Here is a 138,691-nt window from a genome sequence, read left to right as displayed (position 1 = left end):
AGGGGGAGGGCCAAAAAAGGGGAGGGCCCACGTACCCAAAAAAAAAAAAAAAAAAAAAAGAAAGAAAGGAAGGACTAATTCGAAAAGATACATGCACCCCATTGTTCATAGCAGCATTATTTATGACAGGCAAGATATGGTAGCAACCTAAGTGTCCATCAACAGATGAATGGCTATATACATATATATACGAATGGATATATAATATATACATATTTATGGCTGGTATAAAAAGAATGAAATTCTGCCATTTGCAATAATGTGGATGGACCTAGAGAGTATTATGCTTAGTGAAATAAGTCAGAGAAAGAAAAATACTGTATGTTATCAATTATATGTGGAATCTAAAAAAGTAAACCAAACTAATGTATATAACATAACAGAAACAGACTTACAGATACAGAAAACAAACTAGTTGTTACCAGTAGGGAGAGGGAAGGGGCAAGGGGCAAGATAGAGGTATGGGATTAAGAGATACAAACTACTATGTATTAAATAGATAAGCAGCAAGGATATATTGTACAGCACAGGGAATTACAGCCATTATTTTGTAATAACTTTAAATGGAGTAAAATCTGTAAAAATATTGAATCACTATGCTGTACATCTGAAACTAATATAATATTGTAAATCACCTATAATTGATAGATGATTGATAGATAGATAGATAGATAGAACTAGTGAATGAATACTAGGATGAAAACCCAATGTCTTCAAGAATGTGCTTGGCAGCAAAAACAGCCAAAGCAGAGGGAAAGGATCCCTGCCTCATTTGCATCTTCCAAATATAACTGCAGAGGTGTCTGGCAAATATAATTTGTTTTTGTGTTTCTTTTGTTTTAGGTTTTCCATTTGTGCCATACAGGAAAGCACATTAAAAATGATGAACTGGGAGGCTTCCCTGGTGGCGCAGTGTTTGAGAATCTGCCTGCTAATGCAGGGGACACGGGTTCGAGCCCTGGTCTGGGAAGATCCCACATGCTCGCGGAGCGACTGGGCCCGTGAGCCACAACTACTGAGCCTGCGCGTCTGGAGCCTGTGCTCCGCAACAAGAGAGGCTGCGACAGTGAGAGGCCCGCGCACCGCGACGAAGAGTGGCCCCCGCTCGCCGTAACTAGAGAAAGCCCTCGCACAGAAACGAAGACCCAACACAGCCAAAAATAAATAAATAAATTTATAAAAATAAGTAAATAAATAAAAATGATGAATTGGGAGATTGGGATTGACATATATACACTAATATGTATTTAAAAAATGGATAACTAATAAGAACCTGCTGTATAAAAAAATAAATAAAATAAGATTCAAAAATTAAAAAAAAAAACCACCCACATTAAAAGAGGGACTGAAATACATTATGAGTACCAATCTATCAAATCCTCCACAAAGACCATGACTTTATGGTACTTCATCACCAATACATACATTTATTGGCTTTCCTATAACAGAGAGTTGGTGTAGAGATGGTAGGGAATGCAGCTAAATCAGGGTTGGGATTTTGCTGAATAGATACAGCAGAAGGATAAGAGTGCTACAGAGGCCGGAGTGCTCATTTTAATATAGTTTGCCTATGCACTCATGAAGTATAATCTGTAAAAGGTAGGAACTAAGACCATGAGAGGATTTTTATGATTGGATGAACATTAAAGACTCAAAAGATTGACATTGTCTAGGGTACTATAGGATTATGTTTACAAGTGCTACATATTTGCATGGATTATGTTCAATTCTCAGTGTGCTAGCTGTATTTCCATTCCTTTCCTCTCAAAAAACCATTTCTGAATGTAAATGAATGAGAATTATAGTATTGTGGACTAATCTGGAATCGGATTTATTTTATTTTAAAATGACCAACATTTGTAACCAACTAAAATAGTAACAAATTACTGGTATGCCTCCCAACTAATCAAGCCCCACAGTTGCAGCCCCTGAAGTTGAGATTTGCTGCTCTGGTGGGGAAAGGGAGAGCAGGTGTAGAGGAAGTTTGGGCATTAGAGATTTGGAAGGGTAGGAGCAGAGCTTTTCGTGTTCTGTTGGGAAGGACTCCACTTCTCAGGTGGGAAATTGTCTTATCTCTCACCCCAGGCACCCCAGAGCCAGACCTTGGCTGAGCTGCTCTTGCTTCCCATTGCCAGTTTCAAATAATTTCTCTTCCTCTCTCCTTCACAAACCTGAGCTCTTTATTAACTTTAATTTTTTAGATATTGAAAATCTGCAATCATACAGAGTTAGAGAAAAAAGTATGCTGAGTCCCTCGTATGCTCCTCCAAATTTAAGAATTATTAAAATTTTGCCACACTTGCTTCATCCCCCTGCCTTTTTTTCCCCCTGAAATATTGTAAGATAAAAATCCTTGACATATGCCATTTTATCCCTACACACATCACTATACATTTTTCACAATAAGGTCATTATTTCTGTAACCACAATGTCATGATTGCAACTAGTCAAATTATTATGAATTTCTTGGTATCATCTAACCCCAGTCAATATTCAATTGTGTCAAAAATTTCCAGCTACAGATGGCTTGATTGAATAAGGACCCAAAGAATTCTAATACATTCCTTATATCTCTCAAACCTCTTTAATCTAAGACAGCATTCCTCCACCCCTTTTCACCAATGCCATTTGATTTTCTGAAGAAGCCAGGTCAGTTGTCCTGTTCAATGTCCCATTATTCTATATTTGTCTGTTTGCTTTCTTGTACTGTTTTACTTTCCCCTCATCCCCATATTTCCTGTAAGCAGGAAGTTAGTTCTCAGGGCTTAGTTAGCTTAAGGTTCAACCTTTTTTGCCGGAATACTTCCAAGGAGGCGCTGCTCTTCATGGCGAGTCACCTCAGGAGGCATATAACATCTAGCTTTCCTGTTTTTAGTAATGCTAAGATTGATCAATGTTTTCAAATGGTGACAGTAAAATTCTCCATTAACCTTTCTCCTAATGGTTTCATCTAATGATGACCAGTGCCTGAATAAATTATTTCACTACTTTTATTACCTGGGATTCTTTTATTATCTGGGATTTTTCAGTGAAAAGCAACTTTATCTCACCACGTATGGGCCATTTCCCCTGTGAAATACAGGGGATAGGAAAAGTAGGATAAGTGCTCACTCACTGAAAGCTTTAGCTCTCTGATTTCCTCTTCACCCAGTAAGATCTTATTTAAGGATACCCAGTAAGTGACATGATTTGAAACAAGGCAGTCTGATGCCAATGCTCCCCTTCACTCACTGCACTAATACCTTGACTAGTTTGTTGATCACAGATTTGGGTTTCTAAAGGGCGTAGTGAAAGGATTTGAGTGGGGATAGGGCATGGGGAGGATTGAGCTAAGATTTCTGACAGGGATGGAGATAAATATGGATGTGAGCATAATTGGATTAATCTAGCCAGAGTCTCTTGTTAGAGTCTACCGTGAGTGCTTATTCCGCAGCCCTAGATGGTGTGGCTATTGTGAAAGCAGTTTTCTTACCAAGAACAGGAAGTGCTATGAAGCCTTCTGAGCTTCTTTTTAATGTTTTCCTCCTCTCTGCTCTTGGACAATTCTTATACATTATATAGGCTTTAACTTAAATGCCACTTCTAGGAAAAGCTTTCCCTAACCTCTTCTACCTTATGTTAAGAAACCCTGCTATGCACTCCCATGTCATCCTATCCTTTAGCATTTTCTTCTTACCCACTAGGATGCAGATTCAGCGAGGATAAGGGCTCTGCGTTGCTCACGTTGTGCCCGGCATTTAACATAGTGCCTAGACAATAATAGGCTCTCAATAAATATTTGTTACATTAATGAGATATAGTAAATAGATTAGTTATTAATTAAAATTGAATATCAGAATGGCTTGGCCTGCCCTACCTCTACATCTTTTTTTGTCTGTTAGGGCAAAACCAAAAACCAACACCCAAAGCCTAAAACCTTGAATAGATGAGAAAATAGGCTTTCCAAAATCTAAAATTTAGGTCTCACACAGACATGTGAAAATCCATGAGAAAAGTTAATACATTTAAATCTTTATACTTAGGAGAGAAATAGGAATCATAGGAGGCACTCCTTAGGGTAGAAAAAGATACTGTCATTAGCCGTATGTGGTTGAACATTAATGAAATCAGCAGCTTCCTGCTGAATGGCCTGACCCAGATCTGTCAGGCCATATTTGGCTCTATAGAAAATATGTCTTGTCTACTCAGTTCTTGGGGAAAGAAAAATCTGTAGGCTTTTTGAGTCATCTGCACAGAAATACAGCTTATTGGGAAGCAATTATGCAGAAGATATTTTTTGTTTTTAATTTTAATATACATGTGCATATATATATATATATATATATATATATATTTGGGGGGCGGGCGGCTGTGCCGTGCACCTTGTGGGATCTTAGTTCCCCGACCAGGGATTGAACCCAGGCCCTCGGCAATGAAAGCACAGGGTTGTAACCACTGGACTGCCAGGGAATTCCCAATTTTACTATATTTTTAAAGGGGTGATATATTCACATGGTTCAAGAGTCAAATGATACAAAATGGGATAAGTTGAGAAGTTTCCTTCACACTCCCATCCTTTACCAGCCCTGTCCCCACACTCATCCACACCACTAATAAACACTTTCCTTTTAGCATTTCTTTTTTCCAATATTTATTTATACAGATGGGAGTACACATGTTTACATTCTTATCCCCACCATTCTCTCCCCCTTACACAAAGTAATATATGATAGATATTCTGCACCCTGTTTGTTTTTTTTAATAAATTTATTTATTTTTGACTGCGTTGGGTCTTTGAGCTGTGAGCAGGCTTTCTCTAGTTGTGGCAAGCAGGGGCTACTCATTGCGGTGGCTTCTCTTGTTGTGGAGCACGGGCTCTAGGCTCTTGGGCTCTAGAGCGCAGGCTCAGTAGTTGTGGCACACAGGCTTAGTTGCTCTGCAGCATGTGGGATCTTCCCGGACCAGGGCTCGAACCTGTGTCCCCTGCATTGGCAGGCGGATTCTTAACCACTGCACCACCAGGGAAGTCCCTGCACCCTGTTTTTTTCCCCTACATATATCCTGGAGATATTTCTATTATCAGTGTACAGAGAGCTTCCTTTTTCTTGCTTTTCTTTTTTTTTTTTTTTTTTTTTTTTTTTTTTTTTTGCATTTGCAATGTATTCCAAGGTATGGAGGGCCCACAGTTTATTTAATTGTTTCCATATTGATGGTATGTAGGGTATTTCCAATCTTTTGCTATTCCAAACAATTCCATAATGAATCATCTTAAACATGAAAGGGAAGATTATTTTACACTAGTGCAAATAAGAGTGGATTAGAAGCATTAAATAGGGAGAGTCTGACAAATAGCTAGGATAAGTCCCTTTGTTGAACTGAGGAGTGAGGGGGTTGGAGAAGGGGCATTGTAGTTAGTTGAATGTGTAATGAATGACCAGGGAGTTCTGTCCAAGGGGAGATTTTTTTCTTGGATTAGTTTTTGCCAAATGGGATAAACAGGAGGTTTGAAAAGAACAACTTCAAGTAGCCCTAGGCCCTTACATTCAATAAGATGTTCTTAATGTTTGGAAAATAATATCCAGTTTGTCCTTAAGGAGATGGACAAATGATTAGAAAAGTCCATTCTTGGCCACCTCCCAAAATTCCAACAACTTTTTTAAGAGGCTGAGATTGAAAGATAAAAAGACTCCCTGCCTGATAAAGCCCTGTCAATCTAAGTAGATGTGGTACAGCAGACACTGTTGGTGGCCCACCCAACATCCATCTCCCTTCATCCTCGCTGGCAAAGCCCTGCTTTTGTCAGGTAGTCCCATGTACTATATGCCACAGAGATTGGCTTCATTCCTATCCTATCCAGGATCCAGGCAGATCCTGATTGGTGCAAGTCAGTCATGGTGGCAACATTGCCCATGAAGATGTTTGGTTGGGGTATTTGCATATGGCCCAATTTTGGCCAATGATAATGAAGACAAGTCATCTGGTCAGCTTTGGGGAGAGTAGTTAGGGTCGTGGCCCTTTTTCCTTTATTCATGTGCCAAGAGGTAGTATCTCAAATGTCTGCCCAGTTCTCTTCATCTTGTCATAGTGGGGAACAGAGAATCATTCCTGCCCCGACCCAGCCACCGCTACTCCACAGGTATCTGAGTCAATGAGGGCTGGATAGAACAGCAAGCACCCATGCAGGTATTCCTTCAAACAATGTTCTTTAAAGGTTTAACTTCAATGTAGTGGAGTTGGGGAGAAATAGATTTTCTATCAATACTTTGTTCATTAGAAACAAATTAACTTCAGTTAATTTTCACTAAGTGAAACGGAGACAGTGTTGTGAAAACATCAGCCAGTCAGTTCACTTTTCCTGTAGTTCTCCTTCCTTTTCTAGCTCTCTTTGATTTTTTTTTGAACCAGACAAGTTCCTTAGAGGCACACTGAAGGGCTTACAGTGTAGGTAACACAAAAGATCACACTTAGCTACACAGCACTAGTCACATGTTATTTGGTTTTAGAATATCTGTTCTATGGATTTTCATTTTAGGGTTACTGCTTGTGGATGCCACAGACAAATTCACTGGGGATCTAGGTCTGCTTTAGAAAGTTTTGTTGTTTTGTTTTTAAATTTCTCCTCAAGGGCAGTAATTTGGATGTGGCTGATTTACATTTTGGCAGTTTGTTCCAATGATAAGCATGGCTTTACAGATGAGCATACCACAATAACTAATCTAGTTGCCCATGCCCTAATCTGGTCTGGGTCACAGATTAAATACAAGATAAGCACTGAGAGTGGAATTACAAAGTGCTGTGGAGCACAGAGGGGGAAAAAAACCCAACCAAACAAACAAACAAACAAAAAACGTTGCCCTTTTGTGGCTGGTTAGAAGGTGGTTTGTATACTGGGAAAAAGCATGGGTTTTAGAGCCAGAAAGCAGGTCCAGCTACATAATTTGCTGTGCCCAGCATAAAATGAAAATGTGGAGCCCCTTGCCACACAATTATTAAGAACCTCAAGGCAGCAGCAGTAGAACCAAGTGCAGGGTCCCCGTGCAGGTGGCACGTCCATGAAGCTGGTCCTCCCAGAGGGGCTTGGGTTCAAATCTCACCCCTGCCACCCCAAAACTTGCTGGCTTTGGGCGAGTCACCCTCTCTCTCTCTGAGTCTCATTTTTTATCTATAAAATAGTGATAACTGAACCTCCCTTGAAGAGTTGGTATGAGGGTGACATGAAAAGCACTTGACACATGATAGGTTCACATTACTCTTACTTTCTTCCTTTGTGTTGTGGGCTCCTTTCCTCAGCTGTTCTCTAGGCATCCATCTTTAACCTTCTATTTTCATTACCCACTTTCTTTTCAATATCTTTCAAAAGGGTATTAGAGTGAGCATTATGAAATGGCCCACATCTAATCATTTGTAACCTACAAAGTGGCAATTTTATATGGTTCAACCTAACACAAACTCCTTAGCATGACTGAACAGTATTGTCCTTAGACCCGGGCAACTGAGACCCTTTCTTTGTGCCCACGTTTTAGGGAGCATGCACCTTACCCATCCCCCATGCTCTTCCAGACGCACCCTTCCCTCCTAATGAAGAGCCCAGGTGGCAAGTCCTCTACTAGCCCACACTCCTGTACAAGGATCCTAGAATTCCCCGCTCAAATGGCCCTCAGGACCCGCTTGGTCTTTGCCCAGGAGCCCCTTCCTCCTCCTCGCAGGCTGGGCACAAAAGTTGAATGGGAGAGATCACCACCGCACCCGACAGCTGTTTGGGCGGAGCTTGCACGGGCCAGCGTGGGTGGAGGAGGGGGCGGGAAGAGATGCTGGCACGCATGAGCACCAGTCTCTTCGCTAATCCGCCAGAACCTGCATGGGAGGAGGAAGAGGGCTCGTTTGTGGCTCCTGTTTGTACACGTGCCAGTCTCCTCCCGCCTCTCTTCGCTTCTTTCTATCTGCAGAGATGCTTCTCTGCACCTCCTCCCAACTACTTATGATTTCCAAGTATTCTGGACATTCTTTAAAACCTCTGTGACTTTCTACACGATGCTGTCTGAAATCTTTCTCCCTTTTGAACACCTGATAAAATTCTACTAGTTATTTAAGAACCAGCTTATATATCAACTTCTGTGTTAGTCATCCCGGGCAATCCTCTCTACTGCTCTTTTGCCCCTGGGCTAGACTGTGTGGGAGCTCTTCCAGGGCAGAAAACATGCTTCTTCATGCTTATTCTCAGTGCCCACCCCCAGAGCTTGGTACTCAGTAGACAGTCAATAAATCTTTCAGTGTGATGTTGTCATCAAAATCCCAGTTCCCCAGGGACCAACTGGCCTTGAGCAAATTACTGAATCTCAGTGTCCTCTTCTTTGAAACAGAAATGAACACTATTAGCTTCTTCAGTGGTGCTAAGGATTAAATAAGACAATACATTGAAAGTGCTTCAGCACAATGATAAATAGTATGGACTCAGTAAAGGGTAACCTTAATCAGCTCCTATATATTCTGATTCTTGGTAATGTGTAAGAGGAAGTAAATAGTCCTTTCATGCCAGCAAGGTGGATCCTTGGAATTTGTATTTAATACCACAATCTTAATAGAACTGTGAGAAAATAGGTTTTAAAAATTGCTTTAGGTAAGGCAAGTGATGCTTAAAATTGTTTATTAAAAAGGTACCAAGTAATATTTTTTAATAAATTCAAATCATTAGGTAACTCTTGGCACTCTTGGCACTAAATGGGTGAGAAAAATACTACACTGCAATCTGTTTTGAGAAGTATTCATAATAATGCTTCTATGTCAACTAAATACAGGGAAATAAGGAAGCATAAAGTGTAGTTTTACATCTACCTCTTTAAGAACTTTGCATAAATATAATAACTATTATCTGTTTTTATCATTACACATTTAAGTATTCCTACAAAAATGATGTAAGTATACATATATACATTCCATTTAGATGGGTTTTTTTTTATAAAAGAGTTGCAAGAAAGTATGTTAATAGAAACACAACAATCACTATGTGTTGCTATAGGTATCATATCCAGTGTGCTATGATCTATTACCCCAAACTGGGGACTTTTGTCTATTAGCATATTGTGTAATATTAAATGAAACTATTGATATTTGCTTTTTTGTACCTCTAAATCCTGTTTTTATTAAGGAGAAAAACCAAGAAAATGGAATGTGATCTAAGCTTGCAGGAAAAATTAAAATGGGTTGATTTTACTTACTTGAATCTTATTGCTCATATAGACTGACTATAATAAAGTTTGCCTACTTTGGAAAAGAATTTAACTGACTATAATAAAGTTTGCCTACTTTGGAAAAGAATTTAATGAGCTCAATTTTTGTTCTCCGAGCTAGTGCGACTAAAATAAAATAGAAAGGATACTGCCATAAAGCAGGTGAAGCAAGCAACTGTTTGGTCCGTTGCAAAATCAGATACTTTTTTGCAAGTTATCCATGCTATTAATATGCTATTAACTGTTATAGCTTACAGTCTCAACTACGGGAGATTACAAGCCTACCTATCTACAAGGGCTAATTATGCTAGTTTTTTCTTTTCACAGTAACACACCCCATGGCACTTTTAAGATTCACTCAAAGGGACTTCTCTGGCGGCGCAGTGATTAAGAATCCGCCTGCCAATGCAGGAGACATGGGTTCGATCCCTGGTCCGGGAAGATCCCACATGCCGCGGAGCAACTAAGCCCGTGTGCCACAACTACCGAGCCTGCGTGCCTAGAGCCCGTGCTCTTCAACAAGAGAAGCCATCGCAATGAGAAGCCCACACACCGCAACAAAGAGTAGCCCCCGCTCACCACAGCTAGAGAAAGCCCGTATGCAGCAATGAAGACCCAACACAGCCAAAAATAAATAAATTAAAAAAAAAAAAGATTCACTCAAGTCCATAATGGCTGCTAATTTTAAAACTTAGGACACATGAAGATACCTGAGGTTGAGAATGAATGAGTTATGGGGGAGGTGGAGATACTGATAGCAAACTTAGGGAGATTTCAAAGGCACAGAAAGAAATTTGGTTAATCTCGTGTATTCTAGGTGGTAGGACTGAAAATTAGTGTTATCCTGACAATGGCAACAACGTCATAGTAAAGTAGTTTTTCTTTGAGTGGTCTCTTGTACTTAAAGGTAGAATAAATGGAATCCCATCTTTACTCTCGCCACAAGGCACAAATACTTGATTTCTAAATTGGAGGCCGGAGGAACCAGAAGCTTCCTTATGGAAAGAGATGGCGGAGTTTGGCGTTGAGTTCTCTCTCCTTGCTTAAAAGATCCAGGCTGTGCTTTTTGAAGGCTTCTGACTGCAGCCTGAGTTCATCGTAGGCCTTCTGGATCCCATCTACCCTGCGCTGGAGTTCCCGGACTCTCAAGTTACTGTCCACGGCCACTGCCTCTTGTTCGAACCGCTCTAGCGCACGCCTCCTGGCCACATCGGCCATCTCCAACTTCTCCTCAAGCTGGCGGATCTGTGCTTGCTTGTTCTGAAGCACCTTGCCCCTCTCCATGGACAGCTGCAACAGCTCGTCTTTCTCACAAGTGACGGTCTGCAGCCTCGCCTGCAGCTCCCGGTTCAGCTGGCTGTGTGCCTGCTCGGCCTTGGCCATCTGCTCCATGGCCTGTTGGTGCTGCTGCTTGAGGCTCTGCAGCTGGCTGCACAGCTGCTCTGTGTCCTTGGTGTGGGCGCAGGCCTGCTGGCTCTGGAACAGCTCCAGCAGTTCCTTCTCTCGGGCCTGGGCCTGGCAGGCCTCCTGAGCGCTCCTCTGTTTCAGAGACTCCAGCTCCTTGGTGAGGGCCTCACTCCGGGCAGTGAGCTGCAATACTTTGGCTTCCTGGTCCTTCAGCGCCTGGCTGAAGAGGTGGTCATTCTCCATCCTCAGCTTCTCATTCTCCTCTCTCAGCTTGATGTTCTGACTTTTGTGTTCGTCCTTGAAGCGGATCATCAACTCATGGTTGGCTGCCAGGGTCATAAAGCGTTCCTCCAGCCTCTGGGCCTGCTCGCTCTTGGCCTTCAGCTTCTCAGCATCCTGCATCCTCTTCTCCTCCAGCTCTGTGTTGAGCAGCTCCAGGATCTGGCAGCGCTCCAGGGCCTCGTCTGACCTCCGCTTCAGGATGCAGATGAGCTGGGACTGCTCCTGGATGCGGGAGTACAGCTTCGCCTTCTCACTCTTCTCCTCTTCGGACAGTCCCCGGAGGTTTGCCAAGGCTTCCCTCAGACCATCCAGTTCCTTACACTCCGTCTCCTCTTCCTGGTTTTCCAGATTTTTGTTTTGCTTATCTAAGGGTTCTTCAGAGGGTGGGGTGTCCATCCTGAGAGCCGTCTCTTCCTGAGGCGCCAGCACTCTCCTCTACTATCAGCTGACTGCACGGCCTCCCCCTCCAGATTTCAAAAGCCGCGGTGTTGCTAGGGACTCCTGGCAATGTCTAGCAGTCGTTTTTTCACCCAGTAAGGAGCCCTGTGATTGGTGGACAGGTCTTCAGAATGCTGTGAAGTAACCACAGGGGGACTCTGGTGAGTCCAGAACCAATCTGGTCAGGTTATACTTGCCTATCTCACCAGTCACAGCTCTCAGCCCTGTGTCTGGCCTGTACTGTACAGAGATGCCAAGCCCACCTGACTTCCAGCCAGCATCAGGGGAAGAAGCCTGACTCCACATAATTTCTTGGGGGAGTAAACAAATCAAGCAGTGGTGACATATTCCTCTTCCCTCTCCCGGCTTCAGTGGTCATGAGAATAAAGTCCTCTCTGTGGAAAGTGTTGGCTCCTTAAAAAATTTGCAATCTATAAATACAAAGTAGCAGTAGTACTCTGAGAGCGGTGATCCTAAATGGCTGTGAGTTTGTACCTGCAGTGTTTAACACACCTCAGAGAAAGAGCAAACCCCAGAGAAATTTCTTTTGTTTCCCGAAGCATTGTCCCCAACCGGGAATACATTTTATTAGCTATTCAGCACTCCCTGTTTTACCCACTGGCACAACAGGGTTACACAGAAAAGCTTAATGGACGATATAGATGTGATAAACATTAAAACAGAAAAAAGATTCAAATGAGGCTTACCTTATACACACCAAAGTCAATTCCAGATGGATTAAACAGTTAAATGTAAAGACTAAAATGAAAACAAAGTATTAAAAATAGAAACTAGAGGAAAACAAAGGTAAGCATTAAAGTTCTGGGTCAGGAAGGACTTTCTTAGCTTAAATATTATGTAAGAGATGAATAAGGTAACACTCAATTTGACTTAAACATCTAAAGTTATATATAATTTAAAAAACTATGTGACTCTGAGGTCTGGAGCCCCTTCTTCCTCAGGACCTGCCTGATGTTTTAGTTTTATTCCCTAGCCTAACACCAGCTATTGACGCTTCCCTAGCCCTGTCTGTAGGTGTTCCCTCTGCCTGGAATGCTTTTTCCCACTTTGTCCCTTGTCACTCTAGTAATTTACTCAGCATTTTATACTTAGATAAGAATCACCTCCTCTGTGAAGCCTCTCCTAGCCCGTAAGTGTAGACGTGACCACTCACCTCTTTTAGTGCGGCCACTCTAGTCTATTTGTACTTCCAACAGAGCATTTGAAAGCCTTACTGCACTCATCATTTACTCCCCTGCCTTCCCCTGTTAAACTCTGAGATCCTTAGGGGCAGGAACTGTGTCTGTTTCATCCTTGATGACTAGACCAATGCCTTGGGGAGACTCAGATAAATATGTGTTGAATGGATGTTGAAGGCAAAAATCGAATAGAGAAAACTATCCACCATAAATATGACAGACAACAGATTTATATTTTTACAAAGAGCCTGTACAAATCAATAAAGCATTAACATCTTAAAAGAGAAATAAACAATTGAATTCACAGATGAGGGGACAGAAATGGCCAAGAATTGAACCCTATCAGGGATCCAATAAATATAAGTTAACATTAGATATCATTTCATCTATCAAATTAGTCAAAAATTTTCCCCTTCTTTTAAGATGACCCAGATACCTGGTATTTAAGATACCTGGTATTATTATTTAAGATACCTGGTAAGGGTATATATAGTGAAATAGGTGCTCTCTTATACCATGGTAAAAGTCAATTGATGTATTGAGAACTTAAAACACCTTTATGCCTTTTGAACTAATGATTGTCCATCTGGGAGAGATCTTTGCTGAAAGAAAGGCCTTTCTCTGAAAGAAAAAGTTTTGCTCCAAGTGTGGTTTATAACGGCTAAAAGTTGGAAACCAAAATGTCAAAAAAGAGAAAATTTAAAGAAAATTATGATATTTTCATATAATAGAATATTATGTAGACATTAAACATTATCATGTTTATAGGTAATTTAATGGCATGGAAATACTTGTGTTTGAAAGATAATTGAAAAAAGCGAGATAAAAAAGTTAAAATTTAGAATGATCTTAATGATGTGAAAACTTAAACACAGAGCAAAGAGTTAGCTATTCCTGCAATCACTGTTAAGTCTGTGGTCAGACTTAATTTCTCAAGTCATGATGATAAGGAAAAAGCCTGGGGTGTTATTATACATGGATGGATTTTTAAATGCTTCAGGTTTCACTTGGAGCAAAACAGATCTGAAAGAAGAGTTTGAGATTTTTGCTTTGGTCTCAAAGATCAGGATCTCCTCTCCCAAATCCTGAATCTGTCTATCAGGGAAAGCTTTCACCAGCAAAAGGCTGGGAAAATTTCCTGAACTAAAATTTTAATAACTTAAATTATAGGTTATTTAGGGTTTATGAAAGTGAATTAAAAAATGTGAGTGAAACTTACTTTTAATTTCCCCCTCACATCTCTTCTTCACTTTTCCTTAAATTTCAAGCTTCATATACTGAAATGGAACTTGAAAAATTGAGGCAAGTGACTAGAAAATTAGAATAGTCCTCATTTAAATAAAAGGGTCAGACATACATTGAAAATTTTTTTGCTGATTATCATATATGGTTGTCTGATGTAGTAAAGTGAATTCACAGAATATGTTCCCTAAGAAAAGAAAAGAGGAAAAATACTCAAGATGTTAATAGCAGTTGTTTCTTGAGGATGAGCTTATGGATGCTTTCCCCTCTCTTTGTACCTAAGTCCCTTGCACATAATGGATGCTCAATGAAATCTGTTGATTAAATACATTTTCTACATTAGGAATATTTTATATATCTCTTCTACATTAAAATTATTTTAAATATTAAATTCATAGATCACTTGTCAAGGTTAAGAATCTCAAAAGATCCTAATCAGTATTCATTCACTGATTTATTCAACAAACATTTGTAACGTATGGTGTGGTGCTAGATGCTAAGTATACATTAATAAATTAGGTATATCACTCTTCTCAGAGAACTTTCAGTTTAGTAATAATGACTTTTGGCTCCTTTCTGGCATGGTTTTCTTTGTTATGCCATTTTCCCACCTACCTTTGAGCCTGAAGGTATCCAGTATATTCCAGAGGTCCAAGTCATGAGCCTTGGCCAATGTTCTCCCTAGTGGTGACCAACGAGTTCCCTCCACTTGTCTTTGTTAAGTCTTTTAACATCTCCTTTTTAAAGCTGCTATTTACAGAGTTCTTCTATATGCCCTACATAGTACTAGGCATTTGTACATCTTCTCTCATTTAATTCTGACAATATTCTTGAAACATAGGCATTATTATCCACATTTTATAGTTGGCAGGGAACAAAGAAACTAATGCACAGAGAGGTTAAGTTGTCCCAAGTCACTCAGAGAGTAAGTGATAGAGACAGAATTCAAACCCAGATTTTTTGATACCGAACCCCATGGTCTTTAGTTCATCATTCATTCATTTGCTTAATCATTCATTCGTTCAATTCACATATTGAGAAACTGTTATGTCCAAGGTTTGCAGTCCCAGTTCTTAAGATAATTACCACCTAATGATGGAGACAAATAATAGAAAAACAGCAATTCAGTATGATAACTGCTAACATAATCATGGATCAATTGGACACATCACTCTTCTCAAAGAATAAAAATAGGGGCACAACGATGTGAAATCTGATCCCACATCCTGACTGAGGTGTTGAGTGTGAAGAGTGAGAGTCTTCTTTTTGTAAGGCTGAAGAAGAACCAGTTCTTTAGGAACAAGTCAGCCAAAGAAGTGGAAGGAATGTTTTGTGATTGGATCAAATGTGTGGGAGCATTTGTTTTGTAAAACAAACTAGTGAAATTAGTGAATGAGCCTGCGGGGGAGTGGAGACAGGAGAGGAAATAGGAGAGCAATCCCAAAGGAGAATGGGGATTCTTCTTGGGACAAGAATTCTTCTTGGGACAACTTAACCTCTCTGTGCTTTAGTTTCTTTGTTCCCTGTCAACTATAAAATGTGGATAATAATGCTTATGTTTCAAGAATATTGTCAGAATTAAATGAGAGAAGACGTACAAATGCCTAAGAGTACAAGAGAAGGCAGATGTTCGGGGACTTAAATGGTGAGTATGGATGAGAGATGTACAAAGAAGTCCAAGCAAGTTCCCTGGACGTAAGCCTAGGCTAACAGTAATCATGCTTTGGTGGGCTCCTAGGCCATGTGAACAGGTTATGCAGTTCCCAGGATCCTCACCATCTACTTAAAAGCTGCAGCAGTCATGATGGTTGGGGAAATTTCAGCCTCCCTGGAAACAGTCAGCAGTGACTCTTTGGAATATTATTTCATTTTTTAAATAATGGGATTTTGAAGCATTTTCACCAAAGGGGGAAACAAATTACATGGCTACCGAGCTCTTCATTTCTCCAGTGCCCATGTGTATGATACCCTATTCTTCTGAAAATGGATCACCTCTCCCTGGCCACAGGACGGACACATAATCCACGCAGGGCCAAGCATAAGATCTTACCCTATCCATTCCTGGCTACCGTGAGTGGTCCAATAGGTGGGGACATGACCCAAGCCTGGCCAGTTTCTCCCAGAGCTCTCTCAAGCTGAATCCAGGAAAGAGAAGTGCTTTAGCTGAGAGCTTGTGATGCTGGAGCTGCCTGTCCCTGAGGAAGAGGAGAGACAGTATCTGAGTTCCTGGTTCCAGCCCACGAGTCCCCAAAGTAATCTAGTTCCTGTAGTACTTCCTTAATTCTCTGGGCTAACAGTTTATTTCCAATAAATCCCCCTTTTGGGCTTATTTCTGGTTTGGTTTCTGGAAAAAGAAAAAGAGCCCTAAAACATGCAGTTCAAGGAAATGCCTCCAGTTTAAGAAAATAAAAAATTTCAGCAGGGACTTCGCCTAAAAATCCCACTGGATGAAAAGTCTGTCAACTTGAGTTCACCAAAGAATTCAGGTTGCCTACACTTTATAATGCATGAAAATCCCATTTAGCCTTCCTCTTGTAGCCAGGTGAGATTAAAGCTTTTATAGATTTTTTCGGAAAAACAATGTGACACGACATCCCCTTGGATGACCCGAGGCAGTTGGAAGTTCTGTGGGCAGATGCAAGGATGGTTCTATTGTCCCCTCTGGTGTTTTGGGGATCTGGGGATGGAGGAGGCGGGCATTCCTAGTCCTAGATGGGGAGATACCAGAACTCATCTCATTCATGCTTCATAGCTGGCTGGATGCTGGCAGATGGCTGAGCAGGTAACTGAAAAAAGGGCTGAGAAAGTAGCTTGTACTATGAAGTGGCAGGAGCTGGAACAGGATTTGCACTTCTGCTATGGCTCCAGCCGATCTTGGAGATGTGCCTCCTTTCACCTCATCTTGTCCCTCCCTGCAGCCAGAACAGGAAGAGGAAATACAGCTAGATTAACCACCCTCCTAAAAGACCTTGAGAGACAATGAGGGAAGGGCGTTGTTTTAGGTTAGTTGCTCTTACTGGCCAGTGGGTCGAAGGTTCTAGCATCTGTTTCGGGGAAAGGAGGCAAGCACTCCAGATGTCTTCGATGACATTCGTTAGATACCTGTTGTAAGATCTCACCCTCCCCTCACCACCCAGGCTTCCCCCAACCTATATTAAATCAGGGCTTGTTTTGAGATGGTGAGCTAGTGGGGTTCTAAGGGGGAGTAATGCTTTATGTATCAAATGACCCAAAAATGTCTTTGTGGAAAACTTTAAGAATAAATGTTAATGTATCTTCAAAGCTTTTCAACTACTTTTTTTTTTTTTTAAATTTTTGGCTGCGTTGGGTCTTCATTGCTGTGTGCAGGCTTTTCTCTAGTTGCGGTGAGCAGGGGCTACTCTTCATTGCGGTGCGTGAGCTTCTCATTGCGGTGGCTTCTCTTGTTGTGGAGCACAGGCTCTAGGCAAGCGGGCTTCAGTAGTTGTGGCACATGGGCTCAGTAGTTGTAGCTCGCGGGCTCAGTAGTTGTGGCTCACGGGCTGTAGAGCACAGGCTCAGCAGTTGTGGTGCATGGGCTTAGTTGCTCCACGGCATGTGGGATCTTCCCGGACCAGGGCTCGAACCCGAGTCTCCTGCATTGGCAGGTGGATTCTTAACCACTGCGCCACCAGGGAAGTCCCTCAACTACTTTTTAAAAATAAAAGTTCTACTCTTAATAACACAGCTGAAGCTTCCCATTTAGAGGAAAATGATGCCCAGAGTTGCAGTAAAGACTCTGGAGAAATATTAGCCCAAAAGTTCTTTAGCCTTGCTAGGGAATTTAGATTTTAGGGTTCTCAACATAAAGTATTTCATTTAAAACAAGAAGTAAGATTAATTTGACAATTAAATCATATAATAATTTATTCTAAGGGTTTTTACAAAATACTTTATGAAAATTATACAGACACAGGAAGTACAGTATAATTTAACAATTTACATTCTAATTAAAACTTTGTTGCAAGGCATGTCTGAGACCACTCTCATGCTCTTTTCATATAGTAGAGTTATAAGAAAAACAGAATCTCATATATGCAAGGTTTTTGTTTTATATACGGCACTCTATTACAAAATACAGGCTTGAGACTTACCTTAGGAGAAAATTAAGCCCAAAACTAAATTCCACCTATGGCCAGTGGGTGGCACCAAAGCACATTTGGGACTTTAACACTGGGAAAAGGGAAAGTCTCTCAAGGCAAAAAATATACGCAGTAAATATAGTCTCATTGCCCTAACATGGAATTCCATTTTCAATAGAGATTACAGAGTAAATAGTTTTCTTATGAACAAATTCTTCATCATCACTGATATTCTGCCTTTTTTTCCCCCTCGCAGGAGTATCTTTCAGTCACTCTTCTACAAACCAACATTTCTTCAGTTCATGCAAGGGTTTTCAATGACCAAGTAGCAGGCCCTTCTAACTGTAGCACAAAACTGTGGTTTGAAACACGTGGTGGTGGGACTTCCCTGGTGGTCCAGCGGGTAAGACTCCACGCTTCCAGTACAGGGGGCGTGGGTTCGATCCCTGGTCGGGGAATTAAGATCCGACAAGCCTTGTGGCACAGCCAAAAAATGAAAAAAAAAAAAAAAGAAAGAAACACATGATGGCAAATTGGAAAACTCTTTTCATTAACAACACCCCACATTTAATTATTTTTGGCAGCTTTTTCTTTGAAGCAGCAGCAATGGTTTGATTTTCTTAACTTTCTCAAACATCTTCTTTAATGTTGGAGTCACAAACACATTACATGTTTTGTTATCATTTAAGTCTCTTGGGCCTTGTAACCAAAGAAGTACATGCAGGTTGACTTTAACATGCTGTGTAGCATTTGTTATGGCAATAGATAGAAGGTGAGGATCTCTGTCTACATAGTAACATTTTTAAGATCAGATTCCACGTATTTAGTCGTTTTCAGTGGAGGAGCCAGTGGACTTTGGGTTCACTTGGAAATCTTGGCAATCAACAGCATTCTAAGAGGCAGGGTTGCTTCAATCCAAGTGTTGGGGGAATTTACCATCTTTTCCCAGAGAGCAACTTCCTCTGAAGTAGAGTCCATCCAATCCACTTCAGTACCATAGCTTTTCCCTGGAAAAAAAGGGAAGCTTTGCATTTAGAAAGGAATAGCTCATTGGGAAAAAACTGAGTCATTCCCTAATTATAATCACCAATGGAAACAGCTAGGAAGAGTTTTAACATCACCAGGAGGGCAGAGAAAGAACTGTTTAACCATCTGAGATATCCAATAATGGGACCCACCACAACTGGGATTATTCTCATTACTCTCAGAGTAATGATTTCTCTTCACATCCATATAAAAGTTAGATGAGAATCTGTCAGGTGCATAAGGGGATAGTAGGGAGGATTCCAGCACTGGGTTGGAAGTGACAGTAGGTGATCTCTAGGGAAGTGTGGTTACAGCTTTAGTGTCTAACAGACTCGATTTTGAATCCTGGCTCTGCCACTTATTAGCTCTGTTTCTTAATTTCTTGGAACATCAGTTTCTCTGGGGCTAACATTAGAAACAACTCATAGAACTGCTGTGAGGATTAAATGAAATAATGCAAATAAAGCACTTAGTACAGTGATCAGTGCTCCATAAATATTAGTTACTATTATTATGCAAAGCACACTTTTAGCCATGAAGGGCCATAAATGTTTTTTCAGGAAAGAGTAGTGATGAAGGCTTTTCTGGTTTCCCCCACAATAACTTAAGCTCTGTGTGGACAGACATTGCATCCCGTTAATCTTTGTATCCAGAGTACTTGGCACACAGCCTGACATTCCTTCACTCATTCATTTCATTATACTTAACAGAAACAATATCTGTTTTCATTAGGAAGAAGCAAAACAACAAACCAACCAATCTCTAGTGTCTCCAGAAGCATTTGACTCATGGAGAATTAAAAATGTAACAAATGTTACCTGTTCCAAAGCCAATCCGAAGACCTCCCAAAAACTGGTTGCTTAATTTGTAATGGTCCCAGACAGTAAGCTCGACACAGGCTTCCGTCAGGTCCTCAGGCCTGAACCCATCATACACCATGGTGTGGTTGAAGACAGGGTTGGTGGTTTTCCCCACAGCTCTTGTCTTCTGGCGACTTTTCCTACTTGTATCTGGAAGGATGGTACTACGAAAGGAAATATTGTGAGAGCATTTTAATAAGACAGTAAACTCATGCTTTCAGTGTGCTTCAGCTACTGGGGATTGGCGAGAGGAAATGGAAGAAAAAAAGAGTGTAGAGAGATGGTGATGGTGATGGCGATGGTGGGACATCCTGCAGAAAGACTCTCTGCACCAGAGTGGACCACACTTGCTTGGAATCCTGACTCTGCCACTTAGTGGCTGTGTAGTATAGGAAACTGACTTAACCTCTTAGACACTTGCTTCCTCATCTATAAAATGGGAATGGTGATGCCTACCTCAAAAGGTTAATATTAGAATTACATATTAAGCAAACAACTTAGTTCAGTACCTGCACTTAGTGCTTACTATGTAGCAATTGTTTGAGGATTCCTCTAAAATCTATTCCTGATTATCTGTGATAGCCTAAGAAATCAGTCTTGTACAGAACTGCAAAAGAAGAGAAACCTCTCCAATTTGCTAGATTTGACTTTGGGAATGAATTATATTACATATTTGCAATTATTTATATTTACTTTATGGTAATAAGTGAAATTAATTTAAGCTACCATGTCTCTTGTGCAGACAAGAAGGGCCGGGACTAGTCTTGGAATGGGAGACTGACCTGAGCTGAAAAACTTATCAGTTGACATCTATGAAGAACATGTATAGGGAAAATCATAAATAAGGTCATATAAACTTAAATAGCTACAATTGGTCTTCTGGTAGAATCTATATAGATAAAATTAGTCAGAGAGAGTAAGGACAGCACAATAATATCTGTTTAGTTAAGACGCCAAGCATTTATATTACAAAAGAGAAAAAGGTTGCAACTTAAAAACCCAAATTGTCTTAAACTCTTATGAGCTAATTATTAGTATGGGTCTATTTAGCAAATAACTTCCCAGATATCTACAGACTGATGCAAAAGGCCTTTTGCAAATGGGCCACAAAACAGATGCTCCATAAAGGATCCAAGAGTTGTGGCATCACCATTAGCCATTTCATAAACTCTTTAGTATTGAATATTGTCCTCATCAGATGTATCTCCTAGAAGACATTACGTATCTGAGTATGTGATCTCTGGTTTCGATTGTATATATTCCCTCTTATCTTTATGATTTTAAAACTAAATGAAGTACTTCCCTGGTGGTGCAGTGGTTAAGAATCGCCTGCCAATGCAGGGGACACAGGACACAGGTTCAATGCCTGGTCCGGAAAGATCCCACATGCTGCGGAACAACTAAGCCCGTGCACCACAACTACTGAGCCTGTGCTCTAGAGCCCGCAAGCCACAACTACTGAGCCTGTGTGCCGCAACTACTGAGGCCCACGCGCCTGGAGTCCGTGCTCCGCAACAAGAGAAGCCACGGCAATGAGAAGCCCGCGCACCACAAAGAAGAGTAGTCCCCACTCACGGCAACTAGAGAAAGCCCGCACGTAGCAGCGAAGACCCAATGCAGCCAAAAATAAATAAATTTATTTTAAAAACCCAAAAAGCAAAAAACTAAATGAAGCCTTGGAGAGGGTTCATGTCAAAGATCCCTCTAGCTCAAGTCGCCACTGTCTCAAGTTATTTTATTTATACTACGAATGATGACTTTCAGCATCACAGATACAGAAAAGTAAAACCAAGCAGCGAAGGCCAGGCTATTGTAGAACTGAGGGTGGAGTTATCAATGCTGTTACCATTTAACAAAAGAATTTAGATGGCTGCCCCTTAGCAGTGGTAGATCAAGGCATTCCTTCACCCAGATGTGCACTTCTCCAGTTGTAGGAAGCTTTTTACCTGTAACAGAAAAAAGAGAGAGAAAATGAAATTCCACTGCCATTCCTCTCTTGGCAGTACTGCATCCAAAGATGCCAACCTAAAAATGGTCTGACATAGCGATGCTAGTGTTTGATCATATGATCCTAATTGATTATATCTGTTCTTAACTATATCTTTCATAGTCTGGCTGTACTGAGCTCAGATAGCTCTATGAAAATAATTGATTCTAAGTACAGAGTATTACATCATTCTTTTTGGGTTTTGCTTAGCTCAATGAGATCAATTATAGATATTAGGTATGTGAATCATCCACAGTTATATTCAAAACTACTCAGTGAAATGCGTATACCTTTCAAATATTAATACCAATATCAATCGGTGCTGATAGGAGGCATTTTAAACATATTTGAGTATAGAGTAAACGAAACAGGTACTGGTTAAGGTATAGTCACTCTTCTTGTTAAAAGTAGTTACAAATTTTATAGGACTATTGTATAGACACACATAACAGCCAGTATCATGGACAGGGAATTACTGAGAAGTTGGCTTAGTCTGAAGTTGTTGTCTAGGTTGGGTGCACATGGGTGGAGGAATACTACCGTATATTTCTGGATGGGTGGGCCCAATCAGTCAACCAACCAGTATTTAATGAGCATCTATTATGTGCTCAGCCCTATGCTAGGAATGTCACTGGACATACAAGGAATACAGGAAATCTATGTCCTTGGGAGATGTTTACAGTTAAGCTAGAGAGAGAAAATCAATAAAAACTATAAAAATGTAATATAAGAATGAAATGCAAAGTTATTACTGTAATGTTCTAGAAGATGATGTGATCAGTGAGAGTAAAAACATTCAGGAAAAGCTTTAGGGAGGAGATGGGACTTCATCTAAGACTTGGATAGGCTACTGAAAGCACCTGAGTTTGCAACCCCTGATTTCAGTCCTAACATTCATATAGATGCTTAAGGAGGACAACTTGGGGAAATGTGTGGGAAATGAGAGGGGGGTTAGCACACATTTCCTGACAGTCTCTTGCTCCTTAACTGTGCTGGAGAACTGAGGCCTTAACATCAAGGATGCAATTAAAAATTTTGAAGAAAAAGCTTTCTCCCCTAATGAGACCTTGAGAGTAGAGGACAAATGAGCTCTAATTTCTTAGGGGCTTCATATGAATTCTCCCAATTCCCACCTATGGGGGAAAAAAACACACCAGTTCCATTTGTATCACAGCACTATACGGGAAAGGCCATTCACGCTGTGGAGATACAAACTTTTGGGAGAGTGAGGTAAAAGTTGAAACAAGGGCTGTAAGCTGGACTGAAAAAAGAAATGAGAATTTTTCTCATAGAAACAGAAAATACAATGGTGGTTACCAGGAAGGGGAACCTGGAGGGAAGGGGAAGAAGGGAATTGTGGTTTAATGGGTATAGAGTTTCAGATATACAAGATGAAAAAGTCCAGAGATCTGCTTCTCAACATTGTAAATATACTCAACACTACTAATGGTACACTTAAAAACGGTTAAGAAAAATTTTATATTATGTGTTTTTACCACAATAAAAAAAAAGAAAATTTTGTAGTTTACAACTGTGGATTGACTCATTCGGTCTATACGATTACTAAATTAGTAAGTTTATTTAGGGCTTCACCTTTGAAAAAATCATAGAACTCAAAGAAATCCTTGAAGAGGGGAGACATAAGGTTAAGGACATAAATCTGGACAGAAAATCACTACATACCAGGCATTGGCTCTGGGACATACTGGAGAGCTAACTTCATTTCACCTCTGTTTTCTGCTTCAAAGGCAACTGGTGCTGTCTGGAAAATGAAGGAATGTCAGCAGGTATGAAACACAAACCATTTACCCTGTTTGTTGGTGCTCTGTTATGGGACCATATCTGCCTCATTTCTCGGATTAGGTATCACTCATGAGTGCCCTGGATTAAAATTTCCCTCCTCATCAGAGCTAGACTGTTGCTTTTATATTGTGTATCTTTGTGGGGTACCCAGAAAACATTTCAAGGCCTTTAGTTCAGAGAAATCAGAATGGCTTTCTTGGAGGCAGGAGAGGTGTTCTGGGATTCTTTGGTTTTTATAGAAACACATACATTTTTTCAGTCATTCAGCCAGCACATAAAACAACTTATTTGTATTCTCTTTCTTTGAAGGAGTAAGAAGAGTCGTGGGGGGGGGTGGGGAACAAATATTACATTTTCAAAGCTGCATTAACCTAATTATTTTAGACCAAATGAGGAGATGCCTGTAATAATAACAAAGACTGAACAATAATTTTAAAACATATCTATTATAAGAGAGAGAGAGTTCTACTTTCAAATTATGGTCTTTCAGAGCCTTATTTCCAAAACATGGCTACATGTCAGAAACATAAGGGAAGTTAGTTAAAAATGAGATGCTTTTGACAACTTCTGAGGAATTCTCATCCAGCAAGTCATGGGTAGACCTAGAAATAAGTGCTTCAGGTGATTCTGATGTGATATTTTGGAACCGTTTCTTAAGTGGAACTGTTTTATTGTGTAGATACTCAATAATAGTTTGTATTAATTGTATGCATCACTTGCAGCTATGATGGACTAGCTGGGATCACACCAATCCTCCCGATGAGGATAAAAAAAAAAAGAAAAACTGGATTAAAAGAATCTATCTGAAGGTGATGAAGAATTATTTCGTTAGACAGGACTCAAATGGACAAGATGTTGGAGCCTGACATTCTCTGCTTTCCACTTTGAGGCATTAGCTGATTTTCGAGTAGTGCCAGTTGAGAGCACAACGAGCCTAGCAGAAAGAGACTCAGAAGCTGAGCAGGGCTTCTCACAGTGCTGGGGAGGCAAAAACTGGCCAGCTAAGGAGAGATGGTCTCAGAAAATACTCTAGACCAGTAGTTCTCAAAGTATGGTCTCCAGGCCGGCAGCATCAGCAATGCCTGGGAATTTGTTAGAAATGCCTATTCTTGGGCCAGATCTTACCAAAACAGAAATCCTCGGAACAGGGCCAGAAATCTATGTTTTAATAAGTCCTTCAGGTGAATTGGATACATGCTAAAATTTGAGTACTACCTAGGCTTTCAGTTGCAACCCATGAAAGGCCACAGTCTAGGAATATGGGCAAAGAAAAACTAGATCAGACCATGTGGAAGCTGAACCCCAGCTTCTAGTCAGTTCATTACCAGACTAGATTAAGGCGGTGTGTCCCTATTCTGTGTGTCAGATGCAAAAGTAAACCCTCTCAAATTATCCCTAGAATTTTTTATATGCAATGTCCAGCACACAATAAAAAATGAACAGGCATATCAGAACAAAGGACCAAATGACCAAACTAAGATAAAAAATTAGGTAAGAGGGACTCACAAACGTTTAAGATATTGGAGTTTTCAGATACACACTTTAAATAACTTTGATTAATAAATTCATAAAGATAATGTGAAGATGGAGAATTTTAGCAGAGAAATGGAATCTATAAAAAAGAATGAAGTGAAAATGTAAATCTGAAAAGTATAATTGAGGACCTGTAGCTGGGTGTAACAGCAGATTAGACACAGCAGATAAGAAAATTATTGAACTAAAAGATAGGTTAGCCAAAAATAGCCAGCCCAAAGAATAGAGAGGAGAAAAAAAAAGAATAGAAAATATAGAAAAGAGCATAAGAAACATATGGGACAGAGTGAAAAGACATAATGATCCCAAACTATGGGTAAGCATTCTGAATGAAAACGCAATTATACAGCAGCTCTCTCCTGTATCCTAGGCCCCAAACCAACCAACCAACAAACCAAACAAAAAACTCTGCACTTACCTTCCGCTTTAGAGGGTACCACTTCAATTGTTTATTCTGTTTGTTATCCCAGTCCCAAGTTTCCAAATCAAGTTCCACTTCCCCTAGAAAACTATTGCGCTTAAATGTATCTCGATGCCAAACAGACAGGTTCAGTTTCTGTGTCTTTAAGATTTGCCTGTCGATTTTATACTGCAGTTCAAAGAAGGAAATTAAAGCGGTAAATAATGTTATTTTATGCCAAAGTTATGACATAGAGATGAAGAAAAAATTCATCTGTGTAGATCAGATTTTCTCATCTGTTAGGTTTCAAGTCTCAAGAATATTGCAAAGTCATCTTATTCTAAGTGTCTTGTTTCAAAGAGCTCAAATTCATCTTTCACAAAAGCTCATTTTTCTTTCCCCCTCTGGAAAAGCAAATGATGGCTCAAATATCATAGCCGGTAATAGCTCTCTAAAAACAAAAGCCAATTATTCAATTTTTACTGGATGTTTTTAGTTCTAACTAGATATAACGTAAATCAAATTCAGTCTAAAAATACAAATGAAGTTTAATCCAATGGTCTGTTTTCTACCTAAGGACAAAGTATTTTTTTTAATAGACTTTATTTTTTAGAGCAGTTCTAGATTCACACAAAATTGAAAGTACAGAAGATTTCCCATATATCACCTGTCCCATATACATACAACCTCTCCCACCATTATCCTGCAAGGACAAGATATTTTTCAACCTGTTTTTTTTGGCATGCTAATAGTTTTAATCTAAAATGTAGTCAATCCTTGATTATATATAATCATGGAAGGGATAATAGTCTTTCTAATCTAAAAATAATCTCTATTTGGCTTTATGATATACTACTTGACTGTCCATTTTGGTTGTAGCAGACTTGCCTTTCTCTGAGTTTACCATTTAAACTAGCTGGCTTTTCCTGAGTATAGGGTTGAAGTAGCTGACCTAGAAATAGCTAGGGTTCTGAAGTATACCATAGTCAAGTCATAATTAAAAACTTGCTACAGACAATTCACCCATGGATGACTGAGGGTTAATTTAATGTTGCTCCTTTTCTCAGAGGATAACCAAATACTTGGACAGAATTTTCAGAAAGAGGGAATGAATAATCCTTCTCATATTTGTAGTTTTAAATAATCTGTTACTCATGACTAAGGCAGCATAATAAAGTTTGAAGGAAAAAGGAATATGGGCATTTGAGCCAGGCATATTCTTCATTAGTCTATCCATCCATCTATCCTTCCATCTACAAACATTTTTTAAGTACCTATACCAGACACTGTGCTAAGAGCCAGCATTCACTAAGTGTTTAATGCATACTAATTACTTCATACATATTGGTAGGTAGGTACTATTCTTATCTCGCTTTTGCAGATCTGAAGTGTAGATGGGTTAAATCATTTGTGTAAGGGTATGCAGTTTACAAGCAACACAGAGTTGGTCCCTGCCCTCATGGAACTTACAATTAAACCAGTAGTTAAAGTGCTGAATGTTAACACAGCCTATTGTAAAACAAGGAGACTGAGGCAGCAGACAGCAGGGAAACTTAGGGGTTAAGGACAGCTTCTCATAGGAAGAGGCATTTCAGGCTGTGGGAAGTAGTTATGGACAGAATGTGGGGAAGAATATCCCAGTCTGAAGGAACAGAAAGTCCCAGCAGTGTGAGAAAATGTAGTTCCTCCAAAGAACAGAAAGGAATCAGGCTGACCTGAAGAAAGACTATGAAAGTGGAATGATGAAGCTGGAGCTCAGGTTATCAAGGGAGTGGTATGCGTGTTAAGATGGGTGTACTTGACCCTAAGAATAATGGGAATCCTCAAATATTTTAAGCAAAGAAATAACATGATCAGAATTAGGCTTTTATAAGATTGTTTTGGCAGCAATGCTCAACTTTATCAGCTGTGTATCCTTGAGCAAGTTCCTTTATTTCTCTAAGCTTCATTTGCCTCATCTGTGAGACGCAGATAATACTATCCCCCTGGCAGGGTATGGAGGACATGCATGAGATAATGCATACAACAGTCATGGTGTATCATCTCATACAAAGCAGATTCTCAGAAAATGGTTATTCATTTCCTTCTCTCTTGGTGACTGACTTCCTCTGTAGAGACACTACCCAAGATGACATGGCCTTTTAAATGCATAGGTCACCATTTAGGATTTTCCTAGATAGAGAGGTCATAGATACCCGCAGTATCTCATTATACACAGGATTCAACGTTTTCTTCACTACAAGCGTTTTCTTCTTGCCCATTTTGCCCTTGTCTGGTAACAGATAAGTCTTTACATATCTAAAAAGAGAATTGAACAGACAAGAAGGTCAGCGAAAATAAAAGTGATGTGTCTAAACTCCATTTTAAAAAATGCACTGGAAATTGATAGAAATAATTATTTCATGACACTAGGAAAAGCAGTATGTAGTAAATGCTCTCACCAACACCTTTACGCTTAAGCTTTTAAAGTGATTTCAGTGGAATTGATAATTTTATATTGTTTTGAAGATTTTTAAGGGATATTTCCTGAATTCCTTTCTTCCTTTGACCTTAACTAATGTGGGGCAGGGGGAAGACGACAGACCTCTAACGAGATGCTTAATTCTACTGGCTAGTTTCCTATTAAGAAAAGGCTTTGATGCTTGCAGAATTAAAAAAGTTTTTGTGACTGTCTTTTGAAAAAAATAATCTGGTACATACCTAATCAAGCCATATGAATGTTAAAAAAAAAAAAAGAAGAAAAAGAAAAAACAACAAAAAGGCTATTAAGCCCAGTGCCTTTTAGGATTGGGCTTATGCTAGCAAAATAATTAAGAATCAGACTTCTGCATAGGGATAAGTAGGGAATACCATTCAACTTTGTAACTAAACTGAAATGCAATTAAACCTGTGATTTCAAAGATGAGTTGGTAATTCCCCCTAAAGTTCTATAGAATATAATTTAAATACGGAAACTACCTTATTCTAGAATCTTAACTATTTCTGCACTGCAGAGCATTATAAAGTATGTCCCACGTGTCCCTAATCCTAGAGAAAGTCTGAAAGTGTGTGGAGAGAGACTGGGGCTCAATCCATCATTCCTCATTTTGCTGCTGAATTTATGTAAACAGTCTCTTATCTTCTCTGTCCCTTGTTTCCTTATCTGTAAAAAGAAGGAATCAGGACAAAAAGACCTCAAAGGTCCCTTCCAACTTGAAACGTTTTGTGCTTCTCTGATATTTTTATAATTTAGTAGGTTTGGCATATGAATCTATAAAGTAAACAGCATTTCCCCCCAACTTTTTTTCCCAAACGTTCCTTTTAATACAGTCACACACATACCCTCCCTTCAATTACTTTCTTTCCTTCCCAATTTCTATAAGATTAAGGGCAACTAAGAGAAAATAGTGACTCCAAAATGTACTTACGGGTCCGAACGCTGTTTTTTAATATCTGCTGCTGCTAAGTCTTTACACTGGGCCACAAACACATGCAACTCCTCCAGTGAGTCCACATAGTCGATTGCAAACTGAATATTTCCCTTCACTTCCAGATTGCCAAAGTCTCCACTATAAACACTCATCACACTGCCGCTCACCTGAAAGCGTCGGAAACACGCAGTGTTTGTCTCTATCTCATTCTTGAACCCAACACAAGGATCATGGATGTAATCTTTGCTTGCCATTATTTCTCTAGTTTGCACATAAAAGCAGTTAATTTAATATGGCATCAAAAAAGCATACCAACACAGGCAACCTGACATGATATACATGACATGATGACTAGTGTTTAACAAAAATTGCCTCTAAGAGACATAGATGAAAAGTGAAATGCAAAGTTTTTTAGATGCTGACTCATTTCAAAGCAGGGTGATTTTATGGTAGGGGGCATTCAGAGTTCCATTTTTAGGCATGCTTAGAGTTTAAAGTGTTAAAGAAAGAGGATGTGAGAAACCTCAGGCACACAAATCACAGTGACACATTGCTCTATCAAATTTCCAAGGCACTAAAAAGGAATTTTACTATGTTACCCATCCGCTGAACCTAAGAAAATGCTTACTGAGCCATACACTTTTAGAGGTCAGGAAGGGCAGAAAATGGATGATTGATGAAGGAAGTTTAAAGCCTTCCCAAGGCCATATATTTGATTGTCATCAGCAGAAATTCAATTTAAATAGATTTTTTTACAAAGAGTTTGAAAAATGCAAGGCTAGTAAGAATTTAAGCACAGATCTATCATTTGTTTAGCATACCTGGTGAGATATGTGCACGTGTATATATATATCAGAGATATTTGGATAAGTGTCTGCGGACATATTTACGTATATATTTCTACACACATCTTACATGCACACACAAAACTTCCTCACTTTATGAAAGTTCTAGGTAAAGTCAAATTCTCTAAATCAAATCTGAGCAACTACACTTAGGGAGCTTTCCTTTGAAAACTCCATTCTGAATCCCTCTATGGGGCAAAGAATCGCCTCTCCTATTCTTTTATGTGAATCAGTACTTTCATTCATCAGAATAAAAGTCTTGCTAAAAGACAGGTACAATTCTATACCTGCACACAGTATATAAAAGCATATCAGATATAAGCATACTTTGTGGTAGTTACCCCATTTGTTGCACAGAAAAATTTAGTGGTTCATTTTGTTGGTAATTTAGGTTTATTTTTTAAGTACTTACATCCAAAAAACCATATTTATTTATTTTGGATATGAATTCTCTTGTGATTAAAACAGAGAAAAAGGAAGATTTGGCTAGCCAGAAGCCAACTGTGGGTTAGAGAAAAAGCTCTCATGCCCCTGGAACCTGAGAAATACAACAAAAGGTCCTTTTACAGTAGCAGGAGCATGGTGGAGCAAGGTTCGCAGAAGCAGAGGGATATTAACATGAAGCCTTTGTTTACATACAGAAGACAAGGACGTCATGCCAGAGGAGCTGCTAAGATTGGTTAAAGAGCTCGGGCTCTTCTTGTGTCTGCTGAGCTGGTAACTGCCTTCTGATGTTGTATCTGTTTCTCTGTCATCACTCTACAAAACATCATACAATATATACAAAATTTAAATTCAGAATGAGTCAAGATCAAAATCTGTTTAGATAAAGATAATATCTTGGTATCCCACTGATCTATGACATTTTCCAAGGTCAAAGTGCTAACTGCCAAGGAATGGTATTCAAGACGGGGTGGGTGGTCTGCCTTGGACCTCATCGTAGGAGGCGAGCAGTGGTTAGGTACTGAAATAACAAAGCGATTTGTTTCACCTACAAGGTGGCCCCAAGGTGCATTCTCTTAATATTATACATTCGTATTGCTTGGAAAACTTTGTTGATACATATGAGAAATTAACTTTACCTAGACAATAAATGGTCTAACATTTACTATCAAATCATAAAAGGTCATGCCTCATTCCTCTCGTTAACATAGGCTTAACTTCCCTAAAAATCAATAGTGTCTCGTTTTACTTGAGACACTATTAAACTAGGGGAAACAAATGCTAATCTGATCTGTGTTTCAAGTTTTTTATACATATGTATATATGTGTGTATATATAATTTTAAACCACCTCTTAGGTATTTCTATAGTGCTATTGTGCTTATCTTTTGTGTTGCTATAGGGAAGTATACTGATTTGTACATTCTGCCCACATTAGATTTTAACAAATTAAAAAAAAAATAGCAACAACATACTTATTTTAAATATGTCCCAGGAAATATTTACCTGGGTCAAGAAAGAAAAGTGACAATAATAAATTTTATTATATTTAGATCTATAGTTTATTAGATGGTAGCTTTAGGAATTTATGCTTCAGAATGAGTTCCTTTTGGGGTTAGAGAGTTTATGGAGCAGTTCAGTGGCTCCTGGGGTTAGGGAAACACCTTTATGGAGGAGTGATTAGTTCATGCCAACATATTCCAGGGCCCATGCAATTACATGTCAATGTAACAGATGCCAATCCTAACGCAGATTAAGAAAAGGGTTAAAAAATTATGATTTATATGGATGAGAAAAGAATCCTTCCTCAAGGGTGAAAAAAAATCCATACATTTTTCATGTCTCTATTATCATACTCCCTTCCCACATGCTTACAGACCATTTCTCCCTATCATAGCCGTAATACATTCTACCTGGTACATCAGAGCATTAGTGATTACTGGAAGGATAGGACCTTGTCTTGATGACCTGGAACACTGATTTTCATAAAGCTGGTACTCAACAAATGTGACTGACACTAAGCCTCAAAGGGACAGTAGACAAAGAAGCAATGTCTGATTTCATCCCACTTCCTTTAACATTCAGTCCAACCCCAGGTACTTTGAAAGGTAAAATGATGCAGCTTAATTTGGTATCTCTGATGTACAAACTCAAACAATTTGGACTGTCTTTTGTGTGGAGCAAGTGAGGCAGCAGGTTAAAACTGAAGGGAGGAGAAAAATAAAAAATCAGGCCAATCAGGTATCATTGGCCTCTCAAATTATTAGATGGTTCATTCATATGACCAACAAATACCAAAGCATATCTACAAAGGTATAAAACCATAGGAACTCCATGAGGTGCCTATGCCGGCTTCCAGCTAATGAGTTAGTTTCAAAGAATGAGTGATTCTTTCCAAAGGAACTGTAATGTGGGCTCTTAAGCAAATGCAAGGGCTGAATACTTGCAGATATAGTTCATCTAAGGCTCAAGAGTAGATAGAACGGTGCCCAGGCGGTGGGGGAGGAGGGATGTAATTTATATATTGTCCAGAGCTTTCCTTACACTCCATCTACTAAGAGAACACTTAAGGATGAAGCTTTTATTTCGCCATTAAAAATCAGACCAAAACTGCAAACGGGAACAGCTAACATTAAGGTACTCTGTGACAGCACTGTGCTATGTGTTTTCCCTGCACTATCTCACTGACCCCTCACAATCTAATGAGGTAGGTACTAGGAAAGCACTCAGGGAAGCTAAGGAAATTGTCCATAATCACGTAACAAATAAGTAGCATGGCCAGAACTGGGAGTGCCTAACCTCAAAGCTCAGGCTCCTAACTAGCTGGTGGCAAGAACATGGAATCTTAGTTAAGTCACAGGACCTGAGTTCAAATCCTAGATCTACTTTTTAGTAGCTGTTGGATTTGGGGAAAGTTATTTAACCTCTGTGAGGCTCTTTCTTCTTTTATAAAACGGAGAAATTTGTACCTACCACACTCTGTTTGTGAGAGTTAGACATCAGAGCGAATATCAAGTGCCTGGTACTTACTAGGTACCAAATGAATAATAGGTAATAGTCATGTTCTTACTTGAGACAGTAGGTATAGTAGTTAATAGCACGGGGGTCGGATCTGGGCTCCAGTGCTGGTTTAACCCCTTTCTAGCTGAGTGAGGTTACCTTACCTCTCTTACTCTCAGTTTTCTCATCTGTAATATCTGGGGATAATGATGGTGCCCACCTCCCAGGGTTAATGGAGGATTAAATGAGATAATGTACGTAAAGTGCTTACCCCCAGTTGATATCCTTAAAGTTTGCTATGTCACTGTTACTTTACTATTTTAACATATGCTTTCAAGCTAGTCATGCTACCTAGACTTAGCTTTCACAAATCAACTGTACTCTAAACTACAGAGGAGCTCATGCCAACATTTTTCTGCTGGATTTCTTATTTTGTACCCACTTTGAAACAAAAGTCACATTCCCAAATCTATGCACTTTGACTTCACCACCAATAAGAGTTACTGTATGAGTCAAATGAGATGTGCCTTGCCTTGTTCCAGGACTAACAACACTACCTCTATTGACATGAGAGGCAAAGGTCAGTCCTGCTGACCTCTTCGGTCTCTGCTATGGCTGAATACAGACACACCAACCTTGGCATAGCAAATCCACCTATTTGGTTCCATTTTTCGGAAGGTACAAAAGCCAAACTTGCCTCATCTTGGAGAAATGCTGGAACAGACTTGCTCATCCTTTTGAGTTTGTCAGGGTGGGAAAACTGATTATCAGGTTGTGAAGGCACTGTGGAAACTAAACAGTAGCATTTCCATTCAAAATTATCCTCACAGTTGTCAGACAAACATAAGGCATAAGTTGAAAACACACTTTTCTTTCGTCTATGAACAGAGATGTTTTTGTAAATTGGTTAAATGAATAGTAGTTCACATGCACAGGACCATAAGGTAAGCAACATGCAGTTATAGAGAGAGAACTAGCAAGGAGTTGAACCAAATAGAAAACAAAAATTTAAAAACCACTAGGTTTACTGGACTGCAGGACCGGATTTGAATTACACTGAAACCTACAACCAATGTGAATTGGTTTTAACTGATATTTTTTCACATTAGAGCTTTGAACCACAAGATCTGTACTTTATTGGTTCATCTCCTTGAGATATATTTCATTTTTAACATGCTGCAGGCTGAAAAACTATTTCATCAGATAGCAAGGATCTTTGTACACAACTCAATCATAGAAGTTTTCTGGCTATTGAGTGTCTAAAAGGAGGTTGGTTTCTTTAGTGATTGCTGGGATTACCTGTAAGAGTGTTTCGCCTTCAGAAAGTCGTGAAAGACTACAATTTCAAAACGAATTATTTTTTGAAAATGGAAATTATTTAGATACCTTTCAATTCAGAGAGTTTTCAATAGACATATCCCAAGGCAAGTCTGAATGGTTCAATTTAAGATACTCTAAGAATTTACTATGAAAATGTAGCATATGGTTTCTTTCTGATACAGTAAGTATGTGTGTGGAAGTCACAATAAGATGATGAATTCGCTTCCTCGTTTGTGTAACTCTAGTTAGAAAACTTTCTTCTTCTTTGCCTAAGAATGACAATGTCTAAGCTTTTCTTATGGTGAATCAGAGCTTCTATACTGAATGGCTTAATATTTTTCAAGGCACTTAGAACAGTGTCTGGCACATATTAGGCCTTATATAAATATCTGCTAAACAAATAAACATTATCTGATAGGAAATCTTTAAATTATCTTTTCAGTGTGATATAAATATACTGACTTGACTTTCTCATTGAAAGAGATACCAGGAAAACAGATAAATAAAAATCAAATTGTATTTCTACATATAACTCAAAAGGCCCAAATTTAGTCCTGAGCATTAGCTAAATTCATCTTTAGTTAAAAGAAATCTAATGAAGGAAGACAGAAACTTGAACTACACATATTAAATATTTGCTCATTCACATAATAGTTCTCACCTAGCTTTAGGCTCACAAATGCATCAAAATACATTTATGGTGTCTCACAAGATGAGACCTACTTTAATTACTTCCCATTAAACAATAACACATGTGTGTGTGTATTCAGGTGACTTATACTGAAGCAGTATAAAAGTAGATCCCGCAAGGGCACAATGTAGCCCAATGAGTATGTAAAACTTTTTTTATCATAACACTACTCCCTATTATTTTCAAAAGTATGTATCTGTTACTCAAATGTAGTCAGTTTTACACTTATTGGGCTTTAGTTATTTGTGTTTTGATCATGCTTTTCATTTTGTCTTGTGGTAAGAATACACTCTTTACTAGAGAAAAGGAATAACCCCAGCCCAGACATTAAGAGTCATCTTGGAAAAGATCACAAAAAAGAGAAATTAATTTACCCAGAATTTAGCACACGATTAGCCTATTTCCCTTGACCAATAACTAAGCTAATTAGGAGGTCACATATGAAGACACAGACATATAGGCATACACTGTCTATGCCTATGTTTTGTTTTCACTCCTCAAGTTAAATGTTGAACAAAACACAGAAAGATAAACTAGCATGCCCAAACTTAAGTATTCAGTTGCCAGTTCAAAAGCAACTGGAAAAGCCTCTTTACCCAACACCCCTGAGGGACAGAAGTCTTGTTTCCTCTGCAGCAGCCGGACAGAGAACACACACCAAGGGCTGAAGCCTGGATTGCCTTCTTTCCTAGGTGGTTCTTAAGAATTTGTCAGGTCATGTGCCAAAGCTCAGCTCCTTCATCTCTGGCAGGAGAACCTCATGAGCAAAGTTTCAGATTTCAGATGAGATGTCACAGCTTTCAAGCACCAGCACTTCTCTACCTAATGGCTCCTTCCTTTGGCTGCTCTTCTCTTTAAGAACCATCAGCACATCCAAAGACTGTTGGGAAACTGTTATTAAAAATTATGTGGACTCCTGAGGGCAGGTGTGTGTATCATTATCTTCAACCCTCCAGCGCCTAGGATTGTGAAACCACCTCAAACAGGGACGTCAAGAAGACACACATGCATATCTGCATGCTTTGCTAGCCTCCACAAACACCTTTTTAATGCACCATTTGTACTCAAGACAATAGTCACAGTTAAGAACAGCAGTCTTAAGATTGAACAGAAAATGGTAAATAATCATTATCTTTTCTTCATGGTGGATATTAATTACTTGATGCAGAATAGCTACCACAAGTGTACATACATTTCTTTCTTTTTTTAAAATTGAAATATAGTTGACATACAATATTATGTTGTGTACTAATAACTTTACATTTGCGTATAAAATGATCACCATAAGTCTAGCAACCATCTGTCCCTATACAAAGTTATCACAATATTATCGGCCATATTCCTTATGCTGTATATTACATCCCCACAGCTTTTTTATTTTATAACTTAACCTTTTAAGGTTAAGTTATAAAATAAACTTAACCTTTTCCCACCCACCATGCCCCCCAGCAACCATCCGTTTGTTCTCTATATCTTTGAGTTTGCGTTTTGTTTTGTATTTTTAGATTCCACATATAAGTGAGATCGTATGGTATTTGTCTTTCTCTGACTTATTTCACTTAGCATAATACCCCCTAGATCCAACTATGTTGTCACATACATTTACGACTTGAGATTCAGATGTTCACTTGCTTTATATTGAACTATACTAGAGTTTAGTTATGAACCTCAGAGCTTAAACCCTGTGCATTATAAAATTTGCTCCTATAGATAACGTAGAGAGGCATATATGACCATACTACATACTAGTCGTCAAAGTACAGTTCTTTCTTAGGTCCAGGTACATTATAAATTGCTTCATGTCTATAGCCTTGCGTAAAGGCCATAAGAGATCCAGTACTCCAGACCATACTGCAACATAAAAGCCAAGTGATATTAGAAGGTGCCAACTTCATTTTAAGTAAAGATTCAAAAAGCAGAGAGACTGGCAAAAGTATAACAGTACTGAGCAATAACGTGTGTATGTATAATACATACACATATGAATATGTAAAAATTCTAAATATATATAACTATCCCTCAGTGGAATCATGAATTAATCTTTCAACACAGATAGTAGTAAAATATTTTTAATAAAACCCTTGTCAGAATGAAATAGTTTTGTAAGCTGCAAGAGTTTAGTATAATAATAAATGCTACATTAATGGGGTTAGTTATTTCAGCACATTTAACACCATGTAGAGCGGCAACATTCAGTCATTTGTGAGAAAGATCCTGCTACTCACTTCCTGGAATGCATTCATTTGTATCTGGTTCCTGATCTGCTTTTTGATCTACTCAGAAGAGCAACATTGAGAATAAATACCATTTTAACAGAAAGATGAAAGAGACACGAAAATAAAGCTCAAATGTCAGTTTCACTACTAAGACTGCAGAATACATCTGACAGTTTTTCAGCTTGCTTTCCTCCATTCCCCAGTGCAATTCTTCATTAGCCTCTTTGAGGTCTCCTGTTCAAGTAAATAGCCAACATCCACCACAGGAGACGTGCAGTGTCTTTCCTCTCACTCAATAAGCCACAGCATGGAAAATGGAACGAGCACTGTGCTAGGAGTGGTGAAGCTGAGATGCCCGTCCCCACCCTCCCACTGACTGACGAGCTACAAGAGCTCAGACAGATCACCTAATTTCTCAGAGCTTTTCTCATCTGTAAGATGAAGATAAAAATCACTGCCCCACCTCCTTCAGTGAGGAGGTTGTAAACATATAATGAGAAAGACAAAACGATTACATAAAAGTAAGGAATGACCTTTGAAGAGCTCTGTTGCTGCATTTTACATGAGAAAGCTCAGTTAATATACATTTTTATCATTATAGTGCAGGCAACTTAGAAAACAAAATTCTAGCATACAAGTATAAATTATATTTATGTTTGCATAAATGCTGAACCATAAAAATCAGACTCATTTCCATCCCTCCCACCACTATTACCCTATTCATTTTATAACCGAACCAAGTAACACCTGATCCATTGACAAGCTGCAAGACCTTCTGGCTCCTAAAAATTCAGAATCAGTTAATTTCACCCTTGGTCTATACTTAGTTAAGCAGAGGCAGGATCTCCACTCTTGTTCTGGGACCCTTTCCTTTGACCTTAAATCTTTACCAGTTATACCTAGAGAGATCTAAATGCTGAGACTTGAGAATCAAATATAGGAATAACTTAACCCAGGAACCCACTCCACTCTCCCTGCCTTCACAAGGAGTTTTGCAAGTCAGAGTAGCAAAAATCTGTTCATACCCATAGAAATACAATTTCCTATTTTTAAAAACCCTCGCTTCCCAAGGGTCTCTGATGAGATCCTCACAACAGTATCACCAGCAGAAACCTTAAGAATACAAGCAGTATTAAATGCACCAAGTCAGAACCATTTTATAATAACTTAGGCACAATTCATCACATAGCAGCAAATGACGTTCTTCTATTTCTCTAACAGCTGCATCCCGGTGACTGCCCAAACCATCCCAGAACCTAATACACAGACAGACATGCAAATACATAAAGATATTTACCATCTTCAGCACTACGCACTAATTCTTCTGGCAGATTATCTACTTTTGCTTGATCTGTGCAGGAGAAATTAACAAATGGTTAACACGACTGACCCTTGCCGAGAAAGAACAGTGAGATTGTCCCTGGAAGCCCCCGGAGTTGGAAGCAATTAGTCAAGATGCGGTGAGGGGTGCAACCAAGATGTCTTCCCCAAAATACTTTCCCTTTAGATTAGCTAGTTGAGCCAGTGCCATAGCGGGAGCTCCCATTTCAGCCCCGATGCAGCTTACATCAGCACACTGCTGCACACGGACTCCCAAGGGTTAGAGGGTTAGCTCAGAGCAAGCAATCGGCTGGCAGCAGGAGAAAGCACAGGGCTGCAACAGCCTCTTTATTCTTCTGGAAAGGGTAAGATGCTAGCCATGACTAACACCTTCTCAAACCCACGGTCATTAACAAATATTTCTGTGCGTGCATCATCATTTGTGTATGCCTCTGGGAGCCTTGCTTGGGAAGTCAACTGAAGAGATGTAACTGGGGACCAGCTGCTAAGTGGAATCTTGGCAGGCTCGTGTGAGAGTGGGTATCGGTATTTGGAAAGGAGCATGCAGGAATACCCGTCAGCTGATGGTGTTTTTTATTTTAACTCTACGCATTCCTGAGTACTTTAAAGCTGCACCATGGAAATAGCCACGTGCTTCTCAGGCAAGAGGTCTGCCAAATTGGACAATTGTTGCTGAGTTTTGGGGTTTGTTTTTTTTTTTTCCCTCAGGGTCCATCACTAACATCAGGAAGAACAATCAGGGCTGTCCAACAAAGGACCGGACTCGCCTTCTCTGGAAGCATTCAGGCGGATGTGGGGGGTTGGCCACCTGTTAAGGGGGCTTTAGAGGGAATTCCTGCACTGGGGGGGAGTTTGGAATGGGTGACCTTCAAGGTCCCTTCCAACCCTGAGATTCCAAGATCTTTGGTAGGGTGAGGACTGCATTCCAAACTGGGACTCTACTGCCCCCAGAGCCCTGAAAATCTCTGAATTTTAAGAATTGTTTAGTGGCGTAGTTTTTTCTTTTTTAAAATCTGAGTTTTCAGTCTCAATCGCAGATGCGTAAAAATATTCTAAACATGACAATGGTCAATTTTAATCATATGAGTTTGGCAGTGGTTAACTTGCACTCAGTAAGTTTTCGCATGACCATCTGTAATCCCAGGGGTGCATTTTAGCTTAAAAATATTAAGAACAAAACCCCAAGAAGTCACAATCTCTAAGGCCCTATATACATTATGCTGTATGTTAGTACTCTAGAAATCCTTCACCAGTTAAAGCAGCAGCCAGTGGGGAATAGTGTGCCTGAAGTGTTGCATGTCAGACAGCCTTTGGGCTTATAATTCCACTATCCAAAAGAAATGCATGAAAAGGGATAAAAGAGAAAGCGAAGTCCTTGAAGCCAGGGACTAATTCATCTCTATATCATGCAAAAATTCATCAGACATCCAACACTGTCATATGTAACACGGTCTCTTCATAAATGCTCTTGTTAACAGCCTGTTGATTTTGAGTCCCAGCTCTGCTGTATGATAGGAAGCAAACTACTTTACCTCTGTGAACTTCACTTTCCTCATCTGTAAAATGGGAGTAACAATTTGTCCCTCACAGGGTTGCCTATGCCAGTTAAACGGGAAAGTGCATGTAAAACACTTAGCCAAGTCCTGGCACACAGTGTTCAATCAATGTTAGCTATTACCACTAGAACCACTAGCTACCACAGTCTTTTAAAACTCACTGTACTTGAATAAACACTCAAACTGGGATTCTTCAAGGAAACCTAGTACTCTAGTAACCAAACCTCACGCGTTATTTTAAAAGCAAAGTTCCAGCCACTTTAGGCTGAGCCTGTTCAGCTCACTTGGGAAAAGTTATTCTCATCTGTTAACCCCCCTTTAGGGTTTTCAGTGCACAACAGCATGCAGTGAGGCCACAGAAGAGCACATACGCATTTTTAAGCTGAGACGGGGGCATGAACAGTGGGGCAAACTTTATTCTCACTTGATGAATCTGATGCAACATCTTCTAGACTTTTGGAAGGCATTTTCCTAGCAGCACTCCTTTCCAAAGTTTTCAAAACAGGACTGGGTTCTTCTCCTGAACCTGTTGCAAGACAAAACCGATGAATACTGCACAAAAGAAAAAAGAAAACAACCAAACTCTTAATAATCAACGGACACTGAAATGGTAGGTTGAAAGGAGGCATTATGCCGTAAGCCTCGATACTTTTATTCACGCTATGAAGCACTCCAACAGAAGAAAATAAAATTTCTCCACTAAAGAATATTAGTATATTCTTTAACTAACTTTCCTGGTCAAGAAATATTTGTAAGCATAAATGATACAGAAACAAGATTAACAAGATTCCCACATTAACAGAAATGTGCTCTCTTAGTCTTTTACACCTCTATTTTAGGCACATCATTTGTTCTGTGCCAGACTTTGAATCTTTCCCCTTCACTTCTAGCTTTTGAAGACAGCCACAAAATGGTTTTACGAGCATTAAAATAATTAGCTGAAAACCATAGAAGGCAGGATTCAGATGTTTTAACATCTGTGTATAATTGGGTACACAGATGGGTGAATTCTCCAGATCAACAAATGTAGGCTTTTTGGGTTTCATGAACTGGTGAAATTTCCAACAAAATGTTGGGTAATGACATGAGGTAGTCAACTTTTTATTTTACTAAGGCATTTGTGTGTGTGTGGGGGGGGAGGTCTCTATTATCTACTAATGCCTTTATTTTATAAAAGGAAAGGCATTTTAGGACCACAAGGGGAAAAAAAAAGGAAGAAAAAGCGCATAACCGCAGAATAAGAACAGTTCTTTAAATACATCTAATCTTATAAAAGTTTTTCTCTAGATAGTCCTTAATTGTTCCATTTTGACAGTGGAAACTCCATCATGGATAAGCCCTGGTCTGAGTACTCTCATTCATCACTGTTGTAGTCTCAGTGACTAGAACAGTGGCTGGCAACAGGCACTTCGAAAATGTTTGCTAAATCAACGAATGATTCCATTAATGAGTCGATGAATTTGGGAACTACTTCTCTAGACAATACTTTCCTGAAATGCATCCCAGTTCTGCCCAATGTTAATAGGCATTCTCCAGTAAATGGATCCTAAGATGAATTAGATTTGGGACACTCTGTGTTCAAACTTAAATGGTTTCTTACTGCAGACCTTCTTAGTGACTTTAATATGCTTTAGTGTACTAATCACGTGCGCGATCTCCCAGCATTCCCTCCCCCTTTTTAAGGGAACATACTGAGGTATTGGTTGGTTAAGAGCTCAGCCACAAGTCAAACATGTTAGGCTGCTCATCAAAATTATGGTGCCTTGTTGTCAGGTTCTTCCCTACTCTCACTCCACCCCCACCCATTTATTTAAAAAATAGTAATTTAGGTTAGAAGATACAAAACTATGTACTATTTTATACCTCCTACTTGGCTTATAAGTTTAAAATATCTTCTCTGGGCTCTGTCTGTCTGGGTGGTTATTTATATTGATTATTTCTTTTTTAGATAGGCTTTTTTGCTGTTCAATCAGTTATGCTGGTATACTTTAACACAGCCATATACATTAAGCAATAGTCTGTAAAGTAAGTGCAAATTTACAAGCCCTTCACCTCCTATAGGTCAATTTGGCCTAGTAACTCATGGGGTAGCTTAGTAAAAGTCTACTTCAACAAGTTTAAGATGTTGCCTTAACGCTCTTGCATATGTCTGGTTTGAGAGACTGGTATTTCATTTTCCTTTTCTCACTAGTTATAAATGTTAAAGGGGCTTCAGCTTGATTACTTAGGATTAAAGGTGGATTCTTTGGTCAGTTTTCAATAATAGGCCCCACAGCTACTTGCAAAGGAGCCCAAACCTCACAAATCAGCCACTCAGTAAAGCTCATTTGTTCTCATTGAGACTGAAGGGAGCCAGAAAATGACAAATTCTATTAATTTTCTACTAAGGAAGGTGATCAACATTAGTCGTTGTGCAATTTTGGTTAAAATGTTCCAGCCAGAGAGCATCCTTTATCATTTCATCATTCTAATCAGCTAACTTCTAATCCCTATTTGTTCCTGGGTTTCTCTCCCAAAATAGCCAGGTTGCTCAGAATAGCAAACTGAGACAAGCCCTATCTTTTATAGCCTGGCTGAAACCAGAAGCCCAAGTCCACTTAGGTGAATATGGTAATTGATTAAGATCTCCATCCACTTAGCTAAGGCTGGAGCCAAAGAAATGCAGCAGGCCAGGCAATGCCCTTATAGGTGGAATCAGGTGAGGTCATCAGACTGAGGCATACCCTAGAAGGGGAGGATCCTGCAGATAATTGCAAACAAGAGGGAGAGAGTGGCAACAGAAACACCACAGCCCAAGGTATCTCAAGGGAAACTTCCAGCCTTGCACTTTGTTCCTGGTACTTAGCCACTAATGTGGTAAACTACTGTTCTTAAAAGGGAAATGTGTGACCAGTATGGAAGTTTCTTGCCACAAATCTTACTAGAGACTCCTGTATGGACTGCCAATTAGGAAATTCTAATTAGCTCCAAGAGAAAAGCACACTTGGATGTTTTAGAGGTACTCTCTAAACCCCAAAAGTTCTTTAAAAAATATTTTTGAAACCTAAAAATTCTATCACTGATCAGTGAGAATAAAGTCAGATTCTGAAACACTGCCTGATGGGTAAAGCTATCTCTATGTAACTCATCTGATTAAAGAAGATAAAAGGAAATGTAGTTTTTTATTAAGAAAATCTAGGGAGAACTGAAGTACAAGGAAGAATTTAGTACTATTTGGGATTGTCAAATTAATCCCAATTCTAAAAACTACACCATCCTTTATGTCAGCATTACATAAATCAACTCATTAACCAATCAGTTAAAAACCTCAAAATGCTCACTGGAGGTATTTCTGCCGCTTTCTGCCCTAGAACTGATGTTTCCATCTGAAATATCAGAGTCAGAGAAACCTTCTTTTTCTTCCTTTTTCTCTTGTCTCTTATATGGTGATGCCAGAATCAATTCAACTTTACTTATTTTTGTAGAGTTTTCTTTGTCTGTCAGGAGAGGAATGGGTTGCCTATTTCTGGGCACGTTCATTGCTTCAGGAGCCTCTTTGAAACCAAGCTCCTGAAAAGCCCCTTCTCAAACTACTGCAACCTCACTTTCATAATTCCTGTCCTCTGGGGGTTTTATAGTTTCAGTGGTCCCTATTTCATGGTCCACAGAAAGTTGCGAGGTTCCAGGGATCTCAACCCCACTTTCAAAACCACAGAGATCTATTGGTAAATCAGTCAGCTTTGTCTCTTCCCAACACTTTATCAAGTTACCTGACTTGAGATTTGAAAACATTACTCTTAAGTTTCGTTTCCAAGGCCTTTGAGGCTGTCCAGTAAAAAGAGGGCTCTTTCCCCAAGAACCTGGCCTGCTTTGACTGTGAAGGCTCCTTCTCAGGAGTTTCTTCCTTCACTGACACCAGGAGCTGACAAGAAGGACCGTTAGATGATTCTTTAAGGAGTTTCTCAAAGCCAATCTCAAAAGCACTCCCAGTAATTGATGGAGCCTCAGACTTTTCTGCTGTTTCTTTCATTTCCTTAGGATGGAGTTCAGAAGCAGCCTGCCTGGGCACCTCAGTACTACCTATTAACTTTGATGAATAAAGAGTCCCTGTATCACTGTCATATTTTGAGCAGGGGCTTTCAATTGTTTCCTTCAGTAGTTTTTCTAAGACAGCACTGAATTCAAGGAGCTCTGATTTAGGTTGAATAATTGTTTCCCTCACAGTTTCTGTCACTTCCTGAGATAACTCTTTGCCATCCTGAGCAACAGTAGAAGCAGATGAGTTAAGGGTTTGTTCTGATGGAGGCATCTGGGCAGCTAAATAAGATCCAACTTTATGAGTTTTATCAGGAACTACACTGAAGGAATACAAATCCTTTCTGTCTGGAACTATGCTGTCCATTGTAGTCTGTGATGGGATAACTCCCAGAGAATTTGAGGGGCTACCTTCTACCTGCACGCCTTCAGGAAATTCTGCTTTTACTTCTCCAGAAACTACTTCCCTCCCTACTGGATAAGTCAACAAAGCTTCTCTAAGTAGCTTTTGTAATACAGCCTTTACATCATTCAGTGCAGGTTTGGATAGAAGAAGAACTTTTTCTACAGTCTCAGAAATTCCCTTTGAGAAGGTAGTGCCTTATTCTGAGGAACAAGATGAGCATCCTTAGAAGAAGGCATACCTTGGGGAGTGTTGGCCACATCCCCAAAAGAACCCTTTCTGTGGTGATAGGAAGGTTGATCCAATGGGTTAGAACCTTCCGCAGCCATCTGAAACAAGTTCTCCGTGTTTAGCTGGCACTCACCGCTTTGAGCTTTCTGGGAGAGAGCTGAATTTCCCAAAGTTTCTGCCTCTGGAAAAGAAGCTAGTATCTCTCTCTGATAGGCTGATGTGTTCTGACTCCATTCTATCCCTTTTTCATAAACTCTACTCTCTTCAGACTCAGAGTCGATCCTACTGGTTGCCGGTTCACATTTGGTTTGCGAGGGAGAGGGTGGAGGTCCAGTTGCTTCCTTCAGGAGTTTGTCTAGACTAGCAGTCATAGTGTTCGAATTGACCTTTGGAGGAGCTACTGGTTTGTCTATATGCTCATTAATGATCTCCTCAGGTCTTTTGGCTTCTTCCTCGGTATCAGCAAAATCTGTCTTTCGAGGCCATGTCCTATTTTCAGAAATACCTGGTTCAAGCGCTTGTTTTTTATGAACTTTTCCACCAGAGGGCTGGATGACTGGTGATGAGGCTTCCGAAAGCAGCTTCTGTAAGCTGTCATTAAACGCGTCTCTGTAGTCTTTAGAGAAAACACTTGTTTTCACAAGGGATTCTTGAATCTCTCGGTCAGAGTAATCCTTTTCTTCCTTGAACACTGGAGTAACAAACCCTTCTGTATTTTTTCCCATGTTTTCCTTTGATGACTCATATCCTGGCAACTGATGAGTGGACTTTCTGGGTGGTCTCAATGGAAATGTGGTTTCATTTGGTAACACCTGGAGTGTGCTCTTTGAATTTAATTTCTCTATTTCCTCTCTTCCCGGAACTTTTTTCTGGCTTAGAAGCGTCTCTCTTTCATGGGTATTTTTTCCTGATGATTTAATGTCACTGAATTCTTCGCGTTTCTGGCTATTAAAAGGCACAGAATTTTTTTGGCTTGTGGTAGTATTCTTCTCAATATTATCTTGACTGTTTGGATTGGCTCCTAAGTCCCAAAACTTTCTCAAATTCTCAAATTGAGAGTGATTATAGACCTGTTCTGTATTGGGTTCATCCATTCTTTCTTTTAGGGACATAACTTTAAAGTTGGGATTCCATTCACCAATTAGAGATCTGTCTTTCTCCAAAGAGGTATGTATTTCACTCCCAACATTTGAAGGAAGTTGCAGTGGTGGAAAAGTAATGTCCTTTTCATAATGCAAACTGTCTGTCACTGGTAATCTTCTCATAGGCTCAGTTGTCTTACTCTGAAACAGAGACACTTTACCTGGTTGGCCAGCTGAAGGATCATTTTGGGATGGACCTGATATTTGGGGCCTGGTCTCTTTAGTTTTATTGGAGGAATAAAATTGGCAGAGATGGGCTGCTTGACCATCCTTATCTAGGACCACTTGTTTGGCAGTGACTTGATTATTATATTTACTACAGCCTGTAGATAAACTGTCCATGGACCTCACAGGCTGATATGCTTTAGCAGAAAGTCGTTCCTGACAAAATGAAGATGTCGGTTCTTTATGAGTTAAGTTAGCAGTAGCTTTCTCACCTTCCCAAAAGGATATTCTGTCACTCACTCTTTTGTATTTCTCTCTTTGCACTTGGTTTTGGGGAACCTCACCTGCTTCTTGTAGTTGGACCTTAGGCTCCTTCCAAGGAGATTTATTGTTGGTAGCCTCAGGGGGTGACTCAATAGTCTCTGATTCTGAAGAAGCTTTTAGGATGTAACTATCTCTTCCTTTGCTCTCTCTCTCTGCCTTCACGTTGTCTTTCAAACTCCATTGTTCGATAACTGTTGAAGAGTCAAAATTCACTTCTGACTTTCTTCTGTTTTTTTCATAAACACAAAGCTTGGGCTCTTCTTCACCTAAACTGTCAACATCCTTAGTGTTGCGTGGAACTTGATCTTCTGCATGAGATCCTTTGCAAACACTGTAGGAGTAGTTATTGGTTGGAGGAAGTACCCCAATTCCTTCTCCTACGTTTTTTGAACCTTGGCTATAGTCCACAGTTTTACTCTCTTGATTTGGACTAGAGATTTCAAATGGTTGCAGTATGCCTGGACTTTCCTTGCCTTGTGGGGACAAATTAATAGATCTGGGTTTGATATTCACATTTTTGCCATTTCCAAAAGGCATATTTTCCTCTACCTGGAATGTTGAATCAGATCCCACAGGTGTCAATTCAACTTTGGTGGATAACAGAGCCTTTGAGCCATTTTCTTTTTGACCGGTATCACCTGTCACCAAGGCAACAGCAATCCGTGACTCTGAGTCTGTTTTTTCTTTGGGCTTTATTTCTTGGGAATATTCGAGAGATGATTTCTTGTCATCTGAATGAGAACTTCGGTTAAACCAGTCTAGGACTTTAGATATGGAATCATCGGTTGTCTTCCTTATCTCAGGGGCATGTGGACCAGAGCATGAGGACGTCTTAGCTTTTAGGGACTTGAGAAGACGGGGCTTACCTTGCTGATGGTCTCTAGAACTGAGATGTGGCACCTGAGATGACTCAGGCTCAACGCGAGACAGTTCATCTGCAACACAGAAATGCTTTTCTAAATAAGAAAAGAGAATGCTTAAAGAATTATTATTCAATCACTCACATTATCTTTTAAAAAGGCACTTTGTATTTACATTTTCTACACCATTAGCTGTTTATATCAGCATTTATCTGGAGTTATAATGTAAACCATCCTAATTAAGATATTCTACCAAAGATGCCCTATAACAGTAAAGGAAGGTAAACATAGGCCCCTGGAAGTATGGGATGTAAGCCGAATTGGGGAATTTCTTTCAAGTGTCTGTTTTATTCTAAAAAGTCAAGTAGATTTTGTATTCTGACCCATGTTACATTTTAAACATTAATTTTTCTCAAAGCTTTGCATAAAATAGACACTCCAGGAAGATACATCATGTTGATTTTATGACGCCACCTATCTACTGGCCCACTCATAAACCCTAGAGAGGGCTTACACTCAAGTTCGAGAAACACAGACTTAGGAGATTTCAGAAGTTAGAAAAACAACGTTCAAGGAAGATTAAACAAGGAGCTCCCTCCAAAACATCAGAATGGCACAAGAAGGATATTTGCATCCAAGGGCCTTACTCCTGGTATACTGAACCAGAATCTCTGAAGGTGGGGCCCAGGAATCTTTCCTACCAGCTATCCCAGTGGTTGTTTTGCATACTTCAGTTTGAGGACCATGGTCTCAAGAGACTCCTCCACGATCCCCTATTTCCCTTCTACAATCTGTAAGCTGGAGGTAGTCTCTGTGGGACAAAGTAAAATGAGGACTGATGGAGAATGGGATTTCTACCTGTTCCCTGATGTTTGCCAACCAATGGCTAGGAGGCTAGGGAAGGACACTTAAATTCTTTCTAGTCTACCAAGAAAGTAGAGAGAAATTATACTCCAATAAAGATGTTAAAAAAGAAAAAAGAAAAAAGAAAAAGTAGGGAGAGACCTTTCTGAGCTTTATTCACAGGGCACATGGCACATGTAGATGAGGGAACTCAGGCATTCTTTCCCTTTAGTTAAGACTAAAGGTGTTTCAGCATTTCTTGCTCTTCCTTATAAATGCTAAGCTACACAATACATGTTCTTGAAAATTACGTGAGTTGAATTTTTATGACATTAGCTACATCTGAAATGTACCAGAGATGTCAGTTAATAAAATTACCTCTTTGATTTTAATCATCAACTCTGGCTAAATGCTAAAACAACAAAGGCTTATACAATAATTGGCACATAGTGGATATTGGTTTCCTTTCATAACTACACATTATACTATTAAATATATGTCAGTAATGATAAAGTTCCTTTGAGAAATCTTTAAGAATTCTTTGTTAGTCTGTTTAACAGAAGACTAATAATGAAAAAAATGCTTGTACTACAGTTAGTGAAAAAAAAAAGCAGTCTGGACAGTATGAACATAATTTAAATTATATCCATGCCTGAAAATTATTGGAAGGCCCTACGATTAAACATTAGTGATAGTTAGTGCTGGGTGATATCACAGATGATAATTGTTTTATTCTGTATGCATCTCTTCTTTTCAAATGTTTTTACACTTTTCAAATGAAAGTATATTTTGATTTGGACTAGAGATTTCAAATGGTTGCAGTATGCCTGGACTTTCCTTGCCTTGTGGGGACAAATTAATAGATCTGGGTTTGATATTCACATTTTTGCCATTTCCAAAAGGCATATTTTCCTCTACCTGGAATGTTGAATCAGATCCCACAGGTGTCAATTCAACTTTGGTGGATAACAGAGCCTTTGAGCCATTTTCTTTTTGACCGGTATCACCTGTCACCAAGGCAACAGCAATCCGTGACTCTGAGTCTGTTTTTTCTTTGGGCTTTATTTCTTGGGAATATTCGAGAGATGATTTCTTGTCATCTGAATGAGAACTTCGGTTAAACCAGTCTAGGACTTTAGATATGGAATCATCGGTTGTCTTCCTTATCTCAGGGGCATGTGGACCAGAGCATGAGGACGTCTTAGCTTTTAGGGACTTGAGAAGACGGGGCTTACCTTGCTGATGGTCTCTAGAACTGAGATGTGGCACCTGAGATGACTCAGGCTCAACGCGAGACAGTTCATCTGCAACACAGAAATGCTTTTCTAAATAAGAAAAGAGAATGCTTAAAGAATTATTATTCAATCACTCACATTATCTTTTAAAAAGGCACTTTGTATTTACATTTTCTACACCATTAGCTGTTTATATCAGCATTTATCTGGAGTTATAATGTAAACCATCCTAATTAAGATATTCTACCAAAGATGCCCTATAACAGTAAAGGAAGGTAAACATAGGCCCCTGGAAGTATGGGATGTAAGCCGAATTGGGGAATTTCTTTCAAGTGTCTGTTTTATTCTAAAAAGTCAAGTAGATTTTGTATTCTGACCCATGTTACATTTTAAACATTAATTTTTCTCAAAGCTTTGCATAAAATAGACACTCCAGGAAGATACATCATGTTGATTTTATGACGCCACCTATCTACTGGCCCACTCATAAACCCTAGAGAGGGCTTACACTCAAGTTCGAGAAACACAGACTTAGGAGATTTCAGAAGTTAGAAAAACAACGTTCAAGGAAGATTAAACAAGGAGCTCCCTCCAAAACATCAGAATGGCACAAGAAGGATATTTGCATCCAAGGGCCTTACTCCTGGTATACTGAACCAGAATCTCTGAAGGTGGGGCCCAGGAATCTTTCCTACCAGCTATCCCAGTGGTTGTTTTGCATACTTCAGTTTGAGGACCATGGTCTCAAGAGACTCCTCCACGATCCCCTATTTCCCTTCTACAATCTGTAAGCTGGAGGTAGTCTCTGTGGGACAAAGTAAAATGAGGACTGATGGAGAATGGGATTTCTACCTGTTCCCTGATGTTTGCCAACCAATGGCTAGGAGGCTAGGGAAGGACACTTAAATTCTTTCTAGTCTACCAAGAAAGTAGAGAGAAATTATACTCCAATAAAGATGTTAAAAAAGAAAAAAGAAAAAAGAAAAAGTAGGGAGAGACCTTTCTGAGCTTTATTCACAGGGCACATGGCACATGTAGATGAGGGAACTCAGGCATTCTTTCCCTTTAGTTAAGACTAAAGGTGTTTCAGCATTTCTTGCTCTTCCTTATAAATGCTAAGCTACACAATACATGTTCTTGAAAATTACGTGAGTTGAATTTTTATGACATTAGCTACATCTGAAATGTACCAGAGATGTCAGTTAATAAAATTACCTCTTTGATTTTAATCATCAACTCTGGCTAAATGCTAAAACAACAAAGGCTTATACAATAATTGGCACATAGTGGATATTGGTTTCCTTTCATAACTACACATTATACTATTAAATATATGTCAGTAATGATAAAGTTCCTTTGAGAAATCTTTAAGAATTCTTTGTTAGTCTGTTTAACAGAAGACTAATAATGAAAAAAATGCTTGTACTACAGTTAGTGAAAAAAAAAAGCAGTCTGGACAGTATGAACATAATTTAAATTATATCCATGCCTGAAAATTATTGGAAGGCCCTACGATTAAACATTAGTGATAGTTAGTGCTGGGTGATATCACAGATGATAATTGTTTTATTCTGTATGCATCTCTTCTTTTCAAATGTTTTTACACTTTTCAAATGAAAGTATATTCCTTAAAAATAAGAGTTTAAAAATTTGATGCCAGATAATGTTTTGTTTCCTTTGAGGAATTCTTTTGTTTTCTTCCAGTATAATATAATGAGTGTGATAATGGCTCTCCTAAAGCTCAGAGTTAAAGTCAAACCCTTATAATTCACACAATTAGAGTGTACCATTCTTTTTTGGTCCTGATTTTCTTCTTATGCTCCATTATTTACTTGTATATATTTCTGTGGTAAGCAGGGGGGAAAGCAGGGCATTAATGAGTAAGCAGGACTTTGTATATAAGCTCTGAGACCAGAAGGCCTGTCTGTCAACCAAAATGGGTTTAGCTGATGACGGCTTCTCCCCAGACTTCACGGTGAGCTGAGATTGAGATTTAAAAATCAGAAAGCAAAAATAAAGAGTTAATACAAAATTAGAAAGGTAGTCTGTGGGAAAGCAGGTGCACTTTGAAAATCAGGAAAGGTTTACCATTTTTTTCTATGGATTATAACAAAGGAAAATATTACCAAAGAAATTTTTTTCCTCTTTTGGATAAACATTTAAGTAAGCATCACCCAATTATTTGCTAGTGTTTATTCAAACTTTAGTAGTTTCCTTAAAATGAGTTCCTTTATATCTTGAAGAAGCTAATTTTTAATTTTTTAAAAAAAAATATTCTCTTCTGTTCAAATGATTTAAAATACCCAGGGAGAGGGGTGATGGAAATGCTTTGTCCTTTAAGAAGTGGATTGATTTGAATAAGTATGAAAGTGTACGGCTGAGCAAAAGTGACTCAGGGTCAACTTAATATCGACTAATAAGGGAGGAGGAGAGTAAATGAGTTAGAAACTTGACTGTTGCTACTGTAAATTTTCCTGACTATAAAAATTATCATAGAGTTAGATTAGGACTTAGTGAAGATGGGAGAGAGTACACAAAATGATTTTTCCCATTGCTTCTGTTTTAAAACATAAGAATTGTGAAGTAATCATATAGGCATAGGAAAGCAGTTTGAGGCATCCCCTGAGAGTTCTAAGATCTTCAAGAGAGGACTAGTCAGCTAGTTAGCAGGAAAAAGCAGTACTCTCATTGCCTCTCAGCTCACACCAGCTGAAGGAGAAAGTTCCTCCAGAGCATTTAAAGTCTAAGAACAAATGGATGGAGGCCCTGGGCAGGCCAAAGTATGAGGCTTTTTCATAGTCAGAATTTAAAGTCTAGTTTCCCATCCTTTGAGGCTAAGAAAGTGACGGTTCTCCTGAAATTAAAAGAGAAACCGAAGTTTGGTTAAATGGTAATTGATAAATTTGCATTAGGTGAGTAATAATATATTTACTCTGTACAAAAGAATTAGCATATGTTTATTTCTCACTCTGTATATACACCTTGATTTAACTCAAAGTGCTATAATTTGTTTAGTTAAATTATTGATATGATTTTTTTTTTTTTTTGGATTAAGCATAATGTGCTGGAAAGTGTGCTATCCTGGTTCTTTTAGTTATTGGCGATTGAGGAAAACACGCAAACCCATTAAGAGGCATAAACATTCCCCGGTGGCACCTGCTTGAATTTTAGCGGGAATACCTAGAAAGCAAAATGGGTTTCTACCAGGCTGGCTGGCTGGCCTGGTCATTCCAAGCCCACTGGCTCAGTTTTTAGAGCCTGGTAGTGACGAATCTCTTACCAGCTGGGCTTCTGGACAATTTTGATTCAAGCCTTGACAATTCTGATGAGTTAGCTTTGTGTTCATTGATGGTGTGTGAATTCTCAGTGGACTGTGCTCTTGTAGTTAAAACTTCTTTGGGAGGATGGTGCTCATTAATTGGAAAGGAACCAGAAGTCGTTGGCTGATGTGTTTCATTTTTTGATGTACTTGGGCTTGAGGCTGATGGCTGAAAAAGCGAAGGCTTTCTGTATCGGGAAGGCTTAGGATCATTGCAAAACTCATCTATGTCCCCTGCATCTTCTGTTCCATTCTTCAACCTGTCAGATTCTAAAACACTAAATTCTCCTACTTCCCGGCCATGGACTAGCCCCAGACTCTGTGGGAGTTCATCCTTCACTGCAGAGAATCTCACGTGCTTTAATGGCTCCAGTGAGTTTGAGGAGGAGTCATCTTCTAAAGAATGCTCCTTCTCAGAAATCCTCTCATGGATGGTTAGGCCAGGTGACACAATTTTGCTTTTGGGTTCAACGTTCTGAGGAAAACGAACAGTTTCTGAGTCTGTGCTACTGGAACTGGAATTGCGTTTCAGGATCCCTCTTGGAGCCCCTCTTGTGTTCAGGGAGTCTGTCCTTTGTCTAGGAAAAGACTGGTTATCATCTTGCTTTAAGTCATGCGATTTATAGATCATTTTCCTGGCATTGGGGATTGGAGCCTTGATTTGGGACCCATTCTCAGGGCCTGGAAAAGTCTGCTTTGTTTTCTCTAACTTTTGGCTTGAAATATCCAGGATAGATGACTCTTCTTTGGACTCTGACAATTCATCTGAAAAGTAAAACATATTAGATGATATACCAAATGCAGAATAACTCTGTAATTTAAAACACCTATCATAAACTTAATCTACATTTAGCAAAAACACTAAGTATTAAAGACAATGAAGCATGAAGCATAAATACAGACCTAATTAAAAAGCCTTAAAAAATTCATGCATGAACTTCATTAAATTTAAGATTGCTGTGCTTTACATGATACATAGTTTGTGGTATTTTATACTCAATAAAAATTTTTTTTTAAAAAGAAACTTTAAAAATTCCTCAAGGAGGGTAAAGAAAAAATACAGAAGTCACTTTAAAAAATTCACATATGGAAACCAGAAAAGGGAGCTCAATTTTTTAAAATCTCAATACCTAAAACAAAAATTAATTTTGTTAAAAAGTTAAAAAAAACAGGTAATGTTCCAGTGACTTCTTTTCTGTAAAGTATTTTATGCTATCTAAAGTGTATCCAATGGAGAGGAAAACTACACTAATATTAAAACAGGCTAATTGAAACTCCTAACTCTACTGTTCGTTAATTTTCTACCCCTTGTCCAATCTTTGATGCTTGTGGAATCTTCTTACAGTTGCTTTTGAAGAGATTAAATTGTCTAATGTTTCTTCTTAATGGTGAGAATGGTAAAATTCCATAAGAGGCAGACTTCAATCAGTTAAGCAACAAATCTGATCAAATGCTCCTGGAAGACTGGGCTGATAACTACAGATTCGAGGATTGTAACATTGTCAAGTGGTCTTTTATCTTGAGGCAAACTCTCCATTTTAAACAGAGAACTGTGTCTGTACCTGGTAGACATCCAATAAAGACTGTTAAATGAATGACTGAATGCCTCTGGTCAAAAAATTTCCCAGGTCACTGTGGGGGGACCCAAGACATGGAGGTCACACAAGTGTCAGCTCCGAGACTGGAATGCATGAACTTCCGGTTTCTAAAATTTCTGCTTCCTTCCCTCAGGCAGGAAACCAGTGGGCAAAGTAGAAGAAAACCATCAGGACTTTTCACTTTCTCTTGAAAGCTATTTTGGTTAAAGGAACTCTGAGAATTTCCCTTAGTCCATAGATAACAAAGATAAAAATATCTAGCCCATAAAAATAATATTTACCCTCTTTTGAAGTCTGAAAGAAACCAGCCCTTCCATTTTTTGACTGCTCATTTTTGATTTGTTGAGATAAGTGATCTTCTGGCAGCATGGAGCTATTAAATGGATTCTTCCTTTGCTGGGGAAAAATATTGTTTATTAAACTCATTTTAAATGTCACAGCAGCAACTCAGTGTCAGCAAATGCTTATTATCTCCAATAGTTGGTAGTTTTATCCAGTAAATTCTATCTGGCATGTTTGAAAAATGATGGTCTTAATTAATCTGGTTAGCAAAGAATTACCATATATATGCCATACCAAAAAAATAAAAAAAACCAACCAAAAAAAAAACACAGGACAAAATTGTATAAAGTATACTCAATTCCAGAGTCCTCCAAAGTTAAACCAGAACGAGGCATTCAAATCTAAATCTCACAGAAGTGAAATTTTTACAGATGTGAGACAACATGGGCCTGAACATATCAAAGAGGTGGTCAAGGTCGGGGTAAACCTGAGACTCTAATTAGGGCAGATTCCCACCCGTGCTCTTCCTACTGTATGAGACTCACTGTGATAGATTAAAGCTGTACTAAATATAAGTGTAACTGACCTTTCCTATAAGGATTTAAAAGACAAGGTATCTTGAAGTGGTTCATAGTCACTATCATGATCATCAATTCTAATGACAGAAAAGCGTATCAGTAAATAGAATTTTTTTCAATTGAAGTACAGTTGATTTACAATGTTGTGTTAGTTTCAGGTGCAGAGCAGAGTGATTCAGTTATACATACATACATATACATATATATTTTTTTACTCAGATTCTTTTCTCCTTTAGGTTATTACAAAATATTGAGTATAGTTCCTTGTGCTATACAGTAGGTCCTTGTTGGTTATCTATTTTATATATACTAGTGTGAATATGTTAACCCCTAACTCCTAATTTATCCCTCCCCCCCAGCATTTTTTTATTAATGTAAGACTGAATATCAATATTTGCTATCTGTTGTTTCATAAACTGACAATTCCCTCCCCTAAGCAGACCTCTAACAGAGATTCAGGAAGCCATGAATAGGAATAAGGACTGATATGGAACCAACAAGCCACATTCTTATGCTTCAAAGCAGCAGCCCCCAACAGCATTAGACTTTTCATTCTTTAGGACAAAAAATCTAGGTCTTCAGCAATGCAGTAACATGATATTCATAAAATTTTCCACCACAAGAGTGATTTCTTATATTAAACAGTAAAAATTATCTATGTTTGGTAGGAAAAAAGTACTACGAAATTCTCTTTATTTCACGGTGCTTTGATAAAATGAGAAAAATGGCACTCCTTCCCCAAATGAGATTTTCAAAGTCTGAGCTCAGTCTACCTTGGCTGGAGATACAGCTGACTTCCTTGTGCTTTCCTGGGATGTATCAATCATGGTGGAAGCTGGATTTACCACGCTGGAACTGCAAAAGAAACAATTCAGCGAATAAAAACTTACCCTTTGAGGAAGCTTAAATCACGTCTCTGAAGCCAGAAGCTATTAAGGCAGGATAGGAGAGGAAGTTTGTAAAATCAAACTGCCAGGAAGGTAGAGGGAGTTGGAGCCTAGAGATGATTAAGCAGCGAAGCAAAGGCAATGGTAGAACAGAAATGAAAACAGGCATGAGACAAGACAAAAACCATCCATCAGAAGCCTTGAAGTTTTTATCACGGTACCAGGCACACAGGAGGTTCACAGTTTAAATCTGTACAAATAAACTCACCTCAAAGTCAGGACCTAACATCAGATGCAGACTAGAACAGTGAGCAGTTGTTCTCAAGAAGGGAACATCCCTGCTGAAATAAGGCCCCAGAGCATTTTAGAGATTCCGTAGGCCAGGACCAGAATGGCACTGCTTACTCTAACTCGGGTAGAAAATAGCTAAAGAAAAGACACAGGTGAGACAAGTGATTGGGCAGTAGAACAGAAGAAACAGCAGATCTAAGAGATGCTGTGCTGGGAGGATGGTGGATTGGGGCAACTTACTGGGAACTTTCAACCCAAGTCTTCAGGCTGGCCAGGTGAGTTCTCGTTCGAATACAAGAGGAGTAAAGACAAGCAGAGCATCCAGAAGATGGTGGGAGGTCAGAAGCCTGGAGCTGGCTTAGAAGGGAGAGGAGAATTCTCTAGACCATGATTCCCTACCGGAGGGACAGGGCAGCCCTAGGGTGAGAGTGCAGGGAGGGTGAATGGAGAAAAGTGAGTTGAGCCAGCTCCCTCCTGAACAACTACTCCCTTGGCTGTTGAGTAAGAAGGGCAAAGAGGGTCATAGTGGCCCCCGAGAGGGAGGAAAACGACCCACTCAGACTTCCTGCTCCAGTGGCCCTGCCTCAGGCATAAGAGGGGAAGTCACTATTGGCTGAAAGCACCGTGCCTGGTTAAACTCCACCAGTTCTCCTAGTAGCATCACAGAGTCAAGGACTTGGAAGAAGCACCTCGGAAGGTGCTGGCTTTTTACCACGAAGCTAAAGAACTGGAGCGGGGGAGGGGAGCATTTTGCCCCAAGGCCACAGAGCCTTGCCCAAGATAGTTGTCACTAAAATTATGGACTAGATGTTCTTGCAAATTCATTTCCTTTCCTTCTCTCTGCATGTTGATTGCTACTTTTGTAGTCCCAGGAACAGGCTGAACACTTGAGGAAGCCATGCTCCCTTTTGTTGCCTTCCTCACTGTTCCAGAAAGGAATTACAGCAGATGAGGCAGCTGTATATCGAATACAGCCTGACCGCAGGGTTGTGAGAAAGGGGGGAGGAAAGGGATGGGGAGGGGAAGGGCAGGGAACAAGAGGAGGAACTTATAATGGAGCCAGAATTAAGGCTAATAGAAAAACACATGGCAGGAGGCCTCTGTTCTTGAAACAGGTGAGCACAAACTTGAATCAAGTTATCTAGCGGCCAATGGGAGAAAAGAATCCTGGTCACTGATAGAACTCACAGTAAAAACAGCCAATAGCTCAGGACTAGAAAGCAATGTCTCTTGAGTGTCACTTTAAGAAGCCAGTGAGTGATACGAGGAAGCTTATAGCGAATGCCGTGTTCAGTTTTCTCACAGTGTTTTGTATCATCTCCTTTAGTAAATAAATCAGTCACACAATGAGAGGACCTGGGCCAAATGCTGATGGTTGGGGTCTCCATGGAGACCCTGTCATCCTTCTCCTGTCATCCTCCTCCTTTCTCCTTCCCACTCACCAAGAACAAAGGACAAGCAGAGTCTCTACATTCTCCTCCCTCTGCTCCCTGGAAATCCAGTTCCTGCGCCTCTAGCCACCAGGCCCACAACTGTCCACACTGCATATCATGTTGTCCCCTCCTGCCCAGAGATGAAACCAGTCTCTCTCTACTAAACTCTACTAAACTAAATCCATGCAGCTATGGATTTCATGTCTGCTATGCAACCTCATTCTGTGCATACATATCTTATCTCTCATAGTAAACTGGGAGATCCTTAAAGAGTATCTTGACCTTTTTTCTATTCCCCATGATGCCTTGTACAGTGCCTGGTACACAACTGGTGAACGACTGAATAACTGAAGGCCAGCTGAGCCAGTGCCAGGGAAGGCAGCAGCACACAGGTGCCATGGTTTTTAAAAATATCTATGTTGTTTGCCAAATTACAATGAGGCACATTATTTAGGTTTTAAACAAAATGTCTTTGTTCCTGCTATTCAGAAATCAAGAGAAGAAGAAATGAGGTATTCAGAGCACGCGATCAAACACCAGAAACATACAGTATTCACTGGGTTACCTTGTGGTTGGGATTGGCGGGAAATGGGATGAGGGTGAGATACTTGGTTAAGTACAGTTCACAAGTCTGCTTACTAGAAAAAAATAAAATAAGAGTCTTATGTCTCACACTGTCTCTGAAAATACAGTTACTTCCTCAATTAAGCTCCGGCTTTGCTTCTCTTGAGGAATGCATCAATGTTTTGTTTGCCTGTCTTTTATCTCACCACCATCAATACAGCAACCATCTTATTCTCAGTTGATCTTTGCAACATCCCTGTGAGGTATGTATCCTTCTCCCCATTTTACTAGCGAGAAAACTGAGGCTTGGAGAGCTTAAGTTAGTGAAAGAGCTGGGGATTTGCACCAGGTGTGTCTGACCCTGACTCCAAAGACAATCATTGTAATGGCTGGGCTCTACTGCCTCTGATTTCTCACACGAGTAAAGCAGTGGTTTATGGCAAGAGGACTGGAGTGAAGTCTGGGCGATTTCTTCCTTCCCAGTTATTCTCACATTTGTCACTTCCTTTCCACCCCTACTGATTCCTCCTTTATTTCTGTCATCTGTACTAGCCTCATATCTGACCTCCTGACACCAAATTTCCACTTCTCTAATCCATTCAGCATTCCACCTCTAAAATGGGATGGTCTAAAACAGAACTTTGATCATGTCCCTCTTCTGCTCGTTACCTTTCCTGGATCCTCAAGGCCTGTGGAATGAAGCTGAAGTCTGAACTCCTCAGGAAGGAATTGGAGACGCTCCACCATCTGCCCCACTGTACCCTCCCACTCCACCTTCCTGTTGACCCTCATGCCAAAAATGACTCACTGTCCCTCTTTGCTGTCTCCCCCAACCTATCCCCAGCCCTTCCCTCAAGTGTTTGCTCTACTCTCTTGACCCAAATCCTCACTATCACCTCCAAGCCCAGTCCAAATCTCACCTCCCTTGTGATGCTGGTCACCTATCAGCTCAGCTGGAAGTGGGTCTCCTTGTCTCAAGTCTTACTGCACATTTTATTGGTATCTTGGGATTGGGATTTGCTCCCTGCCTGGTACTATTTGTTATCACGTGATCAGATATTCATATATGGAAGCATTATTTTTCCTAAGAGAATATAGTCTCTTTATAGCCAGATACTGTGTCTTTTGTTTCTTAGAATCCCTCTCAGAGGGATCAGATTTCTATTCGCAGGGTGTGTCCTGCATATATAAGATATTCAATACATTCCATGTGATGAGTTCTTAAAACTGTACAGCAAGCCAAGGTTCACACCTTGAGCTCTGTGATCTCTTCCCTCAGGTACCCTTCAAAAACTACCTGCAATACTAGATGTGGCACTTAGCCAAAATGGGTTTACTTCCGTAAGAAGATTATTAAAATATTAGACTACGAAACTACTGTTAGGGTTCCCCTCCTAAAAGTGTTTGCATTTTAATACAAGTCTTTGAAGACTTAACTAAAAAGAAGAATAACGTTAGGTACCGTGGTAGGGACATCTGGGGAAGAGGGAGGGCTTTATAGCAGTCTTAGAACTACGCCACGTGGGCAGTGGGACAGTCCATCTGCTTCTATGCCTAGCCATAAAATGTTTCCAAGCACATGCAGCAACTTTTAAAGCTTTTGAACCTTAACTAGCCTTTCCCTCTAAAGCAGTTAAAAATGAATTCCCTGGAGGTCCAGTGGTTAGGACTCCGAGCTTCCACTGCAGGGGTCACAGGTGTGACCCCTGGTCGGGGAACTAAGATCTCACAAGCCTTGTGGCACGACCAAAAAATTAAAAATAAAGCAGTTAAAAATAACACCAGACGTACCCTCTTCTGAGGTAATTTTCAGCTTAAATATTAACTGTGTCTGGAATCAGAAGCAAATTTTGCAAGTGCTTTTTTTTTTTCCCCCGTGTTTTTTGTGGTTGGTTTCTCCCTTTGGATTGTTGATTTCTCCCTTTCTCCTTGGCAGCTAATGCTGTGCCCATGCCCAGTACCCAGCGCTGTGCTAACACGTATTACACTCAGTGAGGCTTCAACACATCAACAAACACATGAAGAAATGGCTCAGGGATTGAGTGAAGCAAATTCAAAAATATGCTATGCCTTTTGTTAAGACCCCAAACACTGGTCCTTTACCACTGTGTGTGCCAATACCACCATGCTGAAAATCAGTGACCAGAACTAGAGCTGGGATCACTTGTACTTTTCTTTGCCACTCGAAAGGGAACCTCATTCTCTGCTGCTCTGTTCATCAAACCTCTCTCTGCTTCCCCGTGCTACAGATGCAAACAAAGATGAGTTCCAAAATAACGCAGGAAGCTTCCCATGCTTGAATACACACTGAATACCCACAGTGTTTTAACTATTCACAGGCAGAAGCCCACAGAATTGTACCCACAACGGAAGAAGGACTCTTGCCCCAGACTTTATTAGAAAAAAACTCCTTCAGAAGCTCCAATATCCAGTTACTGCTGGCTTACACTCCCCAACTCCTGACTCCTGGCTAACAAAATATTGACAGGTATTGAGTCATTCTATTGAAGTTCACTTAGTCTCAAAGTACAGACCCCAAAATATACTTAACACACCCAGTTCCCAAATGTTGAAGTATAGGTGAAAAACATGCTGGAACCTGATACTGAGTAAAGCAGTAGTTTCTGACACGGAAAGGAGGAATTAAACAACAGCTCCTTCTACAGTTCTGGGTGATTACCACCCGTGCCACGTAATGAGCAAGGCGTGCTGGATACATCTAACATTTTTATTCCTGCCTTCTCAACCTACCTCATCTATGTTATAATAACATAATTATAAGGCCACCTGCAAATTGCCAATTTTCTTTCTCCCTGAGAAATGCCAAGTGGTTCCCATACCTCATTTCATTCAGTCTCATAACATCCTGGTGAGGCAGCTTAGTTCTGATGTACATACAGATGAAACCCGAAAGACTCTTCTGAGGTCACGCGAGAAATGTAGCAAACAATGGAGATGCAAATGTGGACACTATATGCTCTAAGGGCAGTGACACCTCGGTCCCTTAGGTCCTTTGAGATGAAATGAGGTCCTGGGAGAAGGACAGGAAGTCTGACCCAGATAAAAGAGTACAATAAGCTAAGTTTGTGTCTGACACCCTCAAATCTTCTCTTGTCCACCTCTTCCCTCAGTCAGTCAGTGCTCTGGTGTCCCCATCAAACCCAGCTCTTAGGAGCTGCTCTCAGTTCCTTGAAGGGGAATCTAAATGCCTGTGTTCTCACTCCCAGAGTTTCTAATATTTAAGGTGTCCTCTTGCTGTAGGGAAGGAAGGCAGGCCTTCATCCCATTAGGGAAGTTGCAGGCAGCTGGAACATGGGGAGGCACAAGGAGAAAGAGGTAACGTGTTCTCACATCCTTTCCTGAGCTCCCTGAAATACCTGTATGTATGTGAGAGCCCACACTTCCATTCACTGAGCAACTACTATGCGCTATGAACTATGTGTTAGGAATTCTACATGTACTAGCTAATTAGAGTCTCAACAATCCTGCTAGCAAACTATTTCATTCCCATTTTACAGCCAAGGAAACAACAGCCCAGGAAGTTAAGTCACTTCTAGTGCAAGGTCACAGAGTCAATTCACAGCTACTGTTAAGGTGTTTCAACCTCTAGCCGACATGGCCTCTACAGACATAACAGAACATTACAAATCATCCTAGAGGGGAAATAGTGCCACCTACCACCCAGGAAAACAAAGCAAGTCCTCTCCAAAAGGGAAATGGATAAATAATGGGGCAAAACAGAATCAGTACTCCATCATCCATGTGACATAACTTTACTTATATTTGACTCTGAAATGCCTGTTGGTGCCTACAGTATAGACCCTCTCCCTCACCTGTAAATTATGTTGGAAACATCCCTATTCCCCAGGTACCTCAGCCTTGGATCCTGGATCACTGACTGTCCCACCAGCAAATTCATTGACTTCATTCCAGTTGGAGACTCTGAATTGAGCTGTCTTCACTGAGGAAGTAGAGATAAAATGCAACTGCTCTCCCACCAAAGGGTAACAACTATACCGCCAAGGGACAGACACCAATGGGAAGATCCTTAAATACCTAAAAGCAAATCATCATGGTTCCAAAAGGTCTGTGGCAACGAAACCCCATAATCAGCTATATCACAGGAACCATGTACTGTACAAATGTACGTTTTGATTGGCCAGATGATAAAAATGTATGGAAAGCACAAAAAATCAAGACTGAAATATTGAGGACAATCTGCATCCTTAAGAGACATCTACTGAGTGCCTACCATGTGCCAGGTATTCTACATACGTTACCACTAATTCTCACCATAACCTTTCCTATATAGTATGATTCCTATCTATAGTTAGGAAAAGAGATTCAGAGAGACTAAATGACTTGCCCATGGTCAAATGGCTAATAAGTGGCATAGTCAGGATGTGAATTCATGTCTGCCTGGTTCCTGTGCTTGAGCTTCTTCTACTGCACCAAGCTGTTACAATTTGATCATCATTCATCTCTTTCCTGAAATGACTTATTCCTCTACATTCATTTTGGAGTATCTCTTCACTGACTGTATGGAGATATCCTTAGCACAAATAAAAAACAGCTCTTGTTGGTGCTGGAAGAAATCACCACTTAACATTTTAGTTTTATTTACTATGCAGAGCTGTTAGAAATTCTGGAAGCTGAGAAAGAGTACTGCGCAGGCTTTGTCCACATCAGGGCCCAGAATTCTCTCGTACATGCCCCCTTCCCATGCCCGTGAGACCTGTCTGGCATTTGCACTCACACAGCAGGACCAAGCCACGAATCCCACGTGCAGCAGCGCTCCCCATGAGCTCAGTCTTACCTTGGGTTTGCAGGTGCTACATCTTCTTCTGGCTCTTCTACAACACCGGTTAGCTCTGGGGGGAGGAGAGCATCTTTGTTGACATTATTCACCCAGCTTTCCTTTGCCCTGTTTGCTCTGTCCTTACTCTGCTCAGCTGAAACAGGAAACGATAAAGACAAGAAGGTTATCTATCTCTTACCTCCACGACCTACAACTCTCATATCAGCTCTTATCACTGAAGGCTGGAACCTGAACGTCAGGCCTCCTCTGAGTGCCCAGGCAGTCACTAATGAATCTGAGCACTTGGGATCAGAATTACATCTGCAAGAGGAGTCAAAACACAAAGACCTGGGCTTCCCTGGTGGCGCAGTGGTTGAGAGTCTGCCTGCCGATGCAGGGGACACAGGTTTGTGCCCCGGTCCGGGAATATCCCACATGCCGCGGTGTGGCTGGGCCCCGTGAGCCATGGCTGCTGAGCCTGTGCGTCTGGAGCCTGTGCTCCACAACGGGAGAGGCCACAACAGTGAGATGTCCTCGTACCGCAAAAAAACAAACAAACAAACAAAAAAACATAAAGACCTGTATACAAGACCTAGTTATATTACTAAGTGGCTCTGAGGCAGAGGGAATGTTTTCTGAGTTCTATGAGCCTAATATTCCTCTTCTTAAAAAGAAGACACTTGTGAAAATTAAAAGAAATCACGCAGGACTTCCCTGGTGGCGCAGTGGTTAAGAATCCACCTGCCAATGCAGGGGACACGGGTTCAAGCCCTGGTCCAGGAAGATCCCACGTGCCGCGGAGCAACTAAGCCTGTGCACCACAACTACTGAGCCCGCGTGCCACACTACTGAGCCCATGTGCCACAACTACTGAAGCCCACGCGCCTAGAGCCCATGCTCCACAATGAAGAGGAGCCCCCGCTCGCCGCAACTAGAGAAAGCCCGCGCTCAGCAACGAAGACCCAACGCAGCCATAAATAAATAAAATTAAAATTAAAGAAATCACGTAATTAAAAAAAAATTACATCTGTGAGAGAAGTCAGTAGATTCCCATGTTGTTACCTCCCTACAAGTACCGTCTCCAGAGAGCATGGGTGCACCTTTAAATGTGCAGAGATGACTAAAGCAAAATTCCGACTGCCCTGGGTGATTCTGATCTGAACTGGGGTCGGGACCAAATGTGTACGGCCAGGGGACGCTCAGGGCAGGGAGTCCTCACTGGGACAGACACACCATCATTACCAAGTATTTACTGAACAGCTACAATGGGCCCAACTTGAGGCTGGGTTCTGGGACACAAAGGGGAACAAATGCTTCTATTCTGGAATGTCCCTCTCCACTGCCTCCTCCTCCCCCAACCTCTACACATCCCAATTCTATATCTTCCTTAATAGCCAGCTCAGATGCCAGGGCCCCCTTAAAACCTCTGTGATCCCTCTTCAGAAAATAACCTCTTTTGCCTCTGAACACCCAGAACTCTTTACCTGAGCCTCTTAGATAATTAGCATCAACTGAGTGATGACTGAGTGCCAGGCATAGTGCTGAGTCCTTTGCATGCATTATCCTATGAGGAGGTAACTATTTTCCAAGTTTACAGATTTGGAAATTGAGGATCAAAGGGTTCAAGAAACTTGCCTAAGGCCACATAGCCAGTAAGTGCCAGGAATACTTTCATCAGTGTTAAGAAGATGAAGCGACGTAAGGGCTCCCAATTTCCAAATACTCACATCCACAGGTCTCTTTACACATAAGTCTATTTTCTTCAGCTGCAAAACGGAGTCCACAGTACTAACTTGCACCTTTCAAGATTTCTGAAGGTCTGGGTGGTTTTGGAAATCAAGAGGGCTGTGAGCAATACATAGCACATCATAAGAGGTCAGCCCTCATCTGTAAGGAGCATCGCTCTGAGTCCGAAAGACTGAAATCCCGGAGCTGTCATTTGCCAACTATATGACCTTGGGCAAGTTACTTCCCTTCTCTGAACTTCACATACCCCACATATAGAATGGGGATAACGAGACCTACCTTACAAGATTGCTACTACAATTAGAAATAATAGGGACTAAACGCCTATCATATACTAGCTACTGAAGAGGTGACAGCTATTTTCCTTACTGAGTACAGGCTAGAACTAGACAATGGCTGTTCTTAGGGATAAAGGTTTATACTGGCTAGTGCAGAGTTAATTAGAGAGAAGACACTCGGTTAATATTTGATGAACTCAACAGAATTCTAAAGAAGCCCTCAAAATGCTGTCTTTACAGTCCCTTAAATGATGTACTTGGTTTTTAAAGAAGTACCAGGTGTCAAGGTCATTGAACAGGGAGGCTAATCTCTTCCTGTCACCCTGCTCAGGAGAAAAGGTTCTGAATTTTCAGAATTAAAAGCCAAAGAAAGAGGAGGTGGTAGATCCCTTATAACCCCCAATTGTCTAGGCTACTCCAATTCAACATGGCATCTAAGGGGCTTCCCTCATCCTTCTTCACCACAATAAGTCACTTAGCCCTGCCCTCATCCATCCAAACCCAGGGCAAGGAGATTACGACCTAGAGGACTATGCATGGTGCAAAGCACATCCCTAAAGGACTGACACCCTTCCTCTCTCCCAAGGACACCTTCTCCCAAGGACAAATGCTGGCTCTAAAAGTACTAGCCCAATCAACTCACCCGCTCCCTGGTGCCTCTTCTTTCTCATGGATGCTCTGATGATATCTGCTCCGTGGATTTTCTCTCTGTGCCTTTTTGCCTTGGCTTCATAAAACCATTGGCCACTCATATTCTTCAGCTGCTGGTCATCCTTAATTTTTTCAGGCAAATGTCTACAAAAGAAAAAAAAGCTTTACTTTGCTAAGAACCCACAGTAAATCAATGAGCTTATTATGACACTGCATAAAGAAATCTGTAAACATACAGCCAGAATGAAGTTCTCAATATCTTACAAGATCCCACAAACCTCCCAGATGACTAACAAATGTATGCTTTGACTGAAAGGTCAGAGAAGCCAAGGCCAACACTTTTTAAAAATTCAAAGATTTAAGCCATGATCCCCAGATGATGCCTGAAATTTCTCAAGAGCAAATTCACTCTCTGGCTGCAGGCTTGTTGTTCACTGTTCAAATGTAAATACCCCAGAGAAAGATGACATATAAGCTTCCCTAAGCTTTGGTTTCTTCATCTTTAAAAAGGGGTTAATAATAGTAACCCACCAGACGGGGTCGCTATGAGGATTAAATTAGCTAATGCATGCAGACCACCTCTGCACATGCCTGGCACCTAATAAACACTCAGTGAATAACTGGCTCATCAGTTCTTGCCATTTCACTGAAATGAGCTTATCAGAGACTTTCCTGGAAGCTTGTAGGGGACAGTGCATGAGGTCCCTGGTTCTTAATGTTATGAATGAGACTGGCTGGGATCAGGAAAGATAATATTTATATGGGGTGGGGAGTGGAGGCAGACATAAATTCCATTTGTGCAGATACTGCATCTAAGTGTTCCATGTCATTCATGCTCATTGAAAAGTTAAAACCTAAAGGACAAACCAAGTACCACCCTCCTAAAATCTCCCTCATTCACAGTGAGGGGAAAACACTGTTCTACATGACAAGTCTTATAATCTCTGCATCTCTCTATCCACGTCAATAAAATGAGAATCAAAAAACCTATCTTTTCTTTTTGATAGAGCTGTACTTACAATAAAGTGGAATAAAAGCCTTAAGGGGACTTTGAACTCTTGGAGGGTAATGTGTCACAAAAATCCAAGAGGGTTTTATGATTGCCATTAGAGCCAATATGCACGCTTCCTAAAGTAGCCAATCTAAGTGTTTTAGCCAGAGAACGTGTATGGCAGCCACACCCAAGGTGGTGGCGGGGCTGTGTGTGAGGGTTGCACGCAGGCCTACCTGGGAACGGGGAAGGCAGGAGGGGCAGTTACCTGGGTTCTGGCAAGTACGTTTTCTCTCTCCCAAGTGTGCCTGGAGAGATCTTTCCAGCCAGAGTCCCACTCTCTGCTGGAAACTCCTCTCCTCCCCCAGTTACCTAGAAAGAAGTGACCCTACGCCAAACATGTCCAATCACAACCCTTGGACACACCTTGTTGTGACAGCCCATCATCAAATCCAGACAGGGACAGTGTCTTCACGTCATGGTTCTGAATCACCAGAGAGGTCATGGTTCTTATAAAATGTTTCTAATGGTTTCCCATTGCCTAAATTTTTTTTTTATTTTTACTGTAGTATAGTTGATTTAAAATGTTGTGTTAGTTTCTACTGTACAGCAAAGTGATTCAGTTATAGATACACATATATCCCACATAGGTTATACAGAGTATTGAGTAGAGTTCCCTGTGCCATACAGTAGGTCCTTGTTAGTTATCTCTTTTATATACAGTAGTGTGTATTTTTACAATAGCCAGGACATGGAAGCAACCTAAATATCCATCAGCAGAGGAATGGATAAAGAAGATGTGGTACATACATGCAATGGAATATTACTCAGCCATAAAAAGAACGAAATAGTGTCATTTGCAGCAACATGGATGGACCTAGAGATTGTCATACTGAGTGAAGTAAGTCAGACAGAGATAAACAAATATCATATGATATCGCTTCTATGTGGAACCACTGCCTAGCTTTTCAGCACAGCAAAAAATCCACCCTGAGCTGCTGGTGGAGCTTTTTGCCTTCTCTTCCCAAAAGGACCACATTCAAGTTCAATTCCAGAAAAGAGAAGTCCTTCCAGCTCTCCTTGACTAGACAGTGAGCCCCTAGGGGCAGGGCCTGTACTCAATATAGCTTTTCTTGGTGTCTGGAAAACAGTGGGTGTTTATTCAGCGCTTTTGGAGTGAAGGGATATCATATGAGGTCCCTGACCACCTGGCTCCAGGATACCTGTTCAGATTCATTTCCCAGCACTTGCTCCCATGCTCCCCCAAGTGCCAGCACACTAGACCTCTTACTGATCTCCACACTGCTCTTACATGACCTCTGTAGACATTAAGGGCAGGAAGGTGTGGCAGAAAGACTATGGGCTTTGATGTCTCCCCAGATTAGGTCCAACTCCCCGTTGTGACCCTTCCTAAATGTGATCTTTGGCAGGTTACTGAACCCCTCTAAGCTTCAGTCTCCCTGTTTATAAAGATAGGCGAAAATAAGACCTACTCTGCAGGACTTCTGGGATGATTAAATGCGGTATTTACCTGAAAGTACCTAACAGTGCCCAGATCCTGGTAAGAGACCAATAAATGTGAATTCTTTCCAGATGTCCTTCCCTCACTTCTCTGTCCAGCATGTGGCCCCTCATCCCTCAGATCTAGGTAGCACCTCCCCAGGGAAGCCTTCCCTGATCCTTGAGGGCACCATGTGGCTTGCCCTTCTCCGTGCTCCCACAGCTCCTCCACGACAGCACTCACCACACTGCGTTCCAATGATCTATTTGCATATCTGTCTTACACACTAATCTGTGAACTCTGCAAACTCCTACCTCATAAACACCTTTGTAACACCAGCATCCAGCACGGAGCCTGGCACAGAGCTGATACCCAGAAACTGTTGAGTGAATAAATCAGTTAACAATGCTCAGCAGCCAACCTAGTCTGAGTAAAGACAAGAGATAAGAGAGAACCTGTCGCTGCTGGGGTTAAGTGAACCACGCTCCATCACAATGGCAGTGCCTCCGCCTAATGAGGCAGGCCACCTCATCTCTTGGTGGATTAGGGAAAAGCATGATGAAATACGGCATCAGCCACCATCGTGTTGAAGAAGACCACAAACCCTCATAGCATAACAACTCCCAACTTCTCTCCACGAGATTATTTATTCACTGATCTTTGTTGTTCAACGGAAAGGCACTTTGGAAGGGTCCTTATGCAACTCTTGATCTGCTTCTGCCTAACTGACTGTCTGCAAGCCTCTGATCCCATTAAGCCCTCAGTGCACAGTAAGCCCGCACCATGTGAGTCGGGCTCATTGAAGCACATGGCCCTTCATAGTAAAGCCGTTACAGTAAAGAATTGAGGTTGGGTTTCTGGCTCATTTCTTTTAAAGGGGCAAAAGAATAGGAAATTCTTTCAAATTCAGTAAGCGCTATTTATATCTCTCCTATCATGATAATCACTACTAGGGTAAATCAATCTCTTTTTCTAGCTTAGTCATTTGGAATACTTTACAGATGAACCCATATGTATGACATCAAAGCCCAAGTTTTAAAAAGGTGTAGATTAAAAAAAGAAATCCGACCATGTAGGTGGTGCTGTCAAAATCTTCTCTGGGGCTTCCCTGGTGGCACCCTGGTTGAGGGTCTGCCTGCCGATGCAGGGGACGCGGGTTCGTGCCCCAGTCCAGAAAGAGCCCACGTGCCGTGGAGTGGCTGGGCCCATGAGCCATGGCCGCTGAGCCTGCGTGTCCAGAGCCTGTGCCCCCCAACGGGAGAGGCCACAACGGTGAGAGGCCCATGTACCGCAAAAAAAAAAAAAAAAAATCTTCTCTGTACCTAGAGAATATTATGCTTAGTGAAATAAGTCAGACAGAGAAAGATAAATTCTGTATGATATCACTTACATGTGGAATCTAAAAAAATAATACAAATGAATGTACATGCAAAACACAAATAGACTCACAGGCATAGAAAACCAACCGGTGGTTACTAAAGGAGAGAGGGAATGGGGGAGGGGCAAATTAGGGGTACGGGACTAAGAAATATAAAGTACTATGTATAAAATAGATAAGCAACAAGGATATATTGTACAGCAAGGGAATTATAGCCATTATCTTGTAATAACTTTGAATGGAGTATAATCTATAAAAATACTGAATCACAATCCAGTACTAATATAATATGAAACATAATATTGTAAATCAACTATACTTTGATAAAAAAATTAAAATAAAATAAAATCTTCTCTACCAGCCCATATTGATCTCTCAATTTTCTTGAACTCTAATTGTACCAACCAAATTAGCACTTGATTCTCTCGTTGTTGTACCATTTAGTTGAAGTGGGAAAAAGGTAAGTTTCTTGACACTCACACTTTTTATACCTTACCATCCTCTCCACGCGTGCATGTTGTACTTAGTAGAGAGCTAAGGATAGAGAAGATGCTCAATAAACACCCATGGGCTGCCACTGGGCAGAAGTGAAGGCAGAAGAACACTCAACCCAGAGAAGACACTGTCCAGTTGGTCCTCCAGGCAGAACATGCTGGTCACACCCCATTCTTTCAGCTAATACATACAAAGCATGTGTTCGGTACTGGGCCTCACGCGTGGCACTTAACATGCATCATCTCATTTAATCCTTACAATTTCACCATGATGTACAAAGAATTCAGTCAACTGCAAAAGATGGCCATCTTGCTTTCTCTGTATGGTAAAGGCCATATCTGTTCATTTTTTCGTTCAACAGTTCATTAATTCCCTATCATACACCAGGCATATGCTTGGAATTGTACATAAAAAAGTTAGTCCACAGCCCTAACTGCTAACATCAACTCCTGCGGTGCAGAGAGAGTGTGAACACTTTCAGAGGAAAGCCAGAAGAGCAGTGGTGCCCTTCATCCTGCGTTCAACATTTTTCCTGCTTGTACTCACGTAGCACACCCCAGCTTCTAGCTATTCATCATGATGAGGCAAAGGCCTAACATCATAGACAGGACCTGGTCGATATTATCTGCTCAGCTATGCATAATAAGAATCAGCAGACTGGCCAGAGAGGTTGATTGATCCATTCCCAGATTTTTTTTTTTAACCTCTCAGTATATGCTGGGCAAGATGGTTAGACTACGAGATTTGAAAGTACTCTTAGATGTCTGTTTTGAATGAGAGAATGTTTGTTTTGAATGGACCTTAGATAGTTACAAATGGCCTCACTTTATAGATGAAATGAGGCCCAGAGAGTTTAAGAGGTTTGCCCAAGGTCACACAGAGCGGGGACCGGAAGCCAGCCTGACTCCTAGCCGACGTTCTTTCCACTGCCCCATCATCCTGCCTGAGAGAGCCAAACATGATTTTGATTTCTAAGATGGCCATCACACTTCACTCTTTCTACAAAGGCATTCAACCTTTGATAGAGAATCTGAAAACAAACACGTGAAAATGAAATAAATTGCAAAAGTTCTTTACAGCGGAAAACAAGAAGAAACACGCATCACTTGTGCTGTGGACACACCACAGATCCCCACAGTCTGCTGCGAGGCAGCACAGTGCGTGGGAAGCACAGGCTTTGCAGTCGCATAAGCAAGGTTTCAATCTTACAGGGCACTTAACCTCCTCCACTCTATTTCCTCCCCCTTGTTGAGTGGGTTCAGCTACACTGCTGTGCGGATGAAAGGGGAAAACGTGAAGCTCTGTGTACAGTGTCAATCCTAGACAAATGTTGGTTCCTTTCCCCTTTGCTTTCACGAAAATGCCATCAGAGGTCCTAGAAAGCAGTTCTTCAATGACAACTGCCTTTGTTTAAAAGAAAGTAGGTCTTAAGGCAGCAGCTGAGGATCATAAGATGTGGTCATGGGCTTCCCTGGTGGCGCAGTGGTTGGGAGTCCGCCTGCCGATGCAGGAGACGCGGGTTCGTGGCCCAGTCCGGGAAGATCCCACATGCCACGGAGCGGCTGGGCCCGTGAGCCATGGCCGCTGAACCTGCGCGTCCGGAGCCTGTGCTCCGCGACGGGAGAGGCCACAACAGTGAGAGGCCCGCGTACAGCAAAAAAAAAAAAAAAAAAAAAAAAAATGCAGTCGTGGTTGAGATGGTGTCTACTGCAAGAACGCCCATCACCCTAGATGTGGTTGTGTGTTTATGGGATGGGGGACGTGGTGCTGGCGGTGTACAGACACACAGCGGCAATGATTTCCTGCTGGCAGTGTGATACAAAGCACAGGAAATACCACCTCTAGAGTGTGTCACTTTCAAACCCTAAGAGACTAAAGTTACATCTATGTATGTATGGTGGTGTTTCTTTAAAAAAGGGGGACAGAGAGGGAGGAGGCAGCGGGGAGCAAGAAAAAGAATCCATCCTGATGTCTGCTTCACTGCTGGTTTGTAAAATGTCTCCAGCTGGTAGTTAGGAAAGCAAGCTGGGTAGTGAGGCATGGTAATAACTGGGCCTAGCACTGTGGTACAGGTAGGGAGGCAGCATGAAAGACAGTGACCTGGAATTGCTTTCTTCTAACAGAACCCCCGAGATACCACAGTAGATATTCCTTTGGGTTCAAATCCACATTCTACTATTAACAGGTTGAGTGATTTGGGAACTGGACGCTTCCCCTGTTTGACACTCATTTTCTCATCCATGAAATCAGGATGGGAGGTAGCATAAAGGATAAATCATCTCCAAAGTGCCCTGAGAGAGCTTGGATGTGAACAAGTCAAAGCACTGGATAAATCAGGAATGGCAAACAGATTTCAGTTTAAATCCAACTCTCACCAACAGCCATATTGTAAAGGACTCTGAGGCAGTGTCTGGTCTTAGTGGGCAGCAGTGCTATAATCCATTAGTAATGTCCTCACGGCTACAGGAGGGTTATACTCCAAAGCCCGTAATGAATTAGCATTTGAAATAGCAGTCTGAATTTTAGTGGCAGATTTGCCTTTCTAATGATGTTTTCCTTAGGCTAATATTAGAATTATCTAATTTATGTTTCTAAAGCCATATACTAACTTGGAGGAGGACTGGGGCATTGTAAAATCACGTTAGGGAAACAAGGTTGAGATTTTAAATTTGCGATTGATAATCCATTAAATGGTTAAATGGTAAATTCCTTGAGCACTGGGACCATGTTTCAATTACCCTAAAATTCCTTCCATTTGTTCAGAGAAGTTCCCTAGACTTAATGAGTACTCAATTAAATTTCACTGTATTAAATAGTTGAGAGTTTTAGGAGTAATTTCCTTCTAAGGAATCAGACCACTGACCAGAGAACTCTGTCCTTTTTTAGAGGCATAGGTGGAGTGGTGAGTAAGGGAATTAAAATGTATCAATCACCTACTATGTGCTAAGAAGATTAAGAATTATCTTACTTAATCCTGACTGTAATTCTTTGAGTTTGGTACTAGGGTCATTCCCAGTCTCTGAGTTGAGGCTCAGAGAGGTCAAGTAACTTGCTGAATGAACCATAGTTGATCAATGGTGAGGACAGGATTCAAACTCACTAAGTTTTGACTCAAGGTCTACACTAGGGCCCTTACTGTTCTTCTGAAAAAGCAATACCAGTGTGCAACATGGGGAAGAAGGAAAAGCAGTAGACCAAGAGCTTTTCTTATCATGGATTTGGCACTGACTAGCTGTGTGACCCTGGGAAAGTCACTTCCCCTCTCTGGGCTTTTCCTTCATTATCTGTAAAGTGACTGATATGGACCCCAAAAATCTTTCCAGAGCTGTCAGGCTATCACTCTGATGGAAGAGCTAGAGACAAACAGCTGCGGGATGGTGACGGGGCTGAAAAGCAAAAGCCCATAGAATAGCATTTTCAGAGACCAGAAACCTAGTCATGGTTCTACCAGCCCAGGAGCAGACAGCCTCAGAACCAACCCAGGTTCTATCAGTCCTAAAACCAAGGGTGCCAGAGCCCCATTCCTTTTGTGTGGAGCAGGTTACAGATTGGGCCTCTGTCAGTGTCCATAGGCTATGGGCCTCATGCCCATCTGTGCCCCCCCGCACACAGTCACTCAGTCCTGGACCTGCCTGTGGCCAAGTCCACATGAGCTGCTTGGTGCCTAATTAGGAAGGCCCCCAGAATGGTAGCAGTAAACAGGACTTGACTCACACCAGATTTTCACCACCCCAAGCCTTCTTCCTATCAGTTTACAAAAGCAAGAAACAAGGGCAGCACCAGCAGCAGCTTCCGAGGCATCCTCAGAAACAGTGCATGGAAGGAGAATCTGCAAAGTCCCTGCTACAAACGGACTCACAGCATTCCTGCTGTGGCTGTAGACTGGCTGGTGCTAGTGGCTACATACACACCCCTTACAAGGCCCAGTTCCAGGCAGAACTTTGATTTTTTTTTTTGCGGTACGCGGGCCTCTCACTGCCGTGGCCTCTCGCATTGCGGAGCACAGGCTCCGGACGCGCAGGCTCAGCGGCCATGGCTCACGGGCCCAGCCGCTCCGCAGCATGTGGGATCTTCCCGGACTGGGGCACGAACCCGTGTCCTCTGCATCGGCAGGCAGACTCTCAACCACTGCGCCACCAGGGAAGCCCAGAACTTTGAATTTTTAAGTATATTTTCAGCAATTACTGTAGATGCCTGAGAAACACCTCCACTCATCTCATACAAAATCAGAGAACTACAGGGAAGACCCAGCAGCCTGGAATCTCTGGGGTCAAGTAAATACAGAAGGGAGGGAGAATGAATCTCTCTTCATAACCTGGCTAGATAGAGGAAACAGAATTACAGACCACACGTAAGGTCTTGTAAGTGGGAGGAATCAAAGATCGCAGCTCGCCGGGATTCAGAGTCCCCACATCCTGAGGCAGGAAGAGGGACAGGACCCGGTGCGATCCCAGCTCCACTGCTTTCTTTCCCATCCTCTCCATCTTATCTTCCGAGAGCCTAAAGGAATTCCCATTTCCCAGTACGCTTGAAAAATCAACTAATATTTTCTCTGTGTTGCCCCCTCCCCTTCTTTCTAAAATGGGTCTAACGGTCTTCCCAGGATGTCCTGTCTGCTATAGTTTTCTTAGGGAGGGGAGGTGGAGTTAGTGAATGAGTACCTGAGGGCCAGGATTTAGTTCTCACTTCTGACACCTACGGACTACATGAGCTTGGGTGAGTCACCTGACCTGTCTCAAGGTCAATTTCCTCACACATCAAGTGGGTGTAATTACATCCCACCCTGCACCCCCAACTGCACGAGTGTTGTGAGCTCAGAAGAAATAAAAGTCATGTAAGCTCCTTGCAATCTGTTAAGCACTGTCGATATATGAATTGTTAGTAGCCATAGTTAGACACTCTGGAGTGCTTGAAGTGAATTTCAGCATGTTCCTTCATAAAGCACCCATGTTCAAATTAGGGTCAAAATATGGATAACGAAATATGGGCACAAATAACTCCATTATTCATGATCCTGCTATCCTAAGAAGTAAGAACAGGGCTTATGTTCCTTTTGGATAACTCCTAGGTTGGGGATCATGCAGTTAATATGACTCACATTCAGGAAACCTTTCGCTGCCTTCAAGGCCCCAGATTACAAAGGCAATAGATGGCAGGGCTTGGACTCAAGCCCACTTCTTCAGCATTCTGACCTCACGCTCCTCCAGCCCCGCAAGTGAGTGAAAGTGGTGGAAATGCTGATGTGGAACATTTGGGTTCCTCCCAAAGTGAATAGTGTGTCAAAGTTGCCACTCCTTCTTATGGAACACAAATGAAAAATTGGCTCAGTCAGAACTAATTTCAATTGCTGTTGAAACCAATTCAAACATTTCTGAAGATGTGCAAAAATGTGAGCTACTTCTCAATTTATTTTCTTCTGAAAACTTTAGAAATTAAAAATATTTTCTAATTTCATACATGATCCATTTTTTAAGTAGATTCAGTTTAAAAAGTTGATCGGCAGGCGTGTGTTTATATATATATATATATATATATATATAGAGAGAGAGAGAGAGATAGAGAGAGAGAGAGAGAGAGAGAGAGAGAGAGGTAGATGTATGTATGTGTTTGTATACATTATTTCATTTTTAATCCAGTGTTTAACAATTTAAAGGAGTTTAGTTAGGTTTTTAATCAAAACTATTTCTGGCAGGAGTCCTATGGGATAAATTAAGAGATACGGGGCTTCCCTGGTGGCGCAGTGGTTGAGAGTCCGCCTGCCGATGCAGGGGACGCGGGTTCGAGCCTCGGTCTGGTAAGATCCCACATGCCGCGGAGCAGCTGGGCCCGTGAGCCATGGCCGCTGAGCCTGCGCGTCCAGAGCCTGTGCTCCACAACAGGAGAGGCCACAACAGTGAGAGGCCCGTGTACCGAGAAAAAAAAAAAAAAAAAAGAGATACGGAGGAGAAAGTTCTGTCCAGGAAATAAACTTAAAATTGGAATCCGTTAAGTCAGGCTCCAAGTCAGAACTACCACTTAAGGTTGAGGAAAGAAAAGTGTCCCATCTTCTTACAGACTGCCCATCCTCCCATGCCCGAGGACCTGTCCGGCCTCTTACCTGACTCTCTCCTCTTCAGCCCTCTTCAGGGCAGCATCCCGCTGCAGAACCTTCATGATGGCCTCTTGCTCTTCCTCTGTCAGGAAGCTTAAGTCGATCATTTTGAAACGTGTACACAAAAATGACAGAAACAAATATGGCTTAAAATTCTCAAAGCTAAACAACAGTTACTGTAGCCCAGATGATCAGAAGATGCAAAAATGAAATGAAACGATATCTTGTTCAGTTCTTCAGCAAAAGTCTTCTATTGGCTGGGCAAAAGTTTTAGGTGGCTGATAGCAAAATCCTCAGCGCCCTTTCCCTCAAGGAAGCAGTGGTCTGTGGGATGATGTCAAGAAGAGGCTCTCGGGATGCTGCATTCCTTGCCAGACAGGTCACTTGTACCTACAGCGGCATTCCTGCTCACGCGCCCTCTCCTGGACCAGTCTGAGCACAGTTTATTCTCCTTCCGTCCAACGTCAACTTGATGAGAGGCAACAGCATCTGAGCATCACCTACCTGCAGAATCGTGAGACAGTAAACACCACACAGTGAGAGGCAGTTCCTATAAGCATTGCTCATTATTTTAAGATTTAAAACATGTCTGGGGATAGAAAACTGACCATGTGAGATGGTGTCTGAGATCAGGGAAACCAGTTCTGCCAGCTTCTTGAGCAAATAGAAAATGGGTCATGAAACATGCTTCAACTCAATTCTGGACCGCCAAGATGGAGAGTGCACAAAAACGCCTGTCAGTGTTTAACCATCCACAGAGGGAAGAGATGGTTGCAAAACTGCTCACTTCTTGCATAGGGACATTCCACTAGAGTGTATCTGTGCTCCATAATGACAAGAGAATTAGTATTGGGGAGCGGTAATCTGCACAACACCTCTAACTTTTGCTCAACTCACCTAGCTTGTCTCCCTTCATTTCCAAGGAGAAAGAACGCTTACTGGTGTTGTGTATATAATCTGGGGGAATGGAAGAGGCAGAATTTCAAAACTCCTCAACATTCAAAGTGAGCATTTTTGCGTAGAACCATGGGCAAGAATCCTATTTTCTTTGAGGCATTTTAAATCCATGAGCAGTGAGAAGATGAGACCTACAGAATGCCACAGCCAGGTGGAACTTCAGAGATACTCCAGGATCAGGGCCCTTTAACAAGCACAGTACTGCATATACAGTAGACACTAAAAAACATGGGTTTAGTAAATTTTAAAGCAGCCCTACTTAAGAAAATACAGTGTGTACACTAGTAATTTTTATGAATAAATTCTTTGCTCTTTGGCAAAACAGAATTACTAAGAAGTACTCGCACCACTACTTGCTAACTACAAACCGTTAGGCAAGTTACCTAACCACTCTGAGGCTCAGTTTCTCATTAGGACATCCTTCACAGGTTGTCAGGATTAAATGAAATAATGAATATAAAAGAGCGCATAGCTTGCATCGTGTACCAAAAATAGCTAAAAATATATTCTAGCTTCCTTTCTGAGTTCACACTTTTGTCCCATCCAGCTGAATCAGAGTGTACTGGTTACATAATCTCCTTTTCTCTTTTGCATCTTTCTGATCTCCCCCAGGAAGCTTGGACTTCATAGGCAGGTACTCAGGTGACCTTTATTTTATCTTCCTGTAGCTCTTTGCATATTGCCCACAGTGACGGCTCAAATAAATATTAAGACAACACTTCACACTTATTTTTTTTAATTTGCACGCACTTGCATATGTTACTGCCTGTTTGTCTTGAAAAATAACTCATCCTTCAAGATGAAAGTCACCACCTCCAGGAAGCCTTCCCTCACTCCCATAGCCAGAGTTAAATGCTGTAGTAGATTCAATTATTCCTAACTCTTCACTTCCTCCCTGAAACAGAACTATACAATCATGCTGCCACTACAGTAAGCAGAGTATTCATCCCTATCTTTCTGGAGGTGGGATTGGCCTGTGACTTACTTTGGTCAATGGAACGTTATAAATGTGATGCAAGCATAGTCTGTGGATATGCCTGTGTGGTTTGGCTTGGCTTCTTGTACTCTGGCCATAGATCACAAGAAGAGCTTGCCCCAGGTAGCCACTGCCTCCTCAGTCAGGGTCTCAGAAAAAGAGATACAAGAACAGACCAGAACCTCATCCACCTGAAGCAGGGCCACCTTAGCTGGTCTGTAGGTATTGAGGCAAGAAGTAAATATTTTTTGTTGGAAGCCACTGAGGTTTGGGGTTGTTATACAACAAACACTTTTGTAGCAGGAACTTGACTAACACAAAAATTTTCTCCTCCACCTACGTATCTCCACTGTTATAATTATCTGTCAGCTCTCCATCTCTCCCATCTGACTGTGAGTCTCTCAATGTGAAGAAATAAGTGGATGAGTTGGGACTTCCCTGGTGGCGCAGTGGTTAAGAATCCGCCTGCCAATGCAGGGTACATGGGTTCGAGCCCTGGTCTGGAAAGATCCCACATGCCGCGGAGCAACTAAGCCCGTGCACCACAACTACTGAGCCTGCACTCTAGAGCTCACAAGCCACAACTACTGAGCCCGGATGCCGTAACTACTGAAGGCTGCGCGCCTAGAGACCATGCTCCGCAACAAGAGAAGCCACTATAATGAGAAACCTGTGACCGCAACGGAGTAGTCCCTGCTCACCGCAACTAGAGAGAGCCCATGCTCAGCAATGAAGACCCAACGCAGCCAAAAATAAATATATAAATTAATTAATTAAAAAAAAGAAAAGAAATAAGTGAATGAGTAAATGAATTAGTGAAGCTAATCCAAATAGACAACCTCACCACGGGATGGCTATCTCAATTCTTTCATGCACAGTAGCTTTCTTTCATGTGCAGTAACTTCCTTAGATCTCAAAGGCTGGCAAGGAAATAGATTCAGGCCACATTCTTGGAACCATGTCCTTCATGAGGCATCACACTGCCTCCCAGGTTCAATGGGAGATTGTTTTTAAGTTCAGTGAGTCGAGGACAGGAAGAGAACAAAGGAGAAAAACAACTTAAATTTTCCAGCAGTGGTAATTGGTGGGGGGGGGGGGGAAAAGGGAGAAATGCTGGTTTCCATACCTTCAAATAGAACTATAAGCTAACCAGTGCTTCTGTGTAAAAGCTTCTAGGGTTAAGTTTTTCCTAAAAATAGCCTATTTGGTGAGGCAAAGGGCAATGTCCTTATTTTACAAAGAAGTGAAGGGCTCGAACCCTTGACTCCTAATTGGGTAGTGGGGAGTTACTACCCAGCCAGATTGTGGGAAAGCCCTCAGATGGCAATCAAGCCTCTTCAGTACCAGGTGACCCCCAACTCCCAATATTCTGGATGATATCTATCATGAGAGCTAGTCAATTTCATTCATTCATTCAACAAACATTTATAGAGAGTCTATTATGTGCCTGACACTGTTCTAAGCACTGGAGATACATTAATGAATAAGACATTAAAAACGTCCTGTCCTTGTAGAGTGTATATGTCAGTTGGAGGGGATAATGATCAAACTAAATAATAAAAACATAAATAAAAAATAAAAACAATTATGTAACTTTTGGGAAGGTGATAAGAGCTCTGGAGGAAAACAAAGCTGGGAAGGGAATAATAAGGTGAGGGGCACTGGAGTTTTACAGAGAGTGGCTAGGGTAGGTCTCATTGAGAAGATGATATTTGAGCAAAAACTTGCCAGAGATGAGGGAACGAGCCACGCAGGTATCAGAGGGTCCTGAGGTGGGAGTGTATTTGACATGTTCAACAAACTTCAAGGGAGCCAGTGCTGGAAGGCCAGTGTGCCAAGAGGAGAAAAGGATGGAGTGGGCCAGAAAGGAAATAGGTCAGACTGTATCGGGCTTTGCAAGGACTGTAAGATTTCTGCAGCAGCAATAAGGGAGGGCAGAAAAAAAAGAAGGTAATAGGGCTTCCCTGGTGGCGCAGTGGTTGAGAGTCTGCCTGCCGATGCAGGGGACGCAGGTTCGTGCCCCGGTCCGGGAGGATCCCACATGCCGCGGAGCGGCTGGGCCCGTGAGCCATGGCCACTGAGCCTGCGTGTCTGGAGCCTGTGCTTCGCAACGGGAGAGGCCACAGCAGTGAGAGGCCCGCGTACCGCAAAAAAAAAAAAAAAGGAGGTAATAAATATTTACTGGGCACCTCCTAACGCCTGGCACTTTACATATATCATCTCATTGGATTCTCACAAAGATCTGAGGGAGGTATTTTGTTACCTTTGTTTTTTAAATGAGGACCATGAGGCCCAGGGAGGTGTTTGCCACCAAGCTTGTGTGTGGCGGGGCTGGCATTTGCCAGTGGCTTTGTTAGAATAGGTCACTCCAATATTGACATCTCATTTAATTCTCCCCTGCACACAGATCCTCAAACTGGGGAAGCAGAAAAACGCTCTTCTGTCTGGCTGTGGACCCTCATTCTCTGCTTCAGCATAAAAGAATCACTGGCCCAGAGCTGACTGTCAGCATGGAGGCAACCTCAGTGCAAAAATTCGGGAGGGATGAATCTTGGTAACAGGGATGCCTGACGTGTTTACAGAAGGAGTAACTCCCAGGATGAGCAAACAGTTCTCCTTAGGTTCAGCCCTCCCTCCCATCCTCCTCATGCTACTGAATATGAATATGACAAAGCCATATTCCCAGGCTTAAAACCCTTCACTAACTTCCCACTGTCCACTGGCTAAGGCTCAAAGTCCTTACTGTGGCCTGTAGGGCCCTCCGTGAACTCACACCTGCTTTCTTCTCCAAGCTCTTTTCCTGCCCCACTGAACTTTTTCAGCTCCTTTTGCCTTCAGGCCTTTTCATATGCTTGTCCTGGCTCCTAGAATACCCTTTCCTGAGAAAATACCTCTCGGGTCTCAGGTGAGATGTCACTTACTGCACAGAAGCCTTCCCCATCCTCCCAAGGCCAGGTTAGGTGCCCCTCTGGGGTGCTCCATGGGCACCTAACTTCCTCACTCAGGATACTCGCCACACGATCTCGAATCCCATCTACTCACATCTGTCCTCCACTAGTTTATGCGCAAGGCCAGGGGCTCTAAGTGCTTTGTATGCCCACCCATCACCTGCCACTGTGGCACCCATCTACGTACGAGGCAGTCAGGTATTTCATACGTGAACACGGGTGGAAGGGGACTGAGCTTCCACTTCCGCCTTAACGTGAACCTGGCTCTAGGGTCCATCACTGAAAAAGCAGGTCCATGCTATTCACTGGGTTCCAGCTCCAGGTCCTTCACCATGACTGTCTGGTTTAAATAAATTACCTGACTTCTCCAAACCTCAGTTTCCTCACCTGTATGATGGGTCTCTTCACTCCTACCTTCCCTTCCTTATGGAAATACTGTGAGGCTCTGGCGAGAAGGAAGAAAGTGTCGAGGACAAGTAAGGAATGGGCAGCAATAGGAACAGCGGCTAAAAGGGAAATGTGAGGGCTCCAAATGCAAAGTGTGCTTAATTCAAATTTCCCTTGCCTCATTTTGAAATGCATAGAAATTCCGAATGACTATGTTGTGTAACAGGAACTATCATAGTATTGTAGGCCAATTATACTTCAAAAACAAACAAACTCACAGAAAAAGAGATGTATGGTTACCAGAGGTGGGGATTGGGAGAGGGGCAATTGGAGGAAGGCAGCCAAAAGGTACAAACTTCCAGTTACAAGATAAATAAATACTAAGGAGGTCATGTACAACCTGACAATTACAATTAACACTGCTGGGTGTTAAATATGCAAGTTGTTAAGAGAGTGAATCCTAAGAGTTCTCATCACAGGAAGAACACTTTTTTCTATTTCTTTAATTTTGTATCTGCACGAGGTGATGGATGTTCACTAAACTTACTGTGATCATCGCTTCATGGTGTATTTAAGTCAAGTCGTTATGCTGTACACCTTCAACTTATACAGTACTGTATGTCAATTGTATTTCACTGAAACTGGAAGAAAACAAACAAAATATTTTGCATGTGTCAGCCCTGCTATGCCACATCTGTAAAAGCCTATACTCTTCGCTTTGTCAGCTGTCCAAAAGGCCTCAAACAGTTGGTGTTTGCTTTTGACGGCAGCAAAGAGAAGAGCTAGGCTTGCAGGCCTAATCTCCAACGTTCTGCCAACCAAACCCAGGTTAAAGTCTGGTTAACAGCAGCATTCGTTCCCCCAACTCTCTCCGCACCTTCTCCTTTCCCAGATGGCTGCTGCTCTACCAAAGCCTGCGGGCCTCAAGGAAGGGAAGGAAAACTTTAGTGACTCTCACATGATGAGGTTTTCAGAAGAGAAGCAAATTGTTCTGACAGCCCCATGACATCCCAACAGTCTGAAAGCAAGACAGCGTTCATGTTCTCCCTGAGTCTGCTTTGTTGAGAGAAAGATGAACTGCCTCCTTCCCTCAGGGGTTCCTCACATGATGTTTTCTAAGCCTCTCACTCTCTTGGTCATTTTTCTCTGGGCTGAAAAGTGAGCAAGTGGTGTTAAGACCCTTCATACACAGGAGGTCAGTTAATCACTCTGCCCACCCAGTACGGCAGGTCTTCTCCACATCGTGCAGATAACACGGGGCTTCAGGAGTTAAGTAACTTGTCCACAGTCGTTCAATCAGAATGTGATTTGGACCCAGGGCTGTAGGATTCTAAAGCTGCCGCTTTTAATCTTTCATGACACCCCTCCCCCCCTTATTCTCTGAGAAGTCACACAGCTAGTTAGGCACGAAGATGAAACTAGACCCCCAGGTGTCCTGATGCCCAGCCCAGTCCTGTTTTCACCCAGCTGTCCCTCCTTCTGGACGCCCTACTTTCTCCTTTGTCATTTCCTATGAGTGAATTGCACTGGCCCTCAAAGCACAGCCTGCTCTGCAGAACTTGTCAGCAACAGGAAAATGATTGGGCCCTTTGGGTTTGTTTTACGGATAGACATGGAAAAGAAGACAAGCATGGATAGAGGAAAAAAGGCACCTGTGTCAATATGCGGGTGTTTATATGTGCTCACTAGACTCTGAGAATGGTAGCAATCCCAGGAACCAGAAACTATCACTAAAAGAAGTTTCTTCAGGGCTTCCCTGGTGGCGCAGTGGTTGAGAGTCCGCCTGCCAATGCAGGGGACACGGGTTCGTGCCCCAGTCCGGGAAGATCCCACATGCCGCGCAGTGGCTGGTCCTGTGAGCTGTGGCCGCTGAGCCTGCACGTCCGGAGCCTGTGCTCCGCAACGGGAGAGGCCACAGCAGCGAGAGGCCCACGTACCACAAAAAAAAAAAAAAAAAAGGTTTCTTCAGATGTGTTTAAACTCAATCAGAATGTTGTTGTTGTTGTTTTTAATAGAAATGTGTTTATGTGAACAGCAAACTTTGTCCACAGCACTGTCAGGAAACAAGGCTATGTGAATATTTTGTTTCTGCATGGTCTCTGCTTTCATCAGTCTACTAAAAAACATGTAAATTATTTACTCTAAGTTGCCTAAATTGGGCTTCTTGAGAGGAAAGAACAATTGTCTTGTGACTGGTTCAAAGCAGCTTCTCAAAAACAACCTGAGTTGAATGAATAAATGAAATGAATCTAGGAAGAAGTGAACAAATGAAAAAATATAGATGGAATAAGAAAAAATAATTTATCCAATAAGTTTCTGTTTTATTTTTTCACAGGGGAACAACTGAAAGTCAAAACTGACAGGCACCGCAAGATACAAAGCTTTCACTTTTGTGAGGATTTTTCCAAAAGTGGAAGAAATTTTTCTACTTCAGTCACCGCCTTCAGCCCCGGGGCTGATGCAACTGACAGGTAACATTTCCCATAGACTGACTTGGTGATCTCAAACTAAGGATGAAGAAAGTGCAGAGAAGGAAAGACTACTCATATGTGACAATGCTCCCTACACCTTAATCTCCTCTTCAAACCTAATGATAATGTCTCTGGATTTCTAGAAAAGCTCACCTTCTGCCATTCCTAGGCAAGTTTAGACTTATGGTACCCATAGGAATCAAAGAGTTTAATCAAGTCCCAGTCAAGGGTAAGATAATGGGCCACGTGAAGAAGACAGTATCACACACAACCTACCTTCGTACACGTACTATGTCAAGTACTAATAAAGGAGGCACAGACCAAGTGTCAGGGGCCACAGGGATTTAGGAAGGAGATCAAATGATGAGAGCCTTGGAGGCTGAGAAGAAGGGAGCGGGCATTCTGGGCAAGTGCACTGGCCATGAAACCATGAAGGTAGGGTGTTCAAAAAGAAGGCTGGTAACTGGAGTGTAGAGTACAAGTGGGGAAACAGTGTCTGGGGTCAGACCCTGAGGGGCCTGAAATGCCAAGAGAGGGAAATGGAACTGGAATTTTTTACATTTTTCAGTCTCGATAAATGTGCCTGGACTACCCTTTTAATCTGTATTGTCTTGGAATATCAGGATTTCAAAAGATAAAAACAGTAAAGAGAAAGGAGCTGGGGAAATGGGTGGCTGAAAATTCATATTAATCTTCACACCTGGGCTGACATCTCAAATCTAAAAAAAGGGACGACAACCTACGAAAGGGATGACTTACAACACATCCAGAAGCTTTAAGACAGTATGACAAGGTTCATCGGACATCGCACGGAGCTGCTGTAAAAGCCAACACAGTTATGGGCTCTTATTGGTTACACAGCTTGGGAAGCACCTGGAGCCCTGCCTCAGTTCAAAATGCCAGACGGAAACTTCCTCTCCCTTTGCCATGGCAGCACACACCACAGATCTCAACTCTGGAAGAGATTAGGTCGTATGTCCCAAACGTTGGAATAGTGTACACCGTCTCTGCCCTTAGAGAACTTATATTCCAGAAAGGAAGACAGATACTGAACAAGCCTGAGAAGTCCTACAAAACAGAAGAGCAGGGTGCCTTAAAACTTTTAACCAGGAGGCTTATAATGTAGTTTCGGGGGGCCAGGGAAGGCTTCTTGAAGAACTATGATCTCTGTCAACGGTCAACTCTATAGTGATATCTAAATTGGGAGTTCTACCACTTTAATCAAACTTATCATTGCTTGTATCAAAATATGGCTGATGAGCAGCAGATTCCCAGACATTGCTTAAGACCCACTGAATCAAGATCTTCAGGGACAAGGCCCGGGAATCTGCATTTTCTAAAATGTTCCCACAGGATGCAGATGTTTGGCCAGGTTTGGCAATCACAGCTATAAAGGATTCCCAGTAGGTCAGAAAAATGGCTGACAACTGGTTAAAGAGTACAGCAAAATTAAGCATGTTCATTTGTACATCAATTGTTTTCCAGCTGTAACAAGAGCAAACGCAAAAATGAAGTAATGGCTGAATCATGGAGTCATAACCAGTTCTTTGTGCAGATGAGGAAGCTGAGACACAGAGGGGTTAGACCAACTGCTTAACGTCACACAGCTACCTAATGTGAGAGCTGGGACACTCAGAGGAGACCTCCTTTATCTTCCGGGACAGATACAGATTCAACCCACATAAGGATTTGCAAACGGGCTAACAAAATGGGTTGAGATACATTTCCCAGCACCCCTGAAACCAGCACATTGATGATAACAACAGGCATTGCAGATGAATTCTAGATTTAATTATTTTCTAGGTTTCAAATTCAGAGGAAGGGAGTGGAAGAACCAGCTGATTTATTAACCAGGCTGGAATTAAACCCAGGATCATAAAGTTAACTGAACTGTAGCAATCCTCAGCTCTGACTTTAAAAGGACTACATAAACCCTCACTTTTGGTACAATCATGTACATTCCTACTCAGCCTGGCAGTGAGGGACTCTCTCCAAATGTACAAACTCAGGGGTTCCCAAACCTGGCTGTATATTAGCATCACCTGAAAAACCTTAAAAAAATATATCCGTGCCTAGGCCTCTTTGCCTTCCTTCCACCCCGTGCCGGTGATTCTGATTTAACTGGTCTGGGGTCAGACCTTACCCGAGATTTTTTTTTTTAAGCTACTCAGGGGGTTTGAATGTGCAGCCAGCACTGAGGTCACTGAACTCACTGGTCCTCTCCTCTTTCTGGCCCCTGCTCAAATTTAAGACCTAGGGTGAGGCAAGCAAGATGCCCAGGGCCCAAAATTCAAGGAGGCAAGGTTGTGTGAGCACAGCCGCACCCTGAGAGTGAGGCCTCCTTACCAGTCAGGCACCCAGGCACACGATGTAAGCAGACGCTCACTCGCAGGGTATGGCAAGTGCAGTGCCAGTGCTTGTGTGACCTTTTCTCCATAGATTTGTGCCCTGGGTGCCTTATGTGCCTCACCCTTGGCCCAGACCTGCTCAAATCTCTCTGGTCAGGCCATTAATTATCCCATCAAAGATACATCAGGTTCTTTTTTTTTTTTTTCATGGAATGTATTACTAATACTATTATTATTATCATTAAGTAACATATATTTTCTTTGTTAAAAAAATGTTTGAAAATCACAAAATCATACAAGATATAAAGTAAATGACCTCTTTTTCTCTCACACTTACCAACTTCATTTCAGAGAAGTAATCATTGTTTTACACTGTATTATATGCCAATTCAGGCATTTTCTATTCAGATACTCATATCACATATCTCAACAAAAAAGTGGATATTGTTTCTGTGACTTGGGTTTTAAAAATTTAATGATACTCTTTCAATATTTTTGCTTCTATGTTAGAATAGATAGATGTGTGCCATTTTTCTTTAATTTTTCCTTTTTTTATTTTGAAATGAAAAAATTAATTTTAAGCTCATAAAAAACTGCAAGAATGGCACAAAGAATGTCTATATACTCTGCATACATTATATTAGTTTGAAAGTGCTGCTATAACAAAATGCCCAAAAAAAGGGCGACTTCAACAGTAGAAATTTATTTTCTCATAGTTCTGGAGGCTACAAGTCCAAGATCAAGGTGTCAGAGGGTTTCATTTCTTCTGAGTCTTTTTCCTTGTCTTGAAGATGGCCACCTTCCCACGATGTCCTCACATAGTCTTTCCTCTATGAAATACCAACCTAGTGTAAGATATATCATGTTCTTAACTGTGTGCAAGGTCTTTCTTGCTCCTCTCCGAGAGACACTTGTTTTTTTTTTTTCTTTTTTTGCGGTACGCGGGCCTTTCACTGTTGTGGCCTCTCCCGTTGCGGAGCACAGTCTCCGGACGTGCAGGCTCAGTGGCCATGGCTCACAGGCCCAGCCACTCCGCGGCATGTGGGATCTTCCCAGACCGGGGCACGAACCCGTGTCCCCTGCATCGGCAGGCAGACTCTCAACCACTGTGCCACCAGGGAAGCCCGAGACACTTGTTTTGAAATGGATACAGGTGAATAATGCCGACCACATGCATTAACTGTACCCCTTGACATAAGAGGCTGCTGCGATGGCGTAGGACACTCTGGTTTTAGGGTCAAAAGATGCTTGGAAAGAGACTGATCTTTCATTAGTTCTTTGGCAGTTCCCCTACGGGCTCTGGGTTTGTTTCTTGGTCTGTGCTACATAGCCAGTTAGGCCTACCTTACAGGGTTACCGTGAGGATGACACTGGGCTGTAGGTTAAATGGTCTGGGACGTAGTAAAGGCTTCATAAACACCAGCTGACAATAAATCTTCAACATGTCACCAACTCAATCACCTTTCTATGCTACCTTGAGGTTGGAATGTTACTGCTGCTGCTTTTTCTATTTTCTTCATTAGACTTGTCTCCCTCTTCTAACCTCCCACCCTATTGTAAGGAGTCAAATTCCTGGTTTCTGCAAACACTCCCATCCCCAGAGGCCTTTGAGTAGATAAAAAAAATCTAAATTGGGGTTTGGGGTTTGGCAGTAGAGAGGTTGGGTGGGAGGATCCCATTTAGAAATTTTACCAAAATTCTTCTAAACCTTCTCATTTTAGGCCTGGACCTCCACTTTAGAAAATCAAGAGCCAAGAGCCTGACATTTTGGTCTCTGGTTCTACATTAACAGCCCTTCTCTAATTCTTCTTCCTCTAGAGGTGGGCAGCGAGGTGCCTCGGCATCCCCCTGTCCTCAGCACCTAGTATGGTGCCTGACTTACAACAGGTGCCTCATTGATTGAATAAAGGGAAGAAAAAAGAGATTACAGGGACAAAAAGCTTTGTCAAGTTATCTTCCATAGATGTGTTTGTTAACTCCCTGGTAGACAGAATAAGGGTCCTCCAAAGATGTCCATATCCTAATTCCTGGAACTTGTGAATATGGTAAACGGTAAGAGGGACGTTACATATGTGATTAAGGCTATCGTGATGGGGAAATTATCCCGGATTATTTCAGCAGACCCAATGGAATCACAAGGTCCTCATAAGGATGCAAGATGGTCTAAAAGAGAGAGAGGAGATGTGAGGATGAAGACAGGTTGGAGTGACGAGCTTTGAAGATGGAGTAAGGGACCATGAACCAAGGAATGCAGACAGCCTCTAACAGCTGGAAGGGGAAAGGAAACATTCTCCCACCAGAGCCTCCAGCAGGAACTCAGCTATGCCAACTTCTTGACTTTATCCTGTAAGACTCATTTCGGATTTCTGACCTCCAGAACTGTAAGATAATAAATTTGTGTTGTTTCAAGCCACTAAGTTTGCGGTAACTTGCCCTGCAGTAATAGGAAACTAATACAGCCTGAGGATAGATAATGTGCCTTATTCATCTCTGAACCCCCAGTTTGTTGCCTGGAACTCTGTTGACTAAATACATCTTTAAAAGCAACACTGAGAGTGGATGCTTTCCTCTCCTTGCCATATAGCCAATCAGTTTCCAGGTTCAGTTGACTGAACCTCTGAACTCTCCCTCCAATTCAACCCCTTCTCTCCTTTTCTACCACTCATTTAGAAGGGAACATGAACTGAACATGGCTTCTTTACTTCCTGGTTCACCCTCACTTCTGGCTACCGTATACAGTCCAGCTAGACTCATACTCCAAAGCCCCACTTCGAGCATGCCATACTCAATTTAAAAACCTTCCCTAGCTCTTCCCTGATGGCAGAGTAAATCCAAATTCCTAGTACTGACATACTTCTCATCCCAAGCTCCCTATCTAATCTTATTTTCCATGGACCCTTTCTCACCCCGTGAATTCCAGCCAAATCACTCCTCAATATCAGCTCTACACTATCATCACCAGACCTCTGTTCTTGCTGTTCTCATCGCCTAGAATGTCTTTCCCTTATTTCTGCACACATCCAAACCTTACCAATCACTCAAGCCCCAGCTCCTCCATGAAGCTGCTCCTGCAGCCCCCTGCCCCTCAAAAATATCCCTTCCACAAGCTAGCAATAATTACTTCTTTCACTGAGCCCTCCTAGGCTCTTATCTGTACATCTGTCATCTGAAGTAGGAAAGAGCACAGGCTCCAGAGTCAGACCTGGGTACAGTTTGACCCTCTTGTGCAAGTTACTTAGCTTCTCTGAGCCTCAGGCTTCTCATCTGTAAAATGGGCATCATACCTGTCTTCCTGGGTTGTTGAGAAGATTTAAGCTCATATCTAAGCGCCCAACACAATAAGCTTTCAACAATTACATAAACATTACAGAAACATATCAAATTCCCACTTCTAGGCTCTTTAAGGGAAAGATTTATGTCCACTTCATTTTTGTAGCCACACAGTACCTTGCACATAGTAATAGTAAAAAAACAAAACAAAACAAAAAACTCTTAAATATTAAGTAACTCACTGAAGTTAACTCACTGAAGTTAAGTTGGGAGTATCTCCTCAGGCTTCCTGTTCTGTGAATAGTAAGGATGGCCTCATTTTTCTCCATTTAAGAGAGAAGGGGAGAAGTATTCTGGTTCTCTTTCGGATCATCTGTGTTAGGCAGAATTCTTAAGATAGAAATTTTGTAAGACCTACTCTCTTTGGTTAATGCCTCTCAACTACTCTTCAACCCTACCAACGATTTTAAATGAGTACTGTTTTCATTAGCATAAGTTATACATTGTTATTTTAATGTCACTGAGTTCTAGATCAGAAAATAGCTGTTATTCCGGAGCCAGCGGGACAAAGTTCACTTTTACTCCATCATGTCTAGAAATCCCATGCTGGACATGATCCTTCATTCCTCAGTTGGGTATTCCTCAGTTGACTCTACATATATGGCATCCCTGAATCTTCAAAACCCCACAATCCTTTGAGGTATTTGCTGTAATCCAGAAGGACCTTCACTGTGATTGAGAAGGTATGAGAAATAACCAACCACATCTAAGACAGCGCTTAACATTAATTAGCACTTAATATTAGTTAGTGCTTAACATTTTTAAAAAAGGGCAGCAGCCATCCCAACTCCAGTCTAGTTTTCCCCATACTCTCGTCCCTTATTTCCCAGGACAGGCTGACTCAGACTCAGTACAATGCCTCACTGAAGGGTAAAAGCCCTAATGAGCAAATCTCATGAAAAATTCAGTTGGTCTTTTGGAGAAAAACAGCTGGAGCTGACCTTAAGAATTCCACTAATTCCCCCTACCACACAGCCTAAAAATAGTCAAAGAGCATTTCTAGCTCGTGACGGCCTTTCCTTTAAAGGACATGATATGCAAAAAAGGCATGCTGGGGTCATTAGCCCAAATCATGCAGTCCCCATGATAAATCTTGGGATAAATGTTCCTATGAGAATCTGCCTTCACAAGGTCAACACTGGAATTTCATCGTGAAGGCTCCCCTCTACCCTACTCCCCAGGCACCACTGGGTCTATACAAAGATGTACGTTATCAGCCACTGACTAGCTGTGTGGCCACGAGTACGTCAATTTCCATTCGTCGGCCTCAGTTTCCAAATCTGTCAAATGAAATGCTAGACTCTGACCTCTAAGGTCTCCTTCTGGTGTAAGACTCCCTGGGAGGTCCATTCAAAGGCTCCTCATTGCTTTCAGGATAAAAGTCAAACCCCTCAGTGTTACATGGGCCCCTCCAGATCTGGCCCCTGCCTTCCCCTCCATTTTCCCCAACATCATACCCTGATGGTCCTTAAATTTACCTCTGACACTTCCGTGCTTTTAGAACACACAACTCCCTCTGCCTGCAATGCCCTTTCCCAGCTTCTTAGACTCCTCTTCATCTTTCAAGTCACAGTCCAATTGTCACCTCCTCCGAGAAGGTGAGTCTAGCCCTTTCCTCACAAGTTGGCTACAGTCTTCTCCTCTGTGGTCTCACAGGACTGTACGATATAGCAACGGCCTGCTGACTTGTCAGTCTCCCTTACAAGGACCCTGGGTGCTCCCTGAAGGTAGAGACATCGTGTCCATCTCCTCTGTATTCCCACTACTTGACCCTGTGCCTGCCATATAGTGTTTGCTGACACTGGACCAAATTCCACTGAAGTACCACATGCATTTTAAAGCGTTGTTACAAAGGACCAGAAATTGATTTTTTTAAAGGAATGTTTTCTCTATTCAAAAAGCAAGAAAGTAAACTACCTGCAAGCCTTTGCCTTATTAGGAAAAAATATATATAGCGGTTTGGAATTGTGACATAATCTTCGTGGAGATGAAAAATATACACTACATGTGTTTCTGAGAAACCTCTCTTTAAACTAACTGAACCCGTTTTTTTTAAAAGGAGATTCAAATTTAGAAATGATGTCCAACTTGGTGGGTTTTGGTTTGGGGTGGGGTTTAAAAAAATTTTTTTTTTAGCAAGAGGAAGGAAAATCTCCAAAAGAGATAAATTATACACTAAGCCTTCTGAAAATTCTCAGCCAGACCCTGGAAAAATCAGATGAAAGGATGTTTTGTATAGAAAAGCAAAATGCCTTATTAATAATATTGAAAGGTATGTATGTGTGTTATAAAAGATAAAAACTAAGTTAATGAAATTAATAGGTAGAACTTGGATTTGACAGAAAAGTTGGAGAAGAAACAGACATTTTATCTTCCTTCAATACCTTCTTCCATCTTTACACACATTACCTCTACACCATAAGGCGAACCAGCAAAGCAGGCAGTATTGTCTATGTTTCACAGATGAGGAAATTGAAGTTCATGGCGGTTAAGGGACTTGCCTAAACATATCTTGCCTCTAAGCTACAGAGTTGGAATATGAACCCAGGTCTGCCTGGCTCTAAAGTGCTGTCCGACACACCAGGAAGAAAGTGGTAAAAGTGGAAGGAAGGGCCAGGCACACAGGTACCTATGAAGGAACTCAAAGATGCAAAGAGGAGCTGCGTTTCCCTCAATGCCCACACACCCAAGACACTGAGCTTTGCAGTACAGAATGTTGTTAAGCCTGATACGTAATGCAACTAGTTACAAAGGGATTTTTATGCTTTATGTGATCCAGTTTATCAGCATATATAAATAAACTCCTAAAGTGTGGACAGCAGGCAGGGAGTATGATGATCCAGCATTAGCAAATCTTTTTTTTCCCTAAGCCCTCCTGAACAACAAAAATTCTTGCACTGAGCTTCCCTGGTGGCGCAGTGGTTGACAGTCTGCCTGCCCATGCAGGGGACACGGGTTCGTGCCCCGGTCCGGGAAGATCCCACATACCGCGGAGCGGCTGGGCCCGTGAGCCATGGCCGCTGGGCCTGTGCTCTGCAACGGGAGAGGCCACAACAGTGAGAGGCCCGCGTACCGCAAAAAAAAAAAAAAAAAAATCCTTGCACTGATCCCAGAAAGAGCTTTATAGTGTCAGTCAACACTTAAGATACCCTCCAAAGGCAGGCAAAAATGATCACTGATACTTCATTATTCAGAGTCAGCCTGAAGGAACAGCTAAAAACCAGTTCTTTCTCTGCTAATGACTGAAACTTTTGGTGGTTTCACTTACCTCCCTGGGTGATCTCACCTATAAAATGAGGCATTTGATCTCTGATCTCTCAGATGTCTTCCAATTGTATAAGTTTTCTTCTCATGAGCGTAAAATCAAATGATCAGAGTAAATTCCAACACCACTACCCAGCTAGCTGAGGGAGCAAGAGATGTAGAGGAAGAATATTGGAAGGAAAAAAAAAAAGTCATCCTTCTGCCCAGTGCAAAATGTCTTTTTAGGAAAAAAAAAATCTTTCATAAGATATAGCTATATTGAAGGAGAGAACGATAACTAGTAAAATAGGGTATAAAAACTGACAAAAGTCATCCTTCCCTTCTTTCTGCCCCTCCGTCCTCCTTTCCTCTCTCATTCAGAGTGTCCCCTGTTTGGGACTGAGTGAGGCACTACAGATACAACTATTAAGTAGTAAGACCTGGTTCCTGTTGTCAAGAAGATTTGGCTCCCAGCAATAATAACAGCTCCCTTTTGTACAAGGTTGGGGGTTTACACTATACTCTGGCATATGCACTCTTCACAACAACCTTGGGAGGGCAGGAGGGCAGGTAGGAACAAGTATCATCATAATCCTTCTTTCATTGATGTGAAAGCTGAGGTTCAGCAAGGTCAAGCGGCTTGTCCAAGGTCACACAGCTGCTAAGTGACAGAGCCGGGCAGACAACACATCTGCAGAGGAGGAAAAGGACTACCGACAAAGGGGTATATTTGTGACAACTGTGTGACGAGTGGGGAAGTGAAGAGATGAGGGCAAGAACTGGGAAGTGGTGAAACTTGAGTGGAGCCTTGACTATGGGATAAGATTTAGACAATTCACAACCTACACTCACTGAATTCAATGCAGAAGACAGCATAACACTACTTTAGAGAGGGTGGAGTGCAGAAAAACAAAAGGATGTCTATATTTATACACACACAGAAGCACACTGTCTTTCATTTAAGAAGTGGACATTCTTTAGCCACCATCAGTAATCAGCGTGTGTGTGCTCTGAGTATTTTCTCAGGAGCAGAAATGGGTGGCTCCGAGCCTTTTCCCTTGGCACTCGCAGTGGGCATCGGGGAAAGGGCCATGTGGCGTTAGGGGCATGGGATCTGTACCCAATGAGCTAGGGTGAAAATCCTTGAACTTGGCACTCTTGACCATTACAATAACTACCTGAGCGAACTGGCCTTCTCGGTCAGGTATTCTTCTCTGTGAGTGAGACTAGTCACATGCTTGCTTGTACAACCAGCCTACCTTCCCAAACTGCATTCATTGCTACCTAGGCTCAAGAATGTAATTAATGAGCAACCTGGACCCGGTCCTGAAGTGGGAAGCAAGAGGAGGAGAATGTCTGAGAAAGATTTCAAGGTGATGATAGAGCCTCAAAATTACCTAAGTGTGTAATAACACAGGCCCAGGCTCGGTATATCAGAAAGAGTGGGATTTAAGTCAAAAAACAGGAATTGGGGAGATTGTGGATTCAGGATAAAGGTCCTTGAGAAGGGAGACTTTGGACACAAAGAAGAGTGAGATTAAAGTTAAACCACAGACCTATTTGGGGTAGGGATTTAGGGGACAGGAATTCTACAGTTTACTCTTTGTAGAATTATAGATCTTATTTCTTACTAGTAAGACTTTAGTCAATCCTCCAGAATTCTGATTCCAATTTTATTTCATCAGATAACATTTCAAACAATACCTATTTCATCAAGGGCTCTGAGATGGAATTCACAGGTGTAATTCACACAATAGAGGATATTAAACAAATCCCCCCTCATCTCCAACCCTAAGCAACTGGAAAGCAGTGGGGATGGGATGGAGGCTGGGACTATATGATGATGGTACCCAGGAAACGGTTTTGGAGTTTTGACTTGAAGCTGAAAGTGACTCTTCTCCAATCAGAGGGAATTTAAACCTTCTCTTCCATCACATGAACCCCGTACTATTTGCAGAGTGGATACAATGACCAAAGACAAACAGAGCTCCAAACTGGACAGCAGAACCAGTGCCAGCATCTTTTCAGCCTTTCTGGCATCTTGAGGAGCTCATCAGAAGGCGGCAGAGCCTTCCACAGACATCTACCAGTGGAGTCTTGAAGACCTGTCCTTGAGCAAATGCCGAGTAATGACTAAGCTTAGTGAGGAGGAACAAGAATAGACACACATATACTCTATCTACCTACCTATCCACCTATCTAAAATATAGTGTGTATATATACAGATATTTTCAAATATATATACACATTTGAATATAACAGCATTTGTATACATGAATATATGCTATAAATATATATATACACATATATATATTTACTTCTCAATCATTTGCAACCAATTTATGAAATTCTGAGAACTCCTCATCCTATTGTTATATAAAGAAAACTGTTGCTAAGTGACTATAAAGCCAGGATGCCCAGGTAGGGGGTAAAATCAGGCACCTCTCCCCAGTAAAACAACGTCCTAACAAGGTTTATTTTGGTTCAGATGTAGTTGGGTTTTTTTTGTTTTGTTTTCAGGGAGATTAGCAGGATTATATGTGAAGTTACTTACTGCTGTTGTAAGTAACTATGAAGACCCACCATGTTAGAAGACGTACATACACTGTAAGGAAAGTATCATTATCATTCCTATTTTACAGAAAAGGAACTGGGCTCAGAGGAGTGGAGAAACTTCATCCCCGTCTGTCTTCTTAAATACTAATTCACACACAGATATGGGTATATGTGTGTATTTTATAGATAACAGTTACCTTCTACAAACTGATAATAGAATTTCAAGTTTTCATTTCAAAAACTACAAACTCCCCAAAAAAAAAAAAAAAAAAAACCCTACAAACATATGGGTCAGGTAATACTTATAAATTCTTATTATACTGGTTTTTCTCCTAGCGGAGGTAGATCTTAAATAAATGGTCAAGCTATAATGGAAAGCTGAAAATATTTAGGTAAATCAATCTTCCACATAACTTTGATTACAGAAGAAGATGAGCACTCATTTTATAAATCCTTACTCAATAAAGACTGATCAATAAATACCTCCAAGGACATCTGTGTGAGAGAGACTCATCAGGTACGTTACACTTCAGAGGAGGGCTGTGATTGTGGAAAACCCGAATGTACTGGAAAAAGAACACTGTCATGGGAATTAAGGTCAATCTCTCTCCCAGCTCAGACACTCCTGACCTATGTGATGTTGGGCAAGTCACTTAACCTTCTGGGTCTTTGTTCACCTCATTTGCAAAACAATGGCACTGAAAAAGATGATCTTTCTTTTCCAAAGAGGGATCTCCTAGAGCCAGCAATAAAATGCTCTGATTCATACTGGTGAGAAGAGCAAAATTCAGACCACAGCAGAATTTGGCTACAATAGGCCATGGCCCCAAAACTCACGAGAACACTTTTCATCTCAAAGCCCAGAATGACGCCATCCCATTCTGGCAGGAGTAAGTTTAACATAGTCATTCAGTTGTGTTCAGGCTCCTCTAAAGAGTAAGATATTTTACAACCGAATTAAATAGCCCTTATTCTTGACAGTAAATAGCAAACTAGGCAAAATTCGTTGTTATTGACTAATAATAACTATAAGAATATCAAAGGCTTAGGCAGCACTTACCATATGACAGGCATTGTTCTAAACACTTTATAGCATTAATTCATTAATTTCTCACAACTGTATGCCAAGGTAAGCATTTTACAGATAAGGAAACAGAGAGACTAAGTAACTTAGTAAGTGGCAGTGCAGGACTCTACTCAGCTGTTCAGCACCAGTGTCCACACGCTTGACCTCCATGCCGCCCTGCCCCTCTTGGACAATGGTGTCACCCTCTAGATGCCTGGATTGTAGCCTTAGAAGTCTTTGGCTCTTCCTGCCCCTTTCTCTCTGACCCTCGCGGACTCTCCGGCTTGTTTCATTTTCTAGTCTCCGGCAGATTCTGCCCACAGGTTTCCTCGGACTGAACTTTCTGAAGCAGCCTAAGGACAGGAGGAGCCAGAAGGCCTCCAGCAGCCTAGCGGACGCTATTCAGCCACAACAGCCATGGGTCATGTGTCCCAGAGCAAACTTCTTGGTGTGACCTGACACAATGTCCTAAAATCAAGCCTTCACAAGGTAACTGAAAATTCATCTTTCTTAAACCCAGGGAGAACTCTCACCTTCACCAAGAGACAAGTCAGAGGAGAAAAGAAACATTTCCCCAGGAAAAGCATTTAATGAACTCAGATAAATTAAGACTAAACTTTGTAAAAGTTTAATGGTAGAGATGGTGCAACACAATGGTCTGAAAATAGAGCTTGGGCTTTAAGGGCAGGCTTAACCACCACATGCCTCAAATTCCTTCTGCCTTATTCTTCCATTTGGAAGGCCAAAGCCACCAAAAAGAAAAAAGGAGTGTGGTGAACCTCAGGAAGGCGTTGCAAAAAGGAATTAAGTAAATTAATAGAGATGTGAAGAAAAAAAATCTTATCTAAAGATATGATATTCTCTGCCTGATTTTTTTTTTTTTCCGTCTTAGATACAAGAGAAGAAAAAAGAATGGAAGAAAAGACTGAGGAGATCAGAGAACTAGTCAGCCTGCAACGCTCTTTCACTTCAAATTCTGGGTCCCTAATTATATTATTCCCCAAAATAATAGCTTTCAAATGCCACCACTTTAGGCTGAGATACAAGGGAAATAAATGATATCATCACAGGGCTTCACTTTATTACATGTTCACTGTATTACATGCATGTACCTCAGAAGCACAGAAAACTACCATCCTTCAACATTCATTAAAAAAAGAATTATACAAAAAAAACCCACCACCTTAAATTTTAGTGTTTCATTTCTTCCCACAATCCCACAGAGCTGGTAGGGGGAAAATGTTTCCATCATCTACATTTACAAACTAGTTTCTATCAGCCCTTGGAATGACTAGTTACTCACATCACAGCCTTCTGCCTGCTACAACACACCAGTATTTGCATGTATTTAATGCAGTATCTTCTTATTTGGGTGTTCCTTCTTACTTGGATCAGTCAGAAGAGGTTTCAAGGTAGGGAGGAAAGAAGTAGGAGGTGAGAAAAGGGCAATTTGAGTCAAGAGAAATCCCACACCCACTCCACGTTGAAATCACAGCTATATATGATGTATGGTCCCCGCTAAAGGGAAAAGCACCTGGGGGCCCCTAAAAGCCAGAAGGCAAAACACCAATGAGGTCTATTCTGTGGGACTCAGTCTCACCTGAGGACAGAAGCTTCTGTAATTCTGAACAAAACTCAAATGAAATGACATATGCTAAATAACAGAGGGGATAGAACAGACTTTCAGTATGGGCTCAAACTAACAACACAGCTCATTTGAGGGCAGATGGAAAGAAACCCCCTTCACGGATGTAAAACTGAAGGAAAAGTGGGATTTCAACTTTCCCCTTAACTAGCTTTTATCTGGCAAATGTCTAATATCTTCCTAGGAGTCAAAGTCCTTGTCTACCAGTCTTATAAAAAGAAAAGAAGATTTTTTAATTAACTTCTTAAATTGAAGTTATGTCTGTGAATCTGTTTCTGTTTTGTAGATGGGTTTATTTGTGCCATATTTTAGATTCCACATATAAATGACAGCATATGGTATTTGTCTTTCTCTTTCTGACTTACTTAGTATGATAATCTCTAGTTGCATCCATGTTGCTGCAAATGGCATTATTTCATTCTTTTTTTATGGCTGAGTAATATTCCATTGCATATATGTACCACATCTTCTTTATCCATTCATCTGTCGATGGACATTTAGGTTGTTTCCATGTTTTGGCTATTGTGAATAGTGCTGCTATGAACATAGGAGTGCATGTTTCTTTTTGAATTAAGTTTTGTCTGGGTATATGCCCAGGAGTGGGATTGCTGGATCATATGGTAAATCTATTTTTAGTTTTCTGAGGAACATCCATACTGTTTTCCATAGTGGCTGCACCAACTTACATTCCCACCAACCGTGCAGGAGGGTTCCCTTTTCTCCACACCCTCCTCAGCATTTGTTATTTGTAGACTTTTTAATTATGGCCATTCTGACTGGTGTGAGGTGATACCTCATTGCAGTTTTGATTTGCATTTCTCTAATGATTAGTGGTGATGAGCATCTTTTCATCTGCCTACTGGCCATCTGTATGTCTTCTTTGGAGAAATGTCTATTACAGTCTTCTGCCCATTTTTTATCGGGTTGTTTTTTTTTTTGTTGAATTGTATGAGCTGTTTGTATATTTTGGAGATTAAGCTCTTGTTGGTCACATCATTTGCAAATATTTTCTCCCATTGTGTAAGTTGTCGTTTCATTTTTTTTTTTATGGTTTCCTTTGCTGTGCAAAAGCTTATAAGTTTGATTAGGTCCCATTTTTAAATTTTTGTCTTTAAGGAAGAGCAGATTTGTAAACAATTTTTGCAGAAACTTCTTTTATTCTTCTGTTTCCAAAATAATTCTGAAGGCTGACTGGTAAGATTTTCAATTAAATTTTTAATCATTAAATGCTACAGAAAGTCTGACTTGGTCCAGGAGAATTCAGAGAGTAAAACCCTGAAAATTGAATTCTTGAGGCCTGTCAGAGTCCACAGGAGCTTAATGAGGTCCACACCCTGGACTTCCAGCTTGATTTTCCAAAGAAGCCATATACTGAGAGCTGTAGGCCACTGAAGTCCAAGAGTCAACAAAGGTAATTTTCCTTCACCTACTTCTTAGTAGAATGTAAGTTGTATAATGCTTAGCTCAAAAAAGTACTCACTGAATGAGTGCTAAATGAAAGAATAAAATATCCCCAGGGAAGGCACGACAGTGACTCCCACTTCATGCTCTACCTGAGGTTAGACCCAACTATGCTACATAAATAGTGTAAAAAAAAAAATCTTGTTCACAGCAGCTTTATTGTAATAGTCAGAAATTAGGAATAATCCTGATGCCCTTCAAGAGGTGAAGAGTTAAACTGCAGTATATCCACACCATGGGATACTACGAAGCAATAAAAAGAACAAACTATAGATACACACAACAACTTGGATGAATCTTAAGGGAATTATGCTAACTGTAAAAAAAAAAAGCCAATCCCAAAGGTTATATGCTCTATCATTCCATCTATGTGACATTCTTGAAATGGCAAGATTATAGAAATGGAAAACAGAAGAGTGGTTGCCAGGGGTTGGGAATGGGGATAGAGTAGGCAAGAGGAAGATGGAGATGGTTGTAAAAGGAAAAAGGGAGAGATCCTTGTGGGGATGGAACTGATCGGCCTCTTGATAGTGGTGGATACACGTGATAAGATTGTACAGCACTTAACACACCCAGGTGAGCACTCTTGTGCTCACACACGTGAGTACATGTAATACTGAGGATATCTGAATTGTACTGATGTCATCATCCTAGTTGTGATTATTATACTATAGTTGTGCAAGATGTTACCATTGAGGGAAACCAGGTAAAGCGTACACAGGTCTCTCTGTATTATTTCTTACAACTATATAAGACTCTACAATTATCTTAAAAGTTTTTCTTAAATCTTAAGAAATCTCTCCTCTGCCACCATAAGCACCACCATTTGAGACTGAATGTTTAACACGCAAAATCTTTCCTCACCACCTACATAGATCTCTCCCGCCTCTAAATGCACCGACTGTTTTTATCACATAATCAAACTCCTCTTCTTACATTAAGGACAGGTGTTTCAGGACTCTTATCTCCTTATAGGATAAAAGCTCCTGAGACAGGAGCCATGTCCTCTACCCCTTTGATACCCTCTCAGTGCCTAGCACAATGTTGAACCAAGAGCAGAGACTGAATAAAAGTGGTTTTAATAAATATGTGAATGAAGGAATGTACACATTTTCTACTCCCTATAGTAGAGCTGGGTAAACCAGTAATTCACAATCCTTTTGCTCCAATTTTCTCAACTCTGAAAGGCCTGTAAAAGCTGTGCTCCCCACCCCAGCCTTACAGGCCTACAGTGAGGTTAAAGATCACCTCCCACTGAGGCTGCAGTAGTAGCTGCATTGATTATTTGCTGTGTGATCTGGTGCCAGCTAATTTCTCTGAACCTCAGTTTTCCCATTTGTAAAATGGGGGATACTGCTTATTTTTGCAAAATGGTGGCCAATTCTTAGTAAGTTTCTGCCTTTTCAATAAATAGTGTTTTATTCACGTAGCACGTTTCTCTAAAGATCGAACTTTACTTCCATTTACAATGGCAAAAGAAATGTGTGCAAAGTAAATGGAGATAGAGGATGGAGAAACGGGAGGAGATCAGTTCAAGTGGAAGCTGACAAGGGAATTTACCGGTAGCTGTTAGAACAGTGCGCCGCAAGTACCCCTCCCTGCAAATCACTGTGGAAAAAGGCTTAACTCGGGCATGGCCTCCTCCCCTTGGTTTCATGCCTTGGTCCTGTCTAAAGGCAGCATAGACACTAGGGCAACACACCCCAAAGTCTACGATCCCTAAGAATAGTGGGCTGGTGGTACTGAAGAGAAGGAGAAAGGGCTTCTGTTTATTTTCTCTGCCAGGGAAGTATTTGTTTTCAGGGTAAGTCTACTGCTTCCTTCTCAGGGCTGGGAGTGCCTTAGTACATTCTTACCCAGAGGGTGATAACTTTTCCCCTAAGTATGCAGCTGTCTGAAAACATATTTGCTCTGGATGTGTCACTGGGTTATGAAGAGTTCTATGAGAAACACTTTACACGTGGCTGTTTCCAAGCCCAGGCAGTAGAGATATTTGCTGACCCCTAAGACAGAGATGGACAAACATTGGATATAGTTCCAGGGTCCAGGTTTTAGAAGAATACACTTAGTCGGCTGGTCAGTCATTCTGAGCCCCGACTATACACCTGGCCTCAGCTAGAAACTGAGGAGGAATCATGCATGACTGCTACAGAAGAGACCCAGTCCCTTAATGGAGATCTTGGTCTAATTTTGCATATTCACACATGTTTGCTTTACTTCTACCATGATGATCTTGCATGGAACAACAGCACGTTTTGTCAAAGCCAAGGTCTTAAAAAAAGAACATCATTCCAAGCATATTCCCTATAACCAGCAGAAGTGTATGAAATAATAGAAAGATATGTCCAAGTTAGACAACAAACGTATGGCATAACCCACAGATTTCAGAGAAAAAGAAATGAATGTGCTGTCTAGAAGGATTAAAAATCTTTAAAACTTTATGAGTTCTATTCTCTTCCTTATTAATGCAATGAATAATAGCATATACTCATTAAGTAATTACTACGTGCCAGGCACTATATACTAAGCCTTTCAAAGAATCAGTTCATCTAACCTTTAAAACAATCTCAGGAGTGATGTGCATAATATTTTTTCTATTTCATAGATACGGAAACTTCAGCTTAGAAAGACCAAGGATATAAAACCAGGATCATCTGATTCAGAACCAGTATTCTTGATCTTCACACTAAGCTACACTGCTCTGGGCTTGTTTCACAGAGAAGGCCAAGGTTGTTATTGCTATTACTGAGAAGAAAGTATACTTAGTATTGGTCCTTCAAACATATTAGGTGGAACCACACAAAATTGCAATATGCAAATGCTCTGATCCACAGAAATGACAATTTCACTTGGTTCAACGTAATACAATATCAAGACAGAGAATGACATGTGCCTGGCCCCAGCACCGTCCCTAACTAGCTGTGAGACTTTGGGCAAATCACTAGTCTTCACTTGTCTCATCCCATAAAATGAAAAGGTTGAGCTGAATTTGTCTTTAAGTTCCCTTCCCGCTCTATAATTACAAGGGAAGGAAGAGAAGCACCATAATTCATTTGTTCAATAATTATTTCTTAAGTGACAACTACATGCCAAACACTGTGCTTTCCCTTTCATCCTAAGTTCATCTGCATTTCAAGGACAGCCTCCCAGCAGCTTCCTCTGATCCCTGGGCTCTCACTTGTTAGATGTAAAAACCCAGCTTGAGGATTCTTGCTTGCCTTCTATTTAGGGAAACTGGCAGGTGCCATAGGATGCTAGCAGCTCCTGCCCCATCACCATTCCGCAGCACAAGGGAAAACCAAATGCCCTAGAAACTACTTCAGGGTGAAGAGATAAAGTATGGCGTGGCAGCGAAATGGTACATGTGTACAAATGTGCATCTTCCAAAAGAACTCTCAGTACTTATACTGGCTCACAGCGACCTCCAGAAAATATTCTTTTTTTCTGGTCTTTACTTGCACACCCCCTCCACCAGGAAGACAGCCATCTAGCCTTTTAACTTTAAAAAAAATCCAAAAAGAAGAGACCTCAGTTTTGCTGGGTAGAGCACTTGAACATCTAGTCACAGCGTTTGCAATGATTGAAGATTGGGAGTAGAGGATTATGGGAAAACAGCAAGCCTGTTTTGGGATTATGGGAAAACGGCAAGCCTCAAGACATTAATTCAACACTGACTGTGCTACTCAGTAGCTTTGTGAGCCTGGATTCATCATTCAACCTGCCTTTGCCTCAGTTTCCTCATCTGTAGAATAAAGACTGGGATAGACAACTTCTAAGTTCCTTTCCTATCCTAAAGGTGGACCAGCCCTTTATCATCTAAGTTTTTACCATCTAATCTGCCATCTGTTCCCTTTTGCACGTCCACTGTGGACACAGCAAACAGCTGTCTTCCAACACGCCTACAACAGCTCTTCAAATACATACTTGAAGTCTCTCATGTGTGCTCACTTCAATCCCTCTCTTCTGGCTTAAATCGTGTGGTTAGCAAGATGTTGGGAGTAACTCATGTGGAGTCATATAGCTAAACTTTGAGCTCATAAATAAGGGAATACATGCAGCAAATAGATGTTTGCTTTCTCAGTTTCTTGAAATTGAGAAAGACCCATAACTCTCAACCTCATTCCCTGGGAATCCTACCAGCTGTTACAGGAATACAAAAGCTGTGGGAGAAGGGGATGAATAACCTTGACATGCTGACAGTCTAGCTGAGATCGAACCTACACACAGTATGTAACTGGTGAATTCTATAGGAAAGATAATTATTATGTGCTAAATTTGGGTATGTACCCAGTATGAGTCAAAAGAAGCCAGATGAGCAAGGTCCGATGTGAGGTATAGTCTGCTTCAGCGAAAGCCCGTTGTTCTATAGATCGGACTCTGAATCATTGAAAAAGACACAACTCACCAGGGAAAATGACACCAACCCAGCCTCTAACCTCTTCAAATTAGGGGTGACCCTGGGCTCTACCAACAGAGCTCCCTCAAACCCTTCTGGGATAGATCAGAAAGGATTATCTGACAGGGCAGTGGAGGCCATTGTCAGCCACATGTCCCTTGCCCTTCTGTGTTCTATTCTCAGTCAGGGCTGCTCATTTCTCTCTTAACCTGTAGCTTAATAGTCCATTTAATGCAAACCATTGCCACATGGGGCTCCTATGAAATGTGGCACTTTAAGTACCTTGAAGTCTCCAGAAGGAGTTTTCCTCCTCCTCAAACAACTACCTTTTAGAAACCAAATAAATAAACCAAAGAATCAAAATGATTTCACAAGAGAAGTAATCACAAAAGCTAATTGTTTGTTAATAAACTGCTACTCCACCTGCCCAGTTTCTTTACATAATACAAATACCTATAAGGAAGAAAGTAATTTGAGAACTGTTATTAATCAAATTCTATGTTTTAGAGATGAGCAGTTTTCTATTTTCTCTTCAAGGATTTTGAATTATAAACTTTCTCCAAGAGACAGACATGGAGAAAAGTTTCAGCCACATCAAATTTTGAAAACATCCATGAAATGTAAGCTGATATATCTCATAACTGATGTTTTTATAAACCTGTCCTTAAAAATCAAGGGCATGCTCTCAACACATTCTGTCATGGAAATTGTTCCAACAGGCAAATAAATAGGCATTTCCATGGTTAAGGCCTCACAGCTGTCATATTATTTAGTTCTGCACAAATGAAAAATCCTATTACCAAAAAAAGGTTGGAGGATCTGTGGCTGGAATCTGGCAAGCAATTGCATTTCCATTTTATTTTGGTCAGTACGCTCCCTCAATGCAAATATGAACACCACAAAATATTTAATTAAAACTAACTATGTGGTCTAACAAACAAGTCCAGCACAACTGGAAGCATGTCCAAACGAGAAGTTAACGCTTTGCCATCTTTAATTAATGATGCTATGAAACTCATTAGAGAAAAGAGCTCACAGTTCCTCAACCCCCATGCTCCAATGACTCAAAAATGCACATTCAACTCTAAAAGACAACAGAACAAGCAATAAAATCTCCCATTTCCTCAAGGTCACAGAATAGACTTTCATATCACAAAACTCAAAAGAATCCAAATTCCCAACCGGTCATCATGTTTCTCCATGAACTGGTCTCCCAGTGGGGGAACTTGAGTTTATAAAGTCTTTCCCGCTTGTTTGAACTTGATTTCTACTATTTGCCTGGTATTTGAGGGAAGAAAAAAACAACATTATGTTAGGGGGAAAAGTATGAAAAGACTAAAACATGAACTTTCATTTCTTTCTGATAAAAATTTAAAATATTGTTTAAGGTTTATCTAGACCTAAAAGAAAAGCAGAATTTCCAGAAATTGCTCCAGGAATTCATGGAAAGAGAAGCCTTTCACCCGTACTATTCTTTTAACAAATAAAGCAAAGAAATAGCAAGAACTAGATGGCCTTTCAAAATGCCTAGGTTGCCTCAAATGATTTTTGACAAGGGTGCCAAGACCACTCAATGGAAAAAGGACAGTCTTTTCAATAAATAATGCTGATAAAACTGGATATCCACATGTAAAATAATGAAGTTGGCCCTTTACCTAACACCATATACAAAAATCAACTTAAAATGGATCAAAGACCTAAATATAAGACCTAAAACATACAATTCTTAGAAGAAAACATAGGGCAAAAGCTTCACGACATTGGATTTGGCAGTGACTTCTCGACTATGACACCAAAGGCACAGGCAGCAAAAGAAAAAAATAAATTGGAATTCATGAAAATTTTAAAGTAAAAAGGCACCTCACAGAATGAAAAAAATTGAAAATCACATATACCTGATAAAGAATTAATATCTAAAAGTTACAGAAAACTCAACCAAAAATCCACCCAATTAAAAATGGGCAAAAGACTTGATGTTTCTCCAAAGAAGATATACAAATGTCCAATAAGCACATGAAAAGATACCTGACATCACTAATCACTAGGGAAATGCAAATCAAAACTGCGATGAGATACCATCTCACGTCCATTAAGATGTGGCTACTATGAAAGAAAAAAAAAAACAGAAAATAGCAAGTGTTGGCAAGGATGTGGAGAAATTAGAACCCTTGTGCAGAGTTGATGGGAGTGCAAAGTGGTACAGCCTCTGTGGAAAACAGTACGGCAGTTCCTCAAAAAATTGAAAGTAGAATTATCATATGATCCAGCAATTCCACTTCTGGGTACATACCCAAAAGAACTGAAAGCAAGGACTTGAAGAGATATTTATACACCCATGTTCACAGCAGCATTTTTCACAACAGCTAAAAAGTGGAAGCAACACAAGTATCCATTGACAGATGAATGGATAAACAAAATGTGGTATATACATATAATGGAATATTACTGGCCTTTAAAAAGGAAGGAAATCTTGACATATGCTACAATCTGGGAGATCTTTGAGGACATTATGCTAAGTGAAATAAGCCAGTCCCCAAAAGAGAAATACTGTATGATGCCACTCACATGAGGTACTTAGAGTAATCAAATCACAGAAGCAGAAAGTAGAATGGTAGTTGCCGGGGGGTAGGAGTAGGTTGAAATGGGGAATTACTGTTCAATGGGTATAGAATTTCCGTTTTATAAGATGAAAAGAGTTACGAGATGGATGATGGTGATGGCCGCACAACATTGTGAATCTGTTTGATGCCACTGAACACTTAGGAAAGGTTAGGATGATAACTTTTATGTGTATTTTACCACAATAAAAAAAAAAATTGGGGGAAAATGCCTAGGTTCCTATTCCTTTATAATATCACTGAAGAGCAGTTAAGTGGCTGCTCTTTGGTATCCACATGTACATTTCAGAATTACCACTTATATGTGACCTTGGGCAAGTTACTTATAGTCTCTCTGCATTTCAGCTTCCTCATTGGTAAAATATCTACTTAAAGGTATGATGTGAGGATGAGATGGGTTTGTATGTGTAAAGCATTTAGTCTCGCATAATAAACACTACCTAAGTACTAGCTCTTATTATTACGACCTCCACCACTACATCTATTCTCAGCATCACAAATAAAATCTCATCCCACCAAGGAGAAACCATTTGCATTTCATTCTCTGAAATGATGATGGCCTGGCCCCAGGTTCAACATCTCATCTAAAAAAAGTGAATCTTCCCTTCCTCAGCAGGAGCACACTAATGGGAACTGGGGCCCAAGTTACTCTGTCCTTTGGGCAGCAAAAGAGGTAAGACACTTACCCCCAGTTGCATTTATTCAACAAATGTTCATTGTGTACCTAGTCTGTGCTGGGCCCTGGACCGGATGCTAAATTTATTTGCTCACACCCAGCACTTCCCACTGTACTCTGTGGAGCCCAAGGCCTTGTTTCCTTACTGAAATATGCTTATCATCTAAAAGCAATGTGGTATAAAAGCATTTCCTAGGATGAAACTAATAAGAATAGAAGAGGGCACCCCAAATCACCTATTTCTATTTTCCTCCTTATAGCTCTGTTCTCTAAAAAAAAACACAACTCTCCATTTACTTTCAAATTTCATAAAGCAGATTGTTCCCAGACAAGCTTTTATCCAAGATTATCAGGAAGAAAGATTTCAGACACACTTGCTCTGAAACTGACAAAATGACAGAGCAGGCCACTCCTGCCTCCACCCACTCATGGACTGCAGCACACTCCTGGGCCCTGTGAATAGAGCCAGGACCCTGGAAAGGCAATACACAAGCCTAAGGCATGCACAGGAGCCACCATTGCCAGGGAAACTTCCTCCTTCTCTAAACCTTCCAGCTAGGCACCAGAAGATAAAACTTCTCAAAACTTAACATTTACTGAGGCCCAGGTAAGGCTTAGCCACTTGTAAAAGAGCTGATATAGTGATTGATTATTAATTATTTTATGAAGTCACACCATTGTGTTCAGGCAGCACAATGGGGAAAAAAAAAAAAAAAGCACTGACTTGGGAGTTTGGACCTAGGCTTGAATTCCAGGGTTAGCACTCACTAGCTATGCGACTCTTGACAAGTATTTCACTTCTAAGTTTCATTTTCCTTAACTATATTTGTACAGCTTAAAATTCCTACCTTTGAGGACCTCTGTGAGGACTAAAGGAAATGATTCATGTTAAATACCTAGCTGATGTCCGACACAATAGAATCTCAACATTATGGATGCCCTCCTGCCCACCCCTTATTTTCAGGCAGGAAAAATGTCCCAAGGAACTCAACTCCTGATTCAGAGGAATAATAAGAACGGGTGGATCCCAGGCTAATACTGCCCCTAGTTTTTCTAAGAGCCTAGTTCTGATAACTAATATTTTTAGGACTCTGACAGTACTTGAGATGTTATGAAAAATCCAACCAAGCCTCCTCCAATAGCTCTTTCTCACCCAAATTTTACAGACAGCAGTCAAGAAGCCTTCAGCTTTATCTCACAGAGCATTATGTTCATTCACATGCCCATATGCATACAGTCTTAAGAACTGGGTTCTTCTCTTATGTGAGGACCAATAACCTCTCCAAAACTTTAATAACTCTGAAGTCTTAGCTAAAAGAAAAAAGAAAACAAAAGGATTGGGTCTGCATTTGTGGCATTTCATGGTGTGTTGAGTGGATCCCCAAGACCAGCCCCAGATTTCTGATGGTTCAGTGGGAGGACTCATAGGACAGCATACAATCATACAGCCGTGATTTATTACAGCGATGAATACAAAGCAAAATCAGCAAGGGAAAGAGGTAGATGGGGTGAAGTCTGGGGAAAACCAGGCATGGGCTTCGAAGAGGCCTATCTCAGCTGAGTCATACACACAAGTTGTGACAACATGTGTGAAATGTTAACAACCATGGAAGCTCATTAGAGAGTCAGCGTCCAGGGGTTTTTACTGGGGACTGGTCATGTAGATACCCCCTGCCTGGCATGTACCCAAATTCCAGACTCCCCGAAGGAAAGCAGGTGCTGAACATAAACTGCATTGTTTGCACAGTTTAGATACAGTGAGCTACTGGTATCACTTAGAGTGGTGGGAACCCTTCTGCAATCCAAGTTCAGATACCAGTCAAGGACCAACCTTGCAAGCAGGCATTTCTAAGGACAAACAGGCTCAGGCTCACTATATTAATCCCTTCCCGCACACACAAAACAAAAACCCAAATATCTAATTAATAACTGCCCTATGACCACTAAATTCTTATAGCGAATTGACATGTTGAAATTCTTATATAAAAAAAAAGATAGTGAATATAACTCAGTGCTTCAAAATATATTCATTCAGCACATTTGTACTGTGTCAGCCTGCTGGGCTCCAGACAATAAGGAAATAACAGTAAGTGCCTGCCCTCTAAGAAATTTCAGACCAATAGAGACGATAAGATGAGTACACAAAGAGCATTAACACAAGGTGGTATGCGATGACGACCATAAAAGAGGTATAAGCCAAACACTAAACCAGTTAGAGAAGGGAGAGGAAACTTCCTGCTGTGATGAACCAGGAAGGTTTTGGTAAGAATTACCACAGAGCTGCAGTTTTAAGAACACGTAAGATTTTGAGAGTAAGTGGCAGGGCAGGGAAGAGCTCAAGAAGGGGAATAAAAGTATCGTTCCAGGGCTTCCCTGGTGGCGCAGTGGTTGAGAATCTGCCTGCTAATACAGGGGACACGGGTTCGAGCCCTGGTCTGGGAGGATCCCACATGCCGTGGAGCAACTAGGCCTGCGGGCCACAACTACTGAGCCTGCGCGTCTGGAGCCTGTGCTCCGCAACAAGAGAGGCCGCGACAGTGAGAGGCCCGCGCACCGCGATGAAGAGCGGCCCCCGCTTGCCACAACTAGAGAAAGCCCTCGCACAGAAACGAAGACCCAACACAGCAAAAATAAATAAATAAATAAGTAAACTCCTACCCCCAACATCTTAAAAAAAAAAAAAAAAAGTATCGTTCCAGGCACAGACAGGAAGCTATGTAAACAATGCACAGAGGCTGCTATAGGGAAAGGGGAATACGGTTTGAATGGAAGACTGAGTTCATAGAAGGGGATAGTGGAAGATATGAACCTAAAACACAGGTCTCAAATGTCAAACTAAGGAGATTGTGTTTTATGCAGTGGGTAATGGGGGAGTCTGTGAGTTTTTTTACTTTTCTAAACACGTTACTTTAGCATGAATGAGAGGAGTCACTATAATCAAAAGGACCAGGGCTTTTGCCATAGATGTCACAAAAGGCGCAGAGAGCTAGAAGGTGCAAAGAGGTGAAATATAAATGTCATCTGGGAACAACATTGAGAAGGAAGCAGTAACAATGCTCCTCAGGAGATGCAGGAATCAAACAAGACTCAAAGTTCTTACTTAAGTCAATTGCAGGATTAGTGCATTCAACCAGAAGTACCTGGAAGGGCAGCCAGGTTAAAGGTGAAAACTAACAGCAGGGCAGAAAATTCAGTGGCTGTGTCTAGAACTCCAATGGAGATGAGGAACCAGTGCTCAGGAAGGAGGTGGCGACTTGAATGGCAAATGTGGAGGAAGTCAGCTTAGAGGCTCAGCTGTAGCAGAGGAGAAGCCAAACACTACACACGGCAAGTCAAGAGCTATGCACTTCTTCTGCCTCAAGCAAACATAACTAGGCTCTTAAGCTTGACAGAGAGATAGCACTATAAACATAAGCATGCACACACACGTGCACACACACACACACACACACACACACTACTGAGAAGTGCTCTGTGGCCAGAGTGCCTCGGTTCAGATCCCGACTCCACCATGTATTAGCTTTCTGATCTGAGACAAGTTACTTAACTTCTATGCCTCTGATTTCCCATCTATAAAATGGGCTCAATAATAGTACCTTATCTCATAAAGTTGTGGTGAGGATTCAATGAGTTAATTCATGTGAAGAGCTTAATGCAAAGTCTGTCTGGCACATAGTGAGTGTTCAGTAATTGTTGGCCACTATTATTATCTTAAGTCTCACTATAATGTCATGAGATAAAGCCTGGCAATCATTATCATCTCCATATTACTAATAAGGAAACTGAGGCTCAGAGAGGAAATACTTGCTCAATTTTCACACAGTGCAGAATACAAGTTAGGGGTTTATAAAGTCCAGTCTCCTTAATGAGATTTACAAAGCTCTCCATGTTCAGCCCACCCGCTACCTCCCTGGCCTCAGTTCCTGCCAACCTTGCCTTGAATGTGAAACTGTGCCCGCCACACTATTTCTTGCCCCTCTTAACTTTCTGATCCCTATTCATCCCTCAAGTCTCCTCTCAAGTGTCACCTCTTCCAGGAAGCCCTTGGCACTTGCTTCCTCTTCCCTCTCACCACCCCACCTCCTTCTATGCTCACATCTGACTATTAACATCACACCATGTGTAACTATAGACATCTGCTTTCCCCACTGGACTCCGAGCCTAAAACAATTTCTGGCACACAGAAAACACTGAGTATTTATTGAATGAACTAACTCTTGTCTCTAAGTCTGATATTCTTCCCCCTAGAGCATGCTGCCCCTTTATCAACAAACGTTCGCTGTTTAATAATAGTTTAAAAAGAGTAGCGACAAAATTTCACCAAAGATCAACCAGTCATACTATACTCAAATATCAGACTAAACTTAAACACGTGGTCATTGTACCTATAGGGAGTGAAGCACACAAACACACCCTTCAAAGAGCTGACCATTCCCACCCACAGCTCATCTGTCTTGGTGCCTGTGGTCTCAAAGGAGAGAGAGCAAACCCGAATCTATCAAAGGATTCCTCTTCCGCTTGATTAACCCACTGAGAAGGACCTGGGGCTTGGCGCGTGAGGAAGACAGGTTCAAAGGTCTCACGTCCAAAAGCCCAAGGTGAGGTGCCTCCATGAAGTTAAAGGGTACATCTTGCAACCTGTGTTCCACCTGTCAGCCTAAGACTAGCTTTCAGTTCCCGATGACTCAGAGTGATCTTGGGGAAAGGTTATCAGAGAAAGGAAAAAGGGAACACGTCCACTGCATCCGCAGTTCCTCACACACCAAGCAAACACCTGTGCTCCACTCCACGAACATCTGTTCCCGGAAGCTTCTGACAGGTGGAGCCACATCTCCTCCACACCCTTGGCTCGGGCCACCACCCAGTTCATGTGGGAAGCGGGTGATCCTCTCCACATTTAGGCAACTCTAGCAACGGAGGCTGATCACCCCAGGGGCTCTTCCCTGAGGAACTCCGGGTATATGTCAGGTTTTCCCGTTGGTCTGGATAAAGCCGACAACACTCAGGAAAACAGAAACACAGGCCCAGAAACATACAAACACACACTTGTGTGTACTTGTGTCTGACGCTGACGGCTTGCGGAAAAGGGCCACTCAGTTTCTTGCGATTTGCCCACAGATGAGAGTTTTGTGGCCCACGCCTCCCTGCTCCTCCCCCGCCAGGAAACTCAGAGACTGCTAACCGCAGCAGTGCCTGCTGAGCATGAGAAATTCTGCAAAGCATGAACCAAATTCAGCACGTACTGGGTTTCAACAATTCCCAGAACTTCAATTCTGGAAATACGGCCCTTACACATTCTTACCGGGTCCAAGCCTCAATCGTTTTTGCCAGAAGGACACCTGGGTCCTTATTAAAAGTGGTAAATATGCTTAACTCCAAGGCAGGCATAGTTATCATCTTGGAATTAATCCCCAATGTGGTCCAGTCCATAAATTAGTATATGGAGCCACCATTTTCCAACACATGTGTACCTTCCTCCAGAAGTCTTGAATTAAACAGTAGCACCGGGAACTTCCCTGGTGGCGCAGTGGTTGAGAGTCTGCCTGCCGATGCAGGGGACACGGGTTCGAGCCCTGGTCCGGGAGGATCCCACATGCCGTGGAGTGACTAAGCCCGTGCGCCACAACTACTGAGCCTGCGCACCTAGAGCCCATGCTCTGCAACGGGAGAGGCCACCGCGACGAGAAGCCCGCGTGCTGCAACGAAGACCCAACGCAGTCAATAAATTAAAAAAAAAAAATTAAAAAAAAAAAACAGTAGCACCATCTCTGCTCCTACAGGTACCTTTTACCAAAAGCTTTAAAATATCTTATCTGTTCCCACAAGTCCAAACAAGCGTGCCTTTGATCAACCTCAAATCCACCTTCCATACTTTGGACAGTGTTACTGTCCTCAAGTCTAGTTATTTCACACACGATATTGAGACACTTCCATTAGTTCCTTGCTGCCTTCAAGATAAGGGACAAGTTTTTAGCCTGGTTTCACCTTTGGGCATCAGCCCCCCACGTTAAATATATGACCATTAAATATACGCCCTCATTTAATCCTCTGAACAAACTGTGAGGCAGGTCTGATCTTTCCCATTTTACAGACACATTGAGGAAGTGATATGCTATGGTGATAGTTGCAGACGTGGGGGACAACCAAGGTCTCAGGATGCACCCTTCAACATGTCCCAAGATGGCAGACCTAAAACAACCCTAGAATCCATTCTATAAAGAATTAAAGCATTAAACTGAAAACCCAGACCCTTTATTTCTTTTTTTTCAAATTCTTTTTCAAATTCTTTTCCCATTTAGGTTATTACAGAATATTGAGCAGAGTTCCCTGTGCTCTACAGTAGGTCCTTGTTGGTTAGCCATTTTAAATATAGCAGTGTGTGCATGTTGGGCTTCCCTGGTGGCGCAGTGGTTGAGAGTCCACCTGCCGATGCAGGGAACACGGGTTCGTGCCCCGGTCCGGGAAGATCCCATGTGCCATGGAGCGGCTGGGCCCGTGAGCCATGGCTGCTGAGCCTGGCCGTCCGGAGCCTGCCCGTCCGGAGCCTGTGCTCCGCAACGGGAGAGGCCACAACAGTGAAAGGCCCATGTAATGCAAAAAAATAAATAAAATAAAATAAAATGTAAAAATATATATGTGTATATATATATATACACACAGTAGTGTGTGCATGTCAGTCCCAAACTCCCAGTCTATCTGTCCCCCTCACCATTCGCCCCTGGTAACCATAAGTTCATTTTCTAAGTCTGTGAGCCAGACCCTTTATTTCTAAAACTCAAATGATTAGTCTAAAACCAGCAGTGGTGAAGATTCTGACCTAAAGAATCTAACATGCCAGAGTTCAGTCTTCCTCCTAGCGCAGATGGCTGGCAGAGGGGGCAGAGTGGTTGAGGCATGGATCTGACAGGGCGCCTTGGCTTGGCCTGGGATCCAGCCCATGCCCTCAGCCTCAGAGCCCTGTGTTTTAATCAACTGACTCAGCCAGTGGCAGGAGAGACCAGGCGCCTGTGGCCGTGAGTAATGGCAGCACAAAACACATCTGTCTAATCAGAAGCTGATGGTGTCAGTTACACCAGGAGTTACAGTAAAACAATGCTCTACAAGGGAAAAAAGAAGGTCTATTCACTCAGAAGTTAAGCAATGCCTTTCTTTCTCCCTCTAACTCACAATGCAAATTTGTGGAATTGTTTACTAGGTCTTATACCCCCCTCTCAAATATTTCTTGATGCATTTATAGAAAGAAGACTTATCTATAAATAGCAAACCAAATCTGTTCTACTAGTTGCTGCAAAATATCTAGAAAGTATGACATTAGGAAATGCTTTTATTTTGGCTTTCTTTAATCTCTATCATCATTTTGAGGGATAATGCATAGCAACATGTTTTTGTAAGTGGTTAAGTACTTCACATATGTAAAGTCACTGCAACCACCTGAGGATCATTACACCACATTTCAGCATAGACTTCATTTCAGAAGAGTGATTCATTCATTCTTCCATTTGTTCATTTATTAATTCATTGAAAATACTAAGTTCCCATTGAGTGCCAGGCAATTGGATGCAGAATTAAACCAGAGATTCCAAGCCCTTAGAGCCTCAATCTTTTCCCAAATTGGGCTTTTCATCTCCAAGGTGTTCCAGCCACACCTGGCGCTCTCTCCTCTCTCTGGTCTCCTCTCTCTCTCCCTCGTCCTAGCCTATGGTTCTAAACCACTCTAGAGTGTGCTCTCTCACGTTCTGCAAGGGTCCCAGCACAGGACCAATACCCAGTGGGCACTAAAGTACTGTAGTTAGTGATTTCAGAAGTGAGTACTTTGTGACACACACAGCCTTATTAACATAAATAACCTGCTTTCATTATGCTTCCGTCAACCTACCTTCCCAAAAGTTGCCTCAAAGCAGTTCTCCCTCCTACAATCTGAGGATGTTCTAGATTAACAGTAACAAACAGATGAACAGAAACAACTCTCCTCTCAATGATCTATGGATCATGTGTTCTGCATGAGGGCAGTCATGAGGGCAGTCAGCTGGGGAGACCCTTAGAAAATGATGAGGGCACACTGAAAGCAACAGGAAGTGGGAACATTTTCTGACACCTGATTCATTTAGATGCTCTACCAAACTTTTATGTGGGCAAATGTGAATGAAAAATAACCCAGAATCATAGATTTTTAAGACTGGAAAGAACTTCATCTGGTCCAACTCCCTCTATAGATTAAAAAAAAAAAACAAAACAAGGCTCCGGGAGAGGACATGACTAAACCCAGAGCTCACAGCCTATCTGTGAGATAGGAGTAGAAGCCAAGCCACCTGCCTCCCAATACAGGGCCCATTCCTCTCCGCAGAGCTGCTCCGAGCTGGGTGAGTGCCGCCAGGGGTACATCATCACCTTTCCAGCTGCTCTCACTGCTTCCTCCCAGCATGCTTCTGCCTTGATTTAGGCAGCTAGAGACAGCCCTCAGGAGCTCTGGGACTCCCTGTGCAAAGGAACAGCTCCCTTGAATGGCAAGCCTTTTTATTCTGTGAAATGGGACTATTTTCTGTCCTTTTCTTCGCTTCAGGATTGTGATGAAGATCAGTGAGACGCCAGCCACGTAGGAATCCTATATTCTTTGAAGAAAACAGAGTAGGGATCCAACGAGCATCTGCTAACGTTAGGCCCAGGAGTTAGATTTCAGCATTTTTATAAAGACCGACAATGTTTCTGTTTTATTCTACCTTTAATTTTTTTTTTAATTGCATACACACTGACATGCGATTCAAGTAACAAACAATAACACCTGCCACTTGGTCCTCCTAGTGACTTCGGTGGAGAAAAATCAAGTAGGTGTCATTATTTGCAATTTACGGAAGGGAAAACTGGTTCACAGAAGCTACCCAAAGTCACACAGGTACTAAGATGCAATGTTGGAGCAAGGACCTTATCTAAGGCCCTCTCTTCCTCACTGTGCTATTTAGCTTTAGAACTTTCTGCTCACGTTTTGCACATCAACAACACTGAAGAGCTACCTTTTTGTTACATCTGAGACATTTAAGATACTTGAGTCACTTTAACAAGGAGCACAACTTGACCCCGTAACTTCAGTAGCAGCCCCACTGCGGGCACTTCTTTCTGCTGGAAACTAAATGACACAGGGGAACTATAGGGCGTGAACTCTGGGGTTCACAAACAGGATTAACCTTTATGATGTCTTTAATTATTCATGATTTACTCTCAACATTCTTTCAAAAGCAACCTGAGATGGCTCTTAGCCCTGACAATAATACAATCAAAAGTAAGGGTTATATTCATTTGTTCTTTTTCTTTTTAATGTACAGATACAGAGACAAGATTTGGAAGGCTGTATCCCAAGTTTTGCATTAGTTGTTTCTGAGTACAGATGTATTATTATTAATGCTAATCTGTATTTTATCTTTTTCTACAACAAATAGGTATAGTTTTGGTAATAAGAAAACGAACAATAATGATATCACTTACACGTGGAATCTTTCAAAAGCTAAAATAGAAACAGAGAGTAAAACGATGATTGCCAAAGGCTGGGGAGTGGGGGAAATAGGGAGATCTTGGTCAAAGCATACAGATTTCCAGTTATAAGATGAATAAATTCTTAGGATCTAATATACAGCATGGTGACTATAGTATGTATTACATACTTGAAAGTTGCTAAGAGACTAAATCTTAAACGTCCTCACTACAAGAAAAATAGTAGTGATATATACACGTATGAAATCATCACGTGTACACCCTAGACTTATGCAATGTCATTTATATCTTAAGTCTGGGGGGAGGGAAAACAATGATTGTTTTTATTTTTTAAATATGTTCTTCACTCTGAAAAATGGGAAAAGAGGTTATCACCACAGGAGGCTGGGAAGCTCTATCACTATGAACCAAGTGACTAGAAAATGCAAACAATACTTAAAGCTCCCAGACCAGAACCTTTGCCCTGTTTCTCCATTTGGGTACTCTCAGCCCCGCAAAAATATAAAGCAATATGCCAGGACACCAATTTTACACAAATATTTTGGGGAAGAAAACGATATATAAATATTTATCAGAAAAACTAAATTTGACAGACATATGGAATCAAATGAAAAAACCTGCATAAATCCTTAAAACAATTTCCATGCTCGCTGGGGCCAATCTGAACTATAACCCAACCCCCAGGAGCACTTGTCAGGCTTCTTTTGCTATTAGAGACTCTTCCAATGGAGAAGTTTGGGAAGCCCTAAGGCAAATAGTACCATCTTATTTCCCCCGCTTTTTGAGAGAGCAGAAACCTGATTAAAACTAAGTCACTTTTCCTTTTAACTTTTTTCAAAAGTCAAATTTGTCTTCATCTACTATCTTTAAAAACTCCTTTATGAAACAGGTGGCAGCCAACACATTATCGGGGAAATCTGTTAAGCCCACAGGGGCACAGTTCACCCTACCTTCCTTGCCCGAGGGGGAGAACTCTCTGGCCTGGCATCCTGGGTTCTGAGGATGGTGAGGGCCCGGGCTGCCCCAGGGGCCGCCTCACATTTCTTCAGGACAGCAGACCACTCTGCACAAGGTGCTAATTCATTCATTCCACAAATGTTTATTGAGCGAAGCCTGAGAAAGGCCTCTTAGGGGACAGTGGGATCATTCACAAGCCAACGGTCAGGTCTAACGGATCAGCTGTGGACAATCAATCTTTCATGAGACCTCAAACCACCTCTAGGATAAAGCAAAGAGGGCCCTCACCCAACCCACTCACCAGCAGCTGGGTGGGATCAGGCAGGCGTTCTGGAACGGGACTGCTGCTTGAGAGAGGCTAAGGCATCACTGATGCCCACCGGAATGACTGAAACGCCTGCACCATAAATGACATAACACCTCTAGAGTGCTTTGAATGGAGTCTGTCACCTCGTGAGAACTCAATAACAATCATTTTTGCTGTCACTATTCCAACTTGCCCTTACTCAAGGAGCACCAAAAAAGGGAAAAGAACACAGGTTTTAGAGTCAGAGAGATTGGATTTGAATCCCAGCTCTGCCACTTACTAGCTATGTGACTAAGGGAAGCCATCTTTCTGAGCCTCAGTTTCTCATTTGTAAAATGGGGTAAATATCAGGATACCAGCCCTCACGTGGCTTTGTGAGAACTAAGGACGTGTTACATGCAAAGAAGAGTGTCTGGCCCATAAGTGCCCCCCAAAAAAGTCAATATTGCCACTGCCCTGCCCCCCTCCTCCGCTGCTCTTGATGGACCCTGGAGTCTACTTTCACCTGGATCCCACACTAAAGGCTGAGGGAAAGAGAAGGGAGAGAATTGCTGGAGACCTTCCATAGAACCCACCAAAGTCCTCTGCTCCTTTCAAGCACCCTCCTCCGACAGTTGGCTGCCTAGCTGAGAATGGCTGCCAAGAAGGGGACGGGAAGCTGAACAGCAGTTGGAATCCATCCCACCTTCCAGTGTTGTCTTTCTGTCTGTCTGTCTGTCTGTCTGTCTGAAACCCCATGGGGCTTCCTCTGCACATCCTTGCATGGTAGAGACTGACAGTATGATTCATAGTCTGTTCTTATCTAGGCTTCCATCTCAACCCAGAACCCAAAGCCCTGGAGGCTGCTGGTCACAAACCAGCACTCCACGAAAATGAGGACTTTTCATTCAGGCAGGAAGTGGAGCCCCTCAAAGTCAAAGGGGATTTATAAAGGGAGGAGGGAGGAAAAGGAAGAGGGAGGAGGATGGCTGCAGAGAGAGAGGCCCACTTCCTACATACTGGGAGAGCCCTATGTCCTAGCTGCTGAAGCAGTTGGTTTTCTACTTTGAAAGATAATAAATCTCATTCCTGTAATTTATAACTCACCACGGGACAAGGTCTGGGTGTAGGAGGAGAACTCCAAAACAAATCTGCTTATTTTCCAGGTAGAAATCATCGGCACCCAACTCCCCCTTCCCAACCCCCCGCCTGCAGATAGGTCCTAACGCCCTACCTTACTCCACCTGAGCAATCTAGGGACGGTTACTCTGTAGTCAGGGCCACCCAGCAGCCAGTCCCAAGTCCAGGCTCAGTCCTCGAAAGCCCCAGGAAACGCGACAGCCCACGGAACCGCCGCCTACCCAAGCACCTCGGCTTCCTGGAGACCGCCCCCTGGGCAGCGGAGCCGGCTCTTTCGTGAGTGCGAAATTGAGAAAGGGCGCTTGCCGGGTGTCAAAACGAAGTTCACGTTTTAGAACTCAGAAGACCAGAAAAGCATCATTCAACACCAACTCCCTCATTTAACGGAGGAGGAAACACAGACCCAGAGAGGGAAAGAAAGTTGCCCGAGGTAACACAGCGAGTGGGCAGACTAGTCGAGGCTAGAGCCGGGCGCGCTGACAGCATTTCGCCGCCTCCCTCGTCCTCTTGGCCGCAGACCCCGGCCGGTTGGAGCAAACCCCGCAACCCCGAGCGCGGTGCGGCGCGTTACCTTCCTCCGGACTGGGCGCTGCGAGCCTCCACTCCCCCGGCGGGGTGCTGGCGGCTCTCCCCGGCTCGCTCGCCCTGCGGTCCAGGTGCCGCCGCCGCTGTCAGCGACTGGAGGCGCGTGCGGGCTCCCCGTTGAGCGTCCGGCCCTCCCCCGCGCCCCGCCCCGCCCCGCCCCGGCCTCAGCTCCCTTGGACTCCAGCCCTCTCTCGGGTCCTTCTCCCACTCCTCCCCGCCCCCCTCCTGTTTCTTCTCTTCCCCTTAGCTCCCCATCTTGGTTTCCTTCTCAACAACTTTTACCCCGAAACAACTTTTTCACTGTGCAGATAAAGAATGCAATACATTTTTTGACCACTCTGCTTTAGGGGTCCTTGGAGCCCGAGAGCGTGGAGTGCCGGGACCTCTTCCACTCAGAGAGCGGGGTCAGCCCCGGCGCAGTGGAAAGGGGCACGCAGTGGTACGGAACAAGGTGCTTTCAGCACCCCGGACGTCAGTTTCCTCACGAGAAAAATAAACAAAAATATCTCACAGGTTGTTGAGAGGATTAAACGAGCTGATGATTTTAAAATATCTAATACAATAATACCTGGATAAACGGTGAGGGTGATGTGTACGGCCTGAACCACCCAATGGGTGCGGAGTGAGGACTGGTAAACTGCTGGAAGGTGCTGGCTGGTGGAAAGGCAGGCACGCATATAAATAAAATATTGTACCAGGGCCAGCTGAAAAAAAAGTTACCGATGGTGGAGCCAGACCCGGCAGATTTCCGAAACTGGTGAACTTTAAGGCCTTCTGCTTCCTCATCATCTCCCCAGTTACTGTTGAACATCCAGTTGAGTGTAGCCCAGGTCTGCCTTGGGTCCTTCCAAAGATCTTTCTTCTCCCGAACTTACAAGTGCTGATCCCCAAGTGTCTTCGTTTAGCACTGGGTGCAGGACTGCTAATCGACCTAGGAATCCTTGCATCGGGTTAATGTGCGTATTTTGGCTTTCACCCTAGCTTTGAGAGCCTAGTGTGTCCCCCGTGCTGAGTGAGCACTCCGGATGCAAAAGAGATTTAAGCCTTTGAAGAGACAAATTTGTAAACGATTTCAGTTTAGGGTAATAACTGCCATAATAGGTGTACAAAGTGTTACAGAGTCGCATACACTGGGGAGAGGAGAGCAGTAAAAGCTTGAATACAAGTGCGACCAAGATAAGTCTTGAAGGAGCGCTATAACTTAGGTAAGGTGGACGCAAAGAGGACACGAAGATGCCTGTCATATGCCTGGCTATTGCACAGAGTGAGTGACAGGGGGACAGAGATGAAGCTAAGAAGGAAGACAGACAGATGCAGGAGGAGTAGCTGTGCCTGTCTTGCTGAGGGAAGCAGGCTGTCATCATGCTCTTGGGGATGACTGCTGATGAATGATTTTAAGCAAAGGAGTGGCATGACTTCATTTGCTTTTGGTACCTCAGTTTCAGTGTTGATTGCACCTGCCTTGTTTATCTCCTTCCTGCTCCTCTCCAGCCTGGAGGGCAGGCACTGGGTCTTGCCCTTCCCGCTCCCCCGCCATCGTTGCCTTGCATCACCTGGTACAGGGCTTTGAGGGAAACCGATGCTCGCTACTCCCAGTGTCACTCCTCTCCAGCAAACAAACAGCAACTCCCAACTGCAAAGGAGGATCTAAGGCTTCTCACTTCAAGTTCTGGGGCAGGCAAGTGGGGGAGAAATTCTGAAGTAGGGTCTTGTCAGGGACCCTCAACTCATCCGAAGTGGCCATATCGCTCAGAGCTTAAAAGCTAGAGCTCTGACATCAAACGGCCAAGGTTCAAATACTGTCCCCACCGCTTTCTAAGAGGACCTGAGCTCAGTTGCTTAACCTCTCTGTGCCTCAGTTTGTTCATCTGTTAAAGAGATAATAATCATGCCCCTCTCTAAGGCTACTGTGAAGGTTAAAATGAGAAAGTGCCTGTGTTTAGCAGAGTGTCTTGCACATAGAGAGTGCTGAATAAATCTTAGTTAACATGATCCTAGCAAGTCAGGAGCGGCTTGTTCCTCTTAACCTCCAGATTGCCACCCTTCAAAATGGTTTGCATACAAGTGACACTTAAGTTTCACAGAATTCTCTGTTGATATTGAAGAGAAAGACAAGTGGGTAGGGATAATACAGTGCAGTGGTTATAGGTGCGTGTCCTGATTCCACTCCATCACTAAACTAGCCAGGTGACTTTGGAAAAGTTACATAACCTCTTTAAGCCTCTGTTCCTCTGCAATTAAATAGAAATAGTAATATTACCTGTCCTGTGTAAGGGAGATGCTGTAATATGCATAGCACACTGCCTGGCCCAAGGTAAGATCTCAATAAATGTTAGCTAATAGTATGATAATAGTATGGTTAGAAGAGAGCTCTTATACTTTGGGGAAAGGGAAAAGTAATCTAACAGTAATGAATTGGAAGGGGAAGTGTAATCCCTCCCCCCAAAACTAAACTCAAACATAAAGGTTGGTGCTGGATCTGTGAAAACTGACTGGGACACAAGCAGAAGTTAGCTTAGAAACAAGCAGGTGGAACTTAGGCCTGGAGAGTTTTCCAGCTGCACGTGGGTTATTTAAATTTGGAACCTCCGTTTGAACAAAAATTAAATTCTTGCAACTCTATGGAACTGAAATAAAATGAAGTGTTGTTTGTAGAGGGGTGTATGACTGCCCTCTGAACTGGCCTCCTGAGATGGTGGAATTTCAAAGGCGCTTGCTTTCAAATGAGAATCTGGGATTTAACCCCTAACACCACCCAGCTGTTACTTTGTAGAGTCACAGGCACATTGCCAAGTTGTTTAGTTTTATCAGCCAGTTAGTGGGTAAATATTTACGGGATAGGCTAGGTGTGGGCCCTGCAGGCTCAGGACATCTTCACCTCTATTTCTGACCCAAGGAATCCTTCTCAGGCATCAGGACCAGGGACAAATCTCACAAGGTTCTGCCCTACTAGTTGAATGAATCAATCCTTTGAACATCTCCAACCCGCCTGATGTATTACTTAAGTCTTTTCTTTTTTTTAAAATAATTTATTATTTATTTATTAGCTGCATTGGGTCTTTGTTGCTGCGTGTGGGCTTTCTCTAGTTGTAGCGAGCAGGGGCCACCCTTCATTGCGGTGCGCAGGCTTCTCATTGCGGTGGCTTCTCTTGCTGTGGAGCTCAGGCTCTATGCACGCAGGCTTCAGTAGTTGTGGCTCACGGGCTCAGTAGTTGTGGCTCGCTGGCTATAGAGTGCAGGCTCAGTAGTTGTGGCTCACGGGCTTGGTTGCTCTGCAGATGTGGGATCTTCCCAGACCAGGGCTCGAACCCGTGTCCCCTGCATTGGCAGGTAGATTCTTAACCACTGCGCCACCAGGGAAGCCCCTTAAGCCTTTTCTTGGCATTGATTTCATTGTGTCTTTATAGTTAGTTGTCACAGGATATGCCACTCCCCACCAGTTTTAAATCTCCCCCAGTTCAAGGACCCCTTTTTGCTTTGTGTTTCTTCTCATGACCTCCACCCTTCCCTCAACCCCACCTCTACCCCAAATGACTGTACACCATAGACATTTAATTAATGCTTGTTAAATTGCATCTCATAGTAGACATGTTACAGAGAGCAGCACTGTTGCCACCATGGAAAAGTAAAAGAAATTAAAAACCAGATCTTCTAGTGAAGACATGAGTTTGTCTTTAAGCTATGTTGATTTATAACCTCTTACCCACCAAAAATGGAAGATATTGCAAAATGCTGTACAATTACATCTAGTGTGGTAATGTGGTTATGGGACTTATAGCAAGCAGTAGGTATCAAATGTACAGCATTTAGCATATAATTCAGTCATAGTACTGGGTCGCCACAGCAGGAATTTGGTTTTCTAAATAATTTGCAAATGCTGAATATCTTTTTAACTTTTGGAAGTACAAAACTTTGGCCTTGAATCAAATTGTGTTAGCAATCTCTCCACAGTCTTTAATAATGCCTTGCATTTCTACAGGGCTTTGTATTTTCAAAGCTCTTTCACTCTGATTATCTTGTTTGATCTTCACATCAACCCTATGATGTAGGAAGGGCAGCTATTAGTATCTGCATTTTACAGATGAAGACAGGAGGGACTTGAGAGGATCAGGTCCTAAGCTTAGGCCAAATGGCACACTAGTGACACAGCCAAGGTTGGAACCCAAGGATCTGTAAACCAGAGAGATTTCTGATATTCATGAACATTTTAATTATTTATGACATTTATGAGCAATGGTCTTATGCAGACATCTTAATTTATATTCATGTGCATATATTTTCATAGAGTTCCTTTTAAAAAGTAAAGAAAAACCTTCATGGTGATCATCTCCCTCAGATATGTATGTGTAATAGTCATAATTTGTTACTTCTGTGCCTTTCATCTGCACATATCAACATGCATTCCAACGTCAATTATTCTTTAAAAATATTTCTTGGTTTACTCTATACGTAAGAACAAATTTTCTTACTTTAATGTTTAAAGAAATAACATGTTACTTCAAAAAATAAAGACCTCCAGGGACTTCACTGGTGGCACAGTGGTTAAGAATCCACCTACCAAGGCAGGAGACAGAAGTTTGATCCCTGGTCCAGGAGGATCCTACATGCTGTGAGCAACTAAGCCCACGCGCCACAACTACTAAGCCTGCACTCTAGAGCTCGCGAGCCACAACTACTGAGCCTGTGTGCCACAACTACTGAAGCCTGTGCGCCTAGAGCCTGTGCTCCACGATAAGAGAAGCCACCCAATGAGAAGCCCACGCACCACAACGAAGAGTAGCCCCCACTCGCCGCAACTAGAGAAAGCCCGTGTGCAGCAACAAAGGCCTAACGCAGCCAAAACTAAATCAATTTATTTTAAAAATAAAATAATAAAGATCTCCATTTATATGAAATAGCTAGAATAGTCAAACACAAAAAGACAGAAAGTAGGCTAGTGTTTACCAGGGACTGGGGAAGGGGGTAATAGGAAGTTATTGGATACAGAGTTTCATTGCAGGATGTTGAAAAAGTTCTGGAAATGAATGATGGTGATGGTTATAGAACAGTGTGAATGCACTTAATGCCATAGAACTGTACAGTTACAAATGGTTAAAATGGTAGATTTGTTACCGAACACAAGTTTGTGTGCCCAACACACAGTGAGGCCAAACAAACCGAAAAGTTGGAGTTTGGAGCAGAGAAGGGATTATTGCAGGGCTCGTGCCCAAAACCCCCCCGAACTCCCTGAAGCATTTCAGCAAAGCATTTTTAAAGGCCAGGTGAGAGAGAGTCATCCCAAAGGGTACGTGATCCACTCCTGCACAATTCTCTGGTTGATGGTGATCAATCCTTAGTCACCAGCAGGTCTGGGGGCTGCGTGCTCATGATCGTCAAGTAGTCAATTTCTTCCACATGGTGGTGGTTTTTGGCAAATGAAAAACTCAGGAAATATGCATGAGATACTATTATCTGGGTAGTCAGAGAGGAACTATAGCAGAGGATATGGGGGAGGGGTCTGTCCTGGGAAGGCCCCATAGGGTCCTGCTCCGTTACAGATTTTATGTTATGTACATTTTACCACAACTTTAAAAAAGTAGAACACCATCTTATTTTATTAATATGATTCCCTCTAATAGAAGAAATCTAGTTATAATGCAACTCATGACCATTTTTGTTTCTTTACATTTTTTTTTTTTTTCCAATTCACCTTACCTAAGAGCCCCTTTCCACTTGCTGCGGAAGAGACAATAGCAATCTGTAGGGAGCCCTACTAACCTTTTAATAAAGCTCTAAAATGAGGTTAAGGTTTCTGTGATAAGGTGGGATCCTAGTCTAAGATTTTTATAGCTACTACTAATCAAGTACTTCCTACCTGCCAGGTATTGACTAAATGCTTTTACCTATGTAATCATCTGAGCAGCTCCAAGTGACAACAGATGAGAAACTAAGTTATATGAAGGTTAAGGTACTTGCCCAGGGCTGAAGAGCCAAACATGAGGTAGTAGAATCTCCCTTCAAACAGCAGTGGTTTGGGTTACGCGATTGGACTAAAGCAGGGTAACAGCAGTGGTTTGGGTTACGTGATTGGACTAAAGCAGGGTAACTTCCTCAAGTGCTCCTTAGGAGACTACTTCCTCTGTGTTGTGATTACTGTCACCTTCCTTTTACAGAATCACCATGTCCTGTGTGGCTAGGCCTGTGCTGTCCAAAATGGTAGCCACTAGCCACATATGGCTACTAAGCACTAGAAATGTGGCTAGTCTGGAGTGAGATGTACCCCAAGTACATCTCAGAAAAACACAAAAAAAGTAAAATATCCCATCAATAATTGTTGTGTTGATTCGATGTTGAAAAGATAATATTTTGGACATATTGAATTAAATAAAACATGTTATCAAAATTAATTTCATCTGTTTTCTTTTATTTTACTGTAGCTACTAGAAAATTTTAAGTTAAATACGTTGGACTTCTCTGGTGGCACAGTAGTTAAGAATCCGTCTGCCAATGTAGGGAACATGGGTTCAGTCCCTGGTCTGGGAAGGTCCCACATGCCGCAAAGCAACTAACGCCGTGTGCCACAACTACTGAGCCCGCGCACTTAGAGCCCGTGCTCCACAGCAAAGAGAAGCCACTACAATGAGAAGCCCGCGCACAGCAACGAAGAGTAGCCCCCGCTTGCCGCAACTAGAGAAAGCCCGCGTGCAGCAACAGAGACCCAACGCAGCCAATAAATAAATAAATAATTAAAATTTATTTATTTATTTATTTATTAAATAAATAAATGATATGTTGCTCTCATTCTCCTTCTACTGGACAAGGCTGCTCAAGGCTGCCTGGGTCACTTCTGCTACCTTAGTTCTTCACTGGGAGAAGGGGAGTAACCTTCATTTCCCGATGGCTCAGTAGAAAGTTCTCCCTTCACCTCCTTCCCATCATTGTGCCATGCCCAGAGAGGGCCTCTTGAGTTATTATGTACAAAATAGGAGAGACATATTGAAAGAGCTTACCTTTGTGTCTAATACTCTGCTTTAGAATTCAAAGCACAATAATTACAAAATGTTGTCATTACTACTGACTGGGGGTTTTATCCCCTATTCCTTTTCAAGTACAGAGGCATCTTGAGTAATCATACATTTCAAGAACGGAATGTCTGGTTAAAATGAAACATAATCCTGGTCTATCCTTTGTTTATTCAGTTGTTCATTCATTCATTCATATATTCATTTCATATTACAACTATTTACTGAGTGAATGTCTGGTTAAAATGAAACATAATCCTGGTCTATCCTTTGTTTATTCAGTTGTTCATTCATTCATTCATATATTCATTTCATATTACAACTATTTACTGAGTGAATGTCTGGTTAAAATGAAACATAATCCTGGTCTATCCTTTGTTTATTCAGTTGTTCATTCATTCATTCATATATTCATTTCATATTACAACTATTTACTGAGTGAACATTATGTACATGGTATATTGCTATGAGGAATTCAAAGATGAACCAGATTAGTGTCTGCTGCTGATTCTCTTTCAAAAATATATTCGTTTATTTCTTTGCTTATTACACTGGACATCACAGGCAGCCTGATATAATAAAAAAGCCCTGGACCAGGGGTCATAAGGCCCAGAATCTAGTCCTGGTTTTATGAGTTATGTGAAATGAGCAGGTCTCTTCAAATCCAAATCTCAGGTTTTTTCATTTATAAAATAGGGAAGTATAAATATACCAACTCTGCCTATTGTGAAAATAAGATCATGAAAGTGGTAATCTACAAATGACCATTTCTTACTTATTAAAAGACACTGCATTAGAAGCCAGGAGACTTGGCTTCCTTTCTGGGTCCTACTAACAACACACTGTGTGGTTTTAACCTCTCAAGCCTCAGTGTCCTTAAATTAAGAGGTTAGACTGCATAGATTCCAAGATGTCTTCCTGCTCAAAATCCCATGCTTTAAGAGTTTATGATTTAAAGTAATCATTCTCTGAAGATCAGCATTTAAGTTTACCAGAGTCATCATTTTCATATCAATTCTCTAGCCATAGATCTTATAGGATTTAAAAGTATGAAGCACTAGACACTTCCCTGGAAATTGTGCCTATTTGTTTACAGAAAAATCTCTGAATCAGCTTTTTTTTTTTTTTTTTTGTAACAGTGTTTTGTCCTCAACGCAGCCAAAAGTAAATAAATAAATAAATAAACTTAAAAAAATAAAAATAAAAACAACTGTTTCAATCACCAATTGGTGTGTAGCAAACCACTCCAAAACATAGTGGTTAAAACAATGATTTACTACTTCTCATTACTCTGTAGGCTGGGCGGTACTGCTGCTGTTCCCTCACTACTACCTGGGATTTCTGAAATGGCTGCATTCAGCTGAGAGCTCAGCTGAGGCTGGAACATCCAAGATGGCCTCTCATCCTCTGGGGCCACTCTCCACATGGCCTTTCCTCATCCAGTCTTCTAAGTCCAAGCTTCTGAAATGGCAGCTGAAGCCCAAACATTACAAGAGACAAGCCCCCATGTGCAACTATTTGTGTCATGCTTGGTAATATCCTCTGGCCAAAGCAAGTTTTGTGGCCAAGTTCAGAGTCAATACAGGGGATCTGAATATGTGGAGGCATGTTTCATCAAGGACCACCAAGGTAATAGTCTACCACTACAACTTCCATTTGACCGAGTTCTAGATCTTATCCCCATCTCTCACACTTCTGCATAAATCATTCCATTCTTTACTTCTGTGCCTTGTTCCTACTTCTATTTCTGCATATGTCACACTCCACTTTAATCATGTTTATATTTCCCACCAAAATGGGAGGTACTTGTACAGAGAAGAGACAGTGTCTTATTCCTCTCTGAATGTCGATCATCTATCAAAGTGTCTCCACATAGGAGATACTTAATTAATAATATTGAACCACCAAACTGAATTGTTTGGAACTTCACCAAATGTCAAGAGTAGAGCGCCCCTTGGGCTTCCCTGGTGGCGCAGTGGTTGAGAGTCCGCCTGCCGATGCAGGGGACACGGGTTCGTGCCTCGGTTGGGGAAGATCCCACATGCCACGGAGCGGCTAGGCCCGTGAGTCATGGCCGCTGAGCCTGAGCGTCCGGAGCCTGTGCTCCGCAACGGGAGAGGCCACAACAGTGAGAGGCCTGCGTACCGCAAAACAAACAAACAAACAAAAAGAGTAGAGGGGCTTCCCTGGTGGCACAGTGGTTGAGAGTCCACCTGCCGATGCAGGGGACACGAGTTCGTGCCCCGGTCCGGGAGGATCCCACATGCCGCGCAGTGGCTGGGCCCATGAGCCATGGCCGCTGAGCCTGCGCATCTGGAGCCTGTGCTCCGCAACACGGGAGAGGCCACAGCAGCGAGAGGCCTGCGTACCACCAAACAAAAAAGAGTAGAGCACCCCATTTCAGATTGCACAAGGGTGAGTATTCCTAACCTAGGTTCTTTATTTTCACTACACTCTATCTGAAATTTACCATTTCTTTCAACTGGAAATGTATGCAACAAACCACAGTAGTACTATTGGTAGGCGTGGGAGATTTTCCACCAACAGAAACCTCAAATTTTTTAATATCACATCACAGCTGACTTGTCACAAATATTGTACATATTACAACTTTTTAAATAATTTGAACAATGCTTAATATAATTGGTTTTCTTTGTAGTCCCAAGTACTTTACTTTATTCCATTTAGAAATATTATTCTAGGGAGTACATGGGCTTCACCACATTGCCAGGGCTTTCAGAAAAGGTGAAGAACCCCTGATTAGAATGAGCATATGACTGGGAAGAATTTAATACCTTTGGAAAGACAACCCCCTTCCTCCATCCCACTAGAGCCACGTCAGCACTACCTTGTTAGAAAAGCAAATTTTCAGGCTTACCACAGACCATCTAAATCAGAAACCTGGGGTTGGGGCCCAGCAATCTGTGTTTCTACAAGCCTTCCAGGTGATTCTCCAAATTCTTGCAAGTTTGAGAACCACTGAACTAGGGAAAACAGTAGTGAGTTGAAACTGAGCAATACAAGGGTAGCTGAAGACCATTTAATCAATCAATAAGTATAGACAGATTCCTCCTATTTCCTCAGCACTGGGAAAAGTACTGTAGGAAAATGTTCTATATCTTAATTTGAGTGATTATAATGCAGATGTACACATATATAAAAAGACTTTAGGCTCTACACTTAAGACTAGGGCACTTTACATGTGTTACATGTCAAGTTTAAAAATAAGTATACATAAGAGTGTAATACATAATTCTTGTCTTCAAGGAACTTTCTGTTCACTTTAGAAATCTACTCATGCAAACATTTGTTGAGTACCAGAGGTGAGCTGGATAGTAAGTGAATGGTCAGGCATGAAATCTGTCCTCATGAAGTCCTCATTCTACTAGGGGAGTCAGAAAATAAACAGCGATTATGAAACAGTGATAATGTCCATTATAATTATAATAAGTACCACTAAATAATTACCATATTTCATTGATTCTAACATGTCCTTTTTTTATAGCTTAACATTTCTGAAATCAAAAGGTGTCTTACATTCTCTAGTTGCCAGTTTAATTAGAAGGGCTTTCCTAATGGCACATAAAATAATGGTGCATCTTTAGTTGATGGCATCTTAGATTTTGTGTAATTTGATAAATTCTAAACTATTAAGTATCACAGGTGTTCAAGGATATGTAGATCTATAAGCATTCCAGGATTCAAAAAGGGTTTCAAGAAAGAAATCAGATTTGTGGTTCCCAGAGGTAGGAGGTGGAGTGAGGGGAATTGGATGAAGGAGGTCAAAAGGTACAAACTTCTGGTTATAAGATAAACAAGTACTAGGGATGTAATGTACAACATGGTTAGTATAATTAACACTGCTGAATGTTACATGTAAATGTTGTTAAGAGAGTAAATCCTAAGAGTTTTCACAAGGAAATAACATTTTCTTTCTCTTCTTTTGTATGTATATGAGATGTTGGATGTTCACTAAACTAATTGTGGTAATTGTTTCACAATGTATGTAAAGCAAATCATTATGCTGTACACCTTAAACTTATAATACAGTGTGGTATGTCAATTATATCTTAATAAAACTGGAAGAAGACAACAAGAACTAGAAAAAGGGCTTCAAGGGCAAGGAGACTTGAGCCTGGTTGAAGGAAGAGTAGGATTTTAGAGAGAGGAGGAACAGCAGGGGCAGCTGGAGGTGAAGCACCCAAGGGGGAAGGAGAAGCTGTGATGAGAGACAGCTCTGGGTGAGACAGAAAGGGGGAGCGTTAGGAAGCAGAGGGAGCTCAGTGGCTAAGAAACTGAAGTCAGATTCTAAAAGGCCTAGAAAATTGAACAGATGCAGTTAAAAATAAGGAGCAATCGGGCTTCCCTGGTGGCACAGTGGTTGAGAGTCCACCTGCTGATGCAGGGGACACGGGTTCGTGCCCTGGTCTGGGAAGATCCCACATGCCGCGGAGCGGCTGGGCCCGTGAGCCATGGCCGCTGAGCCTGCGCGTCTGGAGCCTGTGCTCCGCAACAGGAGAGGCCACAGCAGTGAGAGGCCCGCGTACCACAAAAAAAATTAAAAATAAGGAGCAACCGAAGATGTCTGAGCAGAACAAAACGTTAAGTCCAACACTGGTATACGGAACAGACTCAGCAATAGAAGCCATATGTATATGCCCATTTTCAGTGTTGGGTCAACGTTGAGTTTAAAAGAAGGAGACACACTGGCTCAGGGCTCAGGGAGGTTACGAGCTGATGGCAGAGCCATGGCAACTACAAGAGTACTGTACACATGACCATGTGGTAGAGACAGATGGGCCAACACTCAACCACTCCCCCAGACGCAGTGGGAGGGCACCCCACTGGGTGCTAGTCTCTCCGGCAGCCACAACTGAAGGACCACGCTAGACTACTGTTGAAACCAGAGCTGGCCGTGCCAGCGTTGTGCTGCTGACTGTTGTCCCCTCTCCACTTGCCCCAGATGCTCAGAGACTTGTTTATTGGCCTTCCTTTTTGAGGAGGCCTCACAGTCTTCCCCAATTCATTCATTTAATCCTCACCACATCCGTGTAAGGCAGGTGTTACCATCTCCATCTTACGGGTAAGGCGACTGAGGATCAGAGAGGTAAAGCAATTTGCCCAAGGTCACAGAGCTAGTAAATAGCAGAGTTGGGATTCACACCCTCTTCTGTCTCCTCTCAAAGTCTGTGCTTTGAACAAGTACTCTCTGTGAGTCTCAGCCCTAACCAGCCTGTCAGATCAATAGTTTCAGACCCCCAGGTATGGAAGCTGGAATTAGTACTAATACAGCCTGGGTTTGGTGTGCCCCCCTGTGCTCACCAAATTGCAGCCTTGTCCCTAGCCCCTGTTATGCTTGCCTGTCTATAAGACTGGATCTTACCGTAACTTTCTGCTTTGCACTTTAGTTACCCTGCCGGGCGGGGAGCCTAGCCTGAATCCCTGACCCCTTGACCCTCTCCTGCCAGTCTTGTCCTCCCAGTCATGATCCTGCTCCAAATTAGATAACCCCCTGCAACCCCAATCTTGTTTCTTGCCTGGATCTGACCACCACCACTGTCTGTAAACTGCTGCTGGGCCCCAATCCCTGACATCTGATTTCCCCCAGTTAGGTCAGGTCATGTCTAAGGCTGTAACCTAGAAACTAGAGCTGGGCTCAGACTGAGATAGAGCTGGCCAATAGCTGTGGAACACAGAGGTAAGAAGGGATCCAAGGAGAGTATCTAAGGATGGAGGCAAAGAGGGGAAGCAAGAGCTAGGCCAAAGAAGTATCAATTGCAAGGAGGCTGGCAGAGGGGGAACCAGCCAAGAGGGGGGAAGACTGTAACCAGAGCCAACATTACAGAGGAAACGGGTGCATAAGGAAGGACAGAGGTGAAGGCAGCAACAACTTCCCAAGCATTTAAATATGGAGACAGGGCTTCTGATAGGGGCTACCAGTGTATAAGGTCACAAACTGGTTCAGACACCCAGAACTGACCTCCTTCTGGCTCTGTTTAAGCCCTCAGGCACTATCAAGGATTGTTGGTTGCTGTGACCACAATGCAGCCCAATCCCAGCCTCTTCCGTCTCTCCACTTTCATTCATTCATTCACTCATTCAGTTAAACATCTGACCCTCCACTAGAATATAAGCTCCATGCAGGCAGAAACACTGTCTATCTTTTTTCATCATTTTAAGGCTTAAAATCCAGAACAATGTCTGGCACGTAGTAAGCACTAGCTATCAATTAGTTGAACGAATGAATAATAAATGAATGTTTGGAAAATGTATTGAATTCTAGAGTATTTTCCGAGTTGTGACAGTAACCTTACTTAGAGTGCCAAGCACATGTTGCCTACTGATATTCACCAACAATAAAATGAGAGATTTGAATAGGCTAGCAGCCATCAGCGTGTGTAGTCTTCTGTCAGACACTTAATACACTGAGATCATTTAAAAATTTCTAAGAGACAAATAGCACATGGACTTGAGAAAAGGAAAAAATACACTTTAATTAGTCAGGTTTTAGAACATCTGAGACAAAATAATTTTTTTTCTTTTAAGTTTAGAACTAATTTGTGGTCAATATTATCAATGCTACTAAACACTTGCCAATGATTTCAAAAGAATTTGCAACAAAGAATGCCTGCAATTTGCCAAAAATTATACAGTCAACATTGTAGGCAAAAAAATTATGGAGTTTGACCACAAAATTTTCTAGACTTGAATGGAGTCCCAAGAGGAAAATATTGATGCAAAGCTTTGAAATTTTACTTTGTATTACTTCTTAGGGCACTAGATCAGATAAGACTCAAAAGTTTTCAAGATGCAGGTAAACTCCACATAAGCCCCCAATCATCTACGTACTGACTTCAGGATGCTGTTGTCAGTCAGGTTGAAGCTCTATGGGTCACCTTCACGTTCAGAGTAAACAAATAACGATCCTTGGACTTGTACAGAAACAATGGCAAACCCTGAGCGGGGCTTTAACTTTGAATTAAAGAAAACCACGAGCCACCAAACTGCTGACCATGAACATGTTTACGTTTTATCTGATGGCGGATGAGTGCAAAAGAGTTTGAGTGACTTACAGAGCTGTTGCCCGTGGTGTGGCCAAGGGAAAGAGGACTGGGGGATATGCAATAAAAGGATCCAGCTACACACAGTTAGAGGCTCAGAAGGTCCAAGGCAAACTTGAGCTTGGGTTGGGCAGGTATGACTGTCTGTTGGGTATGTGAGTGGAGGGAAGGGACGCTTAAGTAAATAACAGGTGTCAATCAGAGTGACATAGGGTCTATAGAAGATTGCTGAAAGTCTGGTTTATGATCATCAAAAGTATCAGTCTGAATATGGGGAATGGGTGACAGAATTTTGTTAAAGATTTCTCACTAAATGTCATACTGAATGTCTTGGGGTCGAATGGATTGCGTTGAGTAATATACAGAGAAAATGTTACAACCATCAGTGAGAACTTGCAATGATACATTTCAATACCTAAATTGAAATTTAATTTCAATACCTACATTTCAATTTCAATTTAATTTCAACCTAAATGTTAAATTCTGCCATTCTAAGTAAGATAAAGCAATTGAGGCAACAGCAAATATTACCCCTCCCCCTGCACAGGGTAATTCAACGGGAATAAATGAGCCAATAGGAAGTAAGCTCCTTGCTCACCAAGGAAGCAGGCTAAGAGGGGCAGGGGGAGGACTACAAGAATTCAAAGCCGTGACCACAGACCAGGGCTCCCGTGGTCTATGTAATGTCTGTCCTGTGCAGATGACTCCCTCAGAGTCTATTCCACTCTTTCTGCTCTCTCCAGAGACTTGACAGAGATGGGCAGAGCTGAGATGCGATCTGGGATGAGTCACATCATGAGCGCTACTGTCTGCTACATCCATTCATAGGGAAAGGATGCTGGGACCATTAGGTATACTGCCGTGGCTAAGAGGTCAAAGAATGAAGTTTGCATATATCAGTGCCACTTCCTTCTTTGTTTACTATTCCTATTACATAGCTTATTTACTTTTTGAAGTGTCTGATGCTGAGTGTGAAACTCAAAAGAACCATGAGGGTGAATTATAGATGAAAGGGAACATTCCTCTGGCTAGTTCCTAGAAGCTATTTTGCAACATGGAGCAATGCTTTTTATTTCCAGGCAAGTGGACTATCTATAGCAGAACCCTAACTGGGGGATGTGTGGATGGGGAGGAAAGAGTTGGGTGCATGATTTCTAGCCAAGTTGTCTGGGGTTTGGAGCAGGGCTCAGCCTAAGCCAGAAACTGAAATATTAGGCAAGGAAACTGAGGCAGAAGCCCAACTGTACAGATTTTGGCAACACAAGAAGATTAAGGAAATGATGCTCAGAGTCAGAGAGCTGAGAACTGAAATCCAAGCTGTCATTCCCCATGAGTGTAACCCTTGACAAGTGTCAACTGCTCTAAGCCTGTTTCCTTATGTGTAAAATGGGGATAATAATAATCTCATAGGTATATTGTGAGAACTAAGCTATATAAAGGATATAGGCTAAAAATAAACACTTCTTTTCTATTAGATTAAAAGCTCCCTGACAAAACCTGAAGTCAACAGAAGGAAGGAAAAAATAAAGATCACAGAGGAAATAAATAAAATAGAGATTTAAAAAAATAGAAAAAAACCCAATAAAACCAAGAGCTGGTTTTTGGAAAGGATAAACAAAATCAACAAACCTCTGGCCAGGCTCACCAAGAAGAAAAGAGAGAGGACCCAAATAAACAAACTAAGAAGTGAAAGAGGAGAAATAATAACTGTCACCACAGAAATAAAAAACCATAATAGAATACTATGAACAATCATATGCCAACAAATTGGACAACTGAGAGGAAATGGACAAGTTTCTAGAAACATACAGCCCACCAAAACTGAATCGAGAAGAAATAGATAATTTGAACAGACCAATTACTAGAAGTGAAATAGAATCTGTAATTAAAACAGCAACAACAACAACGACAGCAACAAACCTCCAGGCAAACAAAAGTCCAGGACCAGATGGCTTCACTGGGGAATTCTACCAAACATACAAAAAAGAGCTTATATGGATCCTTCTCAAACTCTTGCAAGAGACTGAAGAGGAGGTAACACTCCCAAAGCCATTCTATGAAGCCACCATCACCCTGATACCAAAAGCAGACAAAGCCACTACCAAAAAAGAAAATTGCAGGCCAGTATCTTTGATGAATATAGATGCAAAAATTCTCAACAAAATCTTAGTAAACTGAATCTAACAACACATAAAAAAGATCACACACCACGATCAAGTTGGATTCATCCCAGGGTCACAAAGATGGTTCAATTTCAACATATACAAATCAATCAATGTGCTACATACACCACATCAACAAGTGAAAACAAAAAAAACTGTATGATCATTTCAGTAGACGCAGAAAAAGCACTTGATAAAATTCAACATCTATTCATGATAAGAACTCTTACCAAAGTGGGTATAGAGCAAACTTACCTCAACGTAATAAAAGCCATTTATGACAAACCCATAGCCAATATAATCTACTCAATGGTGAAAAGCTGAAAGCCTTCCCATTAAAATTTGGAACAAGACAAGGATGCCCACTCTCATCACTTCTGTTCAACATAGTACTGGAAGTCCTAGCCATAGCAATCAGACAAGAAACAAATAAAAATTATCCAGATTGGAAGAAAAGGGGTAAAACTGTCATTATATGCAGATGACATGATACTATATATAGAAAACCCTAAAGACTCCACACAAAAACTAGAACTGAAAACTAGAACTGATAAATTCAGCAAGGTATCAGGATACAAAGTTAAGACACAGAAATCAGTTGCATTTCTTTACTCTAACAATGAAATATCAGAAAAGGAAAGTAAAAGAACAATCCCTTTTAAAATCACATCAAAAAAATAAAATACTTAGGAATAAACCTGACCAAGGAAGTGAAAGACTTATATGCTAAGAACTATAAGATGTTGATAAAGGAAACTGAAGATGATTCAAAGAAATGGAAAGATTCCCTATGCTTTTGGATTGGAAGAATTAATATTGTTAAAATGGCCATATTACCCAAAGCAATCTACAGATTTAATGGGATCCCTATCATATTATCCATGACATTTTTAACAGAACTAGAGCAAATAATCCAAATTTATATGGAACCATAAAAGACCCAGAATTGCAAAAGCAATCCTGAGGAAAAAGAACAAAGCTAGAGGCATAACCCTCCCAGACTTCAGACAATACTACAAAGCTATAGTAATCAAAGGAGTGTGGTATTGGCACAAAAAGAGGCATATGGAGCAATAGAACAGAATAGAGAGCCCAGAAATAAACCCACACTCCTATGGTCAATTAATCTTTGACAAAGGAGGCAAGAATATACAATGGAAAAAAAGCCAGTCTCTTCAGGAAATGGTGTTGGGAAAACTGGACAGTCACATGTAAATCAATGAAGTTAGAACACTCCCTCATACCATACCCAAAAATAAACTCAAAATGGCTTAAAGACTTAAATATAAGCAAGACACCATAAAACTCCTAGAAGAGAATACAGGCAAAACATTCTCTGACATAAATCATAGCAATGTTTTCTTATGTCAGTCTCCCAAGGCAACAGAAATAAAAGCAAAATAAACAAATGGGACCTAATCAAACTTATAAGCTTTTGCACAGCAAGGGAAACCATAAACAAAATGAAAAGACTACCTATACACGGGGAGAAAATATTTGCAAACGATGTGACCAACAAGGGCTTTATTTCCAAAATATATAAACAGCTTATACAACTCAATAACAAACAACCAAATCAAAAAATGGGCAGAAGACCTAAATAGACATTCTCCAAAGAAGACCTACAGATGTCCAATAGACACATGAAAAGATGCTCAATATCGCTAATTATTAGAGAAATGCAAATCAAAACTACGAATGAGGAATCACTTCACATCAGTCAGAATGGCCATATCATCAAAAAGTCTACAAATAATAAATGCTGGAGAGGGTTTAGAGAAAAGTGAACCCTCCTACACTGTTGACGGTAATGGAAATTGGTGAAGCCCCGATGGAGAACAGTATGGAGGTTCCTTAAAAAATTAAAAATGGAGTTACCATATGATCCAGAAATCCCACTCCTGAACATATACCCAGAAAAAACTCTTAATTCAAAAAGATACACAGGGCTTCCCTGGTGGCACAGTGGTTGAGAGTCCGCCTGCCTATGCAGGGGACACAGGTTTGTGCCCTGGTCCAGGAAGATCCCACATGCCGCAGAAAAGCTGGGCCCGTGAGCCATGGCCACTGAGCCTGAGCGTCTGGAGCCTGTGCTCCGCAACAGGAGAGGCCACAACAGTGAGAGGTCCACGTACTGCAAAAAAAAAAAAAAACTGGCATTATGCATATTTTTCAGGCATCACTATAAAAAGCAACCGTCAATTCTGAAATGGGGATGTTTCCTTTTGTACTGTCAAAGCAAGATGAACTTTCAGCAAATATTTACATTTAAGGAGTGCAGTTTCAGCAGTGATGTCATTGACATTTGTCAAACTGCAGTTCAAATCTCAATTAAAAAAAGAACTGTCTGAGAAACAATTAAATTGTCCTCAAATAGAAGCCAAATAATGGAGACAGATCCCTTTGGTTAAAAAAATAATTATATTAATCAAACTTCATCCTAAATAATAGAGCTATTTCATGTATTTAATTCCACTCGTTGGTGGCTTAATTTTTTAAAGAAAACAGCCTGATTGCAATATAACTGACATATAATAAACTGCACAAATTTTGACATATGTATGCACCCATGAAACCACTGTGCTGGCTTATTTTTGAAAGCAATTCTACCTAGTTTTAAGTCTATATCATTTTAAAATCCACTTTCTGGAATAATCCATTAATTATCACACTTATGCAGCGATCCATTATGGGCTAAAGCTCTTTACATTACTCCCTATTTGAAATGGCTATATGAGTATATTCCAAAGTGCATACGTGTAAAATAATAAATACATTCTAATCCCCAGAAATTATGAGGCATGTCTTACAAATAGTAATAAAAGCTACCACTTATTTAGCATCTATCATTGCCAAGGTCTACTTTGTAACTTTTTACATACATCATTTGTAACCCTCACAACAATCCTATAAGATCAATATTATTAACTCTATTTCACCAGTGAGCAAATTGAGATTAGAGACATTCAGTGATTTAGAGACATTTACATAGTTAGAACATGACGGAACTGGGAACTAGATTCATCCCACTATGCT

The 138,691-nt window shown here is 41.5% G+C and overlaps 2 protein-coding genes across 3 annotated transcripts; both read right to left on the bottom strand.

Annotated features, from left to right (window-relative positions):
* Positions 1-9,838: 9,838 nt before the first annotated feature.
* Positions 9,839-11,318, bottom strand: CCDC89 (coiled-coil domain containing 89). The gene has a single exon (XM_024763607.1). It carries the CDS (start codon positions 11,289-11,291, stop codon positions 10,203-10,205), a length of 1,089 nt encoding a protein of 362 aa, XP_024619375.1. The 5' UTR covers positions 11,292-11,318; the 3' UTR covers positions 9,839-10,202.
* A 6,315-nt stretch (positions 11,319-17,633) lies between these two features.
* On the bottom strand, positions 17,634-119,549 carry SYTL2 (synaptotagmin like 2). Of its 2 annotated transcripts, XM_024763610.1 has the most exons (20): positions 119,418-119,549; positions 75,909-76,406; positions 65,439-65,590; positions 62,790-62,925; positions 55,572-55,653; positions 54,220-54,334; positions 52,302-53,105; positions 49,022-49,090; positions 40,229-40,330; positions 38,205-38,258; positions 36,917-36,964; positions 33,378-33,472; positions 30,378-30,497; positions 28,891-29,060; positions 27,679-27,781; positions 25,502-25,672; positions 23,431-23,509; positions 21,607-21,706; positions 19,719-19,924; positions 17,634-18,881 (listed from the first exon to the last, which is right to left on the bottom strand). In XM_024763610.1, the coding sequence occupies exons 2-20, from the start codon at positions 76,007-76,009 to the stop codon at positions 18,736-18,738; spliced, it is 2,853 nt and encodes a 950-aa protein (XP_024619378.1). In that variant the 5' UTR covers positions 76,010-76,406; positions 119,418-119,549; the 3' UTR covers positions 17,634-18,735. The 2 variants fall into 2 exon arrangements, with proteins under 2 accessions (XP_024619378.1, XP_024619380.1); XM_024763612.1 differs by lacking the exon at positions 36,917-36,964.
* Positions 119,550-138,691: the final 19,142 nt, after the last annotated feature.

This window comes from Neophocaena asiaeorientalis, unplaced genomic scaffold (assembly GCF_003031525.2).
Source record: "Neophocaena asiaeorientalis asiaeorientalis breed wild unplaced genomic scaffold, Neophocaena_asiaeorientalis_V1.1 scaffold946, whole genome shotgun sequence".
In the NCBI taxonomy this organism is placed as follows: Eukaryota; Metazoa; Chordata; class Mammalia; order Artiodactyla; family Phocoenidae; genus Neophocaena; species Neophocaena asiaeorientalis.
Note: the sequence above shows the minus strand (reverse complement) of the source record. Positions and strands in the feature narration are given on the sequence as shown.

What these genes read in the sequence shown, in the direction of transcription:
- CCDC89 (XM_024763607.1), bottom strand. Translation starts at nt 11,291, where the DNA reads ATGGACACCCCACCCTCTGAAGAACCCTTAGATAAGCAAAACAAAAAT.
- SYTL2 (XM_024763610.1), bottom strand. Translation starts at nt 76,009, where the DNA reads ATGATCGACTTAAGCTTCCTGACAGAGGAAGAGCAAGAGGCCATCATG. An exon ending in GTAGCACCTGCAAACCCAAG is followed by an intron (nt 55,654 to 62,789) that starts GTAAGACTGAGC and finishes TTTCTTTTGCAG; the next exon opens with TTCCAGCGTGGTAAATCCAG. An exon ending in CAGCATTTCTCCAAGATGAG is followed by an intron (nt 30,498 to 33,377) that starts GCAAGTTTGGCT and finishes GATGTTTTGTAG; the next exon opens with AGTGATGACAGAGAAACAGA.